At 50.6% G+C, this 144,179-nt stretch overlaps 1 protein-coding gene across 2 annotated transcripts; it reads right to left on the reverse strand.

Moving 5' to 3' along the window:
* Positions 1-50,103: 50,103 nt before the first annotated feature.
* On the reverse strand, positions 50,104-102,758 carry FAM204A (family with sequence similarity 204 member A). 2 transcript variants are annotated; one of them, XM_069754403.1, is made up of 7 exons: positions 102,604-102,758; positions 102,014-102,095; positions 96,243-96,288; positions 96,069-96,168; positions 75,660-75,749; positions 50,812-50,921; positions 50,104-50,661 (listed from the first exon to the last, which is right to left on the reverse strand). In XM_069754403.1, the coding sequence occupies exons 1-7, from the start codon at positions 102,703-102,705 to the stop codon at positions 50,610-50,612; spliced, it is 582 nt and encodes a 193-aa protein (XP_069610504.1). In that variant the 5' UTR covers positions 102,706-102,758; the 3' UTR covers positions 50,104-50,609. The 2 variants fall into 2 exon arrangements, with proteins under 2 accessions (XP_069610504.1, XP_069610503.1); XM_069754402.1 differs by having other exon boundaries at positions 96,243-96,285; positions 101,996-102,095.
* Positions 102,759-144,179: the final 41,421 nt, after the last annotated feature.

Raw genomic sequence — 144,179 nt, forward strand, 5'->3', positions numbered from 1 at the left:
CCGTGTCCTTCTGGTCCGGTGTCTGTGGAGGTGCAGCTGCAGAGTGGTGTCCTGTTATATAGGGTGTGATCCCCGTGTCCTTCTGGTCCCGGTGTCTGTGGAGGTGCAGCTGCAGAGTGGTGTCCTGTTATATAGGGTGTGATCCCCGTGTCCTTCTGGTCCTGGTGTCTGTGGAGGTGCACCTGCAGAGTGGTGTCCTGTTATATAGGGTGTGATCCCTGTGTCCTTCTGGTCTGGTGTCTGTGGAGGTGCAGCTGCAGAGTGGTGTTCTGTTATATAGGTTATGATCCCCGTGTCCTTCTGGTCCTGGTGTCTGTGGAGGTGCAGCTGCAGAGTGGTGTCCTGTTATATAGGTTATGATCCCCGTGTCCTTCTGGTCCTGGTGTCTGTGGAGGTGCAGCTGCAGAGTGGTGTCCTGTTTTATAGGGTGTGATCCCTGTGTCCTTCTGGTCTGGTGTCTGTGGAGGTGCAGCTGCAGAGTGGTGTCCTGTTATATAGGGTGTGATCCCCGTGTCCTTCTGGTCCGGTGTCTGTGGAGGTGCAGCTGCAGAGTGGTGTCTTGTTATATAGGGTGTGATCCCCGTGTCCTTCTGGTCCCGGTGTCTGTGGAGGTGCAGCTGCAGAGTGGTGTCCTGTTATATAGGTTGTGATCCCCGTGTCCTTCTGGTCCTGGTGTCTGTGGAGGTGCAGCTGCAGAGTGGTGTCCTGTTATATAGGGTGTGATCCCTGTGTCCTTCTGGTCTGGTGTCTGTGGAGGTGCAGCTGCAGAGTGGTGTCCTGTTATATAGGGTGTGATCCCCGTGTCCTTCTGGTCCCGGTGTCTGTGGAGGTGCAGCTGCAGAGTGGTGTCCTGTTATATAGGGTGTGATCCCTGTGTCCTTCTGGTCCGGTGTCTGTGGAGGTGCAGCTGCAGAGTGGTGTCCTGTTATATAGGTTGTGATCCCCGTGTCCTTCTGGTCTGGTGTCTGTGGAGGTGCAGCTGCAGAGTGGTGTCCTGTTATATAGGTTGTGATCCCCGTGTCCTTCTGGTCCGGTGTCTGTGGAGGTGCAGCTGCAGAGTGGTGTCCTGTTATATAGGGTGTGATCCCCGTGTCCTTCTGGTCTGGTGTCTGTGGAGGTGCAGCTGCAGAGTGGTGTCCTGTTATATAGGGTGTGATCCCCGTGTCCTTCTGGTCCCGGTGTCTGTGGAGGTGCAGCTGCAGAGTGGTGTCCTGTTATATAGGGTGTGATCCCCGTGTCCTTCTGGTCTGGTGTCTGTGGAGGTGCAGCTGCAGAGTGGTGTCCTGTTATATAGGTTGTGATCCCCGTGTCCTTCTGGTCCTGGTGTCTGTGGAGGTGCAGCTGCAGAGTGGTGTCCTGTTATATAGGGTGTGATCCCCGTGTCCTTCTGGTCCGGTGTCTGTGGAGGTGCAGCTGCACAGTGGTGTCCTGTTATATAGGTTGTGATCCCCGTGTCCTTCTGGTCCGGTGTCTGTGGAGGTGCAGCTGCAGAGTGGTGTCCTGTTATATAGGGTGTGATCCCCGTGTCCTTCTGGTCCGGTGTCTGTGGAGGTGCAGCTGCAGAGTGGTGTCCTGTTATATAGGTTGTGATCCCCGTGTCCTTCTGGTCCAGTGTCTGTGGAGGTGCAGCTGCAGAGTGGTGTCCTGTTATATAGGGTGTGATCCCAGTGTCCTTCGGGTCCTGGTGTCTGTGGAGGTGCAGCTGCAGAGTGGTGTCCTATTATATAGGGTGTGATCCCTGTGTCCTTCTGGTCTGGAGTCTGTGGAGGTGCAGCTGCAGAGTGGTGTCCTGTTATATAGGTTGTGATCCCCGTGTCCTTCTGGTCCTGGTGTCTGTGGAGGTGCAGCTGCAGAGTGGTGTCCTGTTTTATAGGGTGTGATCCCCGTGTCCTTCTGGTCCGGTGTCTGTGGAGGTGCAGCTGCAGAGTGGTGTCCTGTTATATAGGTTGTGATCCCCGTGTCCTTCTGGTCTGGAGTCTGTGGAGGTGCAGCTGCAGAGTGATGTCCTGTTATATAGGTTGTGATCCCTGTGTCCTTCTGGTCCTGGTGTCTGTGGAGGTGCAGCTGCAGAGTGGTGTCCTGTTATATAGGGTGTGATCCCCGTGTCCTTCTGGTCTGGTGTCTGTGGAGGTGCAGCTGCAGAGTGGTGTCCTGTTATATAGGGTGTGATCCCCGTGTCCTTCTGGTCCGGTGTCTGTGGAGGTGCAGCTGCAGAGTGGTGTCCTGTTATATAGGTTGTGATCCCCGTGTCCTTCTGGTCCTGGTGTCTGTGGAGGTGCAGCTGCAGAGTGGTGTCCTGTTATATAGGGTGTGATCCCCGTGTCCTTCTGGTCCTGGTGTCTGTGGAGGTGCAGCTGCAGAGTGGTGTCCTGTTATATAGGGTGTGATCCCCGTGTCCTTCTGGTCCGGTGTCTGTGGAGGTGCAGCTGCAGAGTGGTGTCCTGTTATATAGGTTGTGATCCCCGTGTCCTTCTGGTCCTGGTGTCTGTGGAGGTGCAGCTGCAGAGTGGTGTCCTGTTATATAGGTTGTGATCCCCGTGTCCTTCTGGTCCTGGTGTCTGTGGAGGTGCAGCTGCAGAGTGGTGTCCTGTTATATAGGTTGTGATCCCCGTGTCCTTCTGGTCCCGGTGTCTGTGGAGGTGCAGCTGCAGAGTGGTGTGCTGTTATATAGGGTGTGATCCCTGTGTCCTTCTGGTCCTGGTGTCTGTGGAGGTGCAGCTGCAGAGTGGTGTCCTGTTATATAGAGTGTGATCCCCGTGTCCTTCTGGTCCCGGTGTCTGTGGAGGTGTAGCTGCAGAGTGGTGTCCTGTTATATAGGTTGTGATCCCCGTGTCCTTCTGGTCCCGATGTCTGTGGAGGTGCAGAAAGTTTAACCCCTTAGTGACTGCCAATTTGGTACTTAATGACCAGGCCAATTTTTGCAATTCTGACCACTGTAATTTTACGAGGTTATAACTCTGGAACGCTTTAATGGATCCCGCTGATTCTGAGATTGTTTTTTCGTGACATATTGTACTTCATGTTAGTGGTAACATTTCTTCGATATTACTTGCGATTATTTATGAAAAAAACGGAAATATGACAAATTTTTAAAATTTTGCAATTTTCAAACTTTGTATTTTTATGCCCTTAAATCAGAGATATGTGTCACGATTCATCCTACCGCTGCCACCAATTGTCACGATTCCCCTGACCGCTGTCACCAATTGGTCAGGATTCCCACCGTGACCGTCACCCCTACGTCACGGATTGAAGTGACTTTAGGCCAACAGATGGCTATCACATGTGCTGGGGGGGCTTATCTTAGTTATCCCTCCACTCCACGATGTGATGAAAAAACACACACAAGGCTATTGACTTCTTAGTTTACAGCAGGGGCTTATTCTAGGTATCCCACTGCTTTTCTATATACCACGAACTGCAGGGATTTATGTATATCCCGCTTACAGTTCCACTTAACACTTGCAGCTCTCTGGCGCCCCCTTACTCTCAGGTCAGATTAGGTACTGCACCCTGGGTAATTAGTCGCCAGAAAGGCTGCCTGCTATGTACTGGCTATTGGGCACGCTGCAGCGACGCGATAACTACTCCCACTCAGGCAGGAACAATAATTATTAATGCCGCAGCCGCTACAACATAACCCAAAAGTCTGCACACTTCTCGCTGCCACCAGCTTCGATTAAACAGGTCCGAAGCTAACCCAACACAGTAGCGTAATTCTCTTCAAGAGACAGGGTACGGCTTTTAGAGCATGGAGAACTGAACTAACATATAATAGTATATCCCATTAACAAATTAGGCAGTGCTTTATCAAAAATATTTTATAAAGATGTTACAAATGAGACAATTGCAAATATGTACATGGGTAATTATAACATAAAGGGAATAAATGAGAAAAGATAACACTCACATGTTAAAAGCATGGCGGACACCCCAGGCTAGTGCAGTTTCCATACATCCCAGTCCATGGGATGTACTCAGCTCTTCCAGGACAATAGGACAAGAAGTCCAGAAGAAGAAATCAAGCAGAGAGAGTGAGCTGGGGAGCCTGCCAGACACTTAATACCTTAAGGCTTTGACATCACAGAAGGGCTGGCTTATCCAGACCCTCCTCTCTCTACATTCTGAGTACTTCAATCTTAAATTTATCTACTTGCTATAACTTCGCTACAACACATGACAGAGTCAGACCAAACCTATCATTCATCTCGGATTAACGTGAGCATTCTAATGAGATCAAATATGTCCTATCTGGGATACATATTTACTGAGAAAACCCTACTTCTTTACCAGACGGAGTTAGAAGCCCGAGTTTCAAGGGATGGGTAGATACACCGAGTGAGGATAAGAATATATATTTTCGTATTTCTAGCTTAAATCGTTTGCCTAATATCTAACAAAAACTAAACAAAGAATCTTTCATGAATTTTTGGAGCCACTTTTCCATTTCTAACTGGTGAAGGTGGGAGGGGTGAGGGACTTTCCTCTGAGCCTGGAATTTACGACCCCAGGGCAATAAAAACCCCTTCTAGCATACAGTCTGTAGCCCAGAGAGAAACAAGTAGAGTCAGCTAGTGAAGGGGGGGTTTAGCCCACCTCATGAGCTGAAGAGCAACTAAACTTACATGATATTTCATACCATATCGTGACACCTCCCCCTTTTGGTGTGCGCTAGGGAGGCAGTACCCCACGGTATGCCTCCATGGGCACCTCAGTAGGTTCACCCTGGCGGGAGAGTCCATCTGCATTCACATGCTCTTTGCCCGTTTTATGTTCAATGGTGAAGTCAAACTGCTGAAGGGCAAGGCTCCAGCGTAGCAACCTGCCGTTGGTTCCACACATGGCGTTTAGCCAGCGCAGAGGGTTGTGGTCGGTCACCACAGTGAAAGTGTGACCATACAAGTAGGGCTGCAAGCGCTGCAGGGCCCAGACTATGGCCAGGCACTCCTTCTCGATTGTGGAGCAGGCCACTTCCCTCGGCAAAAGTTTCCGGCTCAGGTATAACACGGGGTGCTCTTGGTCCTCCGAGTCAACCTGGCTGAGCACAGCACCAAGGCCAAACTCGCTGGCGTCGGTCTGCACCAAGAACGGTCGACTGCTGTCGACTGCTTTCAACACAGGGGCGTTGCACAGTGCGGTTTTCAACGCCTGTAAGGCCCCCTCACAGCCATCTGTCCAGTTGACGATGTGGGGTAGCTTCTTCCTAGTGAGGTCCGTCAAAAGTTTTGCCAGGCTACTATAGTGCTGTACGAAGCGCCTATAGTACCCTGCAGTGCCCAAGAAGGACATCACCTGTTTCTTGGTCACGGGAGTGGGCCAGTTCACGATCACTCCCACTTTGTCAGGCTCTGGCTTCAGGGTGTTCCCGCCTACCCGGTGCCCCAGGTAGTGAACCTCCCTCATGCCCATCTGGCACTTTCCCGGCTTGATAGTCAGTCCTGCTTGGTGAATTCGCCTGAGCACCTCCTCGAGATGCTGCAGGTGTTCCTTCCAGGAGGGACTGAAGATGGCAATGTCATCCAAGTACGCCACGGCGTACGTCTCCAGTCCCTGAAGCAGGAGGTTGACCATCCGCTGGAAAGTGGCAGGGGCATTCTTCATGCCGAAGGGCATGACCGTGGACTCGTACAGTCCGAAGGGCGTGATAAAGGCGGACTTCTCTTGCGCCTCGGGGCTCAGGGGAATCTGCCAGTATCCTCTACTCAAATCCATTATTGTCAGGTATTTTGCGCCAGCTAACTTCTCAAGCAGCTCCTCGATGCGCGGCATGGGGTGCGCGTCAGAGGCTGTGATGGCGTTGAGTCCCCTGTAGTCCACGCAGAACCGGGTGGTCCGGTCCTTCTTTGGCACGAGAACTACAGGTGAGGCCCACGCACTCTTTGACCGTCGAATCACCCCCAGCTGTAACATCTCATCAATCTCTTGGCGCATAATCTGCTGCACCTGGTCAGAGATTCGATAGACCAAGAAACAGAAAGATGATCGGCACAGAGCTTCACTATAGCGCAATTGGAGTTTCGCTTAAACGATCTGTTTCAGAAGGACAGATGAGGTCTCCCTTGCTGTGAGCTGCGGGTGGTGCTATGCAATCGTCAGAGTTTTGTACAAGACCATATAATGAGAAGAAAAATGATGCAGCACTCACCCTTGCGCTTCTTCCAAGTGTGCTCTTTATTCAGCAAAACATACTATGCATAGTATGAACCGGCATACGCAGTGATCTGTGAGGGAGCGGGAGTGAGGAGAGACCGGACGACAGCTGTTTCGCGCTACGGCGCTTCTACAGGTCCAACTCACTCCCGCTCCCTCACAGATCACTGCGTATGCCGGTTCATACTATGCATAGTATGTTTTGCTGAATAAAGAGCACACTTGGAAGAAGCGCAAGGGTGAGTGCTGCATCATTTTTCTTCTCATTATATAGAGATTCGATAGGGTGTTCGCCGTAGTGGGGCGTGATTCCCGGTGTCCACCTCGTGGACTGCTAACTCAGTCCTCCCAGGTCGGTTGGAGAACACGACCCGGAAAGGTTCCAGTGTGGTTTGCAACTGCACCCGCTGGGGTTCAGTTAACGAGGCGCTTACCTCCACATCCTCGATGGACCCATTGGCCTTGGCTTGGGCCAGCAAGTCCAGGAGGGTGTCTTCCTCACCGTCTTCGGGCAAGCTGCAGACCGGTAGGACGAAAGGTTCACGTTCGTGATGAGCCTTCATCATGTTGACGTGAAAGGCCTTTCGCCTACCCCGAGCGTGGTCAAGCGTGACCACGTAAGTGACCGGGTTGAGCTGTTGGTGGACGACGTACGGGCCCTCCCAGGCGGCCTGAAGCTTATCCGTTGGTACGGGGACCAGCACCCACACCTTTTGACCCACGTGGTAGGTCCGCTCCCGGGCGTTCTGGTCGTACCAGTGCTTCTGATCAGCCTGAGCCTGCGTCATGTTGTCATGCACCAACTGCGTCAAGGTCTGCATCTTGTCACGGAAGCGCATGACATACTCCACTATGGACACTTCAGAAGGGTTCGGCTCCTCTTCCCAGGATTCTCTTACCAACCCAAGGGGTCCCCGGACTCGCCTGCCGTACAGGAGCTCGAAGGGGGAGAACCCCGTCGAGGCCTGCGGAACCTCTCGGTAAGCGAACAGCAGGTGTGGGAGGTACCGCTCCCAGTCGCGCCCTTGGGTCTCAACCAGCATGCGTAGCATCTGTTTGAGGGTACCATTGAAGCGTTCACACAAGCCATTGGTCTGTGGGTGATACGCACTCGATACCAGGTGCTTCACCTGCATTCTCTTACAGAGAGCCTCCATTAGGCGAGATTGGGTCCCTTGATCAGTAAGCATTTCCCTGGGAAATCCTACACGTGAAAAGATAGCCAACAGGGCATCCGCCACCTTATCTGCCCTAGTTGACGACAGAGCTGCTGCCTCTGGGTACCGGGTAGCATAGTCTACCACAGTAAGGATGTATTGCTTTCCAGAGCTGCTGGGGACGGCCAGTGGGACCACAATGTCCACCGCGATCCTCTGGAAAGGCTCCTCTATCACTGGCAAAGGGATCAGGGGAGCCTTAAGAGCAGGCCCCGCCTTCCCCACTCTTTGACAAGTGATACAGGAGCGGCAGTAGTTTCACACATCTGTCCCCATCTTAGGCCAATAGAAGTGTTGAGACAGCTGGGCCTTAGTTTTGCTGATCCCCAAGTGTCCAGCTAGCGGGATCTCATGGGCAATCCGCAACAACTCACCCCGGAATTGCTGCGGGACGACCAGCTGTCTTTCCCTCAACCACTCCTTTTGTGATTCTCCGGGTACTGTCTCCCGGTACAACCTTCCTTGTTCCCAGAACACCTTCTCCTTATCAGTCTCGGAGAAGCGCGTCCCGGCGAGTTGTCTCAAACTCTCTAGGCTCGCATCTGTGTGCAGAGCGGCCTGAAACTCCTGGCTAGGGGAAGCCAGAAGCGACATCAGGGTCCCTTCCCCACGGGAACCCTCTTGGACCTGCTCTGGGTCCACCTCTGGTTCAGTCACAGTGATGACTGAGGAGGGTCCGGAAGGCAGACAGTTATCTGCGTTCCGGGCACTCTGACTGCGGGTGACAGCAGCTACGTAGGCTGTCTCCCCGGGGGTTTCTACAGTCCCATCAGCCGGCGCTGCTATGGGCTCTACCTCCCCATCCACCCCCAACACTTCAGGGGCAGTGCTACTTATGGGCCAGTTACCTTCCTCGGTGGCACTGGTCACTTTCATGGCATCACCTTCCTCACGGGTCCCATGCATCTCCCCATTTCCTGTAGCACCGACACTTGCCCCTGTTTGGGGCTCCTCAGCCGTCTCACTCCGCAGAGCAACGTGGCTGGGCACGCCTGTACCTATGGACACATTAACCTTCACAGAAAAATCATTATCAGGTTCAGCTGGCACAGGTACAACATTTTCACCATCAATCCTAGGGAAAAAATGGTTATTAGATGCATCATTACAAGATAAAGCATGGTCATGTAACACATGCGATCTCCCATCATCATCATCAGGGTTAACGTTACCCTTATTAGTAGATTGGGGAGGGGTATCAGTGACGTAGTAGGCAAACATCCTCCCCAAATCAGTCCCCAACAAAACATCAGTGGGCAAATTATCCGACAGCCCCACTTCCTTCACCCCGCTCCCAGCACCCCAATCAATAAAAACCCGGGCCATCGGTAAGGGACAGCTGATGCCCCCAATCCCAGTGACAGTTAGGGTTTTCCCCGGAATGATTTCTTCAGGGGCCGCCAGTTCGGGTCGGATGAGGGTTCGTTCAGCCCCGGTGTCCTTGAGGCCTGTAGCAACATGGCCCCCCACAGTGACGTACAGTACGTTGTCACACACCCTCCCAACCACACCACCCACCAAAAGAACTGCGGCATTAGGCCCCGGGGCCTTGGCTGGGGTGTTCTTCTGCTTGGCTGGGCAGTAGGTACTGATATGACCAGTCTGATTGCAGTGGTAACACTTGCGAGGTTCGGTGGTAGGTCTGGTGCTGTTGGCTACGAGGACAGGACCTCTGGTGTGCTGGCTGGCAGGGATACTGGCGTTGGTTGCAGGCTTACCCCCTCTCCAGCTGGTGGTGACTGGCTTCCGCACTTCCGATCTACGGTTGGCCTCATAGGCATCGGCAATCTGCGCTGCTTTCGTCACGTCTTTGGGTTCTCTGTTCATCACGAACTGTCGCACCTCAGCTGGGCAAAGATGAAAGAACTGGTCTTTGATCATCAGGTCTCGCAGCTGTGCAAAGGTGGTCACTGACAGTCCTTGGGTCCACTGGTCAAAGTGGGTCCCCAGTCCATGCACCACATCACTGTAACTGTCGTGTGGGCCCCGTTGGAGGGTCCGGAACTTTCTACGGTACACCTCGGGTGTAAGCTGGTACTTGGCTATCAGAGCCTGCTTGATGGCCTCATAGTCACCATCTTGTTCTTGAGGGAGGGCAGCAAACGCCTCCAGAGCTTTACCTCTCAGCCCTGGTGTCAGGTATCGTGCCCATTCATCTGTAGGCAGCCGGTACTGTCTGCAGGCTTTCTCAAAGGCCCGCAGAAAAGTGTCCAAGTCCCCGTCCTTCTCCATAACAGGAAAGTGATCGGGCCGGGGCTTAGGTATCTGAGCGCTGCTGGGCTCACGGCTGGACTGGGACGACCCCTGCATTTGCAGTTGGGCTAACTGCAGCTGGTACTCCCGCTCCGCTTGCCGCTCGGCTCGCTGGGCCTCTCGCTCGGCTCGCTCGGCCTCTCGCTCGGCTCGCTCGGCCTCTCGCTCGGCTCGCTCATGGTATTGCTGAATCAGCTGCCGACGTCCCTCTAGGTCATCTGCGGCGCATTGTTGCAGAGCCAGCTGCAGGAGGAGGTCTGCGCCCCCCTGGTTGCCAGTAGGGCCCGTATTCAGTGGTTGGACCTCTGCTGCAGCACCATGTTCGCGTGTGCTGGCTTCTGCGGCCTCTGGGCTCTGTGACCTGGCTTGGTCTGCTTCAAATTGCACCAGTTCAGCGACCATTTGAGTCTTGGTCTTACCCTGGGGGTTCAGGCCATGGCACGTGCATATGCCAGCAAGAAAGTCCTTCTTCTGCTGGTTGTACCAGGCTTCCCCTTTCGCAGCCATGGTTGCCAAATAAAAGATAGGATAGAAAAACGAAGAGAAAGGGAAGGGATAATTACCAGTACGCAATTGTCTCACAACTAAAAAGCACTGAGTTCGTTCTCCAAACTTATTTGCGCAGAGTCCTCGCAAGAACTTTCTGCAAGTTTTTAGTGAGAGGAATGATTACTCAAACCAAATCACTAATGCTCTAAGATATCCCACCGCTGCCACCAATTGTCACGATTCATCCCACCGCTGCCACCAATTGTCACGATTCCCCTGACCGCTGTCACCAATTGGTCAGGATTCCCACCGTGACCGTCACCCCTAAAATAGTTAATAAATAACATTTCCCACATGTCTACTTTACATCAGCACAATTTTGGAAACAAAATTTTTTTTTGTTGGGTAGTTATAAGGGTTAAAAGTTGACCGGCAATTTCTCATTTTTACAACACCATTTTTTTTTAGGGACCACATCACATTTGAAGTCATTTTGAGGGGTCTATATGATAGAAAATACCCAAGTGTGACACCATTCTAAAAACTGCACCCCTCAAGGTTCTCAAAACCACATTCAAGAAGTTTATTAACCCTTTACGTGCTTCACAGGAACTGAAACAATGTGGAAGGAAAAAATGAACATTTAACTTTTTTTTGCAAACATCTTAATTCAGAACCATTTTTTTTATTTTCACAAGTGTAAAAACAGAAATGTAACCATAAATTTTGTTATGCAATTTCTCCTGAATACGCCAATACCCCATATGTGGGGGTAAACCACTGTTAGGGTGCACCGCAGAGCTTGGAAGTGAAGGAGCGCCGTTTGACTTTTTCAATGCAGAATTGGCTGGAATTGAGATCGGACGCCATGTCACGTTTAGAGAGCCCCTGATGTGCCTAAACAGTGGAAACCCCCCACAAGTGACACCATTTTGGAAACTAGACCCCTTAAGGAACTTATCTAGATGTGTGGTGAGAACTTTGAACCCCCAAATGCTTCACAGAAGTTTATAACGTAGAGCCGTGAAAATAAAAAATCGCTTTTGTTTACACAAAAATGATCTTTTCGCCCACAAATTCTTATTTTCACAAGGGTAACAGGAGAAATTAGACCACAAAAGTTGTTGTGCAATTTCTCCTGAGTACGTCGATACCCAATATGTGGGGGTAAACCACTGTTAGGGCGCACCGCAGAGCTTGGAAGAGGAGTGCCGTTTTACTTTTTCAATGTAGAATTGGCTGGAATTGAGATTGGACGCCATGTCGCGTTTGGAGAGCCCCTGATGTGCCTAAACAGTGGAAACCCCCACAAGTGACCCCATTTTGGAAACTAGACCCCCCATGGAACTTGTCTAGATGTGTGGTGAGAACTTCGAATGCCCAAGTGCTTCACAGAAGTTTATAATGCAGAGTCGTGAAAATAAAAATAAAAAATTTTTTCCACAAAAATGATTTTTTAGCCCCCAAGTTTTTATTTTCACAAGGGTAACAAGAGAAATTGGACCCCAAAAGTTGTTGTCCAATTTGTCCTGAGTATGCTAGTACCCCATATGTGGGGGTAAACCACTGTTTGGGCGCACGGCAGAGCTCGGAAGGAAGGAGCGCCGTTTTGGAATGCAGACTTTGATAGAATGGTCTGCGGGCATTATGTTGCGTTTGCAGAGCCCCTGATGTACCTAACCAGTAGAAACCCTCCACAAGTGACCCCATTTTGGAAACTAGACCCCCCAAGGAACTTATCTAGATGTGTGGTGAGAACTTTGAATGTCCAAGTGCTTCACAGAAGTTTAGAATGCAGAGTCGTGAAAATAAAAAATATTTTTTTTTCACAAAAAAGATATTGTAGCCCCCAAGTTTTTATTTTCACAAGGGTAACAGGAGAAATTGGACCACTAAAGTTGTTGTCCAATTTATCCTGAGTATGCTGATGCCCCATATGTGGGGGTAAACCACTGTTTGGGCGCACGGCAGAGCTCTGAAGGGAAGGAGCGCCGTTTTGGAATGCAGACTTTGATAGAATGGTCTGTGGGCATTATGTTGCGATTGCAGAGCCCCTGATGTACCTAAACAGTAGTAACCCCCCACAAGTGACCCTGTTTTGGAAACTAGACCCCCCAAGGAACTTATATAGATGTGTGGTGAGAACTTTGAATGCCCAAGTGCTTCACAGAAGTTTATTATTATTATTATTATACATTTTTATAGCGCCATTTATTCCATGGCGCTTTACATGTGAATACGGGGCAAATATAGACAAATACATTAAACATAAGTTTATAATGCAGAGTCATAAAAAATATATATATATATATATATTTTTCCACAAAAAAAGATTTTGTAGCCCCCAAGTTTTTATTTTCACAAGGGTAACAAGAGAAATTGGACCCCAGAAGTTGTTGTCCAATTTATCCCGAGTACGCTGATGCCCCATATGTGGGGGTAACCCACTGTTTGGGCGCACGGCAGAGCTCAGAAGGGAGGGAGCACCATTTGACTTTTTGAGCGCAAAATTGGCTGTCGTGTTTGGAGACCCCCTGATGTACCTAAACAGTGGAAACCCCCCAATTCTAGCTCCAACCCTAACCCCAACACACCCCTAACCCTAATCCCAACCCGATCCATAATCCTAATCACTAACCCTAACCATAATCACAACCCTTACCCCAAAACAACCCTAATGTAAACCCTAACCATAACCCTAATCAAAACCCTAAATCCAACACACCCCTAATCCTAATCTCAACCCTAACCTCAAACCTAACCCTAATCCCAATACACCCCTAATCACAACCCTAACCTTAACCCTAATCCCAAACCTAACCCTAATCCCAAGCGTAACCCTAATGCCAACCCTAACCCTAATACCAACCCTAATCCAAACCCTAACCCTAATCCCAGCTCTAACCCTAACTTTAGCCCCAACCCTAGCCCTAACTTTAGCCCCAACCCTAACCCTAGCCCTAAGGCTACTTTCACACTTGCGTCGTTTGGCATTCCGTCGCAATCCGTCGTTTTGGACAAGAAACGGATCCTGCAAATGTGCCCGCAGGATGCGTGTTTTGCCCATAGACTTGTATTGCCGACGGATCGTGACGGATGGCCACACGTCGCGTCCGTCGTGCACTGGATCAGTTGTGTTTTGGCGGACCGTCGGCACAAAAAACCGTTCAATGAAACGTTTTTTTGTACGTCGCATCCGCCATTTCTGACCGCGCATGCGTGGCCGTAACTCCGCCCCCTCCTCCCCAGGACATAGATTGAGCAGCGGATGCGTTGAAAAACTACAGCCGCTGCCCACGTTGTGCACAATTTTCACAACGTGCGTCGGTATGTCGGGCCGACGCATTTTGACGGCCCCGTACCGACGTAAGTGTGAAAGAAGCCTAACCCTAAATTTAGCCCCAACCCTAACCCTAAATTTAGCCCCAACCCTAACCCTAAATTTAGCCCCAACCCTAGCCCTAAATTTAGCCCCAACCCTAGCCCTAACCCTAGCCCTATCCCTAACCCTAGCCCTAGCCCTAACCCTAGCCCTAACCCTAGCCCTAACCCTAATTTTAGCCCCAACTGCTGTTCTCCTGCCGGCCAGCAGATGGAGACAGATGGCGGGCGCACTGCGCATGCGCCCGCCATTTTCTTTTGCCGGCGGCCAGGAGGAGCAGCAGGAGGATCCAGGGACACAGGTGAGTATGATAGGGTCCCCGAATCCCCCTATTTCTCTGTCCTCTGATATGCGATCACATCAGAGGACAGAGAATTACACTTTACCTTTTTTTTGCGATCGCCGGTAAACAGTTAATTACCGGCGATCGCAAAACAGGGGTCGGTAAAACTGACCCCGATCATGCTCTTTGGGGTCTCGGCTACCCCCGGCAGCCGAGACCCCAAAGATGCTCGCGGGGCCGGCTGGCGGGCGCACTGCGCATGCGCCCGCCATTTTGAAGATGGCGGCGCCCACTGGGAGCCACGAGTAGCATTGGGGGAGATAGGTAAGTATTGGGGGGCTACCTAGGACCCCTTTTCTCTGTCCTCCGATGTGCGATCAAATCGGAGGACAGAGAAATTAAAAAAAGATCGCGTTTTTTTTTTTTGCGATCGCCGGTAAACGGTTAATTACCGGCGATCGCAAATGCGGGGTCGGTAAAACCCCCCCCGAATCATGTTCTCTGGGGTCTCGGCTACCCTGGCAGCCGAGACCCCGGAGAAAATCCGACTCTGGGGGGCGCTATTTACTTTTTCCACAGCGCCGTTAATTAACGGCGCTGTGCTTTAAGTACCCTTAGCGGCCGCCGTTAAAAGGCGTATCGGCGGTCGCTAAGGGGTTAAAGATACTGAGGTTTTTTGTACTTCCTATACTTTCAGGAGACCATTGGTGTACTCTGCTGCCACCAGGAGACTGTTATTAAGTATTACAACTAGAGATTAGCGGGTGCTTGTTGCTTGATCCGAGTGCTTCCTATTGCTCGGACGCTTGTTTCCAGTAATAAGTATACTGGGAGTCAATGGGAAATCTGAGCATTTTTCCGGCAGACCCTACAAAGAGGTCTGGGGGGCTGTGAAAAAGTTCATATGGATATGAAAAGTGTCGAATGGAATGAGAAGAACATGAGGAAGACCCTGGAAGCGTCTCCGACCCACAGATCACTGCTCAGAACAATGGGGGTCACATTTTTACTCCACTTTAAGGACTGACAAACTTGAAAAATAAACGAAAAATTGGAGTTTGCCGGAAAGAAGCATTCTGTCCTATATAAAGACTTGTATATAAGGCAGAACTTAAAATGCTGATGTCGGACCCCCTCCCTGTGATGTGGGCTCCGGACTTGTATATGAGGCACAATCCTGCCGCTGTTAACCTGTTAAATGCCGCTGTCAAACTCTTACACACAGCACGCCGTAAATCGCAGCCATCAGCAACCATGTCACATGACCGCGGGTCGCCGATGGGTTGGCATGACGACCAGAGTTCTCCAGCAAACCTCTATGTCTGTCATTGGCGGATTGCTATGAGGACCGCGGTGGTCAGCGCTCGTAGAAGTCAGCATTTCTGCTACACACAGGCGATCTGATCATCGCTGCTATGGAGCAGAGAAAGACTAGTGAAGCATGTCAAAAGTTACAGAAAAGTTCTGAAAAATATATATATATAAAAAAAAAGAATATAAATGCTGAAATCCCCCCTCTTTTCACCACATTCAAAATAAAACAATAAAAAACAAACATACACATATTTGGTATTGCCTCGTTCAGAATCGCCCGATCTATCAATATAAAAAAAGAATTAACCCGATCGCTAAATGGCAAAATGAGAAAAAAAAAGTCTAAACGCCAGAATTACGTTTTTTTTTTGTCGCCGCAACATTGCATTAAAATGCCATAACCGGCGATCAAAAGATCACGAAAAATGGAGACGCTACAGGTATTGGAAAATGGAGCAATTTTTTTTTTTAAAACCTAGACATGTTTGTTGTCTACGAACTCATAATGACCTGGAGAATCATAATGGGAGGTCAGTTTTAGCATTTAGTGAACATAGTAAACAAGCAAAATAAAAAACAGCTGTGGAATTGCACTTTTTTTGCAATTTCATCGCAATTTGATTTTTTTCCCGCTTTCCCGTACATGAGATGTTAAAACTAATGGTGTTGTTCAGAAGCAGAACTCGTCCCGCAAAAAACAAGCCCTCACATGACCATATTGGCTGAAAACTAAAAAAGTTATGGCTCTGGGAAGAAGGGGAACAAAAAACGAAAAAGCAAAAATGAAAATACGTCCGGTCATGAAGGGGTTAAGTAAACTGAAATTTATTTTTTTGTTAAAATATTGGAAATTTCAGTGACGCGAGAACTGACAAAAATAAGACACTCGGAGAGAACCACATAGATCCTGTATTACGCCCGGGGTCAGACTAGCGTATGGCATCTGATGCGAGATCATCGGATGCAATATGTGTCACGGTTCACGGGGAGGATACTTTTATCATCCCCAGCACTCACATCAATTTGTCATGAACCGAGGTTTGGTTGCCCAGTTCTTCTCTGAAGGGGATTTATTTATATCCCACTTCCCCGTTCCAGTTTGGAATTTGTAGCTCTCTGGCGCCCCCCCTACCCTCACGTCAGACAGGGTACTGCACCTAGGATAATTAGTCGCCAAAAAGACTGCATTACTTTGTACTGGCTAATGGGCACGCTGCAGTGAGGTCGATATAACTACTCCCACTCAGGCAGGAACAATAATTATCAACTCCGCCAGTCACTGCAAAGCCTCCCAAATGCACAGGACAAATCCCGCTGCCACCAGCTCTGATTTCTTAATTATTAACGGGTCCAGAGCCACCCCAGATTAGTAGCGTAATTCACTTCAGAGGATGTGACAGTACGTTATAGAGCAAGGAGAGACAAAGCTAGTAATTTTATATTTGCTCCAAAAAAGATAGGCAATGTTTACAGAAGTATAAAAAGATATTATAAAGAAGAAAAGTATTGTATATACAGTACAATTACATATAAAATGGGTTTAAAGTTGAAAAATCACTTATATTTCATTCAGATCATTTCATCTCCTGGCTGACTATCTGCTCAGGGGGACACATCAAGATGTATATCACACATCTGTATAGCAGCTAGACCTCGGACAAAAGACACAGGAAGACTGATGTCCCACTCAGTTATCTCCCAGCCCAAAACCAAGGTACTCCCCGGGTGGTGACCTCACTCAGAGGCTGAATACTCCCCTTTCTTAGAGTTATGACAAACCATTTTTATACATAGCTCGCTTTGTATACAAACGACACAATGATCAGAATGTGCATCACGTCGGGGTGATTCGTTTAAGTGTAAACACAGCATAGTTACATGACCTGCTTACGGAGAAACCCACTCCTTGCAGTGGTTGGGTTTAAATTCTAGCGATTTCAGTGAGTTATAGATCTCTCGATGGACATCCGGAATATATAATCCTGATATCTCTAGCCCTGATCAGAGCCAGTATACCTAGTTTTACAAGAATAAAAGAATCCCATGCTTGCTGTACCAGTTAAACCAGTATCAGGTGGGAGGGGGGAATGAGGAGTTTAAGGAGTCTGACTTTCACAGCGCCAAGACATAAAAATTCCTTTTTCTAGCACACTGGTCTCCCATTACACTATATAGCAGGGGGAGGGAGGGAGAGTGGCTTAGAATTCCAGCCTTCTGCTGGCAGGCAGAGGAAAATACAGGAGAAAGCTCTGCATGTGTAAATGAAGTAATAAGAACTTCTTCCTATTTCCTGACATCTCTCTTTTGGACTGCACTACGGAGGCAGTACCTCTCAGTACTCCTCCATGCGCACCTCGGCAGTTTGGCCCCGTTGGGACAACCCATCTGCATTGCCATGCTTGCTGCCCTTTTTGTGTTTCACAGTGAAGTCGTACTGCTGGAGGGCAAGGCTCCAGCATAGCAACCTTCCATTGGTTGCACACATGGCTTGTAGCCAGCACAGATAATTGTGGTCAGTCACCACAGTGAAGGTGTGACCATACAGTTAGGGCTGTAAACATTGCAGGGCCCGGACCATGGCCAGGCACTCCTCAATGGTGGAGTAGGCCACTTCTCTCAGCAGAAGCTTCCGGCTAAGGTACAACACAGGGTGCTCTTGGTTCCCCGAGTCGACCTGGCTGAGCACAGCACCGAGGCCAAACTCACTGGCATTGGTCTGCACCTGGAACGGTCAACTGCTATCGACTTCTTTTAACACTAGAGAGTTGCACAGGGCTGTTTTCAAAGCCTGGAAGGCCCCCTCACAGCCGGTCCAGTCGACTATTTGGAGTAGCTTCTTCCTGGTGAGGTCCGTCATGGGTTTTATTTTACCAGGCTACTATAGTTCTGTACAAAGCACCTATAGTACCCTGCAGTGCCCAGAAAGGACTGTAACATAGTGTCCTTTTTCCAATAAATCTTGTTGGATTGTTTATCGGCCTGGTGTCTCTTCCTGCTCTGTTGGATACTCTGTCACAAACTGGTGGCAGCAGTGGGATCGGAGGAAATGGAGGACAGCGGAAAATCAAGGTCTGGAACCGGAACCCTCAGTAACTGGACTGTGGGGAGTTTACAAACAAAGGACCATGAATTAGGAGTCTGCTATAAAAGGACTGACCAAGGACCAACTAATTAAGGCCTTGGAAGGAGCTTACCTCCAAGATGAAACCGAAGGCTGATTCCCACAGCAAAGGGAGGAAAGACAGGAGCTGCAGGTAAATACCCCAAAAAGTCAGAGGGTTGTGTGGTATGAGGAGGAGATGACGTTGCTTGATGATGAGGCCACAATAGAGGATAAGAGGGAGGCCACTTGCCCAGCTAAGGAGGGGCAGTGCATGGTGGAAGCAGCTAGAAGCTCCAGACAGACTATAACCTCAGCACTCACCATGAGGGAATTCCCAAGGGTGTCCCGTAAGGACTTTAAGCCATTTAACATGGCTGCAGGCTACATTGAGGGCTTCTTCCAGGACTTCAAACATCAATGTCGATTAATGGAAGTCCCGGAAAGGGAGAGGGTCAGACATCTGGTGGGGCTCTTAGATGGTGGAGCTGCTGAAGCCTACAGAGCTATGGACCCCAGGTGGAGCAGTGAGTATGAGGAGGTAAAAGAGGCCATTCTTGAACATTATGCTTTAACTCCAGACACTTACAGAGCGCAGTTCCGCTTCTTAGCCTGTGAGGGGGAAGTGTCTTTCAAGATATATGCCCACCGGCTCAAACAAATATCACGATAATGTATGAAATGTAATATGATTTTGTAGCTTTGCCTGTTAGCACCCATGCTGTAGGCTAAAAAAAAACCTTCTCCGTGTGTTTCTGTTTGCTGAGATGTGTATGTGTAGATCCCAAAACCCTCATGCCCCTACCAGAAGAATTCTTATTGCGCTTGGAGCTGTAAGCCGATCTCTCTACATTGTTCACTCTCCCTCCTCCCATCTAGAATAAGCTAGAACTGGTATAGAATTTCTCTAAAGACAGGAAGTCTTTTGTTCCATTATAATAAGATATTGGGCCAATGATTTAGGCTAGCAAAATAGTAAGTCCATTTTGTGAATCTCCATCGGCGGATCTGTCGGCCACAGTAAGCGCGAGCCTCTGAGCCCAACAGGTACAGAGTACGGATTTCTCTGGAACTGGGTGTCCCAACGAGCCCGAATTTGGTACCATTAGAAAGCCAATTTTAAAATAAGATGAATGCTGGGTGTGTTATGATTCTGACACGTTCGGGAGAGAAAATACAAGAATTATAAGAATTGTTGGAGAAAACTGTACAGCTGAGGAGAGGGGAGGGCGATGTTAACTCAACCCTTTTAGTGACGTCACCAGGCTGCAGCTATAAGTTTTCTGCAAGGCACCCAGCAGTTAGTCTGACCTGAGGAGCTCTTACTAGGGTTGAGCGAAACAGATCGGCACTTTTCAAAAGTAACCGACTTTTAGCAAAGTCGTGTTTCGTGAAACCCGACCCGATCCCACTCTGGGATCGGGTCGGCGATCTGTACTCCAAAGTCGGGTTTCGTTTTACATATATATATTACAAGCTCCTGCTTGTAAAATATTTTAACCCCTTCAGATGGATTTACATCGTGGGACGTGACAGATCATCGGAAGGTATGTATATTGTTGGTTTATTATTTTTTTACGATTTAACCCTTAAATTGCCTTTAACCCTTAAATTTAATAGCTACAGGCAATTTAAGGGTTAAATCGCGGAAAAAATTGGTGTTGGCTCCCGTGCAATTTTCTCCGCCAGAGTGGTAAAGCCAGTGACTGAGGGCAGATATTAATAGCCTGGAGAGGGTCCACGGTTTTTGCCCCCCCTGGGCTAAAAACATCTGCCCCCAGCAACACCAGAAAAGGCACATCTGGAAGATGCGCCTATTCTGGCACTTGGCCACTCTCTTCCCACTCCCGTGTAGTGGTGGGATATGGGGTAATGAAGGGTTAATGTCACCTTGCTATTGTAAGGTGACATTAAGCCAGATTAATAATGGAGAGGCGTCAATTCTGACACCTATCCATTATTAATCCAATTGTATGAAAAGGTTAAAAAAAAACACACACACATTATTAAAAAGTATTTTTATGAAATACACAGGTTGTTGTAATATTTTATTGTACTCTCAATCCACCTGAAGACCCTCGCTTTGTTACAAAGGAAAAATAATAAACCAACAATATACATACCTTCCAATGATCTGTCACGTCCCACGATGTAAATCCATCTGAAGGGGTTAAAATATTTTACAGGCAGGAGCTCTGCTATAATGCAGCTGTGCTGTGCCTGTAAAACCCCGGGGAATGAAGGTAATGTAGGTCAATGACCTGTAGTTACCTTCAGTCCCGTTGATGCACCCTCTGCTGGATGTCCTTCGAGCGTGGGAAAAAATCAGACAAGTTCCCAGGCTCGAGTTCATATGAGGACATCCAGCAGAGGGCGCATCACTGCGAATGAAGGTAACTACAGGTCATTGACCTACATTACCTTCATTCCCTGGGGTTTTACAGACACGAGCACAGCTGCATTAGCAGAGCTCCTGCCTGTAAAATATTTTAACCCCTTCAGATGGATTTACAGCGTGGGACGTTACAGATCATAGTAACATAGTAACATAGTTAGTAAGGCCGAAAAAAGACATTTGTCCATCCAGTTCAGCCTATATTCCATCATAATAAATCCCCAGATCTACGTCCTTCTACAGAACCTAATAATTGTATGATACAATATTGTTCTGCTCCAGGAAGACATCCAGGCCTCTCTTGAACCCCTCGACTGAGTTCGCCATCACCACCTCCTCAGGCAAGCAATTCCAGATTCTCACTGCCCTAACAGTAAAGAATCCTCTTCTATGTTGGTGGAAAAACCTTCTATCCTCCAGACGCAAAGAATGCCCCCTTGTGCCCGTCACCTTCCTTGGTATAAACAGATCCTCAGCGAGATATTTCTATTGTCCCCTTATATACTTATACATAGTTATTAGATCGCCCCTCAGTCGTCTTTTTTCTAGACTAAATAATCCTAATTTCGCTAATCTATCTGGGTATTGTAGTTCTCCCATCCCCTTTATTAATTTTGTTGCCCTCCTTTGTACTCTCTCTAGTTCCATTATATCCTTCATGAGCACCGGTGCCCAAAACTGGACACAGTACTCCATGTGCGGTCTAACTAGGGATTTGTACAGAGGCAGTATAATGCTCTCATCATGTGTATCCAGACCTCTTTTAATGCACCCCATGATCCTGTTTGCCTTGGCAGCTGCTGCCTGGCACTGGCTGCTCCAGGTAAGTTTATCATTAACTAGGATCCCCAAGTCCTTCTCCCTGTCAGATTTACCCAGTGGTTTCCCATTCAGTGTGTAATGGTGATATTGATTCCTTCTTCCCATGTGTATAACCTTACATTTATCATTGTTAAACCTCATCTGCCACCTTTCAGCCCAAGTTTCCAACTTATCCAGATCCATCTGTAGCAGAATACTATCTTCTCTTGTATTAACTGCTTTACATAGTTTTGTATCATCTGCAAATATCGATATTTTACTGTGTAAACCTTCTACCAGATCATTAATGAATATGTTGAAGAGAACAGGTCCCAATACTGACCCCTGCGGTCCCCACTGGTCACAGCGACCCAGTTAGAGACTATACCATTTATAACCACCCTCTGCTTTCTATCACTAAGCCAGTTACTAACCCATTTACACACATTTTCCCCCAGACCAAGCATTCTCATTTTGTGTACCAACCTCTTGTGCGGCACGGTATCAAACGCTTTGGAAAAATCGAGATATACCACGTCCAATGACTCACCGTGGTCCAGCCTATAGCTTACCTCTTCATAAAAACTGATTAGATTGGTTTGACAGGAGCGATTTCTCATAAACCCATGCTGATATGGAGTTAAACAGTTATTCTCATTGAGATAATCCAGAATAACATCCCTCAGAAACCCTTCAAATATTTTACCAACAATAGAGGTTAGACTTACTGGCCTATAATTTCCAGGTTCACTTTTAGAGCCCTTTTTGAATATTGGCACCACATTTGCTATGCGCCAGTCCTGCGGAACAGATCCTGTCGCTATAGAGTCCCTAAAAATAAGAAATAATGGTTTATCTATTACATTACTTAGTTCTCTTAGTACTCGTGGGTGTATGCCATCCGGACCCGGAGATTTATCTATTTTAATCTTATTTAGCCGGTTTCGCACCTCTTCTTGGGTTAGATTGGTGACTCTTAATATAGGGTTTTCATTGTTTCTTGGGATTTCACCTAGCATTTCATTTTCCACCGTGAATACCGTGGAGAAGAAGGTGTTTAATATGTTAGCTTTTTCCTCGTTATCTACAACCATTCTTTCCTCACTATTTTTTAAGGGGCCTACATTTTCAGTTTTTATTCTTTTACTATTGATATAGTTGAAGAACAGTTTGGGATTAGTTTTACTCTCCTTAGCAATGTGCTTCTCAGTTTCCTTTTTGGCAGCTTTAATTAGTTTTTTAGATAAAGTATTTTTCTCCCTATAGTTTTTTAGAGCTTCAATGGTGCCATCCTGCTTTAGTAGTGCAAATGCTTTCTTTTTACTGTTAATTGCCTGTCTTACTTCTTTGTTTAGCCACATTGGGTTTTTCCTATTTCTAGTCCTTTTATTCCCACAAGGTATAAACCGCTTACACTGCCTATTTAGGATGTTCTTAAGCATTTCCCATTTATTATCTGTATTCTTATTTCTGAGGATATTGTCCCAGTCTACCAGATTAAGGGCATCTCTAAGCTGGTCAAACTTTGCCTTCCTAAAGTTCAGTGTTTTTGTGACTCCCTGACAAGTCCCCCTAGTGAAAGACAGGTGAAACTGTACAATATTGTGGTCGCTATTTCCTAAATGCCCAACCACCTGCAGATTTGTTATTCTGTCAGGTCTATTAGATAGTATTAGGTCTAAAAGTGCTGCTCCTCTGGTTGGATTCTGCACCAATTGTGAAAGATAATTTTTCTTGGTTATTAGCAGAAACCTGTTGCCTTTATGGGTTTCACAGGTTTCTGTTTCCCAGTTAATATCCGGGTAGTTAAAGTCCCCCATAACCAGGACCTCATTATGGGTTGCAGCTTCATCTATCTGCTTTAGAAGTAGACTTTCCATGCTTTCTGTTATATTTGGGGGTTTGTAACAGACCCCAATGAGAATTTTGTTACCATTTTTCCCTCCATGAATTTCTACCCATATGGACTCGACATCCTCATTTCCTTCGCTAATATCCTCCCTTAAAGTGGACTTTAGACAAGACTTTACATAGAGACAAACCCCTCCTCCTCTCCGATTTTTACGATCCTTTCTAAACAGACTGTAACCCTGTAAGTTAACTGCCCAGTCATAGCTTTCATCTAACCATGTCTCGGTTATTCCCACTATGTCAAAGTTACCTGTAGATATTTCTGCTTCTAGTTCTTCCATCTTGTTTGTCAGGCTTCTGGCGTTTGCGAGCATGCAGTTTAGAGGATTTTGTTTTGTTCCAATCTCCTAGCTGTGGATAGTTTTAGAAATGTTCTTACCTCCCTTCTGAGTATGTTTTCCTGGGTCTTCTTTGGTCGAGTCTAATGTTTTTCTTCCCGTCCCCTCTTCTTCTAGTTTAACGCCCTCCTGATGAGTGTAGCGAGTCTTCTGGCGAATGTGTGTTTCCCAGGTTTGTTGAGGTGTAGTCCATCTCTGGCGAGGAGTCCATCGTACCAGTAATTCACACCGTGGTCCAGGAATCCGAATCCTTGTTGTCTGCACCATCGTCTTAGCCAGTTGTTTGCATCAAGGATCCTGTTCCATCTCCTGGTGCCATGCCCGTCTACTGGAAGGATAGAAGAAAAAACTACCTGTGCATCCAGTTCCTTTACTTTCTTCTCCAACTCTTCTAAGTCCTTGCAGATTGTCGGTAGGTCCTTCCTTGCCGTGTCATTGGTGCCAACATGTATCAGAAGAAATGGGTGGACGTCCTTGGAGCTGAAGAGCTTTGGTATCCTATCGGTCACATCCTTGATCATCGCACCTGGAAGGCAGCATACTTCTCTTGCAGTTATGTCCGGTCTGCAGATGGCTGCTTCGGTGCCTCTCAGTAGTGAGTCTCCCACCACCACCACTCTTCGTTGCTTCTTGGCTGTACTTTTTGCTGTCACTTGTTGCTGTGTGCCCTTTTCTTTTTTGCTTGCTGGTATTGCTTCATCCTTAGGTGTGCCATCTTCATCCTCTACAAAGATTTGATATCGGTTCTTCAGTTGTGTGGTTGGTGATTTCTCCATGGTCTTCTTGCTTCTTTTGGTCACAGGCTTCCACTCATCTGCTTTTGGAGGTTCTCTGACACTTTTTTCACCTTCTGTGACCAGTAGAGATGCTTCTGTTCTGTCTAGAAAGTCTTCATTCTCTTTGATGAGTTTCAAAGTTGCTATTCTTTCTTCCAGACCCCGCACCTTTTCTTCTAAAAGGGCCACTAGTCTACACTTCTGACAGGTGAAATTTGATTCACGGAAGGTATGGGATATTGTTGGATTTATTATTTTTAATTTGTTACAGAACGAGGGTCTTCAGGTGGATTGAGCGAGCAATGAAATATTAAAACAACCTGTGTGTTTATTTCATTAAAATACTTTTTAATAATGTGTGTGTTTTTTTTTACCCTTTTATACAATTGGATTAATAATGGATAGGTGTCAGAATTGACGCCTCTCCATTATTAATCTGGCTTAATGTCACTTTACAATAGAAAGGTGGCATTAACCCTTCATTACCCCATATCCCACCGCTACATGGGAATGGGAAGAGAGTGGCCAAGTGCCAGAATAGGAGCATCTTCCAGATGTGCCTTTTCTGGGGTGGCTGGGGGCAGATGTTTTTAGCCAGGGGGGGACCAATAACCGTGGACCCTCTCCAGGCTATTAATATCTGCCCTCAGTCACTGGCTTTACTACTCTGGCGGAGAAAATTGCGCGGGAGCCAACACCAATTTTTTCTGCGATTTAACCTTTAAATTTAATAGCTAGAGCGCCGAAATTTTGCACATACACACTACTAACATTAGTAGTGTGGAATATGCAAAAAAAATGGGGATATGAGATGGTTTACTGTATGTAATCATGTCTCATATCATGTCGGGTTTAGGCAGGAGAAATGAAAAGCCGGCAATTGAATTACCGGCTTTTCTGATATATCGCGCTGAAGCAAATATAAAAAAAGAAAATTTTCCATTGACTTTGCATTGGGTTTCGTGTTTCGGCCGATCCCCGACCCCGACTTTTCAATAAGATCGGCCGATTTCACTCGACCCGACTTTTGAGAAAGTCGGGTTTCGTGAAACCTGACTCGATCTCAAAAAATGAAAAGTTGCTCAACCCTAGCTCTTACTGCCAGCCCTAATGAACTGGGATATTTGGAGCTCCGCCTACCAGCATGGTTTTTGCCTGAAATAATCTGAGAACATGTGAGTTTTACCGTTTCTCCTTTAATCCCGTTATTTTTATAATTGCTTTGTACATACTTTCAATTGTCTCATATTGTAACATCTTTATATACCTTTTTATAAACACTGCCTTAATCTTTCCGAGTAAAATATTTAAATTACTAGTTTTCGTTCTCCTGCTCTAAAACGTACCCTAAGTCTTCTGAAGGGAATTACGCTACTGTTTTGGGTTAGCTTCAAACCCGTTAATCGAAGCTGGTGGTAGCATACCTTGTTCCGTGCCTTCGAGAGTTGTTGTAGTGACGGCGGCGTTGATAATTATTGTTCCTGCCTGAGTGGGAGTAGTTATATCGCCTCGCTGCAGCGTGCCCAATAGCCAGTACATAGCAGGCAGCCTTTCTGGTGACTAATTACCCTAGGTGCAGTACCTAATCTGACCTGAGGGTAAGGGGGCGCCAGAGAGCTGCAAGTTTTCAAGCAGAACTGTAAAGCGGGATATACATAAATTCCTGCAGTTCGTGTTATATTGCAGAGCAGTGGGATAACTAAAATAAGCCCCTGCTGTAAACTGATAGGCCAATAACCTTTTGTGAGTTTTCATCACATTGTAGCAGTGGAGGGATAACTAAGATAAGCCCCCCTGCACATGTGATAGTCGTCTGTTGGCCTAAAGTCACCCCGATCCGTGACGTAGGGGTGACAGTCACGGTGTGAATCGTGACATATTGGTGGTAGCGCGGTGGGATCTTAGAGCATTAGTGATTTGGGTTGAGCAATCATTCCCCTCACTAAAAACTTGCAAAGTTCTTGCGAGGACTCTGCGCAAATAAGTTTGGAGAACAAACTCAGTGTTTATTAGTCCTGAGACAATTGTGTGTACTGGTAATTATCCCTTCCCTTTCTCTTCGTTTTTCTATCCTATCTTTTATTTGGCAACCATGGCTGCAAAAGGAGAAGCCTGGTACACCCAGCAGAAGGACACTCTTGCTGGGATATGCACGTACCATGGCCTGAACTCCCATGGCAAATACAAAGCCCAACTGGTCGCAGATCTGGTGCAATGGGAAGCCGCTCTAGACCGCTCTCAGAGTCCAGTGGCCGCAGAAGCCAGCACAAGCGAACATGGTGCTGCAGCAGAGGTCCAACCACTGAATATGGGCCCTACTAGCAACCAGGGCAGATTGGACCGCAATCTGCTGGTGGTCTTGGAACTACTCCCCGCCGATGACCGTGATGGACGTCTGCAGTTGATCCAGCAATACCAGGAGAGAGCCGAGCGAGAGGCTGAGAGAGAGGAGCGCCAAGCCCAGCGAATCCATGAACTGGAGATGGTCCGGCAGGGGGGGATACCCTCCACCGCCCAGAGCCATGAGCCCAGCAGCGCTCAGGTACCGAAGCTCCTGCCCGAGCACCTTCCTGTGATGGGAAAGGACGGGGACTTGGACACTTTTCTACGGGCCTTTGAGAAAGTTTTACAGTTAGAAAAACCCCCCATAAAAAATAGATACTTTATTAGATAACAATAATTGAAAAAATAAGGATATAAACCTACAAAACCCTATCTAATACGTTCAGTCCTTAAGGGGAGAGGAATATAATCCCCTACAGTAAACCCTAATACATACTGGTAGAATGCCCCACACGCAAAAATGTAGATATCATAACAGACATGTGATCAAACAATTTGTGATATCAAGTAGCAGATATAAGGGTGTATCGATATAAGTGGAAATATCCCTCCAGGCTACAAAAAATAAACCTACAAGCTGATACTACCTAGATGTGGAGGTTGGCACCCTAGGAGAAGTATCGAGAATGGCGCCCCCGCTCGTACAACGACTATCCCTGGTCTCCTACCTTCTCCCTATAAGAGATAGGTGAAGAAACAGAAGGCCAGATGGCTGAAAATAACGTGTGGAAATATGTGATACCAATTATACAGCAACTCAGGCCCTCCCTTCCAATGTGATGTAAGGCCCAAGGATAGAGAAAACTAACTATGATATCACTATATATATCATTAATAACAAATTGAAACTACAGGACATACAAAATAAATAAACCAGTACTATTGTTGACTCATAAAAGATCCATAGCCAATGCTACTTTGGACTGACTAATAATATACAAAACACATATACCATATAGATAAATAACACAGCGCCACCACAAATACCTAGATAGATAACAAATAAATACATTCAGCAATGTGGATAATGCAGTTAATAGACAATACAGTCAAGATAGTAATGATATACTCATCCACTGCATTCAATCGTCCACAGTTGATGATAAATCCAGATGTAGTGGCTCAAAACACGATGACTGCGCGAACAACACCTCCAAAACACCTCTCGACGCGTTTCCCCCACATAGTTGGGTTCATCAGGAGAGACTAGATAGCGACATGGCAGTAGCAAGTTGCAAAGATAGGGCTGCTAGTGATATCATAGTTAGTTTTCTCTATCCTTGGGCCTTACATCACATTGGAAGGGAGGGCCTGAGTTGCTGTATAATTGGTATCACATATTTCCACACGTTATTTTCAGCCATCTGGCCTTCTGTTTCTTCACCTATCTCTTATAGGGAGAAGGTAGGAGACCAGGGATAGTCGTCGTACGAGCGGGGGCGCCATTCTCGATACTTCTCCTAGGGTGTCAACCTCCGCATCTAGGTAGTATCAGCTTGTAGGTTTATTTTTTGTAGCCTGGAGGGATATTTCCACTTATATCGATACACCCTTATAGCTGCTACTTGATATCACAAATTGTTTGATCACATGTCTGTTATGATATCTACATTTTTGCGTGTGGGGCATTCTACCAGTATGTATTAGGGTTTACTGTAGGGGATTATATTCCTCTCCCCTTAAGGACTGAACGTATTAGATAGGGTTTTGTAGGTTTTTATCCTTATTGTTTCAATTATTGTTATCTAATAAAGTATCTATTTTTTATTGGGGGTTTTTCTAACTGTAAAACATTATTATTTTCCCTTAGTTTATTTATTAGTTTAGTAAGTCGTTGGGCCTTTGAGAAAGCCTGCAGACAGTACCAGCTGCCTACAGATGAATGGGCACGATACCCGACACCAGGGCTGAGAGGTAAAGCTCTGGAGGCGTTTGCTGCCCTCCCACAAGAACAAGATGGTGACTATGAGGCCATCAAGCAGGCTCTGATAGCCAAGTACCAGCTTACACCCGAGGTGTACCGTAGAAAGTTCCGGACCCTCCAACGTGGCCCACACAACAGTTACAGTGATGTGGTGCATGGACTCAGGACCCACCTTTGGGCAGCTGTGAGACCTGATGATCAAAGACCAGTTCTTTCATCTTTGCCCAGCTGAGGTGCGACAGTTCGTGATGGACAGAGAACCCAAAGACGTGACGAAAGCAGCGCAGATTGCCGATGCCTATGAGGCCAACCGTAGATCGAAAGTGCGGAAACCAGTCACCACCAGCTGGAGAGGGGGTAAGCCTGCAACCAACGCCAGTACCCCTGCCAGCCAGCACACCAGAGGTCCTGTCCCCGTAGCCAACAGTGCCAGACCTACCACCGAACCTCGCAAGTGTTTCTTCCGCAAGCGGACTGGCCATATCAGCCCCACTGTCCAGACAAGCAGAAGAACCCCCCCCCGGCCAAGGCCCCAGGGCCTAATGCAGCAGTTCTTTTGGTGGGTGGTGTGGCTGGGAGGGTAGGTGACAACGTACAGCACGTCACTGTGGGAGGCCATGTTGCTACAGGCCTCTAGGACACCAGGGCTGAACGGACCCTCATCCGACCCGAACTGGTGGCCCCTGAAAAGATCATTCCAGGGAAAACCCTGATGAGGATGATGATGATGGGAAATCGCATGTGTTACCTGACCATGCTTTATCTTGTAATGATGCATCTGATAACCATTTTTTCCTTAGGATTGGTGGTGAAAATGTTGTACCTGTGCCAACTGAACCTGATAATGATTTTTCTGTGAAAGGTGATGTGTCCATAGGTACAGGAATACTCATTCCCGTCGCTCTGCGGAGTGGGACGGCTGAGGAACCCCTAGAAGGGGCAAGTGTCGGTGCTACAGGAAATGGGGAGATGCATGGGAACCGTGAGAAAGGTGATGCCATGAAAGTGACCAGTGCCACCGAGGAAGGTAACTGGCCCATAAGTAGCACTGCCCCTGAAGTGTTGGGGGTGGATGGGGAAGTAGTACGCATAGCAGCGTCGGCTGATGGGTCTGTAGAAATTTCCAGGGAGACAGCCTACGTAGATGCTGTCACCCGCAGTCAGAGTGCCCAGAACACAGATAACTGTCTGCTTTCTGGACCCTCCTCAGTCATCATTGTGAGTGAACCAGAGGTGGACCCAGAGCAGGTCCTATAGGGTTCCCGTGAGGAAGGGACCCTGACATCGCTTCTGGCTTCCCCTAGCCAGGAGTTTCAGGCCGCTCTGCACACAGATGCGAGCCTAGAGAGTTTGAGACAACTCGCCGAGACGCACTTCTCCGAGGCTGATAAGGAGAAGGTGTTCTAGGAACAAGGAAGGTTGTACCGGGAGACAGTACCCGGAGAATCACAAAAGGAGTGGTTGAGGGAAAGACAGCTGGTCGTCCCACAGCAATTCCGGGGTGAGTTGTTACGCATTGCCCATGAGATCCCGCTAGCTGGACACTTGGGGATCAGCAAAACAAAGGCCCGGCTGTCTCAACACTTCTATTGGCCTAAGATGGGGACAGATGTGTCAAACTACTGCCGCTCCTGTATCACCTGTCAAAGAGTGGGGAAGGCGGGGCCTGCTCTTAAGGATCCCCTGATCCCTTTACCAGTGATAGAGGAGCCTTTCCAGAGGATCGCGGTGGACATTGTGGGCCCGCTGGCCGTCCCCAGCAGCTTTGGAAAGCAATACATCCTTACTGTGGTAGACTACACTACCCGGTACCCAGAGGCAGTAGCCCTGTCCTCAACTAGGGCAGATAAGGTGGCGGATGCCCTGTTGGCATCTTTTCACGTATAGGATTTCCCAGGGAAATGCTTACTGATCAAGGGACCCAATTCATGTCTCGCCTAATGGAGGCTCTCTGTAAGAGAATGCAGGTGAAGCACCTGGTATCGAGTGCGTATCACCCACAGACCAATGGCTTGTGTGAACGCTTCAATGGTACCCTCAAACAGATGCTACGCATGCTGGTTGAGGCCCAAGGGCGCGACTGCGAGCGGTATAATGTACTGTATAATGGCCCCACAGTGCTCCATACTGTATAATGTCTACACATGATTCTCCATACTGTATAATGGCCACACAGTGCTCAATACTGTATAATGTCCACACATGATGCTCCATATTGTACAATGACCCCACATGATCCTAAATACTGTATAATGGCCACACATGATGCTCCATACTGTATAATGGCCACACATGATGCTCCATATTGTATAATGACCCCACATGATGCTCAATACTGTATAATGGCCCCACATGATGCTCCATACTGTATAATGGCCACACACGATGTTCCATGCTGTATAATGGCCACACACGATACTCCATGCTGTATAATGGCCACACATGATGCTCCATACTGTATAATGGCCACACATGATGCCCCATACTGTATAATGACCGCACATGATGCTCCATACTGTATAATGACCCCACATGATGCTCCATAGTGTATAATGACCCCACATGATGCTCCATACTGTATAATGACCCCACATGATGCTCAATACTGTATAATGGCCACACATGATGCTCCATGCTGTATTATAGCCACACATGCATGCACTCAGACAACACCACTATTTACTGGCTCCACTCCATAACTGCTGTAGTATATAAAGGATATATATACAGTGGGGCAAAAAAGTATTTAGTCAGTCAGCAATAGTGCAAGTTCCACCACTTAAAAAGATGAGAGGCGTCTGTAATTTACATCATAGGTAGACCTCAACTATGGGAGACAAACTGAGAAAAAAAAATCCAGAAAATCACATTGTCTGTTTTTTTAACAATTTATTTGCATATTATGGTGGAAAATAAGTATTTGGTCAGAAACAAAATTTCATCTCAATACTTTGTAATATATCCTTTGTTGGCAATGACAGATGTCAAACGTTTTCTGTAAGTCTTCACAAGGTTGCCACACACTGTTGTTGGTATGTTGGCCCATTCCTCCATGCAGATCTCCTCTAGAGCAGTGATGTTTTTGGCTTTTCGCTTGGCAACACGGACTTTCAACTCCCTCCAAAGGTTTTCTATAGGGTTGAGATCTGGAGACTGGCTAGGCCACTCCAGGACCTTGAAATGCTTCTTACGAAGCCACTCCTTCGTTGCCCTGGCGGTGTGCTTTGGATCATTGTCATGTTGAAAGACCCAGCCACGTTTCATCTTCAATGCCCTTGCTGATGGAAGGAGGTTTGCACTCAAAATCTCACGATACATAGCTCCATTCATTCTTTCATGTACCCGGATCAATCGTCCTGGCCCCTTTGCAGAGAAACAGCCCCAAAGCATGATGTTTCCACCACCATGCTTTACAGTAGGTATGGTGTTTGATGGATGCAACTCAGTATTCTTTTTCCTCCAAACACGACAAGTTGTGTTTCTACCAAACAGTTCCAGTTGGGTTTCATCAGACCATAGGACATTCTCCCAAAACTCCTCTGGATCATCCAAATGCTCTCTAGCAAACTTCAGACGGGCCCAGACATGTACTGGCTTAAGCAGTGGGACACGTCTGGCACTGCAGGATCTGAGTCCATGGTGGCCTAGTGTGTTACTTATGGTAGGCCTTGTTACATTGGTCCCAGCTCTCTGCAGTTCATTCACTAGGTCCCCCCGCGTGGTTCTGGGATTTTTGCTCACCGTTCTTGTGATCATTCTGACCCCACGGGGTGGGATTTTGCGTGGAGCCCCAGATCGAGGGAGATTATCAGTGGTCTTGTATGTCTTCCATTTTCTAATCATTGCTCCCACTGTTGATTTCTTCACTCCAAGCTGGTTGGCTATTGCAGATTCCGTCTTCCCAGCCTGGTGCAGGGCTACAATTTTGTTTCTGGTGTCCTTTGACAGCTCTTTGGTCTTCACCATAGTGGAGTTTGGAGTCAGACTGTTTGAGGGTGTGCACAGGTGTCTTTTTATACTGATAACAAGTTTAAACAGGTGCCATTACTACAGGTAATGAGTGGAGGAAAGATGAGACTCTTAAAGAAGAAGTTACAGGTCTGTGAGAGCCAGAAATCTTGATTGTTTGTTTCTGACCAAATACTTATTTTCCACCATAATATGCAAATAAATTGTTAAAAAAACAGACAATGTGATTTTCTGGATTTTTTTTTCTCAGTTTGTCTCCCATAGTTGAGGTCTACCTATGATGTAAATTACAGACGCCTCTCATCTTTTTAAGTGGTGGAACTTGCACTATTGCTGACTGACTAAATACTTTTTTGCCCCACTGTATATATATATATACATACTGTGCCTATGACTAACATGCTTCACTTATTGCTCTTACTGCTGCCACTACTCCTGGTTATAATGCCTTGCACTGTAAGCACAGCAGGGCCGGCTGCATCACACACACCTCAGAATGTCCTCTCTCCTCTCTGAACCACCACCCCGGAAGATATGAAGGGGGCATGGCCTAATACAAGGGGGCATGTCGGCTGCTTCTCCTTCTGGCTGTGCTGCAGAAGCAGAGCGCCGTGAGGGACTGCAGGGCACAGCCTCAAAATCGGGACAGTCCCGCAGTATGAGGGACGGTTGGGGGCTATGCAATCAGGCCACTTTTAAATATGCCTTGGAGATCGTAGTCCTACAGATCAACAGTTGTGGACAGCTATCTATGCCAAGGTTGAGCAATGGCTGCCTACACTCAGCCGGGAGCCAGGGAAGGTCGTGTGCGATAAAGGTGCACAGCAATTCCTAAGCCACAGACCCAGCATGAATACGCTGCTGTACAAAACACTGTTGTGTGTTCACTTTCACTATTCCACTTCTTAAGTGCGTATAGAGATCTTTTGGACCACCGGTTAACCAATTAATATTCGAAGTGACCACAGTGTGGAATTCAACTCTGCACATGTTGCAGCGACTGTGGTAGTAGCTCCGAGACCTGGTGCAGTATGACATTTTACATAGCCTGGCGCATCGCAGTATGGACGTGGTGCAATTCACACTTGCGTAGCGGCCACAGATGAAGGACCCTTCTGCATGTTAAGATGATTAGCAGTGACGATGCCGTAAACTGCATCACTATGGCTACGTTCACATTAGCGTCTTTGGGTGCACCGTTGTTGACACAACCCAAAACGCATGTCAAACTGCATACACAACGCAGCGTTTTTTGACGCATGCGTTGTCCTATGCTCGTCACTGTCTAAACACTTCATCATTTATTTTTTACTCAAAAGGCGCATGCGTCGAACAACGCGGGTCAACGCAGGCACCTGCGCCCTATGCGTTTTACATAGACACTAATGTATTTTTTGGCGCATTTACGACGCAAGTGCGTTGCATGCGTTGTTTTCCGGAAATTTGTGCCATTTAACGAGAAAAAGTGTATGCATAGAAATTGGGATCACCACAACAATAATCTTAAAATATCAAAATCTTTATTTGGAAACCATACACAAAAGAATATTAAAAACAATTAAAAACCCATAACGTGAATTAGGGTAATGGGTCCACAACAATAACAAGTAAATACCAGCAAAATATGCATATCACACAGCTAATTATTACAATCGAGCATACTATAGCATAGACAAATCACATGTGCCCATCAATGACCCATAACATGCATATAGGCGCACTATATGTGCTGCTACTAAGAGAGAGCAACCAGGTCGGTAAGTGCGTGGAGACCGCTATCATCTGTGGTTTCACCACCAAATAGCCCCCAGAGAGCACAACGCATGCATATATTACTAGTCCTGGTCTTAGCACTCACACAGCTATAATGATCTGATGGGCCTGTCATTTTATGACCACAGAGTATGCTTACTGCGCTAGGTTGGGTAAGAGCCTCCCTGGGATCTAGGGGGTAAAGTGAGTGGGACTAGTAATATATGCATGCCATTGTGCTGTTCCCTCTCTGGGGGCTATTTGGTGGTGAAACCACAGATGATAGCGGTCTCCACGCACTTACCGACCTGGTTGCTCTCTCTTAGTAGCAGCACATATAGTGCGCCTCTATGCATGTTATGGGTCATTGATGGGCACATGTGATTTGTCTATGCTATAGTATGCTCGATTGTAATAATTAGCTGTGTGATATGCATATTTTGCTGGTATTTACTTGTTATTGTTGTGGACCCATTACCCTAATTCACGTTATGGGTTTTTAATTGTTTTTAATATTCTTTTGTGTATGGATTCCAAATAAAGATTTTGATATTTTTTGTTGTGGTGATCCCAATTTCTATGCATACACTTTTTCTCGTTAAATGGTACCTATTTTGGGTATGCAAATGGTGATCCCCTTATGTTAGTATAACCTGGATGGTGCCCACTCAACCAAGTGTTGTTGTTTACCGGAAATTTGGCGCAGGAAAAATGCAACATGTAGCGTCAGCCGCGCCCTGTCTGGTGCGCTCAAATGACGCATGCGTCGTACAACCCTTGACAACACATACCGGCGAATGTCCATGCGCCCCCCCATGTTAAAGATAGGGGCGCATGACGCATGCGTCGGTATCCGTCGACGACGCTGCGCCCCAAGACGCTAATGTGAACGTAGCCTATTACTGTCATCTAAATGCTGGACCACACTTTAAATAGTTTGTGTGAGGAAGTACACAGGCCTACTGACAGCCAAGCTCACAGGCCTACTGACAGCCAAGCTCACAGGCCTACTGACAGCCAAGCTCACAGGCCTACTGAGAACCAAGCTCAAAGGCCTACTGAGAAACAAGCTGACAGGCCTGACAGCCAAGCTCACGGGGCTACTGAGAACCAAGCTCACGGGGGCTACTGAGAACCAAGCTCAAAGGCCTACTGAGAACCAAGCTCACAGGCCTCCTGACAGCCAAGCTCACGGGGCTACTGAGAACCAAGCTCACCGGGCTACTGAGAACCAAGCTCAAAGGCCCACTGAGAACCAAGCTCACAAGACTACTGACAACCAAGCTCACAGGCCTACTGAGAACCAAGCTCATAGGCCTCCTGACAGCCAAGCTCACGGGGCTACTGAGAACCAAGCTCACGGGGCTACTGAGAACCAAGCTCAAAGGCCTACTGAGAACCAAGCTCACAGGCCTCCTGATAGCCAAGCTCCCGGGGCTCCTGAGAACCAAGCTCGCAGGCCTACTGAGAACCAAGCTTGCAGGCCTACTGAGAACCAAGCTCACAGGCCTCCTGACAGCCAAGCTCACAGGCCTACTGAGAACCAAGCTCACGGGGCTACTGAGAACCAAGCTCAAAGGCCTACTGAGAACCAAGCTCACAGGCCTCCTGACAGCCAAGCTCATGGGGCTACTGAGAACCAAGCTCGCAGGCCTACTGAGAACCAAGCTCGCAGGCCTACTGAGAACCAAGCTCACAGGGCTCCTGACAGCCAAGCTCACAAGACTACTGACAACCAAGCTCACAGACCCGAGAACCAAGCTATTTAGTGAGCTTTATAATGTATTACGGTCACCACGCATGAGTTATTAAGTGTTCCTTCTCTTTCATCAGCTCACGTTGGGTTGTATCGGTGCACGCGCACTAGATCCACAGTTCCTTCGGCTTTTTTCAGAACATCTCGGTGCACAGACCATGTGATCTGATGCGGTCACATGACTCCTTAAGAAGTGGAACCGCACAGCACTATAGTCTCCTGGCAGCACACGAGGATTACCCCTCTTCACTCCTGGGTGCACACTGCACTCGCCGACAGCCATTACCACAGGTAACTTGTTTCTACCGTTTATTGTGACTTGTTCTTTCTGGACATGTTTTTCATTATGTCTACATTCTTTTGTAGGAGAAATGCTTGTTTCTCTATCTGCTCATTCATTTTGGTGATTACCTTTCTTCTTTGCTTTGGGGACCTCTACATGTATATGTGTGGGTGTGTATATGGAGCGCCCGCTAAGAACATGGAATACTCGGTACTGGGTCGGCAGTTCTTAAAGGGGAAGTCACGGCAGCAGTGACCCGGTCCGTGGCCCTGGGCATCCTATTAAAGGAGATAAAGTGTAGTGACAAATAAAGTCTAATGTAGTAATGTTTGTGACGCCAACTGTGGTACTCGGCCAGGGATGGCCGACGCTGGGGCCAATGGTAATGCAGATTAGATGGTTTTCCTCCCCACAGGTGGAGCAGAGGCCCCAGGATAGTCTATGACGGGTTGTAGATGTTGGGGTGCAGGAAATAATTGGAGGACACAGGATTCGCAGTATCTTTACCTTTTACTGGTGAAACTGCAGTCCAGGGCACAGGTTGCAGGTGATCTTTGGAATCCGGGCAGCCTGGAAGCGGTTCAGAATCCCCCTAGCCAGGTGGGGTTGGAAGCCTTCCTTTCTGTGCTGAATTCTAGGTTCTTCATGCATTAGCTTTCCTCAAGTCTCTCTCTCAATCTGTCCCTTACGTGGGACTCTACCCACATGGCAGGCAGCTCGAACCTTTTTACAGGTGTCCCCCTCTCGTGGTGACTCCGGGCTCTAATCTGCTGCTGTGCCTTCGGGTGTCAGTGGTGGCCAGGAGACCTGCGATCCCTGCCCTCAGTTTCTGCTGTGGGGCATAGAGCTCCCCCACAACCCCAGACTCCAGTGTCATTTCTTGTGCTCAGACCTGGAGCACAATCGCAGCTCCACTCGTTTCTCCTCTCCTCACATGCTTCCTCCTCCCCCAGACCAGAACTTAAAGGGAAGATACCCTGAAACTGGGTCTAGAGCGCCCCCTTCTGGCCTGGAGTCAGGAAAGTGTTGTATGCTAATGTTACCTGCTAAGGGGACTCCTTTTCGCTCCCAGGCATGGCATCACCATTTCTGAGAGGCAGGCAATGCAACTGTGACAACCGGATTCCTGGGGGGTCACATATATATATATATATATATATATATATATATATATATACACATATAGGTTTCTACGTACATTTCTACATTTTATACCTACTCTACAGATTTCAGGACCATCCTCCTGATAGAATGGGGGTCCTTTACATTAGTACATATGGGATTAGACGTATGATATAATTTGTATCTCGGCCTCTGAGCTGTTGCTAGGGACAATATATATATTTGTGATATTGATTGTATGGTGAGCTCTTTATGTTCTGTTTGAAAAAGGCCACAACGTTGGGAACACTACTTGTGTGTCATCCAATGTTCGGCTCTGAATTCCAATAAATTGTGCAGCTCTTGGCATCGCGTAGACCAAGTTGTTTTGGATAGTTATGAGTGCTTAAGGTCGCCTATATTACATTGATTATTTTTTACCTAAAGCTCCAATCTGGAAATCATTTTTGAGTGCAAATAAAGCTTTGATCTTTACAGTTAGTGAGAAAAGCAGAAGAGAAGATTCTTTATTGATACACAAGCACACCCGACGGGGCAACAAAGTCAACTTAGGGAGTCTGCGGCTAAGTTGTCCACTCATGGGATGTGGATCACTGAAAGAGCTGGGATTCTGAGAAGCTTCAGACATTGCTTGGCGACTCCGAGATCCTCCTTGATGATTGATGGAAGCCATGGTGGTGGTGTTGTCAGTCTGGAAGACCCAACAAAGTCCTGCCAGGGTGACAATGCAAGATAAATTGCCCTGAGCTCCATAATGTTGATGAGAAGGAAGAAGTTGTGGCTCTTCCATTGATCCCACACATTCTGTAAGGCTGCTTCCCAGTGCAGGATGCTGGTGTCCATTGTCACAATCTGCTAGTGAACTGGAAGGAACGATGAAGGTGAATCATAGTCGTGTCCCGCCACCATAACGACTGTCTGACCTGGGGGGAAAGACTAATCTAAAGCTATGTGCCCACGTTGCGGATTCATGTGAGGAATTTTCCACTTAGTTTTTGAAAAATCTGCAGGTAAAACGCACTGCGTTTTACATGCGGATTTCCTGCGTTTTTTTGTGCAGATTTCACCTGCGTTTTTAGACCTGCGGATTCCTATAGAGGAACAGGTGTAAAACGCTGCGGAATCTGCACAAAGAATTGACATGCTGCGGAATAAACAATGCAGCGTTTCCGCGCGGTATTTTCTGCACCATGGGCACAGCGGATTTGGTTTTCCAAAGGTTTACATGGTACTGTACACCGCATGGAAAACTGCTGCAGATCCGCAGGCAAATCCGCACCATGTGCACATAGCCTTACAATCCATTGAGAACAGACCTGTCCCAGTGAGAAAGCAGGGCCAGTTGGAACGGACTGGTGTGGAACTGAGCAAATGGGATCACTTGGATGTCTGCACCATCTTGTCTAGGACACTCATGCAGGAGTTAAGAGGAAAAGTAGATGGGTGGCACAGGGAATGGATGTCAGTCTGTAGGACTGAAATCTTGTCTGAGTAGACTTTCCATTCAATGGTGTTGAACAGCATTAACAAGAACACGATACGCTGAGCCGGGATCAATGAGGACTGATCGTCTGACAATTCATTGAAGTGAGATGGTGCGTCCTGCCCCGGGGCGGACATAGCCCTGATGCAACTGCTCCGGGGCCCGAAGGTAAAGGGGGCCCTGCAGGCAGGAGCGTCGTGCCCATAGCAGCAGAGTATGCAGCCGCAAAGGGAGCACGTAGTCAAGATCACGGGAGGGAGCGAGAGGGCGCGGTGTCATGCCGGATCGGGCCCCTCATTACCTCCCATAAGAGAGCTGCCAGCAGAGTGCAGGAGTTCAAAAAGGGGGTGTGTCATGGAGAAACGCTGGCCAAATAACGCTTTCCCCACCAGGCTGATGAGCGCGCTCACTGGCGGCCCTGCATGGCGCGTCCGAATGGTGAGTACTCAGCTGTAGTCAGGGGCCAACAGTGGAGGAAGAGCAGGGACTTACACTGTGACTTCTGCTCCCTCCACTGCTCTATTCCCAGCAGGCTGCAGCATCAGAGGTCGGGGAGGAGGCTCAGGGCACGGGGCAGCGGATATCAGCCCCCTCTGCTGCATTCCTATCCCCCACAGTGGGGTCTGCAGTCCTCTCCAGCCGATCTCTGAGGCCGACCTCCTACACCACGTCATAGGTTAGTATGTGTGGGTGTGTATGTGCAGTATACAATGTGTATATGAGCGTGTTTGTGCACGCATGTAAGTATGTGTATCTATGTGTGTATGTACAGTATACAATATGTATGAGCGTGTTTGTGCACGCATGTGTGTATGTGCGGTATAAGCATGTACATCTGTGTATGTATGTACAGTATGTGTGCATCTATGTGTTTGTGTGTACATCTGTGTATATACAATGCCTTGCGAAAGTATTCGGCCCCCTGGAACTTTTCAACCTTTTCCCACATATGCTTCAAACATAAAGATACCAAATGTAAATTTTGGGTGAAGAATCAACAAGTTGTTAGGACTGGCGGAACGCACAGAGTAAAAAGTAAGATGTTATTAGGTGCGTTCGCAGTCCAGGGTCCAACGTGCAAATGGCAGCGCTGTATGGCGGTGGAAGCGAACCCTGTTAAGTCACAGGGCCGCGGTACCGCACAAAAGAGCACAAGCAAGGAGTCACCGAACTCAGTCCCAAGACTCGGGATTTGAGTCCGTCTAGACTACTTGCGCTCGGCACCGCTACTGGGTGTAAGAGGTAAAGTGAAATAATTTTGAGCACGAGAGTGCGAGCTGTGCCGTACTGGCGGATGCCACTAACCACCCCGACTTGGGATAAAGAAGCGCTCTAATGGCACCGTACTGGCGGTCACAGCAACAGACGCTGTTTCGTGTGTTACCGCTGTGAGTTCAGCCGGGCACTAGATAGCAGCCATACACCTTACGCAAAGTCATACACAAGGGATGGGTTTTTTAAGTAACAACTTGCACTCAACACACACACACGATTACACTAGCGCATGGCCGTGCGGTCATGCGAACCTTTTATAGCTGCAGCATGTACAGGACCTTCCCAGAAGGACCAATGGGAGGCTGCCACAGAAGTTGAGCACCTTCAGGACCTTCCTGGAGGACCAATGGAATCTGCTGCAGTATCTGAGCATGTGACCCTCAATCTCCAATGGAAGATCTTGCCCTGGGCATGCTCAGAAGAGGAAAAGCAGGACTTAAAACTAAACAACTTAGTCTGCGTGGTTGTTTGTAGGTTTTTGTGTTGACCGCAAAGCTATCTTTCCTATCCTCGGTCTATTCAGTAAGTCGGGCCTCACTTTGCTAAATCTATTTAATCTCTGTGTTTGTATTTCATCTTTACTCACAGTCATTATATGTGGGGGCTGCCTTTTCCTTTGGGGAATTTCTCTGAGGCAAGGTAGGCTTATTTTTCTATCTTCAGGGCTAGTTAGTTTCTCAGGCTGTGCCGAGTTGCATAGGGAGCGTTAGGCGCAATCCACGGCTACCTCTAGTGTGGTGTGATAGGATTAGGGATTGCGGTCAGCAGAGTTTCCACGTCTCAGAGCTTGTCCTATGTTTTTGGTAAATGTCAGGTCACCTTGTGTGCTCTGAACTTCAAGGTCCATTGTGGTTCTGAATTACCTGTTCATAACAATTCCCCCTTTGCAGAGGCCGGAACTCGACCCCTAACACAAGTGGAACAGAATTGTGAAGTTGAACAAAATTTATTGGTTATTTTAAATTTTTGTGGAAATTCGAAAAGTGGGCCGTGCAATATTATTCGGCCCCTTTACTTTCAGTGCAGCAAACTCCCTCCAGAAGTTCATTGTGGATCTCTGAATGATCCAATGTTGTCCTAAATGCCTAATGATGATAAATATAATCCACCTGTGTGTAATCCAGTCTCCGTATAAATGCACCTGCTCTGTGATAGTCTCAGGGTTCTGATTGAAGCACAGAGAGCATCATGAAGACCAAGGAACACAACAGGCAGGTCCGTGATACTGTTGTGGAGAAGGTTAAAGCCGGATTTGGACACAAAATGATTTCCAAACCTTTAAACATCCCAAGGAGCACTGTGCAAGCGATCATATTGAAATGGAAGGAGTATCATACCACTGCAAATCTACCAAGACCCGACCGCCCCTCTAAACTTTCATCTCACACAAGGAGAAGGCTGAGCAGAGATACAGCCAAGAAACCCATGATCACTCTGGATGAACTGCAGAGGTCTACAGCTGAGGTGGGACAGTCTGTCCATAGGACAACAATCAGTTGTACACTGCACAAATCTGGCCTTTATGGAAGAGTGGCAAGAAGAAAGCCATTTCTCAAAGATATCCATAAAAAGTGTCCTTTAAAGTTTGCAACAAGCCACCTGGGAGACACCAAACATGTGGAAGAAGGTGCTCTGCTCAGATGAAACCAAAATCAAACTTTTCAGCAACAATGTCAAAAGATGTTTGGCGTAAAGGCAACACAGCTCATCACCCTGAACACATCATCCTCACTGTCAAACATAATGGTGGCAGCATCATGGTTTGGGCCTGCTTTTCTTCAGCAGGGACATGGAAGTTGGTTAAAATTGATGAGAAGATGGATGGAGCCAAATACAGGACCATTCTTGAAGAAAACCTGTTGGAGTCTGCAAAAGACCTGAGACTGGGACGGAGATTTGTCTTCCACCAAGACAATGATCCCAAACATAAAGCAAAATCTACAATGGAATGGTTCACAAATAAACGTATCCCGGTGTTAGAATGGCCGAGTCACAGTCCAGACCTCAATCCAATGGAGAATCTGTGGAAAGAGCTGAAAACTGCTGTTCACAAACGATCTCCATCAAACCTCACTGAGCTCGAGCTGTTCGCCAAATTGAATTTTTGTAGACCTTGAGTCTCTCGTGGCTTTGCTATTTAGTTTAGTGTAGAACTCGTAAGCGTGTGGACCCTTGGTGTGGGTTACGAGCTTGCGTATTTTGGTCAAAGTATCAACCAATACCTCACTATTTTTGTATATTTTTTGCACTATATTTTTTGGGGTGCAGCCAAGCCTAAACACGTTCGGTCTCGCATGAGGGGTGTTCACACTGGGATGCATTGAGAGTGTACTGGCCAGCCCGCCTAATCGAAAAGTAGGGGCGTGACTAATAGGCTGTGAACCAGACACTATGCAGTACCACTGTGTGAACAACGCCCTATGTGGGCCTTTATTGTGTAATTGTATACTGGGCAGTCACCCCCTCCAGGAGTGGGTATGTGGAGAGTGGCTGTTTATCTGATATTTTGCACCTGTGTTGCTAACATCTTGCTTTATGGGCTGGCTGCACCCCGCAGTGCATCTGTTCCAAGATCTGGGCAGGTAAGTGTTGCTGCCTTTCTTTTCGGTTGGAGTCACACTCAGCATAAGACAATACGGTCCGTATATTACGGCCGTGATACGCTGAAAAGTCCCCAAAATAGTGGTCCGTAGCTCCTCCGTAGGCCGGGTGTTTCAGCGTTTTTTGCGCATGGCATCCTCCGTATGTAATCCGTATGGCAGCCGTACTGCGTGTTTTTCTCGCAGGCTTGCAAAACCAACATACGGCTATACAAGGGATCCATGTGTAAAAAAAAAAAAAAAAACATATACTCTATATATATATATATATAGACAGTATATATGTCAGTAGACACATATATGTATATATATTATTACTTCATACAGCACTAGATAGCTTTAAAGCCGGTAATTCAATTACCGGCTTTTGCTTTCTCCTTCCTAAAGCCGACATGATATGAGACATGATTACATACAGTAAACCATCTCATATCACCATTTTTTTGCATATTCCACACTAATGTCAGTAGTGTGTATATGCAAAATTTGGCCGTTCTATCTACTAAATTAAAGGGTTAAATGGCAGAAAAAATTGGCGTGGGCTCCCGCGCAATTTTCTCCACCAGAGTAGTAAAGCCAGTGACTGAGGGCAGATATTAATAGCCTGGAGAGGGTCCACGGTTATTGCCCCCCCCACCCCTAGCTAAAAACATCTGCCCCCAGCCACCGCAGAAAAGGCTCATCTGCAAGATGCGCCTATTCTGGCACTTGGCCACTCTCTTCCCATTCCCATGTAGCGGTGGGATATGGGGTAATGAAGGGTTAATGTCACCTTGCTATTGGAAGGTGACATTAAGCCAGATTAATAATGGAGAGATGTCAATTCTGGCACCTATCAATTATTAATCCATTTGCATTAAATGGTTAAAAAAACACACATTATTAAAAAGTATTTTAATGAAATTTAATGAAATAAAAACAAAGGTTGTTGTAATAATTTATTCTTCGCTCAATCCTTCTGAAGACCCTCGCTCTGTAACAGAGTAAAAATAATAAACCAACAATATACATACCTTCCGAAGATCTGTAACGTCCCACGATGTAAATCCATCTGAAGGGGTTAAAATATTTTGCAGCCAGGAGCTCTGCTAATGCAGCGCTGCTCCTGGCGGCAAAACCCCGGGGAATGAAGGTAAAGTAGGTCAATGACCTATATTTACCTTCATTTGCGGTGAGGCGCCCTCTGCTGGGTGTTCCTGGAGCGTGGGAACTTTCCTAGAAAGCTCCCAGGCTCGAGTTCATATGAGGACACCCAGCAGAGGGCGTCTCACCGCAAATGAAGGTAAATATAGGTCATTGACCTACTTTACCTTCATTCCGGGGTTTTGCAGCCAGGAGCAGCGCTGCATTAGCAGAGCTCCTGGCGGCAAAATATTTTAACCCCTTCAGATGGATTTACATCGTGGGACCTTATAGATCTTCGGAAGGTATGTATATTGTTGGTTTATTATTTTTTCTTTGTTACAGAGCGAGGGTCTTCAGAAGGATTGAGCGAAGAATAAATTATTACAACAACCTTTGTTTTTATTTCATTAAAATAATTTTTAATAATGTGTTTGTTTTTTTAACCCTTTACTAGTATTGGATTAATAATGGATAGGTGTCATAATTGACGCCTCTCCATTATTAATTTGGCTTAATGTCACCTTACAATAGCAAGGTGGCATTAACCCTTCATTACCCCATATCCCACCGCTACATGGGAATGGGAAGAGAGTGGCCAAGTGCCAGAATAGGCGCATCTTCCAGATGTGCCTTTTCTGGGGTGGCTGAGGGCAGATGTTTTTAGCCGGGGGGGGGGGGGGGCAATAACCGTGGACCCTCTCCAGGCTATTAATATCTGCCCTCAGTCACTGGCTTTACTACTCTGGCGGAGAAAATTGCGCGGGAGCCCACGCCAATTTTTTCCGCCATTTAACCCTTTAATTTAATAGCTAGAACGGCCAAATTTTGCATAGACACACTACTAACATTAGTAGTGTGGAATATGCAACAAAAATGGGGAGAAGAGATGGTTTACTGTATGTAATCATGTCTCATATCATGTCGGCTTTAGGAAGGAGAAAGAAAAAGCCGGTAATTGAATTACCGGCTTTAAAGCTATCTAGCGCTGTATGAAGTAATAATATATATACATATATGTGTCTCACTGACATATACAGTTAGGTCCATATATATTTGGACAGAGACAACATTATTCTAATTTTGGTTATAGACATTACCACAATGAATTTTAAACAAAACAATTCAGATGCAGTTGAAGTTCCGACTTTCAGCTTTCATTTGAGGGTATCCACATTAATATTGGATGAAGGGTTTAGAAGTTTCAGCTCCTTAACATGTGCCACCCTGTTTTTAAAGGGACCAAAAGTAATTGGACAGATTCAATAATTTTAAATAAAATGTTCATTTCTAGTACTTGGTTGAAAACCCTTTGTTGGCAATGGCTGCCTGAAGTCTTGAACTCATGGACATCACCAGACGCTGTGTTTTTCCCCCTTTTTGATGCTCGGCCTTCACTGCGGTGGTTTTCAGTTGCTGTTGGTTTGTGGCCTTTCTGTCTGAAGTTTAGTCTTTAACAAGTGAAATGCTGCTCAATTGGGTTGAGATCAGGTGACTGACTTGGCCATTCCAGAATATTCCACTTCTTTGCTTTAATAAACTCCTGGGTGCTTTGGCTTTATGTTTTGGGTCATTGTCCATCTGTAGTATGAAACGACGACCAATCAGTTTGGCTGCATTTGGCTGGATCTGAGCACACAGTATGGCGGCTCTGAATACCTCAGAATTCATTCGGCTTCTTCTGTCCTGTGTCACATCATCAATAAACACTAGTGACCCAGTGCCACTGGCAGCCATGCATGCCCGCACCATCACACTGCCTCCGCCGGGTTTATGCATGCCCACGCCATCACACTGCCTCCGCCGGGTTTATGCATGCCCGCGCCATCACACTGCCTCCGCCGGGTTTATGCATGCCCGCGCCATCACACTGCCTCCGCCGGGTTTATGCATGCCCGCGCCATCACACTGCCTCCGCCGGGTTTATGCATGCCCGCACCATCACACTGCCTCCGCCGGGTGTTACAGATGATGTGGTATGCTTTGGATCATGAGCTGTACCGCGCCTTCACCATACTGTTCTCTTTCCATCATTCTGGTAGAGGTTGATCTTGGTTTCATCGGTCCATAGAATGTTCTTCCAGAACTGTGCGGCTTTTTTAGATGTTTTTAGCCTTTTTCTTCTTGATGCTTATGAGTGGCTGCACCGTGCAGTGAACCCTCTGTAGTTACTTTCATGCAGTCTTCTCTTTATGGTAGATTTGGATATTGATCCGCCGACCTCCTGGAGAGTGTTGGTCACTTGGTCGGCTGTTGTGAAGGGGTTTCTCCTAACCATGGAGATTATTCTGCGATCATCCACCACTGTTGTCTTCCGTGGGCGCCCAGGTCTTTTTGCATTGATGAGTTCACCAGTGCTTTCTTTCTTTCTCAGGATGTACCAAACTGTAGATTTTGCCGCTCCTAATATTGTAGCAATTTCTCGGATGGTTTTTTTTCTGTTTTCGCAGCTTAAGGATGGCTTGTTTCACCTGCATGGAGAGCTCCTTTACCGCATGTTTACTTCACAGCAAAACCTTCCAAATGCAGCACCACAACTCAAATCAACTCCAGGCCTTTTATCTGCTTAATTGAGAATGACATAACGAAGGGATTGCCCACACCTGTCCATGAAATAGCCTTGGAGTCAATTGTCCAATTACTTTTGGTCCCTTTAAAAACAGGGTGGCACATGTTAAGGAGCTGAAACTCCTAAACCCTTCATCCAATTTTAATGTGGATACCCTCAAATGAAAGCTGAAAGTCTGAACGTCAACGATATCTGAATTGTTTTGTTTAAAATTCATTGTGGTAATGTCTATAACCAAAATTAGAAAAATGTTATCTCTGTCCAAATATATATGGACCTAACTGTATATATATATATATATATATATACCTATTCTATGTGTACACAATTATTATACCTATTGGACTGTAAGCTGTCAGTGTGATTTTACTGTACACCGCACTGAATTCCCGGCTTTTCTCTCTAACACCGCTGCGTATTTCTCACAAGTCACACTGCTTGTCCGTGTGTGATCCGTATTTATGGGGCTTCCATAGACTTTCATTGGCGTTTTTTGGGGGCAATACGGTGACAAACGCAGCATGCTGCAATTTTCTACGGCCGTAGAAAGCCGTATAATACTGATCAGTTTAATACGGCAGATAGGAGCAGGGGCATAGAGAATAATTGTGACGTTTGTTAGGCGAGTTTTACGGATGTATTTTATGCGCTCATACGTCCGTAAAACTCGCTAGTGTGACGCCGGCCTTCTGCTGTTGAAAATTGAATTTTTGTAGACCTTGAGTCTCTAGTGGCTTTGCTATTTAGTTCAAGGACGAATGGGGAAGAATTTCAGTCTCTCCATGTACAAAACTGATAGACACAAACCCCAAGGGACTTGTAATCGCAGCAAAAGATGGTGCAACAAAGTATTCAGTTACAGGGGCAGAATAATATTGCACGCCCCACTCTTCAGTTTATGAATTTCCACAAAAATGTAAAATAACCAATAAATTTCGTTCAACTTCACAATTGTGCTCCACTTGTTGATTCTTCACCAAAAATTTACATTTGGTATCTTTATGTTTGAAGCATGATATGTGGGAAAAGGTTGGAAAGTTCCAGGGGGCCAAATACTTTCCCAAGGCATTGTATATACGTGTCTGAACATCTGTGTGTATATACGGTGTGTGTGTGTACAGTGTATGTGTATACTATGTGTATGTAAGTGTATTTATGGTATATGTATGTATGGTATATGTGTGTACATAGGGTAGATGTATGTGTGATCCCATTGGATTGTAGATAACTTGCTGATCACTGGGGATTCGTCCACTGTCCTAGATTATTATAATACATTTTTATAGCGCCATTTATTCCTTGGCGCTTAACATGTGAAAAGGGGCAAATATAGACAAATACGTTAAACATGAGCAGATAACAGGCACACGGGTACATAAGGAGGGAGGACCCTGCCCGTGAGGACTCACAGTCTACAAGGGATAGGTGACGATACAGGAGGAGAGAGGACCCTGCCCGTGAGGACTCACAATCTACAAGGGATGGGTGAGGATACAGGAGGAGAGAGGACCCTGCCCGCGAGGGCTCACAATCTACAAGGGATGGGTGACGATACAGGAGGAGAGAGGACCCTGCCCGTGAGGACTCACAATCTACAAGGGATGGGTGAGGATACAGGAGGAGAGAGGACCCTGCCCGCGAGGGCTCACAATCTACAAGGGATGGGTGAGGATACAGGAGGAGAGAGGACCCTGCCCGCGAGGGCTCACAATCTACAAGGGATAGGTGACGATACAGGAGGAGAGAGGACCCTGCCCGCGAGGGCTCACAATCTACAAGGGATAGGTGACGATACAGGAGGAGAGAGGACCCTGCCCGCGAGGGCTCACAATCTACAAGGGATGGGTGACGATACAGGAGGAGAGAGGACCCTGCCCGTGAGGACTCACAATCTACAAGGGATGGGTGACGATACAGGAGGAGAGAGGACCCTGCCCGCGAGGGCTCACAATCTACAAGGGATGGGTGAGGATACAGGAGGAGAGAGGACCCTGCCCGCGAGGGCTCACAATCTACAAGGGATAGGTGACGATACAGGAGGAGAGAGGACCCTGCCCGCGAGGGCTCACAATCTACAAGGGATAGGTGACGATACAGGAGGAAAGAGGACCCTGCCCGCGAGGGCTCACAATCTACAAGGGATAGGTGACGATACAGGAGGAGAGAGGACCCTGCCCGCGAGGGCTCACAATCTACAAGGGATGGGTGACGATACAGGAGGAGAGAGGACCCTGCCCGTGAGGACTCACAGTCTACAAGGGATGGGTGAGGATACAGGAGGAGAGAGGACCCTGCCTGCGAGGGCTCACAATCTACAAGGGATAGGTGACGATACAGGAGGAGAGAGGACCCTGCCCGTGAGGACTCACAGTCTACAAGGGATGGGTGAGGATACAGGAGGAGAGGGTAGAGCTGGTCGTGCAGCGGTTTGGTCGATCGGTGGTTACTGCAGGTTGTAGGCTTGTCGGAAGAGGTGGGTCTTCAGATTCTTTTTGAAGGTTTCGATGGTAGGTGAGAGTCTGATGTGTTGTGGTAGAGGGTTCCAGAGTAGGGGGGATACGCGAGAGAAATCTTGGATGCGATTGTGGTAAGAGGAGATAATAGGGGAGTAGAGAAGGAGATCTTGTGAGGATCGGAGGTTGCGTGCAGGAAAGTACCGGGAGACGAGGTCACAGATGTCAGGACACAGGTTGTGGATGGCGTAGATGGAGCAGAGTTGTGTGTGCTCGGCCTCTGCTCTCTTCATTATCTATAGAGCTGCTGTGCTCGGCTAATACCATCAGTTCCGTAGACAATGAATAGCGCAGATACCAGATGATACAGACACCAGACATATAATGTGATATAATACAGTGGAGAAAAAAGTATATAGTCGGCCACCAATTGTGCAAGTTCTCCCACTTGAAAAGATGAGAGAGGCCAGTGATTGACATCATAGGTAAAGTTATGTTTCTTGCTTTTTTAAGTATTGAGCGACAGGTTGTTGTGTATATATTCGTCCACCTCTGTGGCTGTATTATACTTATCTAATCCGTATTAAGGATGGCATTTTCACTTTTATTCATTAATAATTCCATTTTTTTCTATTCTCACCAAGCTACCATTGAATTATGGTGCACTACTACGCCCCTGTTCCCTGGGTGGGGGAAGGGTACAGACTGAAGGCGGATTCAGGAGCTAAGGCAAGGTACGTGGCCCCGGCCTCTTCTCCATGAGAAGTAATACAGGGAATAGGGCGAGCTGGGGTGTCCCTAGCATTAGGGACAGGAAACGATCCCCTGCTCCCGGGACACCTGACAACAGAGCCATGACAGCACATTTTAAAAAAGACACAGAAAAACTGGAGCAAGTTCAGAGAAGAGCGACCAGGATGGTGAGCGGACTGCAAAGTATGTCCTATGAGGAACGGTTAAAGGATCTGGGAATGTTTAGCTTGGAAAAAAGACAACTAAGAGGAGACTTAACAGATGTCTACAAATATCTGAGGGGCCGTCAGTGTAGAGGGATCATCTTTATTCTCATTTGCTCATGGAAACACAAGAAGCAGTGAAATGAAACTGAAAGGGGGAAGATACAGATTAGATATTAGAAACAACTTTCTGACAGTGAGGGAGATCAATGAGTGGAACAGGCGGCCACGAGAAGCGGTGAGTTCTCCATCAATGGAAGTCTTCACACAGAGGCCGGACAGACATCTGTCTGAGATGGTTCAGTGACTCCTGCATTGAGCACGGGGTTGGACATGATGACCCTGGAGGTCCTGATGACCCTGAAGGTCCTGATGACCCTGGAGGTCCTGATGACCCTGAAGGTCCTGATGACCCTGGAGGTCCTGATGACCCTGAAGGTCCTGATGACCCTGGAGGTCCTGATGACCCTGGAGGTCCTGATGACCCTGGAGGTCCCTTCCACCTCTGACATTCTAGGATTCTATGTATGGTGGTCTGCAATGTCACGTGTGTACAGACATCGCAGCCTCCGTTGCTCAGACACTGCTGCCCGTCACATATATCCCATGTTACTCTTTGTCTCCCATCTTTTCTTGGCTTCAAATCTGAAAAAAAAAACAATAAAAGACAAATAATGAGCATTTAATAAGGGACAAGCACAGTTTCTCCCCAGAACGGGGGCAGTCACTACCCAGGTGAGTGCAGCACCCCCGGAGCGCCACTCCCGCTCATCAGCGCCTTGCCCATGTGCTCACCCCCAGGCCGGAGGCTTGGTCTTGGTGGCAGTGTCCTGGGAAGATTGTGGCTCTTCTTTGGCTTTCATGTGTCGGTGATAAGCAGCCGCCTTTGTGATCTTCACTGCAATCTGTAGAGAAAGATGCAGGATGAGAGCGCAGCTCAGTGAATGGGGATTAGCGGATTAGAGCCGTGTCAGGGGGCGCCATTATCATGGCCGCACATCTCTCCACAGAAGTGTCAAGAACCAGAGCAAAAGCATCAGAAAGTGCAGACCCCAACGATACTAGAGGGGTCTGAGGATGGCAGAGAGGAGAAAAGTGAAAAGCACGCCGTGTGTAGTCAGACTACTTTATGTCCGACTACTCTACACCGTGCGAGTTTACTTTACGTCTGACTACGTTACGTCTGACAAGAGTCACACAGTGTAGAGTAGTCAGGATGTAAAGTCACACGGTGCAGAGTAGTCAGATGTAAAGTGAAGTCACACGGTGTACAGAAGTCAGATATAAAGTCACACGGTGTACAGTAGTCAGATATAAAGTCACACGGTGTACAGTAGTCAGATGTAAAGTGAAGTCACACGGTGTACAGAAGTCAGATATAAAGTCACACGGTGTACAGTAGTCAGATATAAAGTCACACGGTGTACAGTAGTCAGATGTAAAGTGAAGTCACACGGTGTCCAGTAGTCAGATGTAAAGTCACACGGTGTCCAGTAGTCAGATGTAAAGTCACACGGTGTCCAGTAGTCAGATGTAAAGTCACACGGTGTCCAGTAGTCAGATGTAAAGTCACACGGTGTACAGTAGTCAGATATAAAGTCACACAGTGTACAGTAGTCAGATGTAAAGTCACACGGTGTAGAGTAGTCAGATGTAAAGTCACACGGTGTCCAGTAGTCAGATGTAAAGTCACACGGTGTACAGTAGTCAGATGTAAAGTCACACGGTGTCCAGTAGTCAGATGTAAAGTCACACGGTGTCCAGTAGTCAGATGTAAAGTCACACGGTGTACAGTAGTCAGATATAAAGTCACACAGTGTACAGTAGTCAGATGTAAAGTCACACGGTGTAGAGTAGTCAGATGTAAAGTCACACGGTGTAGAGTAGTCAGATGTAAAGTCACACGGTGTAGAGTAGTCAGGATGTAAAGTCACACGGTGCAGAGTAGTCAGATGTAAAGTCACACGGTGTACAGTAGTCAGATGTAAAGTCACACGGTGTACAGTAGTCAGATGTAAAGTCACACGGTGTACAGTAGTCAGATGTAAAGTCACACGGTGTACAGTAGTCAGATATAAAGTCACACGGTGTACAGTAGTCAGATGTAAAGTCACACGGTGTACAGTAGTCAGATGTAAAGTCACACGGTGTAGAGTAGTCAGATGTAAAGTCACACGGTGTAGAGTAGTCAGGATGTAAAGTCACACGGTGTAGAGTAGTCAGATGTAAAGTCACACGGTGTCCAGTAGTCAGATGTAAAGTCACACGGTGTCCAGTAGTCAGATGTAAAGTCACACGGTGTCCAGTAGTCAGATGTAAAGTCACACGGTGTCCAGTAGTCAGATGTAAAGTCACACGGTGTAGAGTAGTCAGATGTAAAGTCACACGGTGTCCAGTAGTCAGATGTAAAGTCACACGGTGTCCAGTAGTCAGATGTAAAGTCACACGGTGTCCAGTAGTCAGATGTAAAGTCACACGGTGTCCAGTAGTCAGATGTAAAGTCACACGGTGTCCAGTAGTCAGATGTAAAGTCACACGGTGTCCAGTAGTCAGATGTAAAGTCACACGGTGTCCAGTAGTCAGATGTAAAGTCACACGGTGTCCAGTAGTCAGATGTAAAGTCACACGGTGTCCAGTAGTCAGATGTAAAGTCACACGGTGTCCAGTAGTCAGATGTAAAGTCACACGGTGTCCAGTAGTCAGATGTAAAGTCACACGGTGTCCAGTAGTCAGATGTAAAGTCACACGGTGTAGAGTAGTCAGATGTAAAGTCACACGGTGTCCAGTAGTCAGATGTAAAGTCACACGGTGTCCAGTAGTCAGATGTAAAGTCACACGGTGTAGAGTAGTCAGATGTAAAGTCACACGGTGTCCAGTAGTCAGATGTAAAGTCACACGGTGTAGAGTAGTCAGATGTAAAGTCACACGGTGTACAGTAGTCAGATGTAAAGTCACACGGTGTCCAGTAGTCAGTTGTAAAGTCACACGGTGTCCAGTAGTCAGATGTAAAGTCACACGGTGTCCAGTAGTCAGATGTAAAGTCACACGGTGTCCAGTAGTCAGATGTAAAGTCACACGGGGTCCAGTAGTCAGTTGTAAAGTCACACGGTGTCCAGTAGTCAGATGTAAAGTCACACGGTGTCCAGTAGTCAGTTGTAAAGTCACACGGTGTCCAGTAGTCAGATGTAAAGTCACACGGTGTCCAGTAGTCAGATGTAAAGTCACACGGTGTCCAGTAGTCAGATGTAAAGTCACACGGTGTCCAGTAGTCAGATGTAAAGTCACACGGTGTCCAGTAGTCAGATGTAAAGTCACACGGTGTCCAGTAGTCAGATGTAAAGTCACACGGTGTACAGTAGTCAGATGTAAAGTCACACGGGGTCCAGTAGTCAGTTGTAAAGTCACACGGTGTCCAGTAGTCAGATGTAAAGTCACACGGTGTCCAGTAGTCAGATGTAAAGTCACACGGTGTCCAGTAGTCAGATGTAAAGTCACACGGTGTCCAGTAGTCAGATGTAAAGTCACACGGTGTCCAGTAGTCAGATGTAAAGTCACACGGTGTCCAGTAGTCAGATGTAAAGTCACACGGTGTCCAGTAGTCAGATGTAAAGTCACACGGTGTCCAGTAGTCAGATGTAAAGTCACACGGTGTCCAGTAGTCAGATGTAAAGTCACACGGTGTCCAGTAGTCAGATGTAAAGTCACACGGTGTACAGTAGTCAGATGTAAAGTCACACGGTGTACAGTCAGACACTCCTGATGTTAGACGCATCTCATCCACCAGTTGTGCCCCCACAGTCCTTGGGATAGGACTTCGGGCCCCTGTGAGATGTGAATACAGTCAGTCCTTACTGCCTCCTTTATCTTCTCCTGATGAAGGAGCTGGAGGTCTCAGAAGTGCCAGGTATGATAGGAGTCCCCCAGAGCCGAGCCGCAGCCCCCGAGAGCGAGCAGACGCCCCTGCCCTGCGCTCACATTACCCGTCTATCTGCTCTCACACTACATAATACGAGCCCCGGCTTTTGTAGAGAATCCGCCGCACTTTTCACACGGAACATCCGGCATTTTGCTGCATTTTAATTAAGGCGTCTAAACATTATCGCGGGGACTGGAAATTGGTCGGAGGCTGCGGAGAAGAAAACTAAGCTGTAAAGGCTTTTATCAGTACATTTCAGGAAGCCGGGGTGTAAAATGTTCTAATTTGGGCGATATTAAAAGCCATAAAAGGTCTTTCAGGAAGATTAATGGTACTTTGCTTGGATAGCAGATAAGGCTTGAGCTGGTTTCAGAAGCCGGTCTGGCTGCTCCCTGGAGGCGATCATCTTTACAGCCACTTAGAAGCTTTGTGGAGCCGCGGCGTCACCTCCAGCCAATACTCAGCCGCCGACTACGGATTTCTCCTTCGCTCCTTCTTTAAATTCCTTTCAATTTTACAGGTTTGAAGTGTGTAAATGTGTAAATCATCTCCTGCGATGGACACAATGACGGCGCCTCGTCAAGTATCGCCCCCTCCCCCACCGGAGGGTCCACGGACAGACGTGCACCACTGTTTACAAAGCGACCAAATAGAGAGCGTGCAGCTGGTAGGGCGGCGTTCACACCACGTCCGACACCGTGCACCAGGTAGTGTGCATTTAACAAAGACGGCGTTCACACCACGTCCGACACCGTGCACCAGGTAGTGTGCATTTAACAAAGACGGCGTTCACACCACATCCGACACCGTGCACCAGGTAGTGTGCATTTAACAAAGACGGCGTTCACACCACGTCCGACACCGTGCCCCAGGTAGTGTGCATTTAACAAAGACGGCGTTCACACCACATCCGACACCGTGCACCAGGTAGTGTGCATTTAACAAAGACGGCGTTCACACCACGTCCGACACCGTGCACCAGGTAGTGTGCATTTAACAAAGACGGCGTTCACACCACATCCGACACCGTGCACCAGGTAGTGTGCATTTAACAAAGGCGGCGTTCACACCACATCCGACACCGTGCACCAGGTAGTGTGCATTTAACAAAGGCGGCGTTCACACCACATCCGACACCGTGCACCAGGTAGTGTGCATTTAACAAAGACGGCGTTCACACCACATCCGACACCGTGCACCAGGTAGTGTGCATTTAACAAAGACGGCGTTCACACCACGTCCGACACAGTGCACCAGGTAGTGTGCATTTAACAAAGACGGCGTTCACACCACATCCGACACCGTGCACCAGGTAGTGTGCATTTAACAAAGACGGCGTTCACACCACATCCGACACCGTGCACCAGGTAGTGTGCATTTAACAAAGGCGGCGTTCACACCACGTCCGACACCGTGCACCAGGTAGTGTGCATTTAACAAAGGCGGCGTTCACACCACATCCGACACCGTGCACCAGGTAGTGTGCATTTAACAAAGGCGGCGTTCACACCACATCCGACACCGTGCACCAGGTAGTGTGCATTTAACAAAGACGGCGTTCACACCACATCCGACACCGTGCACCAGGTAGTGTGCATTTAACAAAGGCGGCGTTCACACCACGTCCGACACAGTGCACCAGGTAGTGTGCATTTAACAAAGACGGCGTTCACACCACATCCGACACCGTGCACCAGGTAGTGTGCATTTAACAAAGACGGCGTTCACACCACGTCCGACACAGTGCACCAGGTAGTGTGCATTTAACAAAGACGGCGTTCACACCACATCCGACACCGTGCACCAGGTAGTGTGCATTTAACAAAGACGGCGTTCACACCACGTCCGACACCGTGCACCAGGTAGTGTGCATTTAACAAAGACGGCGTTCACACCACGTCCGACACCGTGCACCAGGTAGTGTGCATTTAACAAAGACGGCGTTCACACCACGTCCGACACCGTGCACCAGGTAGTGTGCATTTAACAAAGACGGCGTTCACACCACGTCCGACACCGTGCACCAGGTAGTGTGCATTTAACAAAGACGGCGTTCACACCACGTCCGACACAGTGCACCAGGTAGTGTGCATTTAACAAAGACGGCGTTCACACCACATCCGACACCGTGCACCAGGTAGTGTGCATTTAACAAAGACGGCGTTCACACCACGTCCGACACAGTGCACCAGGTAGTGTGCATTTAACAAAGACGGCGTTCACACCACATCCGACACCGTGCACCAGGTAGTGTGCATTTAACAAAGACGGCGTTCACACCACATCCAACACCGTGCACCAGGTAGTGTACATTTAACAAAGACGGCGTTCACACCACGTCCGACGCCGTGCCCCAGGTAGTGTGCATTTAACAAAGACGGCGTTCACACCACATCCGACACCGTGCACCAGGTAGTGTGCATTTAACAAAGACGGCGTTCACACCACATCCGACACCGTGCACCAGGTAGTGTGCATTTAACAAAGACGGCGTTCACACCACATCCGACACCGTGCACCAGGTAGTGTGCATTTAACAAAGGCGGCGTTCACACCACATCCGACACCGTGCACCAGGTAGTGTGCATTTAACAAAGACGGCGTTCACACCACATCCGACACCGTGCACCAGGTAGTGTGCATTTAACAAAGACGGCGTTCACACCACATCCGACACCGTGCACCAGGTAGTGTGCATTTAACAAAGGCGGCGTTCACACCACATCCGACACCGTGCACCAGGTAGTGTGCATTTAACAAAGACGGCGTTCACACCACATCCGACACCGTGCACCAGGTAGTGTGCATTTAACAAAGACGGCGTTCACACCACATCCAACACCGTGCACCAGGTAGTGTACATTTAACAAAGACGGCGTTCACACCACGTCCGACGCCGTGCCCCAGGTAGTGTGCATTTAACAAAGACGGCGTTCACACCACATCCGACACCGTGCACCAGGTAGTGTGCATTTAACAAAGACGGCGTTCACACCACATCCGACACCGTGCACCAGGTAGTGTGCATTTAACAAAGACGGCGTTCACACCACATCCGACACCGTGCACCAGGTAGTGTGCATTTAACAAAGGCGGCGTTCACACCACATCCGACACCGTGCACCAGGTAGTGTGCATTTAACAAAGACGGCGTTCACACCACATCCGACACCGTGCACCAGGTAGTGTGCATTTAACAAAGACGGCGTTCACACCACATCCGACACCGTGCACCAGGTAGTGTGCATTTAACAAAGGCGGCGTTCACACCACATCCGACACCGTGCACCAGGTAGTGTGCATTTAACAAAGACGGCGTTCACACCACATCCGACACCATGCACCAGGTAGTGTGCATTTAACAAAGGCGGCGTTCACACCACGTCCGACACCGTGCACCAGGTAGTGTGCATTTAACAAAGACGGCGTTCACACCACATCCGACACCATGCACCAGGTAGTGTGCATTTAACAAAGACGGCGTTCACACCACATCCGACACCATGCACCAGGTAGTGTGCATTTAACAAAGACGGCGTTCACACCACATCCGACACCATGCACCAGGTAGTGTGCATTTAACAAAGACGGCGTTCACACCACATCCGACACCGTGCACCAGGTAGTGTGCATTTAACAAAGACGGCGTTCACACCACATCCGACACCGTGCACCAGGTAGTGTGCATTTAACAAAGACGGCGTTCACACCACATCCGACACCGTGCACCAGGTAGTGTGCATTTAACAAAGACGGCGTTCACACCACATCCGACACCGTGCACCAGGTAGTGTGCATTTAACAAAGACGGCGTTCACACCACATCCGACACCGTGCACCAGGTAGTGTACATTTAACAAAGACGGCGTTCACACCACATCCGACACCATGCACCAGGTAGTGTGCATTTAACAAAGGCGGCGTTCACACCACATCCGACACCGTGCACCAGGTAGTGTGCATTTAACAAAGGCGGCGTTCACACCACATCCGACACCGTGCACCAGGTAGTGTACATTTAACAAAGACGGCGTTCACAACACATCCGACACCATGCACCAGGTAGTGTGCATTTAACAAAGGCGGCGTTCACACCACATCCGACACCGTGCACCAGGTAGTGTACATTTAACAAAGACGGCGTTCACAACACATCCGACACCGTGCACCAGGTAGTGTGCATTTAACAAAGACGGCGTTCACACCACATCCGACACAGTGCACCAGGTAGTGTGCATTTAACAAAGACGGCGTTCACACCACATCCGACACCGTGCACCAGGTAGTGTGCATTTAACAAAGACGGCGTTCACACCACGTCCGACACCATGCACCAGGTAGTGTACATTTAACAAAGACGGCGTTCACACCACATCCGACACCGTGCACCAGGTAGTGTGCATTTAACAAAGGCGGCGTTCACACCACATCCGACACCGTGCACCAGGTAGTGTGCATTTAACAAAGACGGCGTTCACACCACATCCGAAACCGTGCACCAGGTAGTGTGCATTTAACAAAGACGGCGTTCACACCACATCCGACACCATGCACCAGGTAGTGTGCATTTAACAAAGACGGCGTTCACACCACATCCGACACCGTGCACCAGGTAGTGTACATTTAACAAAGACGGCGTTCACACCACATCCGACACCGTGCACCAGGTAGTGTGCATTTAACAAAGGCGGCGTTCACACCACATCCGACACCGTGCACCAGGTAGTGTGCATTTAACAAAGACGGCGTTCACACCACATCCGACACCGTGCACCAGGTAGTGTGCATTTAACAAAGACGGCGTTCACACCACATCCGACACCATGCACCAGGTAGTGTGCATTTAACAAAGACGGCGTTCACACCACATCCGACACCATGCACCAGGTAGTGTGCATTTAACAAAGACGGCGTTCACACCACATCCGACACCATGCACCAGGTAGTGTGCATTTAACAAAGACGGCGTTCACACCACATCCGACACCATGCACCAGGTAGTGTGCATTTAACAAAGACGGCGTTCACACCACATCCGACACCGTGCACCAGGTAGTGTGCATTTAACAAAGACGGCGTTCACACCACATCCGACACCGTGCACCAGGTAGTGTACATTTAACAAAGGCGGCGTTCACACCACATCCGACACCGTGCACCAGGTAGTGTGCATTTAACAAAGACGGCGTTCACACCACGTCCGACACAGTGCACCAGGTAGTGTGCATTTAACAAAGACGGCGTTCACACCACGTCCGACACAGTGCACCAGGTAGTGTGCATTTAACAAAGACGGCGTTCACACCACATCCGACACCGTGCACCAGGTAGTGTACATTTAACAAAGGCGGCGTTCACACCACATCCGACACCGTGCACCAGGTAGTGTGCATTTAACAAAGACGGCGTTCACACCACATCCGACACCGTGCACCAGGTAGTGTACATTTAACAAAGACGGCGTTCACACCACATCCGACACCATGCACCAGGTAGTGTGCATTTAACAAAGACGGCGTTCACACCACGTCCGACACCATGCACCAGGTAGTGTGCATTTAACAAAGACGGCGTTCACACCACGTCCGACACCGTGCACCAGGTAGTGTACATTTAACAAAGGCGGCGTTCACAACACATCCGACACCGTGCACCAGGTAGTGTGCATTTAACAAAGACGGCGTTCACACCACATCCGACACCGTGCACCAGGTAGTGTGCATTTAACAAAGACGGCGTTCACACCACATCCGACACCGTGCACCAGGTAGTGTGCATTTAACAAAGACGGCGTTCACACCACATCCGACACAGTGCACCAGGTAGTGTGCATTTAACAAAGACGGCGTTCACACCACATCCGACACCGTGCACCAGGTAGTGTGCATTTAACAAAGGCGGCGTTCACACCACATCCGACACCGTGCACCAGGTAGTGTGCATTTAACAAAGACGGCGTTCACACCACATCCGACACCGTGCACCAGGTAGTGTGCATTTAACAAAGACGGCGTTCACACCACATCCGACACCATGCACCAGGTAGTGTGCATTTAACAAAGACGGCGTTCACACCACATCCGACACAGTGCACCAGGTAGTGTGCATTTAACAAAGACGGCGTTCACACCACATCCGACACCGTGCACCAGGTAGTGTGCATTTAACAAAGGCGGCGTTCACACCACATCCGACACCGTGCACCAGGTAGTGTGCATTTAACAAAGGCGGCGTTCACACCACATCCGACACCGTGCACCAGGTAGTGTGCATTTAACAAAGACGGCGTTCACACCACATCCGACACCGTGCACCAGGTAGTGTGCATTTAACAAAGGCGGCGTTCACACCACATCCGACACCGTGCACCAGGTAGTGTGCATTTAACAAAGACGGCGTTCACACCACATCCGACACCGTGCACCAGGTAGTGTGCATTTACCAAAGACGGCGTTCACACCACATCCGACACCGTGCACCAGGTAGTGTGCATTTAACAAAGACGGCGTTCACACCACATCCGACACCATGCACCAGGTAGTGTGCATTTAACAAAGACGGCGTTCACACCACATCCGACACCGTGCACCAGGTAGTGTGCATTTAACAAAGGCGGCGTTCACACCACATCCGACACCGTGCACCAGGTAGTGTGCATTTAACAAAGGCGGCGTTCACACCACGTCCGACACCGTGCACCAGGTAGTGTACATTTAACAAAGACGGCGTTCACACCACATCCGACACCGTGCACCAGGTAGTGTGCATTTAACAAAGACGGCGTTCACACCACATCCGACACCGTGCACCAGGTAGTGTGCATTTAACAAAGACGGCGTTCACACCACATCCGACACCATGCACCAGGTAGTGTGCATTTAACAAAGACGGCGTTCACACCACATCCGACACCATGCACCAGGTAGTGTGCATTTAACAAAGACGGCGTTCACACCACATCCGACACAGTGCACCAGGTAGTGTGCATTTAACAAAGACGGCGTTCACACCACATCCGACACCGTGCACCAGGTAGTGTGCATTTAACAAAGACGGCGTTCACACCACATCCGACACCGTGCACCAGGTAGTGTACATTTAACAAAGACGGCGTTCACACCACATCCAACACCGTGCACCAGGTAGTGTGCATTTAACAAAGACGGCGTTCACACCACGTCCGACACCGTGCACCAGGTAGTGTGCATTTAACAAAGACGGCGTTCACACCACATCCGACACCGTGCACCAGGTAGTGTGCATTTAACAAAGACGGCGTTCACACCACATCCGACACCGTGCACCAGGTAGTGTGCATTTAACAAAGACGGCGTTCACACCACATCCGACACCATGCACCAGGTAGTGTGCATTTAACAAAGACGGCGTTCACACCACATCCAACACCGTGCACCAGGTAGTGTGCATTTAACAAAGACGGCGTTCACACCACGTCCAGCACCGTGTACCAGGTAGTGTGCATTTAACAAAGACGGCGTTCACACCACATCCAACACCGTGCACCAGGTAGTGTGCATTTAACAAAGACGGCGTTCACACCACATCCGACACCGTGCACCAGGTAGTGTGCATTTAACAAAGACGGCGTTCACACCACATCCGACACCGTGCACCAGGTAGTGTACATTTAACAAAGACGGCGTTCACACCACATCCAACACCGTGCACCAGGTAGTGTGCATTTAACAAAGACGGCGTTCACACCACGTCCGACACCGTGCACCAGGTAGTGTGCATTTAACAAAGACGGCGTTCACACCACATCCGACACCGTGCACCAGGTAGTGTGCATTTAACAAAGACGGCGTTCACACCACATCCGACACCGTGCACCAGGTAGTGTGCATTTAACAAAGACGGCGTTCACACCACATCCGACACCGTGCACCAGGTAGTGTGCATTTAACAAAGACGGCGTTCACACCACATCCGACACCGTGCACCAGGTAGTGTGCATTTAACAAAGACGGCGTTCACACCACATCCGACACCGTGCACCAGGTAGTGTGCATTTAGCAAAGACGGCGTTCACACCACGTCCGACACCGTGCACCAGGTAGTGTGCATTTAACAAAGACGGCGTTCACAACACATCCGACACCGTGCACCAGGTAGTGTGCATTTAACAAAGACGGCGTTCACACCACATCCGACACCGTGCACCAGGTAGTGTGCATTTAACAAAGGCGGCGTTCACACCACATCCGACACCGTGCACCAGGTAGTGTGCATTTAACAAAGACGGCGTTCACACCACGTCCGACACCGTGCACCAGGTAGTGTGCATTTAACAAAGACGGCGTTCACAACACATCCGACACCGTGCACCAGGTAGTGTGCATTTAACAAAGACGGCGTTCACACCACGTCCGACGCCGTGCCCCAGGTAGTGTGCATTTAACAAAGACGGCGTTCACACCACATCCAACACCGTGCACCAGGTAGTGTGCATTTAACAAAGACGGCGTTCACACCACATCCGACACCGTGCACCAGGTAGTGTGCATTTAACAAAGACGGCGTTCACACCACATCCGACACCGTGCACCAGGTAGTGTGCATTTAACAAAGACGGCGTTCACACCACATCCGACACCGTGCACCAGGTAGTGTGCATTTAACAAAGACGGCGTTCACACCACATCCGACACCGTGCACCAGGTAGTGTGCATTTAACAAAGACGGCGTTCACACCACATCCGACACCGTGCACCAGGTAGTGTACATTTAACAAAGACGGCGTTCACACCACATCCGACACCGTGCACCAGGTAGTGTGCATTTAACAAAGACGGCGTTCACACCACATCCAACACCGTGCACCAGGTAGTGTGCATTTAACAAAGACGGCGTTCACACCACATCCGACACCGTGCACCAGGTAGTGTGCATTTAACAAAGACGGCGTTCACACCACATCCGACACCGTGCACCAGGTAGTGTACATTTAACAAAGACGGCGTTCACACCACATCCGACACCGTGCACCAGGTAGTGTGCATTTAACAAAGGCGGCGTTCACACCACATCCGACACCGTGCACCAGGTAGTGTACATTTAACAAAGACGGCGTTCACACCACATCCAACACCGTGCACCAGGTAGTGTGCATTTAACAAAGACGGCGTTCACACCACATCCGACACCGTGCACCAGGTAGTGTGCATTTACCAAAGACGGCGTTCACACCACATCCGACACCGTGCACCAGGTAGTGTACATTTAACAAAGACGGCGTTCACACCACATCCGACACCGTGCACCAGGTAGTGTACATTTAACAAAGACGGCGTTCACACCACATCCGACACCGTGCACCAGGTAGTGTGCATTTAACAAAGACGGCGTTCACACCACATCCGACACCGTGCACCAGGTAGTGTGCATTTAACAAAGACGGCGTTCACACCACGTCCGACACCGTGCACCAGGTAGTGTGCATTTAACAAAGACGGCGTTCACACCACGTCCGACACCGTGCACCAGGTAGTGTGCATTTAACAAAGACGGCGTTCACACCACGTCCGACACCGTGCACCAGGTAGTGTGCATTTAACAAAGGCGGCGTTCACAGCACGTCCGACACCGTGCACCAGGTAGTGTGCATTTAACAAAGGCGGCGTTCACACCACATCCGACACCGTGCACCAGGTAGTGTGCATTTAACAAAGACGGCGTTCACACCACATCCGACACCGTGCACCAGGTAGTGTGCATTTAACAAAGGCGGCGTTCACACCACATCCGACACCGTGCACCAGGTAGTGTGCATTTAACAAAGACGGCGTTCACACCACGTCCGACACCGTGCACCAGGTAGTGTGCATTTAACAAAGGCGGCGTTCACACCACATCCGACACCGTGCACCAGGTAGTGTGCATTTAACAAAGACGGCGTTCACACCACATCCGACACCGTGCACCAGGTAGTGTGCATTTAGCAAAGACGGCGTTCACACCACATCCGGCACCGTGCACCAGGTAGTGTGCATTTAGCAAAGACGGCGTTCACACCACATCCGACACCGTGCACCAGGTAGTGTGCATTTAGCAAAGACGGCGTTCACACCACATCCGACACCGTGCACCAGGTAGTGTGCATTTACCAAAGGCGGCGTTCACACCACATCCGACACCGTGCACCAGGTAGTGTGCATTTAGCAAAGACGGCGTTCACACCACATCCGACACCGTGCACCAGGTAGTGTGCATTTACCAAAGACGGCGTTCACACTGCGTCCAGCACCGTGTACCAGGTAGTGTGCATTTAGCAAAGACGGCGTTCACACTGCGTCCAGCACCGTGTACCAGGTAGTGTGCATTTAGGAAAGACGGCGTCCACAACACGTCCAGCACCGTGCACCAGGTAGTGTGCATTTAGCAAAGACGGCGTTCACAACACATCCGACACCGTGCACCAGGTAGTGTGCATTTAGCAAAGACGGCGTTCACACCACATCCGACACCGTGCACCAGGTAGTGTGCATTTAGCAAAGACGGCGTTCACACTGCATCCAGCCCCGTGCACCAGGTAGTGTGCATTTACCAAAGACGGCGTTCACACTGCGTCCAGCCCCGTGCACCAGGTAGTGTGCATTTAGCAAAGACGGCATTCACACTGCGTCCAGCACCGTGCACCAGGTAGTGTGCATTTACCAAAGACGGCGTTCACACTGCGTCCAGCACCGTGCACCAGGTAGTGTGCATTTAGCAAAGACGGCGTTCACACCGCGTCCGACACCGTGCACCAGGTAGTGTGCATTTAGCAAAGACGGCGTTCACACCGCGTCCGACACCGTGCACCAGGTAGTGTGCATTTAGCAAAGACGGCGTTCACACTGCATCCAGCCCCGTGCACCAGGTAGTGTGCATTTACCAAAGACGGCGTTCACACTGCGTCCAGCACCGTGCACCAGGTAGTGTGCATTTAGCAAAGACGGCGTTCACACCGCGTCCGACACCGTGCACCAGGTAGTGTGCATTTAGCAAAGACGGCGTTCACACCGCGTCCGACACCGTGCACCAGGTAGTGTGCATTTACCAAAGACGGCGTTCACACCGCGTCCAGCACCGTGTACCAGGTAGTGTGCATTTAGCAAAGACGGCGTCCACACTGCGTCCAGCACCGTGCACCAGGTAGTGTGCATTTACCAAAGACGGCGTTCACACTGCGTCTAGCCCTGTGCACCAGGTAGTGTGCATTTACCAAAGACGGCGTTCACACCGCGTCCAGCACCGTGTACCAGGTAGTGTGCATTTACCAAAGACGGCGTTCACACCGCGTCCAGCACCGTGTACCAGGTAGTGTGCATTTAGCAAAGACGGCGATCACACCGCGTCCAGCACCGTGTACCAGGTAGTGTGCATTTAGCAAAGACGGCGTTCACACCACATCCGACACCGTGCACCAGGTAGTGTGCATTTAGCAAAGACGGCGTTCACACCACATCCGACACCGTGCACCAGGTAGTGTGCATTTACCAAAGACGGCGTTCACACTGCGTCCAGCACCGTGTACCAGGTAGTGTGCATTTAGCAAAGACGGCATTCACACCACATCCGACACCGTGCACCAGGTAGTGTGCATTTAGCAAAGACGGCGTTCACACTGCGTCCAGCACCGTGTACCAGGTAGTGTGCATTTAGGAAAGACGGCGTCCACAACACGTCCAGCACCGTGCACCAGGTAGTGTGCATTTAGCAAAGACGGCGTTCACACCACATCCGACACCGTGCACCAGGTAGTGTGCATTTAGCAAAGACGGCGTTCACACTGCATCCAGCCCCGTGCACCAGGTAGTGTGCATTTAGGAAAGACGGCGTCCACAACACGTCCAGCACCGTGCACCAGGTAGTGTGCATTTAGCAAAGACGGCGTTCACACCACATCCGACACCGTGCACCAGGTAGTGTGCATTTACCAAAGACGGCGTTCACACTGCGTCCAGCCCCGTGCACCAGGTAGTGTGCATTTAGCAAAGACGGCATTCACACTGCGTCCAGCACCGTGCACCAGGTAGTGTGCATTTAGCAAAGACGGCGTTCACACCGCGTCCGACACCGTGCACCAGGTAGTGTGCATTTAGCAAAGACGGCGTTCACACCGCGTCCGACACCGTGCACCAGGTAGTGTGCATTTACCAAAGACGGCGTTCACACCGCGTCCAGCACCGTGTACCAGGTAGTGTGCATTTAGCAAAGACGGCGTCCACAACACGTCCAGCACCGTGTACCAGGTAGTGTGCATTTAGCAAAGACGGCGTTCACACTGCGTCCAGCCCCGTGCACCAGGTAGTGTGCATTTACCAAAGACGGCGTTCACACCGCGTCCAGCACCGTGTACCAGGTAGTGTGCATTTAGCAAAGACGGCGTCCACAACACGTCCAGCACCGTGTACCAGGTAGTGTGCATTTACCAAAGACGGCGTTCACACTGCATCCAGCACCAGGTAGCGTGCAGGTGGCAAGGACGGCGTTCACACCTCACACAGCACCGTGTACCAGGTAGTGTGCATTTAGCAAAGACGGCGTTCACACCGCGTCCGACACCGTGCACCAGGTAGTGTGCATTTAGCAAAGACGGCGTCCACACTGCGTCCAGCACCGTGCACCAGGTAGTGTGCATTTACCAAAGACGGCGTCCACACTGCGTCCAGCACCGTGCACCAGGTAGTGTGCATTTACCAAAGACGGCGTCCACAACACGTCCAGCACCGTGCACCAGGTAGTGTGCATTTAGCAAAGACGGCGTCCACACTGCGTCCAGCACCGTGCACCAGGTAGTGTGCATTTACCAAAGACGGCGATCACACCGCGTCCAGCACCGTGCACCAGGTAGTGTGCATTTACCAAAGACGGCGTTCACACCGCGTCCAGCACCGTGTACCAGGTAGTGTGCATTTAGCAAAGACGGCGTTCACACTGCATCCAGCACCAGGTAGCGTGCAGGTGGCAAGGACGGCGTTCACACCTCACACAGCACCAGGTAGCGCGCAGCCACAGGAGTCGCCCACGCTCACCTGCCGCGGACCTATAAACATATTTAGAATGGCGACAATTTCCGATTGTCTTAACTGGAGCTGAACATTAGTGTCAGGCGCGTTACCGTGGAGACCGCAAAGATCAAAGCGACAAAGAAGTGAAAAAAGCCCCAATTGTCTGATTAATCAAGTCAGCAAACAGCTTATTTCTTTCAGGCGGCATGCACGTATGAAAATGAGATTCCGGGAGCTCGGCTTTGTGAGATTTGCTCATTCTTATCAGAACAAAGCCAGCGGCAGACTATTTCACGGATCATTGGCGCTGTCAGGCCTGATGCACAGAATGGGTGACAGCCCCTTATTCTGAGGCTTCAGGAAAATTAGCAAAAAAGTCGCCACAAATTACCCCCTCATCTTTACAGTAATGTGACATTATTCACTTTTTTATCCAGTTTTCAATTTTGGTCACACTTCCTACTAAATCTCTCCCACACTGGAGCAGCTACAAGCTGCGGAAAACCAGGGCACGGAGCGGGGCGCGCTGCAAGATCCGGGACCACAAGAGGGGCGCGCTGCAAGATCCGGGACCACAAGAGGGGCGCGCTGCAAGATCCGGGACCACAAGAGGGGCGCGCTGCAAGATCCGGGACCACAAGAGGGGCGCGCTGCAAGATCCGGGACCACAAGAGGGGCGCGCTGCAAGATCCGGGACCACAAGAGGGGCGCGCTGCAAGATCCGGGACCACAAGAGGGGCGCGCTGCAAGATCCGGGACCACAAGAGGGGCGCGCTGCTAGATCCGGGACCACAAGAGGGGCGCGCTGCAAGATCCGGGACCACAAGAGGGGCGCGCTGCAAGATCCGGGACCACAAGAGGGGCGCGCTGCAAGATCCGGGACCACAAGAGGGGCGCGCTGCAAGATCCGGGACCACAAGAGGGGCGCGCTGCAAGATCCGGGACCACAAGAGGGGCGCGCTGCAAGATCCGGGACCACAAGAGGGGCGCGCTGCAAGATCCGGGACCACAAGAGGGGCGCGCTGCAAGATCCGGGACCACAAGAGGGGCGCGCTGCAAGATCCGGGACCACAAGAGGGGCGCGCTGCAAGATCCGGGACCACAAGAGGGGCGCGCTGCAAGATCCGGGACCACAAGAGGGGCGCGCTGCTAGATCCGGGACCACAAGAGGGGCGCGCTGCAAGATCCGGGACCACAAGAGGGGCGCGCTGCAAGGTCCGGGACCACAAGAGGGGCGCGCTGCAAGATCCGGGACCACAAGAGGGGCGCGCTGCAAGATCCGGGACCACAAGAGGGGCGCGCTGCAAGATCCGGGACCACAAGAGGGGCGCGCTGCAAGATCCGGGACCACAAGAGGGGCGCGCTGCAAGATCCGGGACCACAAGAGGGGCGCGCTGCAAGATCCGGGACCACAAGAGGGGCGCGCTGCAAGATCCGGGACCACAAGAGGGGCGCGCTGCAAGATCCGGGACCACAAGAGGGGCGCGCTGCAAGATCCGGGACCACAAGAGGGGCGCGCTGCAAGATCCGGGACCACAAGAGGGGCGCGCTGCAAGATCCGGGACCACAAGAGGGGCGCGCTGCAAGATCCGGGACCACAAGAGGGGCGCGCTGCAAGATCCGGGACCACAAGAGGGGCGCGCTGCAAGATCCGGGACCACAAGAGGGGCGCGCTGCAAGATCCGGGACCACAAGAGGGGCGCGCTGCAAGATCCGGGACCACAAGAGGGGCGCGCTGCAAGATCCGGGACCACAAGAGGGGCGCGCTGCAAGATCCGGGACCACAAGAGTGGCGCGCTGCAAGATCTGGGACAAGAGGGGCGCGCTGCAAGATCCGGGACCACAAGAGGGGCGCGCTGCAAGATCCGGGACCACAAGAGGGGCGCTGCAACATCCGGGACAAAAAGAGGAGCGCGGAACATGGCTACAAGTGTGGACCAGAGGAGGAGGGTGAAACACGGCCACAAGAAGGGGGCGGAACACGGCCACAAGTGTGGAGCCAGAAAAATGGGTGGAACACGGCCACAAGTGTGGAGCCAGAAGAGGGGTGGAACACGGCCACAAGTGTGGAGCCAGAAGAGGGGTGAACACGGCCACAAGTGTGGAGCCAGAAGAGGGGTGGAACATGGCCACAAGTGTGGAGCCAGAAGAATGGGTGAACACGGCCACAAGTGTGGAGCCAGAAGAGGGGTGCGGAACACGGCCACAAGTGTGGAGCCAGAAGAGGGGTGGAACACGGCCACAAGTGTGGAGCCAGAAGAATGGGTGGAACACGGCCACAAGTGTGGAGCCAGAAGAGGGGTGGAACACGGCCACAAGTGTGGAGCCAAAAGAGGGGTGGAACACGGCCACAAGTGTGGAGCCAGAAGAGGCGTGGAACATGGCCACAAGTGTGGAGCCAGAAGAGGGGTGGAACACGGCCACAAGTGTGGAGCCAGAAGAGGGGTGGAACACGGCCACAAGTGTGGAGCCAGAAGAGGGGTGGAACACGGCCACAAGTGTGGAGCCAGAAGAGGGGTGGACACCAACTCTTCCCTCTGTCTTCCTTCTTCTCCCTGCAGACCAGTCTTTGTTCCCAACAGCCGTCGTCCCCTCCGGGACCACAAGAGGGGCGCGCTGCAAGATCCGGGACCACAAGAGGGGCGCGCTGCAAGATCCGGGACCACAAGAGGTGCGCGCTGCAAGATCCGGGACAAGAGGGGCGCGCTGCAAGATCCAGGACAAGAGGGGCGCGCTGCAAGATCCGGGACCACAAGAGGGGCGCGCTGCAAGATCCGGGACCACAAGAGGGGCGCGCTGCAAGATCCGGGACCACAAGAGGGGCGCGCTGCAAGATCCGGGACCACAAGAGGGGCGCGCTGCAAGATCCGGGACCACAAGAGGGGCGCGCTGCAAGATCCGGGACCACAAGAGGGGCGCGCTGCAAGATCCGGGACCACAAGAGGGGCGCGCTGCAAGATCCGGGACCACAAGAGGGGCGCGCTGCAAGATCCGGGACCACAAGAGGGGCGCGCTGCAAGATCCGGGACCACAAGAGGGGCGCGCTGCAAGAACTGGGACCACAAGAGGGGCGCGCTGCAAGATCTGGGACCACAAGAGGGGCACGCTGCAAGATCCGGGACCACAAGAGGGGCGCGCTGCAAGATCCAGGACCACAAGAGGGGCGCGCTGCAAGATCCGGGACCACAAGAGGGGCGCGCTGCAAGATCCGGGACCAAAAGAGGAGCGCGGAACATGGCTACAAGTGTGGACCAGAGGAGGAGGGCGAAACACGGCCACAAGAAGGGGGAGGAACACGGCCACAAGTGTGGAGCCAGAAAAATGGGTGGAACACGGCCACAAGTGTGGAGCCAGAAGAGGGGTGAACACGGCCACAAGTGTGGAGCCAGAAGAGGGGTGGAACATGGCCACAAGTGTGGAGCCAGAAGAATGGGTGAACACGGCCACAAGTGTGGAGCCAGAAGAGGGGTGGAACACGGCCACAAGTGTGGAGCCAGAAGAGGGTGGAACACGGCCACAAGTGTGGAGCCAAAAGAGGGGTGGAACACGGCCACAAGTGTGGAGCCAGAAGAGGGGTGGAACGCGGCCACAAGTGTGGAGCCAGAAGAATGGGTGGAACACGGCCACAAGTGTGGAGCCAGAAGAGGCGTGGAACATGGCCACAAGTGTGGAGCCAGAAGAGGCGTGGAACACGGCCACAAGTGTGGAGCCAGAAGAGGGGTGGAACACGGCCACAAGTGTGGAGCCAGAAGAGGGGTGGAACACGGCCACAAGTGTGGAGCCAAAAGAGGGGTGGAACACGGCCACAAGTGTGGAGCCAGAAGAGGGGTGGAACGCGGCCACAAGTGTGGAGCCAGAAGAATGGGTGGAACACGGCCACAAATGTGGAGCCAGAAGAGGGGTGGAACACGGCCACAAGTGTGGAGCCAAAAGAGGGGTGGAACACGGCCACAAGTGTGGAGCCAGAAGAGGCGTGGAACACGGCCACAAGTGTGGAGCCAGAAGAGGGGTGGAACACGGCCACAAGTGTGGAGCCAGAAGAGGGGTGGAACACGGCCACAAGTGTGGAGCCAGAAGAGGGGTGGAACACGGCCACAAGTGTGGAGCCAGAAGAGGGGTGGTACACGGCCACAAGTGTGGAGCCAGAAGAGGGGTGGAACACGGCCACAAGTGTGGAGCCAGAAGAGGGGTGGAACACGGCCACAAGTGTGGAGCCAAAAGAGGGGTGGAACATGGCCACAAGTGTAGAGCCAGAAGAGGGGTGGAACATGGCCACAAGTGTAGAGCCAGAAGAGGGGTGGTACACGGCCACAAGTGTGGAGCCAGAAGAGGGGTGGACACCAACTCTTCCCTCTGTCTTCCTTCTTCTCCCTGCAGACCAGTCTTTGTTCCCAACAGCCGTCGACCCCTCTGCCATCCTTCTCAAAAACCTCTGGTCTTCCTCCTAGAGGAGTCATTCTCCTCCTCACCGTAGACCTCTCTGTTGGCTTCCTTCTATAGGCCAGTCTGTTGTCCTCTTCCCTATAGAATATTCTGGCAGAATCTTATCTCTTAGAGGGCAGGAGACAACCAGACCAGAACAGTGTCACCTCTACCATCATTAAGCTTTAGTCACACTAAACGACTTACCAACGATCACGACTAGCGATACGACCTGGCCGTGATCGTTGGTAAGTCGCTGTGTGGTCGCTGGGGAGCTGTCACACAGACAGCTCTCCAGCGACCAACGATGCCGAAGTCCCCGGGTAACCAGGGTAAACATCGGGTTACTAAGCGCAGGGCCGTGCTTAGAAACCCGATATTTACCCTGGTTACCATTGTAAAAGTAAAAAAAAAAAAAAACCAAACACTACATACTCACATTCTGATGTCTGTCACGTCCCCCACCGGCGTCCACAGGGTTAAAACTGCTTTCGGCAGGAGCGCTGCTAATGCACGCTAATGCAGAGAGCTTCCCTGCACTGACTGTCAGCGCCGGCAGTAACAGCAGTGACGTCACCGCTGTGCTCTGCTTTACGGCCGGCGCTGACAGTCAGTGCAGGGAAGCTGACGGCGGGGGACGTGACAGACATCAGAATGTAAGTATGTACTGTTTTTTTTTTTTTTTACTTTTACAGTGGTAACCAGGGTAAATATCGGGTTACTAAGCGCGGCCCTGCACTTAGTAACCCGATATTTACCCTGGTTACAAGTGAACACATCGCTGGATCGGCGTCACACACGCAGATCCAGCGATGACAGCGGGTGATCAGCGACCAAAAAAAGGTCCTGATCATTCCCCAGCGACCAACGATCTCCCAGCAGGGGCCTGATCATTGGTCGCTGTCACACATAACGAGATCGTTAGCGGGATCGTTGCTATGTCACCAAAAGCGTGACGTTGCAACGATATCGTTAACGATATCGTTATGTGCGACTCCAGCTTTAGTCAGGGAAGAGACTGAAGACCCCCAGACACATTCCACTGTCCAGTCCAGTAGTGATAACAGATTAGATCTCTGGGGTCAGATGATGGGAGTAGTGATGCTCTGTGTGACCCAGGGCGGGCAGCAGTCACAGGTGAGGAGAGGCGCCCGCAGTCCCGGCTGGAGGGGGACACAATGGCTGCTGTTGTCAGTGGCGGCTTTATCTCGTGGTGTAGGAAGCTTATTAACACGCTTTGAACTTAAAATCACATTTACAATAATGTGCCATCAACAGTTTTATAAGCTAATTAGAAAAAAAGATTAATTAATGACGAGCCCGCTAATAAAATGGCAATCAGGAAGAAAGAATCCGAGGGAGCTAAGCCGCCACTACCAGCAATTAGCAGCTAATTACAAACAAATTATAGCTGTGTTTTGCTGTGGGCTTTCATTTACTAAAATGGTTTTAATTAAAAGAGAAAACATGGCGATTAATGTGGCGGCAGCAGACGCCCGCCATTGTCTGGGGTAATGAGCCCGGCCATGGCCGCCCCGTGCCCGCCGCTCGCCTTCCACCACGGTGTGATGACGTCATGGCCGCCGCTCGCCCCTGGACCGGCAGCATGGTGTAATCAGTGTGTAATTATCCGGCTTTACCACGATAAATAAGCAAACATTCGGCGTCAATCACTGATCCGACCGCAGCGGTCAGCGGGGAGCGCGGCTTTGTGTGGCAGATTTACCCCAGGCAAACACGGCTCTGCTGCGCGAGCTCTGATAACATGGCCGCCAAGTCAGCGCACAAGGGGACAGTCATCACGGAGGAGTCCCCAGGCCCGGCCAGGTAGCAGACAATCCCACGATCCCAGGCAGAGCCCGTCACTTCTTCCCCGGCTGCCAGCTGAGCCGGGGTGATTTGTTTCGCTGGCACTGGGCCACCTCCATCAAAGTGGCGGCTTCCAAGATGCTATTTACGGGCTTAGGAATGTTATACATCAGAAATTAGCTTCACCTATTAGGACAGGAACGGGATTACGGCTCTGCAGGACGCGCGCCCCGGAGCACGGGGTTTATCTGCCTCCTCCAGCGCCTGCCTGGGATTACTGGGAGAAATGAGGCGCCGCAGCGACCAGAGACACCTCACCTGCAGAGGGACCTGACCCCAAAAATGGCTGAGACCGGAGGGAGACGTGAAGAGGACACAGCGGGGAGAAGATCCCAGGAGAGAAATCATCAGGACTCCGCACCAAGGACCCCCGCACTGCTCCACTACACCAAACATGTCTGCACTGCTGAGCCCATGAAAGCCTCCCTGCAGACACAACTGCACCCACCATATCATACAGCAGTGACATGACCGCTCCCCAGATCTCAGTTATATCATACAGCAGTGACATGACCGCTCCCCAGATCTCAGTTATATCATACAGCATTGACATGACCGCTCCCCAGATCTCAGTTATATCATACAGCAGTGACATCACCGCTCCCCAGATCTCAGTTATATCATACAGCAGTGACATGACCGCTCCCCAGATCTCAGTTATATTATACAGCAGTGACATCACCGCTCTCCAGATATCAGTTATATTATACAGCAGTGACATCACCGCTCCCCAGATCTGTTATATCATACAGCAGTGACATGACCGCTCCCCAGATCTCAGTTATATCATACAGCAGTGACATGACCGCTCCCCAGATCTCAGTTATATCATACAGCAGTGACATGACCGCTCCCCAGATCTCAGTTATATCATACAGCAGTGACATGACCGCTCCCCAGATCTCAGTTATATCATACAGCAGTGACATGACCGCTCCCCAGATCTCAGTTATATCATACAGCAGTGACATGACCGCTCCCCAGATCTCAGTTATATCATACAGCAGTGACATCACCGCTCTCCAGATATCAGTTATATTATACAACAGTGACATCACCGCTCCCCAGATCTCAGTTATATCATACAGCAGTGACATCACCGCTCCCCAGATCTCAGTTATATTATACAGCAGTGACATGACCGCTCCCCAGATCTCAGTTATATTATACAGCAGTGACATCACCGCTCCCCAGATCTCAGTTATATCATACAGCAGTGACATCACCGCTCTCCAGATATCAGTTATATCATACAGCAGTGACATCACCGCTCCCCAGATATCAGTTATATTATACAGCAGTGACATGACCGCTCCCCAGATCTCAGTTATATTATACAGCAGTGACATCACCGCTCTCCAGATATCAGTTATATTATACAGCAGTGACATCACCGCTCCCCAGATCTGTTATATCATACAGCAGTGACATGACCGCTCCCCAGATCTCAGTTATATCATACAGCAGTGACATGACCACTCCCCAGATCTCAGTTATATCATACAGCAGTGACATGACCGCTCCCCAGATCTGTTATATCATACAGCAGTGACATGACCGCTCCCCAGATCTCAGTTATATCATACAGCAGTGACATCACCGCTCTCCAGATATCCGTTATATTATACAGCAGTGACATCACCGCTCCCCAGATCTCAGTTATATCATACAGCAGTGACATGACCGCTCCCCAGATCTCAGTTATATTATACAGCAGTGACATGACCGCTCCCCAGATCTCAGTTATATCATACAGCAGTGACATGACCGCTCCCCAGATCTCAGTTATATCATACAGCGGTGACATCACCGCTCTCCAGATATCAGTTATATCATACAGCAGTGACATCACCGCTCTCCAGATATCAGTTATATTATACAGCGGTGACATCACCGCTCTCCAGATATCAGTTATATTATACAGCAGTGACATCACCGCTCCCCAGATATCAGTTATATTATACAGCAGTGACATCACCGCTCCCCAGATATCAGTTATATCATACAGCGGTGACATGACCGCTCCCCAGATCTCAGTTATATCATACAGCAGTGACATCACCGCTCCCCAGATATCAGTTATATCATACAGCGGTGACATCACCGCTCTCCAGATATCAGTTATATCATACAGCAGTGACATCACCGCTCCCCAGATATCAGTTATATTATACAGCAGTGACATCACCGCTCCCCAGATATCAGTTATATCATACAGCGGTGACATGACCGCTCCTCAGATCTCAGTTATATCATACAGCAGTGACATCACCGCTCCCCATATCTGAGCTATATTAGACAGGAGAGGATTGCGTCTCTATAACACATGGACATTACATGGGGTACAGGGAGGCTGTAGATATAACCACAGGCCGCGGAGGCTCCTGCTCTCCTGTGGCGCCTCTTGCCCCAGCACTCACCTCGCGGGTGGCCAGGCTGTCACTCAGCTCTTCTGCTTTTTCAATGTCTCCTCTATTCAAGGCTTCATCCAAATTCTGCTCTAGCCGGGACTGTGAAGAGAGGATTAATAATAATAATTTTTATTTATATAGCGCCAACATATTCCGCAGCACTTTACAATTAAGCGGGGACATGTACAGACAATAAATTCACTACAAGTTAAGACAATTTAAACAGTGACATTAGGGGTGAGGTCCCTGCTCGCAAGCTTACAATCTACAAGGAAATGGGGGGACACAATAGGTGAAGAGTGCTTGTTATTTCAGGTCTGGCAATTATAATAGAGATTTTCATATAATGCTGCATGATCCAGTCATCAGCCCGTGTGTTTAAGTGCAATAGTCAAGTATCAAGTGCAGTTATCTGTCACGATTCACACCGTGACCATCACCCCACGTCACGGATCGGGGTAACTTTAGGCCAACAGATGCTATCACATGTGCAGCGGGGCTTATCTTGGTTATCCCTCCGCTGCTACAATGTGATGAGAAAACACACACAAGGCTATTGACCTCTTAGTTTACAGCAGGGGCTTATTCTAGGTATCCCACTGCTCTTCAATATACCACTAACTGCAGGGATTTATGTGTATCCCGCTTTACAGTTCCGCTTAAAAACTTGCAGCTCTCTGGCGTCCCCCTCACCCTCAGGTCAGATTAGGTACTGCACCTAGGGTAATTAGTCGCCAGAGAGGCTGCCTGCTATGTACTGGCTATTGGGCACGCTGCAGCGAGGCGATATAACTACTCCCACTCAGGCAGGAACAAAAATTATCAACACCGCAGTCGCTACAACGACTCCCAAAGGCACAGCACACGGTATGCTGCCACCAGCTTCGATTAAACGGGTCCGAAGCTAACCCAAAACAGTAGCGTAATTCCCTTCAGAAGACTTAGGGTACGTTTTAGAGCAGAAGAACGAATCTAGTATTTTAAATATTATACTCCATAAAAGATTTAAGGCAGTGTTTATAAAAAGTTATATCAAGATGTTACAATATGAGACAATTTAAAATATGCAGAAAGTAATTCTAAAATAAAGGGATTAAATGAGAATTTAACACTTACATGTGTTTCAGGCAACCAGGCTAGTGGGCGGAGCTCCTCAGGACTGGCAGTGAGGGCTCCTCAAGTCAGACTCAGACAGACTCTCACAGACTTTGAAGGCTGGGTAAAGTGGAGTCACTTAAATAACCACAGCCTTGTGACATCACTAACAGGGCTGGTTTCCTCAGACCCTCCTATCTCTTCAGTCTTACCAAATTGCACACAAGTTTGTCTAATGCCTGTATCTCCGCTATAGAACATGTCAGAATCATAACACACCCAGCATTCATCTTGTATTAACATTGGCGTTCTAATGAGACCAAATTTGGGCTTGATGGGATGCATAGTTTCAGAGAAATCCATACTCTGTCCCTGTTGTAACTAGAAGCCCGCGCTTACCGTGGCTGATAGATGCGTCGATGGAGATTCACAAACTGGACAAATTATTTTCCTAGCCTAAACCGTTGCCCAATAACTCACTATAATGGAACAAAGGACTTCTTGCCTTTAAAGAAGGAAATCAGACCAGTTTCAGCTGGTACAACTGTCTATGCATCTATACTGATCGTAAAAATTCCTTTGGGAGGGGCATGAGGGGTTTGTGAGCTGAAAGTCAGGAATTTGCAGCAAGAAGCAATAAAAGCTCTTCTACACCCATTGAAAGGAAAAGCTAAACCCTGAAGTAAAGGGGGTCAACGCCCACAGTATGGTGCTAACAGGCAAGAGAAACTAAACTAATATCATACATTATCCTCACACCTCCCCCTTTTGGTCTGCGCTAGAGAGGCAGAACCCCACGGTATGCCCCCATGCGCACCTCAGTAGGTTCACCCTGGCGGGACAGTCCATCTGCATTTCCATGCTCCCTGCCCGTTTTGTGTTCAATGGTGAAGTCAAACTGCTGAAGGGCAAGGCTCCAGCGTAGCAACCTGCCGTTGTTTAGCCAGCGCAGAGGGTTGTGGTCGGTCACCACGGTGAAGGTGCGACCGTACAAGTAGGGCTGCAAGCGCTGCAGGGCCCAGACTATGGCCAGGCACTCCTTCTCGATGGTGGAGTAGGCCACTTCCCTCGGCAAAATTTTCCAGCTCAGGTACAACAAGGGGGGGGGGTCTTCATCCTCCGAGTCAACCTGGCTGAGCACAGCACCAAGGCCAAACTCACTGGCGTCGGTCTGTACCAAGAATGGTCGACTGCTTTCAACACAGGGGCGTTGCACAGTGCTGCTTTAAACGCCTGGAAGGCCCCCTCACAGCCATCAGTCCAGTTGACGATGTGGGGTAGCTTCTTCCTGGTGAGGTCCGTCAAGAGTTTTGCTAAGCTACTATAGTGCTGTACGAAGCGCCTATAGTACCCTGCAGTGCCCAGGAAGGACATCACCTGTTTCTTGGTCCCGGGAGTGGGCCAGTTCACGATCGCTCCCACTTTCTCAGGCTCTTGCTTTAGGGTGCCTCCGCCTACCCGGTGCCCCAGGTAGTGGACCTCACTCATGCCCATCTGGCACTTTCCCGGCTTGATAGTCAGTCCAGCTTGGTGAATTCGCCTGAGCACCTACTCGAGATGCAGGTGTTCCTTCCAGGAGGAACTGAAGATGGCAATGTCATCCAAGTACGCCACGGCATACTTCTCCAGTCCCTGAAGCAGGAGGTTGACCATCCGCTGGAGAGTGGCAGGGGCATTCTTCATGCCGAAGGGCATGACCGTGGACTCGTACAGTCCAAAGGGTGTGATAAAGGCAGACTTCTGCGCCTCAGGGCTCAGGGGAATCTGCCAGTATCCTCGACTCAGATCCATTATTGTCAGGTAATCTGCGCCAGCTAACCTCTCAAGCAGCTCCTCGATGCGCATCAGAGGCTGTGATGGCGTTGAGCCCTTGTAGTCCACGCAGAACCGGGTAGTCCGATCCTTCTTTGGCACGAGAACAGGTGAGGGCCACGCACTCTTTGACCGTCGAATCACCCCCAGCTGTAACATCTCATCGATCTCCTGGCGCATAACCTGCTGAACCTGGTCGGAGATTCGATAGGGTGCTCGCCGTAGTGGGGCGTGATTTCCGGTGTCCACCTCGTGGACTGCTAACTCAGTCCTTCAAGGTCGGTCGGAGAAAACGGCCCGGGAGGGTTCCAGCTTTGTCCGCAACTGCGACCGCTGGGGTTCGGTTAGTGAGGCGCTTACCTCCACATCCTCGATGAACCCACCGGTCTTGGCTTGGGCCAGCATGTCCAGGAGGGTGTCTTCCTCCCCGTCTTCGGGCAAGCTGCAGACCGGTAGGATGAAAGGTTCACGTTCGTGATGAGCCTTCATCATGTTGACATGAAAGGCCTTTCGCCTACCCCGAGCGTGGTCAAGTGTGACCACATAGGTGACCGAGTTGAGCTGTTGGTGGATGACGTACGGGCCCTCCCAGGCTGCCTGAAGCTTATCCGTTGGCACGGGGACCAGCGCCCACACCTTTTGACCCACGCGGTAGGTCTGCTCCCGGGCGTTCTGGTCGTACCAGTGCTTCTGGTCAGCCTGAGCCTGCGTCATGTTGTCATGCACCAACTGCGTCAAGGTCTGCATCTTGTCACGGAAGCGCATGACATACTCCACTATGGACACTTCAGAAGGGTTCGCTGCTCTTCCCAGGATTCCCTTACCAACCCAAGGGGTTCCCGGACTCGACTGCCGTTCAGGAGCTCAAAGGGGGAGAACCCCGTCGAGGCCTGCGGAACCTCTCGGTAAGCGAATATCAGGTGTGGGAGGTACCGCTTCCAGTCGCGCCCTTGGGTCTCAACCAGCATGCGTAGCATCTGTTTGAGGGTACCATTGAAGCGTTCACACAAGCCATTGGTCTGTGGGTGATACGCACTCAATACCAGGTGCTTCACCTGCATTCTCTTACAGAGAGCCTCCATTAGGCGAGACATGAATTGGGTTCCTTGATCAGTAAGCATCTGCAGCGCCCCAGAGACCTGGTCGTTGCAGTATGGCCCCAAGGCGAGTAGCGGTACGTCCGATGGCACTAAAGAGTTCTCCTGACCAGGTATCACCAGAACACATTACACTTCACACTCCGGCCACTAGGGGGAGAAAAAGGCTTTATTTATTGGGCCACTCCTCACACTGGTAAAACTAGGGGCTGGGGAGGAAGTTAGTCAGAAGCTGACTGGGTTGGAACTAGGCAACATCCCGTGGCAGGGGGTGTTGCAGGGAGAAGGCACAGGGGGGTCCCTGTCAGGCGTGGGAACCTGGCAGGCGCCTAGCGAACAGAACAGAACGTAACGGAACCGCGCCTGCACACCTTGCGGCGGTATCCTAAGAAAGAGACAAGGGAAGAATATTGTGGAACAGTGTAAACGAGATCAGCACATAGGAGAGCCAGTAAGAGTCGTGCCGAGAGAGGAAGGCAACATCTTACTGAGGCGCGTAGTCGGTGGCCGGATCACCATAGGAGTAACTGACTTCAGGCCTTACTTCAAATTCCGCTGGATAGTTGATTATAGGTTGGCTGTCTACCTTTTACACCTACGAAGACATAGGGAGCAACATTGGGAAAGGGGCGTCTCTAGGGTCCCGGAAGACCTCCAAGCCTTCCAGTCAAACGGGTGGCGTCCTAGCCATACTATATCTGGGGGACGTTAGAAACTAGCAACATCTGGAACCAAAGAATGAGAGAGAGAACGAGAAAGCTGTAGAGAACGAACGAAGGAGAACAGCAGTTGTGAGGACTATTCCGAATGCTCAGCACGGTAGGACTACAACACACAGGCGCTAGTGGTAGGCAACGATTTCCATCTGCGAGGGAAACTCTGGATGTGCCCATCGGACTGGCCGGTCTCTGATAGCCCGGTTGAACGTGCTCTGGACTGAGTGTACTGAAGCCTTCAGTAAAAGGTAAAGAGACTACAACCCTGTGTCCTCGTTATTGCCTGCACCTCACACCATCTCCATCCACCTTACTGGGAAGCCCTGGGGATTTACTCACCTGTGAGAAGGTACACCATCCGGCTGTTATTCCATCACCCCAGTGGACCCCACAGCAGCGTCGGTCACCCTGACCGAACACCACAGGTGGCGTCACGAACCATTGACAGACTGTACAAATCCCTTTACTGGTCGCCCCTTAGCAGGGTCACGGACCGAGTCTAGCCACCGTGACAGCCTCAGAACCGAACCAGAGAGGCCCGGTACCGAGAACTCGTGGCCCTGTGTCTGGGGGCGCTCCAACTTGGCGTCACGAACAGGATCCTACTTAAGCCTGAGAAGCAGGTCATGTGTGCCTAGGAACTGTGATTGAAAGGTTGTGGACTGTGATTTATTGCAAAGACTGTGTATTGCTATCTGTCACAAGATTCCCGCCAAAACCGCCGCCATTGCCACGCCACGAGGAGCGCAGGAGAAGAAGGGTGTGGAAGTGGGCGTGAGCAAGCTGAAGAGCGCGAAAGGTAATGGCCGCCCAGTCTAAATATTTCTGCACCTTGAGGACGTGTCCGTCAGCAGCTGAGATCCGCCTCCTGATCCTCAGTGGAGGGCGGAGAAAAAGGAAGCGAAACCGCTCATGAAGGAGAGAGCGGGAAAAGGACAAGGAGGGAGAAGAAGTGAGCCACGTGGGAGACACCATGGCCAGCCGACCGGGATCGGAGCAGAGGACTCCCCCAGCTACCCAGAGAGATACTGCGGCCAGGCGTCACCTGTTGGCCCCGACTTCCTGCAGGCCGGAGTGGACGAGCTCAGCGATCAACTCCGGCGGACGCAGCTGAGCACTGAGGCCGGGTGGAAGGAGATCGTCACCGGGGGCCTCACCAGACGTCTGTCGGCAGCCTCGTGTAGTCCGGAGCGAGAAAGAAGTTCCAGCGCTCCGAAGCCAGAAAGCAAGTCCCTGCCGGAAAGCGAGATGCTGCAAACAGAGATGACGATGCCGCAGCGCAAGGCTACGCAGTCAGCGTTCCAGGTCCCAGCGGAGACGGAGCAGGCCGACCCCAAGGACACCGTGGTGGCAGGTAAGAACGCTGACCCTGCCCCAGTGACAGAAGACCTACTGATAAGCTACGTAGCAGCGCCACCTACTGCCCTGACTAAGAATAATTCTGAACTGACAAATCCTAATACTACTAGCACAGTGGGCATCATTGCCGCTACTGAACCTACTACCAAAACTGACATTCGAACCCAGATTATACCTGAAAAACTGATTAGTGACATTGATACCGCATCGGATGAGAAAAGAGATATGCAAAGCAATAAGACCCCCATCTGGAGTGAGGGAGCCCCTTATGTGGCACCTGGTAGCCGCCAGTATCCAGCTGGGCTACCCCCTGAGTTACAGCACTAAACCTTGAAACCCCGACAAATGTACATAGTTATTTAACTGTTTCCTGATGTTGCTGCTGCTTTAAACCCGTCCAGAGTTAACTCTTAGGGATCCCTTTGTTTACCCGGGATCCCTATTGTCTTCCATTCCTTTTTCTATTTTTTGTACAAGTTCATCATTGTTTAAAGACTGCCGGATTATGGACGGTGAATGATTCAGAACTGTTTTGTACATAGTTTGCACCTTCTTAAAGGTGCTCCCTACTGGTTTTATAAGTCGAGGAAGACTTTGCGAAGACGTGCTGCAGAAGGACTTGCTTGCCGTGAACTTGCTTGCTGGAAAGAGAATCTGCACCAGAGACTTGGGTCCCTCTTAAAGGGAATGTTTGATGATAACTTTGATAAATGTTGAAACGTTAATAATGTTGCGGAATTTAGATAGTTTAATAATGTTAATAAAGATTGAGGACAGGAAAGTTTGAAGTGAACCCGTAGGGGTTAAAGATAGAGTCCTCCTGAGAAGATGTAGAAAGATGGTCTGCACAATGGCAGTAGGCCCAGCCAAGGAGCTAGGCGGTCCTGCATTGGTGAAGTGAGAACGGAAAAGAAAGTTGAGTTGTTGTAGTACTTGATAGTAGGCCTCTAGTGGGTTTAGCTTATACGCCCTTAAAAGGAAGAGTTAGCTGTTTGTTCCAAAAATTTACACTTAGTAGAATACCCGGCTGGTTACTAAGAGTTATTTATAGTCATAATGTTATTTAAAAATATTTAACTGTTATTTTTGTTTGTAACGTTCAAGTGTCCTTACCTCCCATAAAGGGAAGCACCTTTTCTATTTATTTGTTCCTAGCATCCAAAAATTTTGTATGTCTTTCACTGCATTATATTGTTGTTCTTCTTCCCAGTCCAGGAGTACTGGATTTAACCGGGGGGGGGGGGGAGTGCAGCGCCCCAGAGACCTGGTCGTTGCAGTATGGCCCCAAGGCGAGTAGCGGTACGTCCGATGGCACTAAAGAGTTCTCCTGACCAGGTATCACCAGAACACATTACACTTCACACTCCGGCCACTAGGGGGAGAAAAAGGCTTTATTTATTGGGCCACTCCTCACACTGGTAAAACTAGGGGCTGGGGAGGAAGTTAGTCAGAAGCTGACTGGGTTGGAACCAGGCAACATCCCGTGGCAGGGGGTGTTGCAGGGAGAAGACACAGGGGGGTCCCTGTCAGGCGTGGGAACCTGGCAGGCACCTAGCGAACAGAACAGAACATAACGGAACCGCGCCTGCACACCTTGCGGCGGTATCCTAAGAAAGAGACAAGAGGGGAAGAATATTGTGGAACAGTGTAAACGAGATCAGCACAAAGGAGAGCCAGTAAGAGTCGTGCCGAGAGAGGAAGGCAACATCTTACTGAGGCGCGTAGTCGGTGGCCGGATCACCGTAGGAGTAACTGACTTCAGGCCTTACTTCAAATACCGCTGGACAGTTGATTATAGGTTGGCTGTCTACCTTACTACACCTGCGAAGACATAGGGGGCAACATTGGGAGAGGGGGCATCTCTAGGGTCCCGGAAGACCTCCAAGCCTTCCCGTCAAACGGGTGGCGTCCTAGCCATAACATATCTGGGGGACGTTAGAAACTAGCAACATCTGGAACCAAAGAACGAGAAAGAGAGAAAGCTGTAGAGAACGAACGAAGGAGAACAGCAGTTGTGAGGACTATTCCGAATGCTCAGCAGGGTAGCACTACAACACACAGGCGCTATTGGTAGGCAACGATTTCCATCTGCGAAGGAAACTCTGGATGTGCCCATCGGACCGGCCGGTCTCTGATAGCCCGGTTGAACGTGCTCTGGACTGAGTGTACTGAAGCCTTCAGTAAAAGGTAAAGAGACTGCAACCTTATGTCCTCGTTATTGCCTGCACCTCACACCATCACCATCCACGTTACTGGGAAGCCCTAGGGATATACTTCACCTGTGGGAAGTTATACCATCCGGCTGTTTTCCATCACCCCAGTGGACCCCACAGCAGCGTCGGTCACCCTGACCGAACACCACAGGTGGCGTCACGAACCCCTGACAGACTGTACCACCACCTTCATTGGACGCCCCTTAGCAGGGTCACGGACCGGGTCTAGCCACCGTGACAGCCTCAGAACCGAACCAGAGAGGCCCGGTACCGAGAACTCGTGGCCCTGTGTCTGGGGGCACTCCAACTCTCCCTGGGAAATCCTACACGTGAAAAGATAGCCAACAGGTCATCCGCCACCTTATCTGCCCTAGTTGACGATAGAGCTACAGCCTCTTGGTATCGGGTAGTGTAGTCTACCACAGTAAGGATGTATTGCTTTCCAGAGCTGATGGGGATGGCCAGCGGGCCCACAATGTCCACCGCGATCCTCTGGAAAGGCTCCTCTACCACTGGCAAAGGGATCAGGGGAGCCTTAAGAGAAGGCCCTGCCTTCCCCACTCTTTGACAAGTGATACAGGAGCGGCAGTAGTTTGACACATCTGTCCCCATCTTAGGCCAATAGAAGTGTTGAGACAGCCGGGCCTTAGTTTTGCTGATCCCCAAGTGTCCTGCTAGCGGGATCTCATGGGCAATCCGCAAAAACTCACCCCGGAATTGCTGCGGGACGACCAGCTGTCTTTCCCTCAACCACTCCTTTTGTGATTCTCCGGGTACTGTCTCCCGGTACAACCTTCCTTGTTCCCAGAACACCTTCTCCTTATCAGCCTCGAAGAAGGGCGTCCCGGCAAGTTGTCTCAAACTCTCTAGGCTCGCATCTGTGTGCAGAGCGGCCTGAAACTCCTGGCTAGAGGAAGCCAGAAGCGACGTCAGGGTCCCTTCCCCACGGGAACCCTCTTGGACCTGCTCTGGGTCCACCTCTGGTTCAGTCACAGTAATGACTGAGGAGGGTCCGGAAGGCAGACAGTTATCTGCGTTCCGGGCACTCTGACTGCGGGTGACAGCAGCTACGTAGGATGTCTCCCCGGGGGTTTCTACAGACCCATCAGCCGGCGCTGCTATGGGCTCTACCTCCCCATTCACCCCCAACACTCCAGGGGCAGTGCTACTTATGGGCCAGTTACCTTCCTCGATGGCACTGGTCACTTTCATGGAGTCACCTTCCTCACGGTTCCCATGCATCTCCCCATTTCCTGTAGCACCGACACTTGCCCCTGTTAGGGGTTCCTCAGCCGTCTCACTCCGCAGAGCGACGTGGCTGGGCACGCCTGTACCTATGGACACATTAACCTTTGCAGAAAAATGGTTATCAGGTTCAGTTGGCACAGGTACAACATTTTCACCATCAATTCTAGGGAAAAAATGGTTATCAGATGCATCATTAGAAGATAAAGCATGGTCAGGTAACACATGCGATCTCCCATCATCATCATCAGGGTTAATGTTACCCTCATTAGTAGATTGGGGAGGGGTGTCAGGGACGTAGTGGGCAACCAACCTCCCCAAATCAGTCCCCAACAAAACATCAGTGGGCAAATTATCAGACAGCCCCACTTCCTTCACCCCGCTCCCGCCACCCCAATTAATATAAACCCGGGCCATCGGTAAGGGACAGCTGATGCCCCCAATCCCAGTGACAGTTAGGGTTTTCCCCAGAATGATTTCTTCAGGGGCCGCCAGTTCGGGTCGGATGAGGGTTCGTTCAGCCCCAGTGTCCTTGAGGCCTGTAGCGACATGGCCTCCCACAGTGACGTACTGTACGTTGTCACACACCCTCCCAACCACACCACCCACCAAAAGAACTGCTGCGTTAGGCCCTGGGGTCTTGGCTGGGGGGTTCTTCTGCTTGGTTGGGCAGGAGGGACTGATATGACCAGTGTGATGGCAGGTGTAACACGTGCGAGGTTCGGTGGTAGGTCTGGTGCTGTTGGCCACGGGGCGAGGACCTCTGGTGTGTTGGCTGGCAGGGGTACTGGCGTTGGTTGCAGGCTTACCCCCTCTCCAGCTGGTGGTGACTGGTTTCCGCACTTCCGATCTACGGTTGGCCTCATAGGCATCGGCAATCTGCGCTGCTTTCGTCACGTCTTTGGGTTCTCTGTCCATCACGAACTGTCGCACCTCAGCTGGGCAAAGATGTAAGAACTGGTCTTTGATCATCAGGTCTCGCAGCTGCTCAAAGGTGGTCACTGACAGTCCTTGGGTCCACTGGTCAAAGTGGGTCCCCAGTCCATGCACCACATCGCTATAACTGTCGTGTGGGCCACGTTGGAGGGTCCGGAACTTTCTACGGTAAACCTCGGGTGCAAGCTGGTACTTTGTTATCAGGGCCTGCTTGATGGCCTCAGTCACCATCTTGTTCTTGAGGGAGGGCAGCAAACGCCTCCAGAGCTTTGCCTCTCAGCCCTGGTGTCAGGTATTGTGCCCATTCTTCTGCAGGCAGTTAGTACTGTCTGCAGGCTTTCTCAAAGGCCCACAGAAACGTGTCCAAGACCCCGTCCTTTTCCATAACAGGAAAGTAATCGGGCCGAGGCTTCGGTATCTGAGCGCTGCTGGGCTCATGGCTCCAGGCGGTGGAGGGCATCACCCCCTGCCGGAGCATCTCCAGTTCATGTTCTCGCTGGGCTTGGCGCTCAACTCGTTGGGCCTGGGCCTCCCGCTCAGCTCTCTCAGCCTCCCGCTCGGCTCGGGCCTCTTGCTCAGCTTCCTGCCGATATTGCTGAATCAGCTGCCGACGTCCATCATGGTCGTCAGTGGGGAACTCTTCCAAGGCCGCCAGCAGGTGGGGGTCCAATTCGCCCGGATTGCTAGTAGGGCTGGCATTCAGTGGTTGGATCTCTACTGCAGCATCCCGTCTGCTTGGGCTGGGTTCTGCGCCCACTGGGCTCTGGCCGGTTTCCTGTTGCACCAGAACCGTGACCAGTTGGCCTTTGTTTTTGTTCATGGTGTCGATCTGCCACACCCCGCACAGGGCAATAAGAGTGTCTTTCTTAAGCTGCTTATACCACTCTTCTCCCATTGCAGCCATGGTTGCCAAATAATAGATAGGACAGAAAAACGAAGAGAAGGAAAGGGGATAATTACCAGTACACACAATGGTCTCAGGACTAGTAAACACTGAGTTCGTTCTCCAAACTTATTTCCGCAGAGTCCTCGCAAGAACTTTGCAAGTTTTTAGTGAGAGGAATGATCAAACCAAATCACTAATGCTCTAAGATCCCACCGCCTTGCCACCAATGTCACGATTCACACCGTGACGGTCACCCCACGTCACAGATCGGGGTGATTTTAGGGCAACAGACGGCTATCACATGTGCAGGGGGGCTTATCTTGGTTATCCCTCCGCTGCTACAATGTGATGAAAAAACACACACAAGGCTCTTGACCTCTTAGTTTACAGCAGGGGCTTATTCTAGGTATCCCACTGCTCTTCAATATACCACGAACTGCAGGGATTTATGTATATCCCGCTTTACAGTTCCGCTTGAAAACTTGCAGCTCTATGGCGCCCCCTCAGGTCAGATTAGGTACTGCACCTAGGGTAATTAGTCGCCAGAAAGGCTGCCTGCTATGTACTGGCTATTGGGCACACTGCAGCAAAGCGATATAACTACTTCCACTCAGGCAGGAACAATAATTATCAACGCCGCAGTCGCTACAATGACTCCCAAAGGCCCGCACGCGGTATGCTGCCACCAGCTTCGATTAAACGGGTCCGAAGCTAACCCAAAACAGTAGCGTAATTCCCTTCAGAAGACTTAGGGTACATTTTAGAGCAGAAGAACGGATCTAGTATTTTAAATATTATACTCCATAAAAGATTTAAGGCAGTGTTTATAAATAGTTATATAAAGATTGGTATACAGATACCGCTGGCGCTCGCCACTAGTGCCCACTGGGTAAGTGGGAATGAATGGTGAAATCCCCCAGCTGCTGATATCCCCAGAAATTGTGCCACTTCTGTCAAAACCAAATAAAATTGCTAATAACTGATACCGCGCTTGGGTGATTAGAATACCGCTTACTCTGGCCGCAGGAATACGACCTGAAAACCATGCATGTATGCAGCAATTAAAAATACCAAACTGGGAGTAGTGTAACCAATTGCTAGCTTATATATAAGCTGCCAAAATGTTGCTACCTCGCGGTGTACGCCGTGCCTCCAGGTATGGATGTTCACCGGCAAAAATAGACATACACAAGTATAATTCCCACAATTGCTAAATGTGTGCTAGAATATGATTAGCAGTGAGAACTCTTACCGTGTTTAAAGTATAGTCGGCAAGATGTCATGTGCTGCGCTGAGTTCCTACAAGGCGGCTTATGGAAGGTGCCAGGGGTACTACGCAGCGACTCACCGGTATCGGTAGCAGGTATGGAGGCGAAGTGATCCTGCAGGCAGCAGTGGTCGGGTGGGCGCACATGTGTTAGTGCTGGCCGCAACCAGCGTGAGGTATCGCTACTCTGTGTAGAGCCAGGGAACGTCCCGCCCGGAGGCGTCCCTAGTTACACTGAAAAAAATGACCGACGCTGACAAGCAGCGTATAACGTCACAGGCCTACGCAGCCTTGCTAGGGCAAAACGACTAACCGACGCGTTTCGAAGGGATGCGCCCTTCTTCACCAGGGTCCTGCAAAATTTTGTGGCTGTAGCTGCGAGGGTGCAGATGCCAATCCCGGACATACACACACACATACATACACACACACACACACACAATCAGCTTTAGAGATATATATATCTATCGATTGTGGCCAGATTCTAATGCATCGTGTATTCTAGAATACGTATATAGTATACAGCACAGTCCACACAGTACATAACAGCCCACGCAGTATACAATACATCTACCCAGTACATAACACAGCCACGCAGTATATAACACATCTACCCAGTATATAACAAAGGCCAAGCAGTATACAACACAGCCCACGCAGTATACAACACAGCCCACGCAGTATACAACACAGCCCACGCAGTATACAACACAGCCCACGCAGTATACAACACAGCCCACGCAGTATACAACACAGCCCACGCAGTATACAACACAGCCCACGCAGTATACAACACAGCCCACGCAGTATACAACACAGCCCACGCAGTATACAACACAGCCCACGCAGTATACAACACAGCCCACGCAGTATACAACACAGCCCACGCAGTATACAACACAGCCCACGCAGTATACAACACAGCCCACGCAGTATACAACACAGCCCACGCAGTATATAGCAGTGTGGGCACCATATCCCTGTTAAAAAAACAATTAAAATAAAAAATAGTTATATACTCACCCTCCGGCGGCTCCCGGATCCAGACCAGGACTTTAGCGATGCTCCTCATGACGCTCCTTTCCCAATAATGCCTTGCGGCAATAACCCATGATCTCAAGTCATTGCCACAATGCATTCTTGGGACCGAAGCATCGCGAGGAGCGAGAAAGGTTGCTGCGGATGCCGGAAGGTGAGAATATAATGTTGTTTTTTTTTTTATTATTATTATTAGTATTTTTAACATTATCTGTTTTTACTATTGATGCTGCATATGGGGTATAACGCACCCAGATCTATAGGAGGAGGCACCGGACTGTACTATGGGGTATAACGTACCCAGATCTATAGGTGGAGGCACCGGACTGTACTATGGGGTATAACGTACCCAGATCTATAGGAGGAGGCACCAGACTGTACTATGGGGTATAACGTACCCAGATCTATAGGAGGAGGCACCAGACTGTACTATGGGGTATATCGTACCCAGATCTATAGGAGGTGGCACCAGACTGTACTATGGGGTATAACGCTCCCAGATCTATAGGAGGAGGCACCAGACTGTACTATGGGGTATATCGTACCCAGATCTATAGGAGGAGGCACCAGACTGTACTATGGGGTATAACGTACCCAGATCTATAGGAGGAGGCACCGGACTGTACTATGGGGTATAACGTACCCAGATCTATAGGAGGAGGCACCAGACTGTACTATGGGGTATATCGTACCCAGATCTATAGGAGGAGGCACCAGACTGTACTATGGGGTATAAAGCTCCCAGATCTATAGGAGGAGGCATCAGACTGTACTATGGGGTATGTCGTACCCAGATCTATAGGAGGAGGCGCCAGACTGTACTATGGGGTATAACGTACCCAGATCTATAGGTGGAGGCGCCGGACTGTACTATGGGGTATAACGTACCCAAATCTATAGGTGGAGGCGCCGGACTGTACTATGGGGTATAACGTACCCAGATCTATAGGAGGAGGCACCAGACTGTACTATGGGGTATATCGTACCCAGATCTATAGAAGGAGGCACCGGACTGTACTATGGGGCACCCAGATCTATAGGAGGAGGCACCGGACTGTACTATGGGGTATAACGCACCCAGATCTATAGGAGGAGGCACCGGACTGTACTATGGGGTATATCGTACCCAGATCTATAGGAGGAGGCACCAGACTGTACTATGGGGTATATCGTACCCAGATCTATAGGAGGCACCAGACTGTACAATGGGGTATAACGTACCCAGATCAATAGGAGGAGGCACCGGACTGTACTATGGGGTATAACGCACCCAGATCTATAGGAGGAGGCACCGGACTGTACTATGGGGCACCCAGATCTATAGGAGGAGGCACCGGACTGTACTATGGGGTATAACGCACCCAGATCTATAGGAGGAGGCACCGGACTGTACTATGGGGCACCCAGATCTATAGGAGGAGGCACCGGACTGTACTATGGGGTATAACGCACCCAGATCTATAGGAGGAGGCACCGGACTGTACTATGGGGTATATCGTACCCAGATCTATAGGAGGAGGCACCGGACTGTACTATGGGTTATATCGTACCCAGATCTATAGGAGGAGGCACCAGACTGTACTATGGGGTATAACGCACCCAGATCTATAGGAGGAGGCACCGGACTGTACTATGGGGTATAACGTACCCAGATATATAGGAGGAGGCACCAGACTGTACTATGGGGTATAACGCACCCAGATCTATAGGAGGAGGCACCAGACTGTACTATGGGGTATAACGTACCCAGATCTATAGGAGGAGGCACCGGACTGTACTATGGGGTATAACGCACCCAGATCTATAGGAGGAGGCACCGGACTGTACTATGGGGTATAACGTACCCAGATCTATAGGAGGAGGCACCAGACTGTACTATGGGGTATAACGCACCCAGATCTTTAGGAGGAGGCACCAGACTGTACTATGGTGTATAACGCACCCAGATCTATAGGAGGAGGCACCGGACTGTACTATGGGGTATATCGTACCCAGATCTATAGGAGGAGGCACCAGACTGTACTATGGGGTATATCGTACCCAGATCTATAGGAGGAGGCACCAGACTGTACTATGGGGTATATCGTACCCAGATCTATAGGAGGAGGCACCGGACTGTACTATGGGGTATATCGTACCCAGATCTATAGGAGGAGGAACCAGACTGTACTATGGGGTATAACGCACCCAGATCTATAGGAGGAGGCACCAGACTGTACTATGGGGTATAACGCTCCCAGATCTATAGGAGGAGGCACCGGACTGTACTATGGGGCACCCAGATCTATAGGAGGAGGCACCGGACTGTACTATGGGGTATAACGCACCCAGATCTATAGGAGGAGGCACCGGACTGTACTATGGGGTATATCGTACCCAGATCTATAGGAGGAGGCACCAGACTGTACTATGGGGTATATCGTACCCAGATCTATAGGAGGCACCAGACTGTACAATGGGGTATAACGTACCCAGATCTATAGGAGGAGGCACCGGACTGTACTATGGGGTATAACGCACCCAGATCTATAGGAGGAGGCACCAGACTGTACTATGGGGCACCCAGATCTATAGGAGGAGGCACCGGACTGTACTATGGGGTATAACGCACCCAGATCTATAGGAGGAGGCACCGGACTGTACTATGGGGCACCCAGATCTATAGGAGGAGGCACCGGACTGTACTATGGGGTATAACGCACCCAGATCTATAGGAGGAGGCACCGGACTGTACTATGGGGTATATCGTACCCAGATCTATAGGAGGAGGCACCAGACTGTACTATGGGGTATATCGTACCCAGATCTATAGGAGGCACCAGACTGTACAATGGGGTATAACGTACCCAGATCTATAGGAGGAGGCACCGGACTGTACTATGGGGTATAACGCACCCAGATCTATAGGAGGAGGCACCGGACTGTACTATGGGGTATAACGCACCCAGATCTATAGGAGGAGGCACCAGACTGTACTATGGGGTATAACGCACCCAGATCTATAGGAGGAGGCACCGGACTGTACTATGGGGTATAACGTACCCAGATATATAGGAGGAGGCACCAGACTGTACTATGGGGTATAACGCACCCAGATATATAGGAGGAGGCACCAGACTGTACTATGGGGTATAACGTACCCAGATCTATAGGAGGAGGCACCGGACTGTACTATGGGGTATAACGTACCCAGATCTATAGGAGGAGGCACCAGACTGTACTATGGGGTATAACGCTCCCAGATCTATAGGAGGAGGCACCGGACTGTACTATGGGGTATATCGTACCCAGATCTATAGGAGGAGGCACCAGACTGTACTATGGGGTATATCGTACCCAGATCTATAGGAGGCACCAGACTGTACTATGGGGCATAACGTACCCAGATCTATAGGAGGAGGCACCGGACTGTACTATGGGGTATATCGTACCCAGATCTATAGGAGGAGGCACCAGACTGTACTATGGGGTATAACGTACCCAGATCTATAGGAGGAGGCACCGGACTGTACTATGGGGCATAACGCTCCCAGATCTATAGGAGGAGGCACCGGACTGTACTATGGGGCACCCAGATCTATAGGAGGAGGCACCAGACTGTACTATGGGGTATAACGTACCCAGATCTATAGGAGGAGGCACCGGACTGTACTATGGGGTATAACGCACCCAGATCTATAGGAGGAGGCACCGGACTGTACTATGGGGTATATCGTACCCAGATCTATAGGAGGAGGCACCAGACTGTACTATGGGGTATAACGCTCCCAGATCTATAGGAGGAGGCACCAGACTGTACCATGGGGTATAACGCTCCCAGATCTATAGGAGGAGGAACCAGACTGTACTATGGGGTATATCGTACCCAGATCTATAGGAGGAGGCACCAGACTGTACTATGGGGTATAACGTACCCAGATCTATAGGAGGAGGCACCAGACTGTACTATGGGGTATAACGCACCCAGATCTATAGGAGGAGGCACCGGACTGTACTATGGGGTATAACGTACCCAGATCTATAGGAGGAGGCACCGGACTGTACTATGGGGTATAACGCACCCAGATCTATAGGAGGAGGCACCGGACTGTACTATGGGGTATAACGCACCCAGATCTATAGGAGGAGGCACCGGACTGTACTATGGGGCACCCAGATCTATAGGAGGAGGCACCGGACTGTACTATGGGGTATAACGCACCAAGATCTATAGGAGGAGGCACCGGACTGTACTATGGGGCACCCAGATCTATAGGAGGAGGCACCGGACTGTACTATGGGGTATAACGCACCCAGATCTATAGGAGGAGGCACTGGACTGTACTATGGGGTATATCGTACCCAGATCTATAGGAGGAGGCACCAGACTGTACTATGGGGTATATCGTACCCAGATCTATAGGAGGCACCAGACTGTACAATGGGGTATAACGTACCCAGATCTATAGGAGGAGGCACCGGACTGTACTATGGGGTATAACGTACCCAGATCTATAGGAGGAGGCACCAGACTGTACTATGGGGTATATCGTACCCAGATATATAGGAGGCACCAGACTGTACTATGGGGTATAACGCACCCAGATATATAGGAGGAGGCACCAGACTGTACTATGGGGTATAACGTACCCAGATCTATAGGAGGAGGCACCAGACTGTACTATGGGGTATAACGCTCCCAGATCTATAGGAGGAGGCACCGGACTGTACTATGGGGTATAACGCACCCAGATCTATAGGAGGAGGCACCGGACTGTACTATGGGGCACCCAGATCTATAGGAGGAGGCACCGGACTGTACTATGGGGTATAACGCACCCAGATCTATAGGAGGAGGCACCGGACTGTACTATGGGGCACCCAGATCTATAGGAGGAGGCACCGGACTGTACTATGGGGTATAACGCACCCAGATCTATAAGAGGAGGCACTGGACTGTACTATGGGGTATATCGTACCCAGATCTATAGGAGGAGGCACCAGACTGTACTATGGGGTATATCGTACCCAGATCTATAGGAGGCACCAGACTGTACAATGGGGTATAACGTACCCAGATCTATAGGAGGAGGCACCAGACTGTACTATGGGGTATAACGCACCCAGATCTATAGGAGGAGGCACCGGACTGTACTATGGGGTATATCGTACCCAGATCTATAGGAGGAGGCACCAGACTGTACTATGGGGTATAACGCACCCAGATCTATAGGAGGAGGCACCGGACTGTACTATGGGGTATAACGTACCCAGATATATAGGAGGCACCAGACTGTACTATGGGGTATAACGCACCCAGATATATAGGAGGAGGCACCAGACTGTACTATGGGGTATAACGTACCCAGATCTATAGGAGGAGGCACCGGACTGTACTATGGGGTATAACGCTCCCAGATCTATAGGAGGAGGCACCGGACTGTACTATGGGGTATAACGCACCCAGATCTATAGGAGGAGGCACCAGACTGTACTATGGGGTATAACGTACCCAGATCTATAGGACCAGACTGTACTATGGGGTATATCGTACCCAGATCTATAGGAGGCACCAGACTGTACTATGGGGTATAACGTACTCAGATCTATAGGAGGAGGCACCGGACTGTACTATGGGGTATATCGTACCCAGATCTATAGGAGGAGGCACCAGACTGTACTATGGGGCATAACGCTCCCAGATCTATAGGAGGAGGCACCAGATTGTACTATGGGGTATATCGTACCCAGATCTATAGGAGGCACCAGACTGTACAATGGGGTATAACGTACCCAGATCTATAGGAGGAGGCACCGAACTGTACTATGGGGTATAACGCACCCAGATCTATAGGAGGAGGCACCGGACTGTACTATGGGGTATATCGTACCCAGATCTATAGGAGGAGGCACCAGACTGTACTATGGGGTATAACGCACCCAGATCTATAGGAGGAGGCACCGGACTGTACTATGGGGTTTTAACGTACCCAAATATATAGGAGGAGGCACCAGACTGTACTATGGGGTATAACATACCCAGATCTATAGGAGGAGGCACCGGACTGTACTATGGGGTTTTAACGTACCCAAATATATAGGAGGAGGCACCAGACTGTACTATGGGGTATAACGTACCCAGATCTATAGGAGGAGGCACCGGACTGTACTATGGGGTATAACGCACCCAGATCTATAGGAGGAGGCACCAGACTGTACTATGGGGTATAACGTACCCAGATCTATAGGAGGAGGCACCGGACTGTACTATGGGGTATAACGCACCCAGATCTATAGGAGGAGGCACCGGACTGTACTATGGGGTTTTAACGTACCCAAATATATAGGAGGAGGCACCAGACTGTACTATGGGGTATAACGTACCCAGATCTATAGGAGGAGGCACCGGACTGTACTATGGGGTATAACGCACCCAGATCTATAGGAGGAGGCACCAGACTGTACTATGGGGTATAACGTACCCAGATCTATAGGAGGAGGCACCGGACTGTACTATGGGGTATAACGCACCCAGATCTATAGGAGGAGGCACCAGACTGTACTATGGGGTATAACGCACCCAGATCTATAGGAGGAGGCACCAGACTGTACTATGGGGTATAACGCACCCAGATCTATAGGAGGAGGCACCAGACTGTACTATGGGGTATAACGCACCCAGATCTATAGGAGGAGGCACCGGACTGTACTATGGGGCACCCAGATCTATAGGTACTCGGCTGTCGGACGCCGGTATCTTTCGTCGGTCGCTCACCTTCCTCATCACCTTGTTGGACACAGGAGGATTCAGACGATCATCGACCCCGAAGTATCCCTGCAGCCGGTCCAGGGCGGCCATCTTGTCGGTTTTCGTGCTGTGACAGAACATAGAGACTTGATTTCTTGTACGCTGCTGCCCCCCCTCCCTCACACTTCGCTCCCGTCGCACCTCTCACCGTTCTGCTCCTCCGGAGGGCGCTGTTTTCGTTTTCCTGATTACAAATAAAGTTATATTAAGGTAAAGAGACAGATCAGCGAGCAGCAGACGCGAGAACGGCGCCGGCAAAAGGAGAACCGCCATGGCACCCCGACAACCGCCATGGCACCCCGACAACCGCCATTGCACCCCGACAACCGCCATTGCACCCCGACAACCGGCAGCAGCCACGTGTCCGTCCGATACACGACCTGGAATAACCCTGGAGTGCGGGGGAGGAGCCGGCAGAATGATGTCACTATGACATCACAAAGCGAATACACATAAGCTCCTCCCCTCGGCCAGGGTGACAGCTCCCCGCGGCCGTCCTGTGGGTACACAGCGATATTCTGCCCTCGCTGCAGACCTCACGGCCATTGTTTTCTGGCTGTTAGGCCACGAGGGGAGGACGGATGTGCAGAGCGAAGGTGAAAGGAGGAGTTGTGAGCTTGTTATGCCATATGTGCGGGGAGGGAGAGGAGGTGAGCTATGACATCATCTACAGGAGTGTTGTGAGCATGCTGCTGTCTGTGCAGGGGTCACTGCGCGGGGAGGGAGAGGAGGTGAGCTGTGATATCACCTGCGTTGCGGATTCTGCAGCCTCCATTTGTGGTGGTGTAACCATGACACTTTCATTTGTGCCACTTTTGTGCTGACGGCCCCCTGTCCCCTGTGCTGACGGCCCCCTGTGCTGACGGCCCCCCTGTGCTGACGGCCCCCCTGTGCTGACGGCCCCCCTGTGCTGACGGCCCCCCTGTACTGACGGCCCCCTGTGCTGACGGCCCCCTGTGCTGACGGCCCCCCTGTGCTGACGGCCCCCCTGTGCTGACGGCCCCCCTGTGCTGACGGCCCCCCTGTGCTGACGGCCCCCTGTACTGACGGCCCCCTGTACTGACGGCCCCCTGTACTGACGGCCCCCCTGTGCTGACGGCCCCCTGTACTGACGGCCCCCTGTGGTGACGGCCCCCCTGTGCTGACGGCCCCCCTGTGCTGACGGCCCCCCTGTGGTGACGGCCCCCCTGTGGTGACGGCCCCCCTGTGCTGACGGCCCCCCTGTGCTGACGGCCCCCTGTACTGACGGCCCCCTGTGGTGACGGCCCCCCTGTGCTGACGGCCCCCTGTGCTGACGGCCCCCCTGTGCTGACGGCCCCCTGTGGTGACGGCCCCCCTGTGCTGACGGCCCCCCTGTGCTGACGGCCCCCCTGTGCTGACGGCCCCCCTGTACTGACGGCCCCCTGTACTGACGGCCCCCTGTGGTGACGACCCCCCTGTGCTGACGGCCCCCTGTGGTGACGGCCCCCTGTGCTGACGGCCCCCCTGTGCTGACGGCCCCCCTGTGCTGACGGCCCCCCTGTACTGACGGCCCCCCTGTACTGACGGCCCCCTGTGGTGACGACCCCCCTGTGCTGACGGCCCCCTGTGGTGACGGCCCCCCTGTGCTGACGGCCCCCCTGTGCTGACGGCCCCCCTGTACTGACGGCCCCCTGTACTGACGGCCCCCTGTGCTGACGGCCCCCCTGTGCTGACGGCCCCCCTGTGGTGACGGCCCCCCTGTGCTGACGGCCCCCCTGTGCTGACGGCCCCCTGTACTGACGGCCCCCCTGTGCTGACGGCCCCCTGTACTGACGGCCCCCTGTACTGACGGCCCCCTGTGGTGACGGCCCCCTGTGGTGACGGCCCCCTGTACTGACGGCCCCCTGTGCTGACGGCCCCCTGTGCTGACGGCCCCCTGTGTTGACGGCCCCCCTGTGCTGACGGCCCCCTGTGCTGACGGCCCCCCTGTGCTGACGGCCCCCCTGTGCTGACGGCCCCCTGTGCTGACGGCCCCCTGTGTTGACGGCCCCCCTGTGCTGACGGCCCCCTGTGCTGACGGCCCCCCTGTGCTGACGGCCCCCCTGTGCTGACAGCCCCCTGTGCTGACAGCCCCCCTGTACTGACGGCCCCCCTGTGCTGACGGCCCCCCTGTGCTGACGGCCCCCCTGTGGTGACGGCCCCCCCTGTGCTGATGGCCCCCCTGTGGTGACGGCCCCCCTGTGGTGACGGCCCCCTGTGCTGACGGCCCCCCTGTGCTGACGGCCCCCCTGTGCTGACAGCCCCCTGTGCTGACAGCCCCCCTGTACTGACGGCCCCCCTGTGCTGACGGCCCCCCTGTGCTGACGGCCCCCCTGTGGTGACGGCCCCCCTGTGCTGATGGCCCCCCTGTGGTGACGGCCCCCCTGTGGTGACGGCCCCCTGTGCTGACGGCCCCCCTGTGCTGACGGCCCCCCTGTGCTGACTGCCCCCTGTGCTGACAGCCCCCTGCGGTGACGACCCCCTGTGCTGACGGCCCCCTGTAGTGACGGCCCCCTGGGTCTACTAGCCTCATCCACACACTGGGCCTAGTGCTAGAAGAACAATGGAATGATGGAGCTCCTTCATTACTACTTTTGGGTTTGGCCTTAGGTTTACATAAGGTCCGGCCTCCTCGTCTGCCTCTGCTTACTGTCCCTGAATGGAAACATTGATTCCTGAGGATGAACTGACGAAAATCACCAATAAAACACAGCAAGAAAATAATAAAACACAACAATATTGACACAACCAATGCTGGAAAAAGTCTGTATCTGGTAGAGCCTTGGACTCAGCTCTACTTCGTCCATTTGTCCTGTGGTCTTTAGTAAGCGGCCATCTCCTCACACTGCTCCCCCACGTTTTCACGTAAGAGGTTTCACCTTCATGTATCATCCAGTTTCCTCAAGACACTAGTCACACGGACAGACCACGAGTCACACGGTCCAGAGTCAATGCCACACAGCTCACCTAATAACAGGGAGCACAGGCTCAGAACAAGCTTACACCGGCAGAGGTCTGGGCCGCACAGCTCACCCAATAACAGGGAGCACAGGCTCAGAACAAGCTTACACCGGCAGAGGTCTGGGCCACACAGCTCACCCAATAACAGGGAGCACAGGCTCAGAACAAGCTTACACCGGCAGTGGTCTGGGCCACACAGCTCACCCAATAACAGGGAGCACAGGCTCAGAACAAGCTTACACCGGCAGAGGTCTGGGCCACACAGCTCACCCAATAACAGGGAGCACAGGCTCAGAACAAGCTTACACCGGCAGTGGTCTGGGCCGCACAGCTCACCCAATAACAGGGAGCACAGGCTCAGAACAAGCTTACACCGGCAGAGGTCTGGGCCACACAGCTCACCCAATAACAGGGAGCACAGGCTCAGAACAAGCTTACACCGGCAGTGGTCTGGGCCACACAGCTCACCCAATAACAGGGAGCACAGGCTCAGAACAAGCTGTCCATCACCGAGTCCCGGACATTCTGATTGGGGGAATCGTGAGTCGTCCTTGGGAATAAACTGCACAGTCCTCATTCCACCCTGGTGCACATAGTAGACGTCTCCAGCTGCTCTCGTATGATCCTTCAGATCCTGTCAACTCCCCGATGGCAGAAGCTCCGAGACAAGGACTCTGTATTTAGTTAGCTGGGACAGGGGTCTGTTTATCCCATGGGGTCCTCCATATCCTCCCCCTGATCCGCGGATGGACCTGGGAAACTCCACACAGACCCGATGAGAACTGAACTTGTATCCATTGCGTCCAATCCCAGAGTGCTGGGGAGATGGTGTTCGGGGGGGGGGACAGTATTTGGGCTGACCAGGGTGATGGTACACTCCGTGTCCCGCAGTCCCTGGGACCCTTCCCCGATATCCTTTACCTCCCCCAGGTCACATTCCCTCATGGTAACAGTCATTACATTGTGCATTACTCACCACTGGCCGGGGAGTGGTCGGCATGTTGAGATTGCTCTGTTCCGAGCCTTGGCTTCGGGTTACGACATTGGCCCAGTGGCCACTAACCCTGCTGCTAGGTTGTTTCCCAGCAACACATCTACTGGCAGGTGCCGCACCACTCCTACATCCACCATTCCACGACTGTGACCCTAGTCTAAATGTAGTCGGGCCCCCCGAATGTCCAGATTCTCCTCCGGCTACTCCGACTAACATCCGGCTGCCGGGAACGATACACTGGTCCGGTACTAGATGCTCCTTGGTCAATGTAACAGAGGCTTCGGAGTCACAGAGTCCCGCAGCCTCCACACCCTCTACCCTGACCGGCTGCAGATGCTGCTTCATGGTCGCTGGCGTGTCCCATCTAGTCCCCAACACTTGTCTTTGTACCACATATGCCTCTTCCGGTCGGAGTAGTGGTATTCTCTCTCCTTCAGCATTCCAGCCCCGTTGTAGCACAGTGTTTGCCGGTTGGGGACGTGGATGATGTGGGCTAGAACGTTCCCGGCATTGTAAACCGAGAATGAGCACAAGACAGGGCGGCGCGAGGACGAGGCGGCGCGAGGACGAGGAGGCACAAGGACAAGGCGGCGCGAGGACGAGGAGGCGCAAGGACGAGGAGGCGCGAGGACGAGGCGGCGCGAGGACGAGGAGGCACAAGGACAAGGCGGCGCGAGGACGATGCGGCACAAGGACGAGGCGGTGCAAGGCAAGGACGAGGCAGCGCGACGACGAGGAGGCACAAGGACGAGGCGGCGCGAGGACAAGGCGGCGCGAGGACGAGGAGGCGCGAGGACGAGGAGGCGCAAGGACGAGGAGGCGCAAGGACGAGGCGGCGCGAGGACGAGGAGGCGCAAGGACGAGGAGGCGCGAGGACGAGGAGGCGCAAGGACGAGGAGGCGCAAGGACGAGGAGGCGCAAGGACGAGGCGGCGCAAGGACGAGGAGGCGCAAGGACGAGGAGGCGCGAGGACGAGGCGGCACGAGGACGAGGCGGCACGAGGACGAGGCGGCACAAGGACAAGGAGGAACAAGGACGAGGAGGCACAAGGACGAAGCGGCGCGAGGACGAAGAGGAACGAGGACGAAGAGGAACGAGGACGAGGCGGCACGAGGACGAGGCAGCGCGAGGACGAGGAGGCACAAGGACAAGGAGGCACAAGGACAAGGAGGCACAAGGACGAGGCGGCGCGAGGACGAGGCTGCGCGAGGACGAGGCGGCGCGAGGACGAGGCGGCGCGAGGACGAGGCGGCGCGAGGAAGAGGCGGCACGAGGACGAGGCGGCACGAGGACGTGGCGGCGTGAGGACAAAGAGGAACGAGGACGAGGCGGCGCGAAGACGAGGCGGCGTGAGGACGAAGAGGAACGAGGACGAGGCGGCGCGAGGACGAGGCGGCGCGAGGACGAGGCGGCGCGAGGACGAGGCGGCGCGAGGACGAGGCGGCGCGAGGACGAGGCGGCGCGAGGACGAAGAGGAACGAGGACGAGGCGGCACGAGGACGAGGTGGCGCGAGGACGAAGAGGAACGAGGACGAGGCGGCACGAGGACGAGGCGGCGCGAGGACGAGGTGGCGCGAGGACGAGGCGGCGCGAGGACGAGGCGGCGCGAGGACGAAGAGGAACGAGGACGAGGCGGCACGAGGACGAGGACGAGGCGGCACGAGGACGAGGTGGCGCGAGGACGAAGAGGAACGAGGACGAGGTGGCACGAGGACGAGGCGGCGCGAGGACGAAGAGGAACGAGGACGAGGCGGCACGAGGACGAGGCGGCGCGAGGACGCTGCATTTCCCAGTGCTGCGCCTGGGTCATGTGACGGCAGTCCAGAGGAAGGGGGGCAGGGAGACAGACAACGATGGGACCCCCGGGATACTGCTCCGCGGGACCTTTGCAACCACAGGATTCAGTGCTGCGCTCTGTCCGGATGTCCCTTCCCGTTACCTGTCCGCTGTCTCGGCCTCCGCTGTCTCGGCCTCCGCTGTCTCGGCCTCCGCTCGCTCACCTCCTGCTCGCTGCGTCTCCTCTGAAGATCCACAAATTTCTACAGAGTAAAAATGGAAATCAGAAAGAGACGGAGATAAATGCCAATTCCCAGGACAAGGGGGACGAGCCACGATGACCCAGGACAAAGGGGAGGGGCCACAATCCAGGACAAGGGGGAGGGGCCACTGCATATGCAAAGGGGGAGGGGCCACTGCCTATCACAAGGGGGGGCACTGCCTATGACAAGGGGGGCCACAGCTCAGGACAAGGGGGAGGGGCCACAATCTAAGACAAGAGGAAGGAGCACTGTGCATGCAAAGGGGGAGGGGCCACAGCCCAGGGCAAGGGGGAGGGGCCACTGCCTATAACAAGGGGGACGAGCCACGACCCAGGACAAGGGGGGGGGGGCCACTGCCTATAACAAGGGGGACGAGCCACGACCCAGGACAAGGGGGGGGGGGCCACTGCCTATAACTGGCTATGACAAGGGGGAGGGGCCACTGCCTATAACAAGGGGGAGGGGCCGCGGCTCGGTGCGGGGGTGACCACTTCCGGGTGTTACGCACGGTCACACAGCTCTCGGGCACAGCCGTGTCGGTGCTCGGCCCCTCGCCGTCAGATGACAGGTCGCTCTCGGTCGCTCCCGGGGGTAGCAGGCCGCTCCACATCTTCCGCGCGCCTCCACTGTGTGACTCCGCCCACTGAGCGGGTGTTTATGTGGTCAACCAATTAGATCACAAACTGCAGGATCAAAACGAGGCGCGAATCGCAAACTGGAAGCCGGTGGCTGTTGCTATGGAAACCGAAAACGCCGGAAGTTGTGTGTGCAGCGCTGCTTCCTGCCCGCCCTCAGTGTGCCCTGAGGTAGTGGAGGCCTGAGAATGGTAGAAGCTCTTCTTGTATCTGGAGGTGACGTGTGTTCCCCTCATTGTATAGTGTATATATATGTATATACTCCTGTGCGCCTGCGTCTCCAAGGCTCAGCCCTGCACATTAGCCCTCGTCATTACCTTCCCCCCTTATACTCCGGCGTATCGTCCCCCCCTCCCGTGTATCGTCCCCCCCTCCCGTGTATCGTCCCCCCCCTCCCGTGTATCGTCCCCCCCTCCCGTGTATCGTCCCCCCCCTCCCGTGTATCGTCCCCCCCTCCCGTGTATCGTCCCCCCCCTCCCGTGTATCGTCCCCCCCCTCCCGTGTATCGTCCCCCCTCCCGTGTATCGTCCCCCCCTCCCGTGTATCGTCCCCCCCTCCCGTGTATCGTCCCCCCCTCCCGTGTATCGTCCCCCCCTCCCGTGTATCGTCCCCCCCTCCCGTGTATCGTCCCCCCCCTCCCGTGTATCGTCCCCCCTCCCGTGTATCGTCCCCCCTCCCGTGTATCGTCCCCCCTCCCGTGTATCGTCCCCCCTCCCATGTATCGTCCCCCCCCTCCCATGTATCGTCCCCCCCCCTCCCGTGTATCGTCCCCCCTCCCGTGTATCGTCCCCCCTCCCGTGTATCGTCCCCCCTCCCGTGTATCGTCCCCCCTCCCGTGTATCGTCCCCCCCTCCCGTGTATCGTCCCCCCCTCCCGTGTATCGTCCCCCCTCCCATGTATCGTCCCCCCTCCCATGTATCGTCCCCCCCTCCCATGTATCGTCCCCCCCTCCCATGTATCGTCCCCCCTCCCATGTATCGTCCCCCCCTCCCGTGTATCGTCCCCCCTCCCATGTATCGTCCGCCCTCCCATGTATCGTCCGCCCTCCCATGTATCGTCCCCCCCTCACATATATCGTCCCCCCTCCGGTGTATCGTTCTCCCTGACCATGTATCGTCCCCCCTTGTCAGGAATCCCACCACGCTGCCACCAATATGTCACGGTTCACGGGGAGGATACCTTTATCATCCCCACCACTCACACCAATAAGTCATGAACCGGGGTTGTTTTGTTGCCCCCGGTTCTTTTCTGAAGGGGATTTATCTATATCCCACTTCCCAGTTCCGGTTTGGAACTTGCAGCTCTCTGGCGCCCCCTTACCCTCAGGTCAGACAGGGTACTGCACCTAGGATAATTAGTCACCAGAAAGGCTGCATTACTTTGTACTGGCTAATGGGCACACTACAGCGAGGTGATATAACTACTCTCACTCAGGCAGGAACAATAATTATCAACGCCGCCTGTCGCTACAACGACTCCCAATTGCAGAGGACAATTTATGATGCCACCAGCTCCAATTTTTTAATTATTAACAGGTCCGAAGCCAACCCAGATTAGTAGCGTAATTCACTTCAGAGGATGCGACGGTTTGTTATAGAGCAGGGAGAGACAAGATAGTAATTTTTATATTTTACTCCAAAAAAGGTAGGCAGTTTTTACAGAGATATAAAAAGATATTATAAAGAAGGCAAATATCATATGTACAATACAATTACAAATAAAATGGGATTAACGTTGAAAAATCACTTACATTTTATGTCATCATCTGATGGCTGACCGTGTGCTGTGGATGCTAGGCACACATCTAGATGCATAGCACATCTGTATAGCAGCTAGACCTCAGATAAAGACATGTGAAGACTGCTGCTTCACTCAGTTATTTCCTAGCCTAAAACCAAGGCACTCCCCCTGTGGTGACCTCTCTTGGAGGCTGAAACCTCCCTTTTACTTAGTGTTATAATAACCATTTTTATGCCTAGCTCGCTGTAGGAATCTCGTATACGAAAGGCACAATGATCAGAAGGTGCACCAGGTCATGGTGATTCTTTTAAGGGTAAATACGGCGTAGGTACATGACCCGCTTATGGAGAAAACTGCACTTTTCATTCATTGGATTTACCTTCTAGCTATTTCAGGGAGTTAGAGATCCCTCGATGGACATCCATAATCTATAATTCTTATATCTTTAGCCCTGATTGGTGCCAATATATATATCCTTGAAAGAACAATAGAAGCTCACGCTTCCTATACCAGTTTTAAGCCATACAAATTCTTGAGGGAGGAGGGAGATAAGGGGTTTTGGGTTACACACACACACACACACACACACACACACACACACACACACACACACACACACACACACACACACACACACACACACACACTAGAGAGGGGCGGGTCAAGTCTGTAGCCGGTGTCTGATCTCGGCTCTTGGATGTAGCAGAGCTCAGTGTGCGCGATAATACACAATCAAATACCTCATGTTCCTGACTCCCCTCCCATGTATCGTTCCCCCTCCCATGTATCGTTCCCCCTCCCATGTATCATCCCCCTCCGGAGTATTGTCCTCCCTCCCATGTATCGTCACCCCTCCGGAGTATCGTCCCCTCTCCCATGTATCGTCCCTCCTCCCATGTAGACTCGTACAGTCCGAAGGGTGTGATAAAGGCGGACGTCTCCTGCGCCTCGGGGCTCAGGGGAATCTGCCAGTATCCTCGACTCAGATCCATTATGGTTAGATATTTTGCGCCAGCTAACGTCTCAAGCAGCTCCTCGATTCGCGGCATTGGGTGCGCGTCAGAGGCTGTGATGGCGTTGATCCCCCTGTAGTCCATGCAGACCCGGGAGGTCCGATCCTTCTTTGGCACGAAAACTACAGGTGAGGCCCACGCGCTCTTTGACCGTTGAATCACCCCAGCTGTAACATCTCATCGATCTCTTGGCACATAATCTGCTGCACCTCATCGGAGATCAGATAGGGTGTTCACCGTAGTGGGCACGATTCCCAGTGTCCACCTCGTGGACTGCTAACATAGTCCTTCCAGGTCGGTTGGAGAACACGGCCTGGAAGGATTCCAGCGTGGTCCGCAACTGTGACCGCTGGGGGGATTCGATTAACAAGGCGCTTACCTCCACGTCCTCAATGGACCCACTGGCATTGGCTTGGGCCAGCATGTCCAGGAGGGTGTTTTCCTCCCCGTCTTCGGGCAGGCTGCAGACCGGTAGGACGTAAGGTTCACGTGAGCCTTCATCATGTTGAAGTGAAAGGCCTTTCGCCTACCCCAAGTGTGGTCAAGTGTGACCACGTAGGTTACTGGGTTGAGCTGTTGGTAGATGACGTACGGGCCCTCCCAGGCTGCCTGAAGCTTATCCGTTGGTACGGGGACCAGCACCCACACCTTTTGACCCACGTGGTAGGTCCGCTTCCGGGCGTTCTGGTCATACCAGTGCTTCTGGTCAGCCTGAGCCTGCGTCATGTTGTCATGCACCAACTACGACAAGGTCTGCATCTTGTCACGGAAGCGCATGACATACTCCACTATGGACACTTCAGAAGGGTTCGGCTCCTCTTCCCAGGATTCCCATTGGTCTGTGGGTGATACGCACTCGATACCAGGTGCTTCACCTGCATTCTCTTACAGAGAGCCCCCATTAGGCGAGACATAAATTGGGTCCCTTGATCAGTAAGCATCTCCCTGGGAAATCCTACACGTGAAAAGATAGCCAACAGGGCATCCGCCACCTTATCTGCCCTAGTTGAGGACAGAGCCACTGCCTCTGGGTACCGGGTAGCGTAGTCTACCACAGTAAGGATGTATTGCTTTCCAGAGCTGCTGGGGAGGGCCAATGTCCACCGCAATCCTCTGGAAAAGCTACTCTATCACTGGCAAAGGGATCAGGGGAGCCTTAAGAGCAGGCCCCGCCTTCCCCACTCTTTGACAGGTGACACAGGAGCGGCAGTAGTTTGACACATCTTTCCCCATTTTGGGCCAATAGAAGTGTGGAGACAGCCGGGCCTTAGTTTTGCTGACCCCCAAGTGTCCAGTGAGCGGGATCTTATGGGCAATCCTCAACAACTCACCCCGGAATTGGTGCGGGACGACCAGCTGTCTTTCCCTCAACCACTCCTTTTGCGATTTTCCAGGTACTGTCTCCCGGTATAACCTTCCTCGTTCCCAGAACACCCTCTCCTTACCAGTCACGGAGGTGGGCGTCTCGGCGAGTTGTCTCAAATTGTCCAGGCTCACATCTGAGTGCAGTGCGGCCTGGAACTCCTGGCCAGGGGCATCCAGAAGCGACGTGTCACGGGGCTACCGCGACAGAGAGGTTCCAGAGAACCGCAGCGCTCTGGGCCTCGTGCACACACAGTGAACAGAAGCTCTTCTCCTGTATTTTGACCTGGCTGCTTTGTGCCAGCAGTGCAGGAGTTAACCTTATTTGCTAAGTTGCTGAGAGCTGGGTCTCTCAGCTGTAGTGGATTTTTGTAATCTCCTCCTCTATATAGACCCAGCCTTTACTACAGCTAGTGTCAGTGATCAGTTCTGCTGCCTGGTTTGGAGGTTGAAGGAGAGTGATATTTGGAGCTTGGAGGTTTATGACAGACATTGGTGTCTGCAGTTTTGGTTGCATGTTTAACCTGTTTTCCTTCCTAGTTTTCTCTTTCTCTTCCCTTCTATGTGTACCCTCTGGGGTTGTGTGAGTATTTGGTGAGTTTGAGACTTTTAAGGTACCGTCACACTAGATGATATCGCTAGCGATCCGTGACGTTGCAGCGTCCTCGCTAGCGATATCGTCCAGTGTGACAGGCAGCAGCGATCAGGCCCCTGCTGTGCTGTCGCTGGTCGGGGAAGAAAGTCCAGAACTTTATTTGGTCGCTGGACTCCCCGTAGACATCGCTGAATCGGCGTGTGTGACACCGATTCAGCGATGTCTTCGCTGGTAACCAGGGTAAACATCGGGTAACTAAGCGCAGGGCCGCGCTTAGTAACCCGATGTTTACCCTGGTTACCATCGTTAAAGTAAAAAAAACAACCGCTACATACTTACCTACCGCTGTCTGTCCCCGGCGCTCTGCTCTCCTCCTGCTCTGGCTGTGAGCGTCGGTCAGCCGGAATGCAGAGCGGTGACGTCACCTCTGTGCTTTCTGGCTGCCCGGCGCTCACAGCCAGAGCAGAGAAGCAGAGCGCCGAGGACAGACAGCGGTAGGTAAGTATGTAGCGGTTGTTTTTTTTACTTTAACGATGGTAACCAGGGTAAACATCGGGTTACTAAGCGCGGCCCTGCGCTTAGTAACCCGATGTTTACCCTGGTTACCGGGGACCTCGGGATCGTTGGTCGCTGGAGAGCTGTCTGTGTGACAGCTCTCCAGCGACCAAACAGCGATGCTGCAGCGATCCGGATCGTTGTCGGTATCGCTGCAGCGTCGCTTAGTGTGACGGTACCTTTAGTTACCTTGTCTGTATACCCTGTTTATTGTTGTGTTTATACACTGGTGCAGTCCTCCTCCCTGGGGGGGAGAGGGGGCCACTTATAGGGCCTGCACAGGAGACAGGGTTACGCTGGCGGCTCGGGCCTCCTAACCATCATAGGTACCCCCGAGATAAGGGAAAGCCAGGGCCCCATTAAAGTGTTAGGGACAGGTGCAGGTTCCAGTATGCCGTTATGCCCCTTTAACGCCGCTTACAGCGTGACAGAGGAGTTCCAGGCGGCGCTGCACTCCGATGCGAGCCTGGATAATTTGAGACACCTCACCGAGATGCCCACCTCCGTGACTGATAAGGAGAGGGTGTTCTGGGAACAAGGGAGGTTGTATCGGGAGACAGTACCTGGAAAATCCCAAAAGGAGTGGTTGAGGGAAAGACAGCTGGTCGTCCTGTACCAATTCCGGGGTGAGTTGTTGCGGATTGCCCATGAGATCCCACTCGCTGGACACTTGATCAGCAAAACTAAGGCCCGGCTGTCTCAACACTTCTATTGGCCCAAGATGGGGACAGATGTGACAAACTACTGCCGCTCCTGTATCACTTGTCAAAGAGTGGGGAAGGCGGGGCCTGCTATTAAGTCTCCTCTGATCCCTTTGCCTCAAGGACACCGGGGCTGAACGAACCCTCATCTGACCCTGGCGGCCCCTGAAGAAATCATTCTGGGGTAACTGTCACTGGGATTGGGGGCATCAGCTGTCCCTTACCGATGGCCCGGGTTTTTATTGTTTGGGGTGCTGGGAGCGGGGTGAAGGAAGTGGGGCTGTCTGATAATTTGCCCACTGATGTTTTGTTGGGGACTGATTTGGGGAGGATGTTTGCATACTACGTTCCTGACAGCCCTCCCCAATCTACTAATGAGGGTAACGTTAACCCTGATGATGATGGGAGATCGCATGTGTTACCTGACCATGCTTTATCTTGTAATGATACATCTAATAACCATTTTTTTCCTAGGATTGATGGTGAAAATGTTGTACCTGTGCCAGCTGAACCTGATGATGATTTTTCTGTGAAGGTTAATGTGTCCATAGGTACAGGCGTGCCCAGCCACGTCGCTCTGCGGAGTGAGACGGCTGAGGAACCCCTAACAGGGGCAAGTGTCGGTGCTACAGGAAATGGGGAGAAGCATGGGAACCGTGAGGAAGGTGATGCCATGAAAGTGACCAGTGCCACCGAGGAAGGTAACTGGCCCATAAGTAGCACAGCCCCTGGAGTGTTGGGGGTGGATGGGGAGGTAGAGCCCATAGCAGCGCCGGCTGATGGGCCTGTAGAAACCCCCGGGGAGACAGCCTACGTAGCTGCTGTCACCCGCAGTCAGAGTGCCCGGAACGCAGATAACTGTCAGCCTTCCGGACCCTCCTCAGTCATCACTGTGACTGAACCAGAGGTGGACCCAGAGCAGGTCCAAGAGGGTTCCCGTGGGGAAGGGACCCTGACGTCGCTTCTGGCTTCCCCTAGCCAGGAGTTTCAGGCCGCTCTGCACACAGATGCGAGCCTAGAGAGTTTGAGACAACTCGCCGGGACGCCCTTCTCCGAGACTGATAAGGAGAAGGTGTTCTGGGAACAAGGAAGGTTGTACCGGGAGACAGTACCCGGAGAATCACAAAAAGAGTGGTTGAGGGAAAGACAGCTGGTCGTCCCACAGCAATTCCGGGGTGAGTTGTTGCGGATTGCCCATGAGATCCCGCTAGCTGGACACTTGGGGATCAGCAAAACTAAGGCCCGGCTGTCTCACCACTTCTATTGGCCTAAGATGGGGACAGATGTGTCAAACTACTGCCGCTCCTGTATCACTTGTCAAAGAGTGGGGAAGGCAGGGCCTGCTCTTAAGGCTCCCCTGATCCCTTTGCCAGTGGTAGAGGAGCCTTTCCAGAGGATCGCGGTGGACATTGTGGGCCCGCTGGCCGTCCCCAGCAGCTCTGGAAAGCAATACATCCTTACTGTGGTAGACTACGCTACCCGGTACCCAGAGGCAGTAGCTCTGTCCTCAACTAGGGCAGATAAGGTGGCGGATGCCCTGTTGGCCATCTTTTCACGTGTAGGATTTCCCAGGGAAATGCTTACTGATCAAGGGACCCAATTTATGTCTCGCCTAATGGAGGCTTCTCTGTAAGAAAATGCAGGTGAAGCACCGGGTATCGAGTGCGTATCACCCACAGACCAATGGCTTGTGTGAACGCTTCAATGGTACCCTCAAACAGATGCTACGCATGCTGGTTGAGACTCAAGGACGCGACTGGAAGCGGTACCTCCCACACCTGCTATTGACTTACTGTTAAATATGCTTATTTCGCACATTTATTTAATCAAGACTTTACCAGGTGCGTTACTCTTAACGAAAAAATGTCATGATATTCTCATAAAAAATGTAGTGGTTTATTGAATAGTCCACAGAAAAACCACATTGCAGCAAAACATAAAAATAGATGAAATAGTTACGAACATAGTAACATAGTAACATAGTTAGTAAGGCCGAAAAAAGACATTTGTCCATCCAGTTCAGCCTATATTCCATCATAATAAATCCCCAGATCTACGTCCTTCTACAGAACCTAATTGTATGATACAATATTGTTCTGCTCCAGGAAGACATCCAGGCCTCTCTTGAACCCCTCGACTGAGTTCGCCATCACCACCTCCTCAGGCAAGCAATTCCAGATTCTCACTGCCCTAACAGTAAAGAATCCTCTTCTATGTTGGTGGAAAAACCTTCTCTCCTCCAGACGCAAAGAATGCCCCCTTGTGCCCGTCACCTTCCTTGGTATAAACAGATCCTCAGCGAGATATTTGTATTGTCCCCTTATATACTTATACATGGTTATTAGATCGCCCCTCAGTCGTCTTTTTTCTAGACTAAATAATCCTAATTTCGCTAATCTATCTGGGTATTGTAGTTCTCCCATCCCCTTTATTAATTTTGTTGCCCTCCTTTGTACTCTGTACTCCTTTGAACAGATTGTCCATTTATAAATATCAGCGCTTGTTACTCATCTTTCCCAAAGTTCTGAATGGTAAAAGCCGTTTGTCTGTGTGAAGTCTGAAGTCATCATGGCTACCAGCTGTTCCTTTCTTGTGTGACTTGTCTGACGTCCATAGAGAATGATGGTAAAGGCAGGAGGTGACAGCCCCCTCGTGACAAGCCCCCAGACCCTCCTAAGAGACGTTTATTTATATGTCCCACTGACCACGTGTTCCCTCTATATGGTGTTGACTTATACTCTGAGCTACATATACAGAAATAGCTTCTGTAACGTCAGCGAGAGACAATGTGTTCAGTACAGAATTTAGTATAAGAATAATTCAATTAATAATTAATATTTAACTCTTACCGAGAGATTCCGCAAGCCTCGACGAGGTTCTCCCCCTTCGAGCTCCTGTACGTCAGGTGGGTGCGGGGAACCCTTGGGTCGGTAAGGGAATCCTGGGAAGAGGAGCCGAACCCTTCTGAAGTGTCCATAGTGGCTAGGCCGGCTCCAGGTTTTCATGGGCCGTGGGCAAAAGAGTCCCAGTGGGCCCCTTTAACACATACCACAATTCATAATGCACGGATACGGCAGAGAAATATAGGTATAGTACAATGCCAAAGATTTCACATACTTCTTACATTACATGAGTGATATCTATTGTGCATTTTACATTAGCTCAGAAACCGGACAGTATAGTCCTCTATACAGAATAATGAACCCCATATATTGCTCCATACAGTATAATGGCCACATATAGTGCTCCATACAGTATAATTGGCACCACATAGTCCTCTATACAGAATAATGAGCCCCATATATTGCTCCAAATAGAATAATGAGCCCAATATTATGCTCCATACAGAATAATGAGCCTCATATAATGCTCCATACAGTATAATGGGCACCACAGAGTGCTCCATACAGAATGAGCAGCATATTGCTCCATATGGAACTGACCCCATATAATGCTCCATACAGTTTAGTAAGCCACATTTAATTCTCCATACAGTATATGATGGGCCCCATCTATTGCTCCATATATAATGGGCCTCATATAATGCTCCATACAGTAAATGATCGGCCCCATACAGTATACTGAGTCCCATATATTGGTCCATACAGAATGGGCCCCATATAATACTCCTTACAGAATGGGTCCCATATAATGCTCCAAAAATAATTGGCCCCATTAGATGCTCCATGTATAATGGGCCCCATATAATGCTCCATATATAATTGGCCATATAAAATGCTCTATATATAATTAGTCCCATAAGATGCTTCATATATTATTGGCCCCATATACTGCTCCATATTGAATTGGCCCCGTATACTGCTCCATATTGAATTGGCCCCATAAGATGCTCCATATTAAATTGGCCCCATAAGATGCTCCCTATATTATTGGCCCCATAAGATGCTCCATATAGAATTAGCCCCATATAATGCTCCATATATGGGCCCTTTCTGATGGTCCCCATATATTGCTCCAAATATAAAAAATAAATAAATGAAATACTCACCTCTCGTTGCATGACTCTGCTCTGGACTCCTCACCGTCGGCGTCTTCCTGCTCTCTGCGCTGCGACTGCTCAGGCAGAGGGCGCGCATTGGTGACGTCATCACGCCCTCTGACCTGAACGTCACAGTCAGAGGATGGAAGACCCTGCAGCTAGCCAGACTAGCGGTGGATGCCGCGTCGCAGATGCACAGCTGGCACCTCTCCTTTTGATACTTTACCTTGGACATTCCAATCCGGACAATATAACTTTGAGCAGTCTTCTCTGCATTAGTGCCGCTGACCTTACACCAAGTTCAATAGACGCTTTTGTGTCTCCTCTATGGAACTGTTACTGAAGAAGGCCAGGCATTGAGGCCAAAACGTTTATTTTGATGGCTACAATAAAATCACAAAAAACTTCATTTAAGTTGAGTGCCTAAGTTTTATCTCTCAAAATGCAGACCTTGACTGTTGTGAATTCTGTGGCAGAGCTCCCTCCTGTGGTCACAGGTGGTACTTCGGCTGATTCTCTCTGAGCTTCCGTTGGTGGAGGAGAGTGGTACTGCGGCTTCTGAGTTTCCTTCCTCAGGTGATGTGGGGAAGTCGTTAGGTGCTGCTCTATTTAACTCCACCTGGTGCTCTGATCCTGGCCTCCAGTCAATGTTCTAGTATAGGACTTGCTTCCTCCTGGATCGTTCCTGTGGCCTGCTGCTCTGCATAGCTAAGTTCCGCTTTTGTTATTTTGTTTGCTGTTTTTTCTGTCCAGCTTGCTTGTTTGTTTTTTTTCTTGCTTGCTGGAAGCTCTGGGACGCAGAGGGTGTACCTCCGTGCCGTTAGTTCGGTACGGAGGGTCTTTTTGCCCCCTTTGCGTGGTTGTTTGTAGGGTCTTGTGTTGACCGCAAAGTTACCTTTCCTATCCTCGCTCTGTTCAGAAAGTCGGGCCTCACTTTGCTAAATCTATTTCATCTCTACGTTTGTCTTTTCATCTTAACTCACAGTCATTATATGTGGGGGCTGCCTTTTCCTTTGGGGTATTTCTCTGAGGCAAGGTAGGCTTATTTTCTATCTTCAGGCTAGCTAGTTTCTCAGGCTGTGCCGAGTTGCATAGTGAGCGTTAGGCACAATCCACGGCTGCCTCTAGTGTGGTTGGAGAGGATTAGGGATTGCGGTCAGCAGAGTTCCCACGTCTCAGAGCTCGTTCTATGTTTTTGGGTTATTGTCAGGTCACTGTATGTGCTCTGGCTTCTATGTCCATTGTGGTACTGAATTACCTTATCATAACACTTGACGCAGTTTGTGCATGACAACATGATGCAGGCTCTGGCTGATCAGAAGCACTGGTACGACCAGAACGCCCGGAAGCGGACCTACCAGGTGGGTCAAAAGGTGTGGGTGCTGATCCCTGTACCAAAGCACAAGCTTCAGGCAGCCTGGGAAGGCCCATACATCATCCACCAACAGCTCAACCTTGTCACCTACGTGGTCACGCTTGACCACGCTCGGGGTCGGCGAAAGGCCTCTCACGTCAATATGATGAAGGCTCATCATGAACGTGAAGCTTGCGTCCTACCGGTCTGCAACCTGCCTGAAGACGGGGAGGGATACCTCCTCCTGGACATGCTGGCCCAAGCCAAGTTCGGTGGGTCCTTCGAAGACGTGGAGGTAAGCACCTTTTTAACCGAACCCCAGTGGTCGCAGTTGTGAACCACGCTGGAACCCTTCCGGGCTGTGTTCTACAACCGACCTGGAAAGACCGAGTTAGCGGTCCACAAGGTGGACATCAGGAATTATGCACCACTACTGCGAACTCCCTATCGGATCTCCGACGAGGTGCAGCAAGTTGTGCGCCAGGAGATCTATGAGATGTTACAGCTGGGGGTGATTCAACGGTCAAAGAGCGCGTGGACGTCACCTATATTTCTCGTGCCAAAGGAGGATTGGACCACCTGGTTCTGCGTGGACTACAGGGGGCTCAACGCCATCACAGCCTCTGACGCGCACCCAACGCCGCGCATTGAGGAGCTGCTTGAGCGGTTAGCTGGCGCAAAATATCTGTCCATAATGTATCTGAGTCGGGGATACTGGCAGATTCACCTGAGTCCCGATGCGCAGGAGAAGTCCGCCTTTATCACACCCTTCGGACTGTACAAGTCCACGGTCATGCCCTTTGGCATGAAGAATGCCCCTGCCACTTTCCAGCGGATGATCAACCACCTGCTTCAGGGACTGGAGAAGTATGCGGTGGCATACTTGGATGACATTGCCATCTTCAGTTCCTCCTTGGATGAACACCTGCAGCATCTTCAGGAGGTGCTCAGGCAATTTCACCAAGCGGGTCTGACCATCAAACTGGGAAAGTACCAGATGGCCATGAGAAAGGTCCACTACCTGGGACACTAGGTAGGCAGGAACTCCATAAGGCCAGAACCTGGGAATGTGGACTCCCAGGACCAAGAAGCAGGTGATGTCCTTCCTGGGCACTGCAGGGCACTATTGGCGCTCACAGAACTATAATAGCCTGGCAAAACCCTTGACGGACGTCACCAGGAAGATGCTTCCCCAAATAGTCTACTGGGCCGACGGCTATGAGGGGGGCCTTCCAGGCTTTGAAAACTGCCCTGTGCAACTCTCCTATGTTAAAAGCAGTCGACAGCTGTCGACCGTTCTGGGTGCAGACCGACGCCAGCGAGTTTGGCCTCGGTGCTGTGCTCAGCTAGGTCGACTCAGGGAACCAAGAGCACCCTGTCTTGTACCTGAGCCGAAAGCTCCTGCTGAGGGAAGAGGCCTATTCCACGATCAAGAAGGAGTGCCTGGCCATGGTGTGGGCCCTGCAACATTTGTAGCCCTACCTGTACGGTCGCACCTTTACTGTCTTGACTGACCACAACCCTCTGCCCTGGCTACAAAGTAAGGCAGCGATTCTGGCGACTAATTATCCTAGGTGCAGTACCCTATCTGACCTGAGGGTAAGGGGGTGCCAGAGAGCTGCAGGCTCCAAACCGGAACTGGGAAATGGGATATAGATAAATCCCCTTTAGAAAGAAACCACGGGCAACCAAACAACCCCGGTTCATGACAAATTGGTGTAAGCGGTGGGGATGATAAAGGTATCCTCCCCGTGAACCATGACACCTACCAGTGTCTCAGCAGTGCCCGCCTGCCTGCCAGTGTCTCAGCTGTGCCCGCCTGCCTGCCAGTATCTCAGCCGTGTCCACCAGCCTGCCAGTGTCCCAGCCGTGCCCACCTGCCTGTGCTCCATCCCCCAGTGGGGTCAGCAGCCACAGCCAGACACCACCCTAGAGTGATACCTGGTAGCTACCTGCCGTACAAGCCTAACCTCACCATCAGGGACTCCAGTGAACACCAGGTAGCTGCTTTGTCACGTCCCTTCCAGGGTAGTCTGGTTTGTGGCACAGTGGGGCCACAACCCCACGCTCACGCCATCTCATGGCGCGAGTGTTACAGTCAGTTTTTTCCTCTCACATTTTCCAATATGTTTGGCAGCAGATCCTGCCAAGATCCTCCATAACCTCTGTACAAGTGACGAGAAGAAGTAATGGGAGGCAACGGGCCATCAGAAGATACTTATGATTGAGGCTATGGGCATTCACCAAATACTGATGATGGAAGCGATGGGCCATCACCACATACTGATGATGGAGGCGAAGGGCTGTCACCAAATATTGATAATGGAGGTGACGGGCGATCACCAGATATTGATGATGGAGGCAACAGGCCGTCACCAGATTCTGCTGATGGAAGTGATGGGCCGTCACCAGATACTGACCATGGAGGTGCCTGGCTGTTTCTAAATACTGATGATGGAGGTGACGGGTGATCATCAGATACTGATGATGGAAGTGATGGGCCATCACCAGATACTGATGATGGAGCTAACAGGTGGTCACCAGATACTGATGATGAAGGCGACAGGCGGTCACTAGATACTAACGATGGAAGCAATGGGCCATTATCAGGTATTGGAGATGGAGGTAACGGGTGGTCACCAGATACTGATGATGGAGGCGATGAGCAGTCACCGGATACTGATGATGGAGGCGACAGGCTTTCTCCAGATACTGATGATGGAGGCGATGGACAGTCACCAGATAATGATCATGAAGGTGCCTGGCTGTCTCCAGATACTGATGGTGGAAGCGATGGGCCATCACCAGATACTGATGATGGAGTCACCAGATACTGATGATGGAGACGATGGGCATTCACCATATACTAATGATGGAGGCGACGGTCGGTCACCAGATGCTGATGATGGAGGAGATGGACAGTCACCAGATACTGATCATGGAGGTGCCTGGCTGTCTCCAGATACTGATGATGGACGCTATGGGCAATCACCAGATACTGATGATGGAAGCTATGGGCCGTCACCAGGTACTGATGTTGGAGTTAACAGGAAGTCACCAGATGCTAATGATGGAGGCGATGGGTGGTCATCTGCCACGGTTCCTGGAGAGGATATCTTTATCATCCCCCACTGCTCACACCAATTTGTCATGAACCGGGGTTGTTTGGTTGCCCAGTTCTTTTCTGAACGGGATTTATTTATATCCCACTTCCCAGTTCTGGTTTGGAACTTGAAGCTCTCTGGCGCCCCCTTACCCTCCGGTCAGACAGGGTACTGCACCTAGGATAATTAGTCACCAGAAAGGCTGCCTTACTTTGTACTGGCTAATGGGCACACTGCAGCGAGGGCGATATAACTACTCCCACTCAAGCGGGAACAATAATTATCAACGCCGTCCGTCGCTACAAAGCCTCCCAAACGCACAGGACAAATCCGCTGCCACCAGCTCCGATTTCTTAATAACGGGTCCAGAGCCTGTATCCAGAATTGTAGCGTAATTCACCTCAGAGGACGTGACAGTATGTTATAGAGCAAGGAGAAACAAAACTAGTAATTTTATATATTTTACTCCAAAAAAGTAGGCAGTGTTTATAGCAGTATAAAAACCTATTATAAGAGTAGACAAGTATAGTATGTACTGTACAATTACAAATAAAATGGGATTAAAGTTGAAAAACACTTAGTTTGTTCTTATCATTTCATCTAATGGCTGACCATGTGCTGTGGGGGATGGGCACACATCTAGATGCATCACAGATCTGTCTCGCAGCTCGACCCGGGACAAAAGACTAGTGAAGACTGATGTCTCCCTCATTTATCTCCGTGCCCAAAACCAAGGCACTCCCCCTGTGGTAACCTCACTCAGAGACTGAATACACCCCTTTCTTAGGGTTATGACAAACTATTTCTATACATAACTCGCTGTATGAACCTCGCAGAAGAAAGACACAAGGATCATGATGCTCTCCACGTCAGTGGGGTTCGTTTAAGTATAAACATGGCATAGGTATTGTTACGTGTTACGGAACCACTCAGCACCCAGAATATGTTGTGCAGTGATATGTATGTATAATAGTTTCCATGTGAGATGCATGTCCCTAATGCATCAGCCCACTGGCTGCGCCCCTGGGCAGAGTGGACACGATATTCCCCTTTTGTCCGCCCCCCACCTTTGTAATTCCCACAGTAAATATCGACAGGCTCCGGCCACCTGCGGCTATTGTAATGTATGTCTGGCCTGCCGCTTTTCTATTGGCCTGCCCTCTGTATCTGTGTGATATATTATGTGTCCTGTGAGTAAAGTATTGTCTGACTGGAAATACGTGGAGAGGCAGTGATCTTTTATATGCACCCATGTAACCAAGAAATTCCAGCCAGCGTCCTTCTTTCAGACTCCAGCCAAAGCAGAGTGGACCTCCTGAAACACGGGGTGGTACTGAAAGAGGTACCCCAGCTTGGTAGACCCTGTTACAGGTATATGTCCCACTTACAGAGAAACCCGTTCCTTGCATTTCATTGGGTTTAGCTCCTAGCGATTTCAGTGAGTTATAGATCTCTCAGTGAACATCCGGAATATGTAACTTTTATCTCGCTATCCCTGATCAGTGCCAGTATACTGTACATAACTTTTCAAGAACAAAAGATTCCCATGCAGTTGGAAGTTGCTTGTACCAGTTATAGCTAGTATCAGGCGGGAGGAGAGATGAGGGGTTTAGGGAGAGGACTGGCTTTTGCAGCACAAAGCCATAAAAATTCCTCAGTGGAGCTGGCATGCTGATCTCACATTACAGCCATATAGCAGGGCGGAGGGTGGGAGAGTGGCTTAGAATTCCAGTCTTGTGCTGGCCGGCAGAGGAAACTGCAGCTGAGAGTCCTGTATGTGTAATTGAAGTAATGAGAACTACTTCCTATTTTCTGACATCAACAGATACTGATGATGGAGACAACGGGCGTTCATATATTAATGAGGGAAGCGATGGGCCGTCACCAGACCGTCATACTGATGTTGGAGTTAACGGGCAGTCACCAGATGCTGATGATGGAGCCGACGGGCGATCACCAGATACTGATGATGGAGGAGACGGACGGTCACCAGATACTGATGATGGAGGTGACGGGCGATCACCAGATACTGATGATGGAGGTGACGGGCGGTCACTATATACTGATGATGGAGGCGACGGGCAGTCACCAGATACTGATGATGGAGGTGACGGGCGATCACCAGATACTGATGATGGAGGGGACGGGCCGTCACCAGACCGTCATACTGATGTTGGAGTTAACGGGCAGTCACCAGATGCTGATGATGGAGCCGACGGGCGATCACCAGATACTGATGATGGAGGAGACGGACGGTCACCAGATACTGATGATGGAGGAGACGGACGGTCACCAGATACTGATGATGGAGGTGACGGGCGATCACCAGATACTGATGATGGAGGAGACGGACGGTCACCAGATACTGATGATGGAGGAGACGGGCGGTCACCAGATACTGATGATGGAGGTGACGGGCGATCACCAGATACTGATGATGGAGGTGACGGGCGGTCACCAGATACTGATGATGGAGGTGACGGGCGGTCACAAGATACTGCCCGGATTTACATTTATCATTTTTTTTAGTCACTTTATATCTTGTGCATTGATGAAAATAATTTATTGAGACTTCTACTACTGGAAACTTCCTAGCAGCATTTCTCCACACCAGACATTTTCACAGTACGGTATGTTTACATAGAAATGTGAATGTGTACAAATAAGTATTCATATAGATGTGTATTAGTATATATGTATTAGTATATGGTATGGCTCCATCAGCAGATAGTATAGTCATGCCCAGCACCTCTGCCAAATTCCTCCATAATTACATTGTGACATTTGCAGTCTATAACAATTGTTGACAAGAGGTAAAATCACAACCAATTCCTGACGTGACCAGGAAAGTTGCACAAGGTTCAACCCTCAATGGATCCTACATCCTGACTTTTCCCACTCCATTTCCTGTATCCTCCATGTAGGGACTTCTATATTCCTGTAAGGAAAATCTCAGTCTACACTGAGTGCAACCAGCAACAACATGGATAAGATACATGGCAGAAAAAACATACGATATCCCGACTAAAAGTGTAAAAACATCAGGACATCTTATCCTAATTTCCTGGATCCTTCCTTGGGGCGTCTCCTCCTCCTGTTTTCTCCTATAAGAACATATCCTCCCACAAGACCGTCTCCTCCTCCTGGGCCCTGCCACAGGATCGTCTCCTCCTCCTGAATCTTCCGACAGGATAGTCTCCTCCTGGATTCTCCCCAGTAGACAATCTCCTCCTGTACACTCTAGTGGGACTGACTCCCCTTCTGTCATCGTGACCTTCTTCTCCTACCGTTGGAGTGTCTTCTACTTTTGTATCCTCCCACAAGATTGTCTCATACTGCTGTAACCTCCCATGAGACAGTCTCCTCTGTATTCCCCCGCTCTTACGTCTCCTACTTCTGTATTCTACCCCGTGACCATCTTCTTGTTTCTCGAATGAGACCATCTCCTAGTGTATTATTTTGTGGGACCATCACCTCCTTGATTTTCCAGCAGAACCATCTCCTCCTCCATGATTTTCCAGAGGAATCGGCTCCTCTTCCTGGATCCTCCAGCAAGACCATCTTCTCCTCTATCCTTCAGCACGACAGTCTTCACCAGCGGGACCATCTATTCCTCCTGAATCCTCCCACAGGACTGTCCCCTCCTCGATCCTCCAGTGGGACTATCTTATCCTTCTCAATCCTCCAGCAGAACCATCTCCTCCTCCTTGATTTTCCAGAGGGACCAACTCCTCTTCCTGGATCCTCCAGCGAGACCGTCTTCTCCTGTATGCTTCAGCAGGACAGTCTCCACCAGCGGGACCATCTATTCCTCCTGAATCCTCCCACAGGACCGTTTCCTCCTCCTGGATCCTCCCGTTAGACCATCATCTCCTAGATCTTCATCTTTGACTGTCTCCTCCACCTCTTGGATCCTCCTGCAAGATGTCACCTCGCATTCTGCACTAGTCACATGATGGTTGTGTAGTGGCTGATAACAGAGAGCAGGATGCTGCCCTTTGTTCCATGTATGTCTGTGGTGCTACTTTATAGGATCAGGACTTCTTTCACACTTTCTGCTGTTTTGCTGATCACAAAGGATCCACCTAGGAAGGGGCTCACTGACTACGTCCTAGAGAATATCCAGTCTTGGGCCCCTTTCTCCCGTAGGCGGCCCACTCCTCTCCAGTAAAGACCAGTAATTACACTGGACGCTAAACTGCTGTTTGAAGCATTTGTTTAGGAAAATTAATCTTCAGAGCGGGAAACATGAGAGCAGCTCCATTACACAGCACCTGAAGACTGCCACATGAAACGCAGGATTAGAGCGTCTCCTGCGGTTCTGTGTGATAAAACTCTCATGCTCCTCATCTCACAATGTACACAGCATAACACTCCACCAGTACAAAGGCCTTTCTCTGTATAAGGCCAGCCACAGCCTCCAGAAGACAAAATCTACCGTGCGCCCAACAAGGATAATACTAACTGGATGTCAGTCTCAGACAGCCAGTCCTGTGTGAGAGGTTGTCAGCCCCGCCCTTGATGGTGGTGTAAGGAGGAAAACCGGGCCGACTGTACCTGGACCGAGCCAGGTCCGAAACTGTTGAGGCTGCCTCCCTTGTTGCCTGGGGTAAGGAATGAGGAGCCGGACCGACCTCCTTACCCAGGTAGGAGGGGCAGCTTAAAAAGTAAAGCGTGCACAGCCGCAGGCAGTTTTGTGCGAATCAGCAGCAGCGCACAGCAGGGTGAGCAGCATGGTCTGTCCTCTGAGCGCTGGCACCGCGACTGGCTGCGTTGTGTGGTCCCCATCGCCTCCAGCGCGACCGCTGCCTAGAGAAGTGCTGTGCGCTCTGTAGCTGCCAAAGACAGAAGTACCATGCGCTCAGTGACTGTAAGTGCTGCGCACATGCAGAGGAGAGAAAGCCGAGTATCTGACAGACTTTTGCGGACTAACCTGCCACTTGCTTCTCTCCCGTTTACGTTTGACTCTGAGAGTGCCACGGCCTTGTTTCTTTTGGCCGCACATGGCAATTGACTAGTGATCAGCGGAAGGTACCGGAGACCGACCGCTGCTGCCAGAAAATGGACCATTGCTTAAAGGACCCCATCTGACGACCTCGCACGGCCGCTGCCAGTTCTACAACCCCCTTCGGGATCATCTGCTGCTGAGGACCATACAGGGCACGATAAGTTCTTTCATTGGACTGCTATTGTTTTACAGTTGGTACCCCTATTATCCCTCCTCTAACCATTAACCTCCCTGCCAGTGAATACCTTGTTTTATTAAATTGTTAATCTTTGCTCTGCCTCCTGTTTGTCACTGCATCCCGCAACCTGCTTACACTTGGCGTAGTCGGCAGGATGCAGTCCACAAGCACAGAAGTGGCAGACCAAGTGCTTGTGGGAGTTCCAAGGGCCAGCTTGCCGCTGGGGGTCATGCTCAGCAATCTTCCAAAGTTTACAGGTTGTAATTTGCTGTCATGGGACTGGTTCGAGTGGGATAAAGGCATGCTAAGGTTGTACTCCATGACCCCCATTATGCAGGTGAGGTGAAGATTGCTGTGATGGCCCTAGACGGGAAAGCCAGATGCTCTGTTCTGTTCCGGCCCCCGCTCAAGCGGAACATGTTCACCAAAGTTACAGATCTTGGAAGAGATGCATGTGGACCCCACGGATATTGGTGAATTGCGGATGCGTTTGTTTAGCCGCATCCAAAGGGAGAGGGAGTCTGCAACCCAATATATCAACGTGCTTCAGGAGATCCACGCCGCAATCGCTAAGCAGGATGATGTGGGTGTGAGCCCCTGATTTAATTTCGAGGGACCAAGTCATAGCAGGCTTGAGGGATGCGCTGCTGAAACACGCCCTGCGGGAGCGCTTGCGAGCCAATCCGCATATGTCTTTTCTGGATGTTGGGGCGGATGTTGTGAATTCTGTTGTCGGGCTCCCTCCTGTGGTCATGAATGGTACTTCGGCTGGTTCTGTCCATGGACTTCCTCTGGTGGGTGTTTCTGAGTTTCCTTCCACAGGTGACGAGGTTAATTCGTTAGCTGGCTGCTCTATTTAACTCTGCTTAGATCTTTGCTCCATGCCACCTGTCAATGTTCCAGTATTGGTCTAGTTCACTCCTGGATCGTTCTTGTGACCTGTCTTCCCAGCAGAAGCTAAGTTCCTGCTTGTATTTTCTTTGGTTTGCTATTTTTCTGTCTAGCTTGCTATTTTTATTGTTGTCTTGCTTGCTGGAAGCTCTGGGACGCAGAGGGAGCGCCTCCGCACCGTGAGTCGGTGCGGAGGGTCTTTTTGCGCCCTCTGCGTGGTCTTTTTGTAGGTTTTTGTGCTGACCGCAAAGCAACCTTTCCTATCCTCAGTCTGTTCAGTAAGTCGGGCCTCACTTTGCTAAATCTATTTCATCTCTGTGTTTGTATTTTCATCTTTACTCACAGTCATTATATGTGGGGGGCTGCCTTTTCCTTTGGGGAATTTCTCTGAGGCAAGGTAGGCTTTATTTTTCTTTCTTCAGGGCTAGCTAGTTCCTTAGGCTGTGCCGAGTTGCATATGGAGCGTTAGGCGCAATCCACGGCTATTTCTAGTGTGTTTGATAGGATTAGGGATTGCGGTCAGCAGAGATCCCACGTCCCAGAGCTCGTCCTTTATTATCTCTAACTATCAGGTCATTCCGTGTGCTCTTAACCACCAGGTCCATTGTTGTCCTCACCACCAGGTCATAACAGGCGGAAGCCCGTGCGTGGGCGTGAGCAAGAGCAGTGGATGGCGGCCTCGACAGTGAACGTCCGGAGCGAGGAGGTATCCGCTGCGCCCGCAGCTGAACCAGGTTGGGTGAGAGAAATTTGGAAGGAAATCCAGGACATGCGTGAAGAGTGGACTGACTTAAAAAAAGACCTCTGGTGATTCCGAACTCCATCAAAGGCCGAACTGACTCCGAGCTCCACCAGGGAATGGGACAATCCCGAGCAGAGAGACGGCCGATTTGCTTTGCGTGAGGACACAGGACGTTATGCCTGAGAATGCGCCCGATGGGGTACGCCACTTACTCGCCGGCCATTAAACTACTGGGCTCTATGGCTGGGGGATGCCGCTCGGAGCCTGAGCAGCCAAGAAGGAGAGATGGAAGTCCCTCAAGTTTGAGTCCTCTTGTATGGGCCAAAATAGATGGTCGGGTCGTCCGCTGTCTAGTTTACACCGGCTCCCAAGTGAATACCATGCCAGAAACTTACTTCAGATGTAATTTTTCAGAAACGACACGGCTTAAATGGGGCCCAGAGATTAAGTAGACAGCGGCCAACCAGTTGCCCATCCCGGTCGCATGGTTGGTCTGGATACAGGTTACCGTGTGTGGCAAAGATGTGGGCCAAAAAGGAATTATATTAACCGACGGATACTCTGGCAATGGTCCCACCGTGACTTTGGGGATGAATGTACTAAAAGAACTTGGAAATCTTCTGATCAACGAGTCGTCGGAAGCTTTTCTCAACCGATGGAGCCCCAAACCTCCCCAGAGGCAAATGTTTCAACAACTGATATGAGTTGCCCAGGCTCAAGAGACGTCCAGTGCAGGGAAGGTGGTAGTCCCCGCCACTAATAAACTCATCCTACCGCCCGGTTAGACCGTGCTAACGCTGCCTGTACGGGCCTGCACACCGCTTGAGGGAGTGGAAGTCCAGATTGAGCCCACCATAGTGGATCAAATACCCCCGGGACGCCTCATTGCTCGAACCTTAGCCATAGTCTGTGACGGTAATGTAGTGGTGCGGTGTGTCAACTTAGCGGGAGACAGCCTCACCCTGTCGCCAAAGAGTGAAGTGGCACAGGTGCTGGGCATGCACGAAGAACTAAAGCAATCAGAGGCCGTCCAGTTAGCAGTGAGACAAGGAGATCCATGGACTGTAGCTGTGACTCTGGCCCCAGAGTACTCGCCTGGAAGCACGAAAGAGGGGCGTCTAATCCTGGAACAAATGTGAGCTGAACTGTTGGAGCTCTCCCCACAACAGGTACAACAAGTGGAAGCTGTGCTAGAGCGTTACCAGTATGTCTTTGACCATCATGAAAATGACTTCGGATGCACTACAGCCATAATTCATGAGATACCCACAGGAAGTGCCACACCGATCCAGGAAAGATACCGCCAGATTCCGCCTCAGATGTATCAGGACGTGAAAGAAATGTTGTCACATATGCTGCAGAGTGGAGTCTTTCGGGAGAGTCAAAGTCCGTGGGCAGCTCCCATCGTGCTGGTGCAGAAGAAGAACGGGACCCTAAGTTTCTGTGTCCATTATAGGCGACTGAATGCCTGCATGGTGCTAGATTCATATCCCTTGCCCCAAATTGAAGAGTCATTGTCTGTCTTGGGGAAAGTGAAGTATTTCTCATCCCTAGATCTAGCCAACGGATATTGGCAGGAGGCCATGGCGGAACATGATCGATCAAAGACGGCATTCATCCTACCCATGGGATTATTTGAATTTAATCGGATGCCCTTCAGTCTTACCAATGCCCCTGGGACCTTTCAACAACTAATGGAAAGATGTTTGGGAGACCTGAACTTCAAAGCCATTGTCTATGCAGCTACCTTTGAGGAGCATCTCCGGCAGCTGGAGCAATTGCTGAGTCGACTGCAGAAACACGGCCTGAAAGTGAAGCCCCAAAAGCGTCACCTCTTCTACAAGCAAATTAAATATCTGGGCAATGTTGCATCTGCTAAGGGGGTCTGGCCTGCATGAGAGAAGATAGCAGCAGTGCAGGACTGGTCCACCCCGAAGACTGTGAAGGATGTCCAGGCCTTTCTGGGACTTACCGGATACTATCGACGGTTCATGACAAATTTCACTCATAGCTAATCTGCTGTTGGAGTTGTGGAAAGGAGTGCCATCCGGTGCAAAGCATCAGATCATCCAGTGGTGAGCCAGCCAGGAAGAAGCCTTCCGAGCCCTGAAGTGGCCCTGATGGAAGCACCCGTTCTGGCCTATGCTGACTTCTCGTAACCCTTCATCCTTCACACTGATGGAAGCCTACATGAGCTAGGAGCCGTATTGTCACAGATTCAGGACAGAAGAGAGCGAGTGCTTGCTTATGCGAGCCAATCTCTCCACGACTCCATACGAAATCCAGATAACTACAGTTCTTTCAAGCTGGAACTACTGGTGCTAGTGTGTGCAATGACCGAGAAATTCACCAAGTACCTGTCAGGGTCTGAAGTATTTGTACGCACCGATAACAATCCTCTGGCCCAACTGGAAAATGCAAAACTGGGGGCCTTGGAGCAAAGATGGGTGGCCCGTATGGCAAAATACCGATACAAGATCACATATCGAAGAGGAGCTGAAAATACACATGCCGATGATCTGGCGAGAGTGACTCATGAGCGGCCTGGACCTAACCGAGATGAAGAGATGGAGGCAGAATCCCTGGGTTCTGGAATTATGCCAGGACGTTGGCGCGACACAGGAACAGATCGGAGAGGCGTCAGGGGAACACATGCTGGGATGACCTCATGATGATTAGGTGCAGCTCCAGCAGGAAGATAGGGAACTTTCTCAGTTGAGACGGTTGGTGGCTTTGAAGCAGCTCCCTAGCTGAAGTGAGAGAGATGCCCTGTCCCCGGGAACATTGCAGAACATCCGGCAGTGGGAGAGGCTCCAATTGGAAGATGGCTTGTTTTATCGGAAGGTGAAGTTAGTACGGGAGTTGGGAGTCACTTGGCAAGTGGTACTCCCAGAAAAGTTGATCAGCGAAGTGGCCACGAAAGCTCATGAGAGAGGGGCCCACATTGGCCCGGATGAGACGTTCCAGTGGCTGCAGAAGTTGGTCTATCATCCCCGTTTGAAGACTGCAGTGGAGGAAGCCTGTTGACAATGCCGAAGTTGAATTAGCCAAACCTCCTGAACAGAGTGCTCCTATGCAGACCATTGTGACCTCCATGCCTCTAGAACTGTTAATGATCGACTATTTGACCATAGGTCCCGCTCATCTCGGATATGAACATTGCCTTGTGATGACCAACCAATTCACGAAGTTTGCTGTGGAGACTCCAATGAGGGATTGGACGGCTAAGTCAGCTGCGCAGGCCATCTGCCGCGATTTCATCCGGGTGTGCGGTTGCCAGAAAATACATTCTGATCAAGGCTCCTGCTTTTAAGGCCGAGTGATGGAGGAGCTTCACTGCCTGTATCCAATTGAAAAGTCCAGGACGACGCCTTACCATCCACAGGGGAATGGAGCTTGTGAACGTTTCAACCGCATGCTGATTCAGATGTTGAGAACATTGGAGGAAGACAGAAAAGTCTTTTGGCCCAAGTATGTACTGTAGCTGAGTTGGTCTGGGTGTACAACAACCGAGTACGCAGTACAACCAGATACACGCCATATACCCTGCTGTTCGGCCAAAAAGGACGAGAGATTACTGAGTTGGAGTTGGACCCAGAGGAGGACTACCCACAGACAGGGGTGTCCACCTGGGTTCGTGAACATCGACATTGCTTGCAGACTCTGTATTGACTAGTACAGACCAGGTTTCGGGAACTTGAGCAACATGAGACAACGCCTCTGCGAGGGACAGCATAGAACTAGTAGAGAAAAGACATGTTGTATGGGAGATCAACAGGACTAAGTAGTAGCAAAATATCAAGAATATTTTATTATATTAAACAGTCTAATAAGCAAACATCACAATTAAAAACAATTAAAAGCACAAAAAAATGCCCATAATGACTAGGAATACAAAGCATAGCCCACAGACAAAGATGTAATTATAAATGTTGGCACCTGAGAAAGCTGAGATAAATGACAGGGCGCACCCAAGAGGAGGAGCGATCATGACAATACATCAATCGTATCCAAAATAATTATATATATATATATATATGTATATATATATATATATATATATATATTACGGTAAAATAACACTAGAGAACACCTGTCCCAGCTAAAAAAGCAGACTAGGACCACATATAGAGACATGCACACCCAGACAAAAGGCTACTGACCTATGAGTGGTGAGGACATAACTGCCCAAATACCATATCCTAAAGAGAGGACCACTACAGGTTAAATAGAATGACCCAACCAATATAGGGATAGTCTCGTGACAAGAATATCATGTGTATGCATACCAAAGGATGCGAGATACTAAAGGACCATTCAGGTTAGTAGCTGGTAGGTCATAAGTCCAGGTCGCAGGTCCAGTCCGTACTGTCAGTCAGGATACCAGTCAGGATATCAAAGAAAGTCTGTGGGGCTATGTTGCCCTACGCGTGTCGCTGCATAGAGGCAGCTTCATCAGGGGCGAGTATGTCCGCTTACACCAAACTAAACTTTCTATATAACTCACATAATGCCAGGATTGATCTCAGCTGAGAATGGAGCATCGGGTCTGGGACCGGTATACTGCGCAGGCGCCAGAAGAGCAACTAACGTCACTGCTGTAGGCGGATCATGCAACCAGAGGTTCCCGTAATGAAAAGGGACCATGTTAACCCGATACATCGGGTCTAAACACGGAAATGATGACGGCGTTATTGCCAATAAACTGCGCAGGCGCCAGGAAACGGCTGACGTCACTATTATAGGCAGGCCGTACGGCCGGAGGTTCCCATAGTAGGAGGAAACCATGGTAACACGGTGCCGATGTACCAAAGAAAGTAAAGACATGGCACCCGCCATTGTCTTCAGTATACCCTAAGAAAGAACCTAACAATATTATTATTCACTGCCATATTTACAAAAAAATACCTGATTACCGCATGAACATGTAGCGATGTCACACAATGGAGGCACATACGCAAGTAAGCAAAGTAGCCTTGACACAGAAAAAAGATCATCACAAACCAAGCAGTGATGTATATACTCAAGGGGAAATGTTTAATGCCACAAAAATCTGGAGCATCGGGTCTGGGACCAGAGATGGAAACAGCGTAATTATCAATGTACTGCGCAACCGCCAGGAAAACAACTGACGTCACTGTTGTAGGCGGGCCATGGGACCAAAGATTCCCGTAATGAGAAGGAGCCATGGTAGCCCGACGCATCGGGTCTAAGGACAGAGAAGGTAACGGCGTTGTTGACATTATACTGCGCAGGTGCCAAAAAAAAGCTGGCGTCACTGTTATAGGCGGATCGTGCGGCCGGAGGTTCCCATAGTAAAGAGAAACTATGGTAACACGGTGCAAATACACCAAGGAAGGTAAAGATATGCAACAAGAATGTGGCAGCCGCCAATGGTCTACAATATTCTCTAAGTTAGAATCTAATATTGTTATTAACCACCGTATTTACAAAAGAAAAACTGGGAAATGATTGCCGCATAGACATATAGCGATGTCACACAATGCAGGCGCATGCGCAGAAAAAGCAAAATAGCCTTAGCCCAAAATAATCACCACAAGCCAAGCAGTGATGTTTATACTAAAGGGGGAATATTTTATGCCACAAACAAGATAAAAACAATAATACCATTGTATATGAGCACAAGGTGGTGACCAATTATTGGTTGTTTTACAAGCTTATACAAAAAAACGTCTAGATTGATAAAGTTTCTTATTTTGATTATTATTGTTATTATTGGATGACCACATTGTATACGAAAATTCCTTACCGGAAATACCCATAGTGAAAAGAGACCTTGGTAGCCAAGACATAGCGGCCGCCATTGTCTTCAATATTTCCTAGGTACGAACCTAGTATTGTTTTTGACTGCCGGACTTACAGAAATTATGGATGACTAGAAGGGGAAATAGTCACCGCGTAAATATGGCAAAATAGCACAATAAATGCGCATACCCGAGAGACCAAATAACAGTAGCCATAAGGATCAGAAGCCAAGCAATGATATTCATGCTCAGGGTGGAATATTTAATGCTAGAAAAAAAAAAAAAAAGGAAGCATAGTGCTGTTGCATAAAGGCAACGGATGGTATGAGATCTAAGTGTGATGACACTACAAACAAATATGACACTGAAAGAACATGGTAGATCGTAGTATAGGAGAAGTCCAAATGGTAATATGGAAAACCCCAAACGTTTTTAGCCAACTGAGTACAACCAACCAGAGAGCAGATATAAGTCACATCAAGCAACAAATAGTGATGGAATATATATATAAATATATATAATCATATATAAATACATCCTATACTACTCAGGTGCCAAAAAGCAGTCCAGTTATAAAAACAAACCAAACCCAGGAAAAAAGGAGTGTCATGCAGAATCCAGGAAAGTCACAGCTGTTTATAATATCCTGTAAATAACAGGTCCTCGTTTAAGCCCTTCGGAGTACAACTCTGAAGTTTGTAGATCCATTTGGACTCACAACGAAGGAGGGCATTCGTGATGTTTCCGCCCCTGATGTTAGTGGATACAGTCTCCAGGCCCATGACCCTAAAGCCAACAGGAAGCCCCTGATGTTGCTCCAAAAAATGAGCCGCCACAGAAGACAAAGTTTTGTTCCTTTTTTGATCTCTTGAGGCAGTAGCAATATTGGACAGATATTGCTGCATCCTTCTTCTAAGTTCCTGCGATGTCTGGCCTACGTATATCTTAGGGCATCCACAAAAGATGGCATATACCAGATTTCGTGAGCGACAATTAAAGTACTCCCTAGGGCGTATCTGAAAAGGCAAACGAGACAGAATAACCATCACTAGCTATTGTAAATTGACATATGTTACAATTGCCACAAGGGTAGGAGCCAAAGACCCTAATGCCACGATTCAACCTACCAGAGGGCCTATGGTAGTGGCTATGACATAAGTCGTCTTTTAGATTTTTTGCCCTCCTGGCCACCAGGTTAGGGGTCTCAGAGATGAAGGGGATAATCTTCTTGTCGCTCATGAGGATGTCCCAATTCCTTGATAAGATTTCTCTGATATCAGACCACTGATTATTAAATGTGGTAATCAAGGGTACAGTACGGAGAGGTTCACGTAACTTTTTCTCCAGAAGGCTTGATCTATCCTGGCCACGGGCATATTGGAAAGCTTTAGAGATCACTCCCTGTGGGTAGCCTCTCTGTTTAAACCGCTTTGTCAAATCCTTTGCTTGTCCAAGAAAATCAGAATTGGTGCTGCAATTCCTCCTAAAACGAAGGAATTGTCCCTTAGGGATGCCTTTTTTTAGATGTTGCGGATGAAAACTCCCATAGTGTAATAAGCTGTTTGTTGCGGTTGCTTTCCGAAAGAGATTGCAGATAATCCTGGAATTCTCAATGGATAATTTGATGAGGGACAGCTCTCAAGGCTGGGGACCGAGTATTTGTCTGAGACAAGCGACCTTGAGACAAGTTAGAGCATCAATGGGAACAAACTCCGTACCGGGTGAAACGCCAAATTGGAACTGATGGACCCGTCTATGAAGTCCAGCCTGAGGGAAAAGAAGGGTCGGCCTAACCGAGTAGTCCACCGAAGCATGCTACGTCCGTGCCTGTCACGAGATCCCGAAAGAGAAGGAAGAGCACCAAGTGTTCCCAAAGTGTCCATTCCAGCGACCTTCCATTGTGATGAAGAAGAACTTTCCCTTCCCTCTGACCTGGACGGTCCGTTACTCACTGACACAGGGGAAGTACGAGAACCTCAAACTCCCGATATGGCTGCTCCACCGAACCTTGACCCCTCCCCGTTTTCAACTGCCCAACCTGACTCGACTACCCAACCTGACTTACACCGCACAGAACGAACAGCTGGAATACCTCCCTACCGTTATGAACAAGACCAGTTTATTTGGCAGCGGATCATTTGAGAAATGGAGGAGTGTCAACACTTGCTGCAAGAACTCTCACCCATGGAATGGCGAGCTAACCTGCCACTTGCTTCCTTCCATTTACGTTTGACTCTGAGAGTGCCGCGGTCCTGTTTGTTTCAGCCGCACGTGTTTATGGACTAGGGCAGGGGTGGTTAACCTCAGGCCCCAGGGCCATATACGGCCCTCGATGACCTTTTATCAGACCCCTGGGCAGATTCTCAGGGACCGCATTCTTGGGCAGGGAGCTGTATTTTGATTGCCACAAGCTCATTAACTTCTTCTTGCTCTTTTAGCACACACATGCAGTGTTCACTACTAAACATTAAAGGGCATGCAATGCAAGATTATGTCCTGAAACCATTGCCAGAGTCAGGATGTACTTTGTGGGCGGAGTTTGTACGGCCCCCGAAAGATGGTATAAATATCCAAATGGCCCTTGGCAGAAAAAAGATTCCCCCCCTGGACTAGGGGCTCAGCGGAAGTTACCGGAGACCGACCGCTGTTTCCAGAAGATGGACCATCGCTTAAAAGACCCAATCTGAGGACATTGCCAGGCTGCTGCCGGTTCTACAACCCTCTGCAGGATCATCTGCTGCAGCAGACCATACAGGACTCGATAAGCTCTTTCATTGCACTGCTATTGTTTTACAATTGCTACCCCTATTATCCTGCCTTTAACCATTAACCTCCTTGCGAGAAGTGAATACCTTGTTTTATTAAATTGTTACATCTTGTTAACCCTTGCTCTCTCTCCCGTTTTTCACTGCATCCTGCAACCTGCTACAGTGACATCACTAATATAATGACCTGAGACCACACCCCTTATACTACCTCCTTACCTATTACTGCTGACAACTTGCCTGTATACATGTGAGGTTATTAGCCCCGCCCCCAGTGATGACATCACTGATATAATTATGAGACCACGCCCCTTATACTCCAGCCCCGCCCCTCATCTATCACTGCTGACAACCTGCCTGTATGCATGTGAGAGGTTATCAGCCCTGCCCCCGGTGATTACATCACTGATATGATGACACCACGCCCCTTATATTCCAGCCCGCCCCTCATCTATCACTGCTGACAACCTGCCTGTATCCATGGGAGGATATCAGCCCCGCCCCCGATGATGACATCACTGATATAATGATGAGACCACGCCCCTTATACTCCAGCCCCGCCCCTCATCTATCACTGCTGACAACCTGCCTGTATACGTGTGAGAGGTTATCAGCCCCGCCCCCGGTGATGACATCACTGATATAAGGACCTGAGACCACGCCCCTTATACTCCAGCCCCACCCCCTCATCTATCACTGCTGACAACCTGCCTGTATACATGTGAGAGGTTGTCAGCCCCGCCCCCGGTGATTACATCACTGATATAATGAGACCACGCCCCTTATACTCCAGCCTGCCCCCAGTGATGACATCACTGATATAATGATTAGACCACACCCCTTATACTCCAGCCCCGCCCCCTCATATATCACTGCTGACAACCTGCCGCTATACATGAGAGGTTATCAGCCCCGCCCCCGGTGATGACATCACTGATATAAGGACCTGAGACCACGCCCCTTATACTCCAGCCCTGCCCCCGGTGATGACAGCACTGATATAAGGACCTGAGACCACGCCCCTTATACTCCAGCCCCGCCCCCGGTGATGACATCACTGATATATCACTGTTCTGTTGGTGATAAGCTGAGGATAATGGTGTATGACGGATGATACTTCTGGGGGTCGCCGGATCGGCCCGGTTGTCAGGTCATCACCATCAGTCCCAGCAGTTTGTGCTTTTCTTGCTCCCGCCCGGAGGTGTGGTGGATAAGCCTATGGCCACATTACTGATACGTGGCTGATAACTGCGGGGTATCGCCGGGTGTCAGGCAGTTTTTTGCCGTTCTGTGAATTGAACTTTAAATGAAAAAGCCTATCTCCATAAGTGCTAATAATTGGAGTCATCGGCGGCAGCGGCGGTGGAATTCATTAGCGCAGATTAACATATAAAGTGGCTGCGATATCTGGTAGCAAACGCCGAGGCTTCGCAGGCCCTAATTCAGCACGGAATGAGCAGCGCCTCCGATATTAGGAACTATGACATTTTTAATTTGCACAAAGCTTCCCAAATAGGAGCGGCTCCCCCCAGATAATGGCGCCGGCCCCACTTGTATCACTGTTACTCCTGCCCGCTCGCTCCTCAGCTCCTTTTTTTTTCTTAAGCTCAGCAAAGAAAGCTAATTATCCCGAGCACAAGGAGACGGCTAAAAATAATACGATTATAGAGAATCATTTGCCAATATAATTACAAGCAAATTGGGTACACACAATCGTCAGATACATGGATTGCTTGACCTGGGTGAGCACGTGAAATAAAGCCGCGTCTGGAGCCGCCGTAAATGCGTTTTTATCATCTCTAAGTGGTGTTTGCGCAGCCAGCTCAATTTGCATGTGTAATGTGGCTATACAAATTGACAACAAGTAAATTATGCAGGGAGATGGGCCGGGGCGCGGGCACGACCAGCACACACCGCTCTCCTCATATCGAAAAGCCAGTGGGACGTGAAGCTCATACAGCAGCCTCTCGCTCACAGTCCTCAGACTTATTGTCTCCGAAAATGTCATTATGGCCATTATTTGTGCAGCTAATTCAGGTATTAATAGACAATTCACCTGCCTGTATAGGCTGTAGCTGAGGGTGCACACTCAGGAGGTGTAATGAGGGTGGAGTCATGTGCTGCACTCTCAGGTGGTGTAATGAGGGTGGAGTCATGTGCTGCACTCTCAGGAGGTGTAATGAGGGTGGAGTCATGTGCTGCACTCTCAGGAGGTGTAATGAGGGTGGAGTCATGTGCTGCACTCTCAGGAGGTGTAATGAGGGTGGAGTCATGAGCTGCACGCTCAGGAGGTGTAATGAGGGTGTAGTCGTGTGCTGCACGCTCAGGAGGTGTAATGAGGGTGGAGTCGTGTGCTGCACTCTCAGGAGGTGTAATGAGGGTGGAGTCGTGTGCTGCACTCTCAGGAGGTGTAATGAGGGTGGAGTCATGTGCTGCACTCTCAGGAGGTGTAATGAGGGTGGAGTCATGTGCTGCACTCTCAGGAGGTGTAATGAGGGTGGAGTCATGTGCTGCACTCTCAGGAGGTGTAATGAGGGTGGAGTCATGTGCTGCACTCTCAGGAGGTGTAATGAGGGTGGAGCCATGTGCTGCACTCTCAGGAGGTGTAATGAGGGTGGAGTCATGAGCTGCACGCTCAGGAGGTGTAATGAGGGTGGAGTCGTGTGCTGCACGCTCAGGAGGTGTAATGAGGGTGGAGTCGTGTGCTGCACGCTCAGGAGGTGTAATGAGGGTGGAGTCGTGTGCTGCACTCTCAGGAGGTGTAATGAGGGTGGAGTCGTGTGCTGCACTCTCAGGAGGTGTAATGAGGGTGGAGTCATGTGCTGCACTCTCAGGAGGTGTAATGAGGGTGGAGTCATGTGCTGCACTCTCAGGAGGTGTAATGAGGGTGGAGTCATGTGCTGCACTCTCAGGAGGTGTAATGAGGGTGGAGCCATGTGCTGCACTCTCAGGAGGTGTAATGAGGGTGGAGCCATGAGCTGCACTCTCAGGAGGTGTAATGAGGGTGGAGTCATGTGCTGCACTCTCAGGAGGTGTAATGAGGGTGGAGTCATGTGCTGCACTCTCAGGAGGTGTAATGAGGGTGGAGTCATGTGCTGCACTCTCAGGAGGTGTAATGAGGGTGGAGTCATGTGCTGCACTCTCAGGAGGTGTAATGAGGGTGGAGTCATGTGCTGCACTCTCAGGAGGTGTAATGAGGGTGGAGCCATGTGCTGCACTCTCAGGAGGTGTAATGAGGGTGGAGTCATGAGCTGCACTCTCAGGAGGTGTAATGAGGGTGGAGTCATGAGCTGCACTCTCAGGAGGTGTAATGAGGGTGGAGTCATGTGCTGCACTCTCAGGAGGTGTAATGAGGGTGGAGTCATGTGCTGCACTCTCAGGAGGTGTAATGAGGGTGGAGTCATGTGCTGCACTCTCAGGAGGTGTAATGAGGGTGGAGTCATGTGCTGCACTCTCAGGAGGTGTAATGAGGGTGGAGTCATGTGCTGCACTCTCAGGAGGTGTAATGAGGGTGGAGTCATGTGCTGCACTCTCAGGAGGTGTAATGAGGGTGGAGTCATGTGCTGCACTCTCAGGAGGTGTAATGAGGGTGGAGTCATGTGCTGCACGCTCAGGAGGTGTAATGAGGGTGGAGTCGTGCTGCACGCTCAGGAGGTGTAATGAGGGTGGAGTCATGTGCTGCACTCTCAGGAGGTGTAATGAGGGTGGAGTCATGTGCTGCACTCTCAGGAGGTGTAATGAGGGTGGAGTCATGTGCTGCACTCTCAGGAGGTGTAATGAGGGTGGAGTCATGTGCTGCACTCTCAGGAGGTGTAATGAGGGTGGAGTCATGTGCTGCACTCTCAGGAGGTGTAATGAGGGTGGAGTCATGTGCTGCACTCTCAGGAGGTGTAATGAGGGTGGAGTCATGTGCTGCACTCTCAGGAGGTGTAATGAGGGTGGTCATGTGCTGCACTCTCAGGAGGTGTAATGAGGGTGGAGTCATGTGCTGCACGCTCAGGAGGTGTAATGAGGGTGGAGTCATGTGCTGCACGCTCAGGAGGTGTAATGAGGGTGGAGTCATGTGCTGCACTCTCAGGAGGTGTAATGAGGGTGGAGTCATGTGCTGCACTCTCAGGAGGTGTAATGAGGGTGGAGTCATGAGCTGCACTCTCAGGAGGTGTAATGAGGGTGGAGTCATGTGCTGCACTCTCAGGAGGTGTAATGAGGGTGTAGTCATGTGCTGCACTCTCAGGAGGTGTAATGAGGGTGGAGTCATGTGCTGCACTCTCATGAGGTGTAATGAGGGTGGAGTCGTGCTGCACTCTCAGGAGGTGTAATGAGGGTGGAGTCATGAGCTGCACGCTCAGGAGGTGTAATGAGGGTGGAGTCATGTGCTGCACTCTCAGGAGGTGTAATGAGGGTGGAGTCATGTGCTGCACTCTCAGGAGGTGTAATGAGGGTGGAGTCATGTGCTGCACTCTCAGGAGGTGTAATGAGGGTGGAGTCATGTGCTGCACTCTCAGGAGGTGTAATGAGGGTGGAGTCATGTGCTGCACTCTCAGGAGGTGTAATGAGGGTGGAGTCATGTGCTGCACTCTCAGGAGGTGTAATGAGGGTGGAGTCATGTGCTGCACGCTCAGGAGGTGTAATGAGGGTGGAGTCATGTGCTGCACTCTCAGGAGGTGTAATGAGGGTGGAGTCATGTGCTGCACTCTCAGGAGGTGTAATGAGGGTGGAGTCGTGCTGCACGCTCAGGAGGTGTAATGAGGGTGGAGTCATGTGCTGCACTCTCAGGAGGTGTAATGAGGGTGGAGTCATGTGCTGCACTCTCAGGAGGTGTAATGAGGGTGGAGTCATGTGCTGCACTCTCAGGAGGTGTAATGAGGGTGGAGTCATGTGCTGCACTCTCAGGAGGTGTAATGAGGGTGGAGTCATGTGCTGCACTCTCAGGAGGTGTAATGAGGGTGGAGTCATGTGCTGCACTCTCAGGAGGTGTAATGAGGGTGGAGTCATGTGCTGCACTCTCAGGAGGTGTAATGAGGGTGGAGTCATGTGCTGCACTCTCAGGAGGTGTAATGAGGGTGGAGTCATGTGCTGCACTCTCAGGAGGTGTAATGAGGGTGGAGTCATGTGCTGCACTCTCAGGAGGTGTAATGAGGGTGGAGTCATGTGCTGCACTCTCAGGAGGTGTAATGAGGGTGGAGCCATGTGCTGCACTCTCAGGAGGTGTAATGAGGGTGGAGCCATGTGCTGCACTCTCAGGAGGTGTAATGAGGGTGGAGCCATGAGCTGCACTCTCAGGAGGTGTAATGAGGGTGGAGTCATGAGCTGCACTCTCAGGAGGTGTAATGAGGGTGGAGTCATGAGCTGCACTCTCAGGAGGTGTAATGAGGGTGGAGTCATGAGCTGCACTCTCAGGAGGTGTAATGAGGGTGGAGTCATGTGCTGCACTCTCAGGAGGTGTAATGAGGGTGGAGTCATGTGCTGCACTCTCAGGAGGTGTAATGAGGGTGGAGTCATGTGCTGCACTCTCAGGAGGTGTAATGAGGGTGGAGTCGTGCTGCACTCTCAGGAGGTGTAATGAGGGTGGAGTCATGTGCTGCACTCTCAGGAGGTGTAATGAGGGTGGAGTCATGTGCTGCACTTTCAGGAGGTGTAATGAGGGTGGAGTCATGTGCTGCACACTCAGGAGGTGTAATGAGGGTGGAGTCATGTGCTGCACTCTCAGGAGGTGTAATGAGGGTGGAGTCATGTGCTGCACTCTCAGGAGGTGTAATGAGGGTGGAGTCATGTGCTGCACTCTCAGGAGGTCTCATGAGGCTGGAGTCATGAGCTGCGCGCTCAGAAGGTGTAATGAGGGTGGAGTCATGTGCTGCACTCTCAGGAGGTGTAATGAGGGTGGAGTCATGTGCTGCACTCTCAGGAGGTGTAATGAGGGTGGAGTCATGTGCTGCACTCTCAGGAGGTGTAATGAGGGTGGAGTCATGTGCTGCACTCTCAGGAGGTGTAATGAGGGTGGAGTCATGTGCTGCACTCTCAGGAGGTCTCATGAGGGTGGAGTCATGAGCTGCACGCTCAGGAGGTGTAATGAGGGTGGAGTCATGTGCTGCACTCTCAGGAGGTGTAATGAGGGTGGAGTCATGTGCTGCACTCTCAGGAGGTGTAATGAGGGTGGAGTCATGTGCTGCACTCTCAGGAGGTCTCATGAGGGTGGAGTCATGTGCTGCACTCTCAGGAGGTGTAATGAGGGTGGAGTCATGTGCTGCACTCTCAGGAGGTGTAATGAGGGTGGAGTCATGTGCTGCACTCTCAGGAGGTGTAATGAGGGTGGAGTCATGTGCTGCACTCTCAGGAGGTGTAATGAGGGTGGAGTCATGTGCTGCACGCTCAGGAGGTGTAATGAGGGTGGAGTCATGTGCTGCACTCTCAGGAGGTGTAATGAGGGTGGAGTCATGTGCTGCACTCTCAGGAGGTCTCATGAGGGTGGAGTCATGAGCTGCACGCTCAGGAGGTGTAATGAGGGTGGAGTCAGGTGCTTAACACACTCAGGAGGTGTAATGAGGGTGGAGTCATGTGCTGCACTCTCAGGAGGTGTAATGAGGGTGGAGTCATGTGCTGCACTCTCAGGAGGTGTAATGAGGGTGGAGTCATGTGCTGCACTCTCAGGAGGTGTAATGAGGGTGGAGTCATGTGCTGCACTCTCAGGAGGTCTCATGAGGGTTGAGTCATGAGCTGCACGCTCAGGAGGTGTAATGAGGGTGGAGTCATGTGCTGCACTCTCAGGAGGTCTCATGAGGGTGGAGTCATGTGCTGCACTCTCAGGAGGTGTAATGAGGGTTGAGTCATGTGCTGCACTCTCAGGAGGTGTAATGAGGGTGGAGTCATGTGCTGCACTCAGGAGGTGTAATGAGGGTGGAGTCATGTCCTGCACTCTCAGGAGGTGTAATGAGGGTGGAGTCATGTGCTGCACTCTCAGGAGGTGTAATGAGGGTGGAGCCATGTGCTGCACTCTCAGGAGGTGCAATGAGGGTGGAGTCATGTGCTGCACTCTCAGGAGGTCTCATGAGGGTGGAGTCATGTGCTGCACGCTCAGGAGGTGTAATGAGGGTGGAGTCATGTGCTGCACTCTCAGGAGGTGTAATGAGGGTGGAGTCATGTGCTGCACTCTCAGGAGGTGTAATGAGGGTGGAGTCATGTGCTGCACTCTCAGGAGGTGTAATGAGGGTGGAGTCAGGTGCTTAACACACTCAGGAGGTGTAATGAGGGTGGAGTCATGTGCTGCACTCTCAGGAGGTGTAATGAGGGTGGAGTCAGGTGCTGCACACTCAGGAGGTGTAATGAGGGTGGAGTCATGTGCTGCACTCTCAGGAGGTGTAATGAGGGTGGAGTCATGTGCTGCACTCTCAGGAGGTGTAATGAGGGTGGAGTCATGTGCTGCACTCTCAGGAGGTGTAATGAGGGTGGAGTCATGTGCTGCACTCTCAGGAGGTGTAATGAGGGTGGAGCCATGTGCTGCACTCTCAGGAGGTGTAATGAGGGTGGAGTCATGAGCTGCACTCTCAGGAGGTGTAATGAGGGTGGAGTCATGAGCTGCACTCTCAGGAGGTGTAATGAGGGTGGAGTCATGTGCTGCACTCTCAGGAGGTGTAATGAGGGTGGAGTCATGTGCTGCACTCTCAGGAGGTGTAATGAGGGTGGAGTCATGTGCTGCACTCTCAGGAGGTGTAATGAGGGTGGAGTCATGTGCTGCACTCTCAGGAGGTGTAATGAGGGTGGAGTCATGTGCTGCACTCTCAGGAGGTGTAATGAGGGTGGAGTCATGTGCTGCACTCTCAGGAGGTGTAATGAGGGTGGAGTCATGTGCTGCACTCTCAGGAGGTGTAATGAGGGTGGAGTCATGTGCTGCACGCTCAGGAGGTGTAATGAGGGTGGAGTCGTGCTGCACGCTCAGGAGGTGTAATGAGGGTGGAGTCATGTGCTGCACTCTCAGGAGGTGTAATGAGGGTGGAGTCATGTGCTGCACTCTCAGGAGGTGTAATGAGGGTGGAGTCATGTGCTGCACTCTCAGGAGGTGTAATGAGGGTGGAGTCATGTGCTGCACTCTCAGGAGGTGTAATGAGGGTGGTCATGTGCTGCACTCTCAGGAGGTGTAATGAGGGTGGAGTCATGTGCTGCACGCTCAGGAGGTGTAATGAGGGTGGAGTCATGTGCTGCACGCTCAGGAGGTGTAATGAGGGTGGAGTCATGTGCTGCACTCTCAGGAGGTGTAATGAGGGTGGAGTCATGTGCTGCACTCTCAGGAGGTGTAATGAGGGTGGAGTCATGAGCTGCACTCTCAGGAGGTGTAATGAGGGTGGAGTCATGTGCTGCACTCTCAGGAGGTGTAATGAGGGTGGAGTCATGTGCTGCACTCTCAGGAGGTGTAATGAGGGTGGAGTCATGTGCTGCACTCTCATGAGGTGTAATGAGGGTGGAGTCGTGCTGCACTCTCAGGAGGTGTAATGAGGGTGGAGTCATGTGCTGCACTCTCAGGAGGTGTAATGAGGGTGGAGTCATGTGCTGCACTCTCAGGAGGTGTAATGAGGGTGGAGTCATGTGCTGCACTCTCAGGAGGTGTAATGAGGGTGGAGTCATGTGCTGCACTCTCAGGAGGTGTAATGAGGGTGGAGTCATGTGCTGCACTCTCAGGAGGTGTAATGAGGGTGGAGTCATGAGCTGCACGCTCAGGAGGTGTAATGAGGGTGGAGTCATGTGCTGCACTCTCAGGAGGTGTAATGAGGGTGGAGTCATGTGCTGCACTCTCAGGAGGTGTAATGAGGGTGGAGTCATGTGCTGCACTCTCAGGAGGTGTAATGAGGGTGGAGTCATGTGCTGCACTCTCAGGAGGTGTAATGAGGGTGGAGTCATGTGCTGCACTCTCAGGAGGTGTAATGAGGGTGGAGTCATGTGCTGCACGCTCAGGAGGTGTAATGAGGGTGGAGTCATGTGCTGCACTCTCAGGAGGTGTAATGAGGGTGGAGTCATGTGCTGCACTCTCAGGAGGTGTAATGAGGGTGGAGTCGTGCTGCACGCTCAGGAGGTGTAATGAGGGTGGAGTCATGTGCTGCACTCTCAGGAGGTGTAATGAGGGTGGAGTCATGTGCTGCACTCTCAGGAGGTGTAATGAGGGTGGAGTCATGTGCTGCACTCTCAGGAGGTGTAATGAGGGTGGAGTCATGTGCTGCACTCTCAGGAGGTGTAATGAGGGTGGAGTCATGTGCTGCACTCTCAGGAGGTGTAATGAGGGTGGAGTCATGTGCTGCACTCTCAGGAGGTGTAATGAGGGTGGAGTCATGTGCTGCACTCTCAGGAGGTGTAATGAGGGTGGAGTCATGTGCTGCACTCTCAGGAGGTGTAATGAGGGTGGAGTCATGTGCTGCACTCTCAGGAGGTGTAATGAGGGTGGAGTCATGTGCTGCACTCTCAGGAGGTGTAATGAGGGTGGAGTCATGTGCTGCACTCTCAGGAGGTGTAATGAGGGTGGAGCCATGTGCTGCACTCTCAGGAGGTGTAATGAGGGTGGAGCCATGTGCTGCACTCTCAGGAGGTGTAATGAGGGTGGAGCCATGAGCTGCACTCTCAGGAGGTGTAATGAGGGTGGAGTCATGAGCTGCACTCTCAGGAGGTGTAATGAGGGTGGAGTCATGAGCTGCACTCTCAGGAGGTGTAATGAGGGTGGAGTCATGAGCTGCACTCTCAGGAGGTGTAATGAGGGTGGAGTCATGTGCTGCACTCTCAGGAGGTGTAATGAGGGTGGAGTCATGTGCTGCACTCTCAGGAGGTGTAATGAGGGTGGAGTCATGTGCTGCACTCTCAGGAGGTGTAATGAGGGTGGAGTCATGTGCTGCACTCTCAGGAGGTGTAATGAGGGTGGAGTCGTGCTGCACGCTCAGGAGGTGTAATGAGGGTGGAGTCATGTGCTGCACTCTCAGGAGGTGTAATGAGGGTGGAGTCGTGCTGCACTCTCAGGAGGTGTAATGAGGGTGGAGTCATGTGCTGCACTCTCAGGAGGTGTAATGAGGGTGGAGTCATGTGCTGCACTTTCAGGAGGTGTAATGAGGGTGGAGTCATGTGCTGCACTCTCAGGAGGTGTAATGAGGGTGGAGTCATGAGCTGCACGCTCAGGAGGTGTAATGAGGGTGGAGTCATGTGCTGCACTCTCAGGAGGTGTAATGAGGGTGGAGTCATGTGCTGCACTCTCAGGAGGTGTAATGAGGGTGGAGTCATGTGCTGCACTCTCAGGAGGTCTCATGAGGCTGGAGTCATGAGCTGCGCGCTCAGAAGGTGTAATGAGGGTGGAGTCATGTGCTGCACTCTCAGGAGGTGTAATGAGGGTGGAGTCATGTGCTGCACTCTCAGGAGGTGTAATGAGGGTGGAGTCATGTGCTGCACTCTCAGGAGGTGTAATGAGGGTGGAGTCATGTGCTGCACTCTCAGGAGGTGTAATGAGGGTGGAGTCATGTGCTGCACTCTCAGGAGGTCTCATGAGGGTGGAGTCATGAGCTGCACGCTCAGGAGGTGTAATGAGGGTGGAGTCATGTGCTGCACTCTCAGGAGGTGTAATGAGGGTGGAGTCATGTGCTGCACTCTCAGGAGGTGTAATGAGGGTGGAGTCATGTGCTGCACTCTCAGGAGGTCTCATGAGGGTGGAGTCATGTGCTGCACTCTCAGGAGGTGTAATGAGGGTGGAGTCATGTGCTGCACTCTCAGGAGGTGTAATGAGGGTGGAGTCATGTGCTGCACTCTCAGGAGGTGTAATGAGGGTGGAGTCATGTGCTGCACTCTCAGGAGGTGTAATGAGGGTGGAGTCATGTGCTGCACGCTCAGGAGGTGTAATGAGGGTGGAGTCATGTGCTGCACTCTCAGGAGGTGTAATGAGGGTGGAGTCATGTGCTGCACTCTCAGGAGGTCTCATGAGGGTGGAGTCATGAGCTGCACGCTCAGGAGGTGTAATGAGGGTGGAGTCAGGTGCTTAACACACTCAGGAGGTGTAATGAGGGTGGAGTCATGTGCTGCACTCTCAGGAGGTGTAATGAGGGTGGAGTCATGTGCTGCACTCTCAGGAGGTGTAATGAGGGTGGAGTCATGTGCTGCACTCTCAGGAGGTGTAATGAGGGTGGAGTCATGTGCTGCACTCTCAGGAGGTCTCATGAGGGTGGAGTCATGAGCTGCACGCTCAGGAGGTGTAATGAGGGTGGAGTCATGTGCTGCACTCTCAGGAGGTCTCATGAGGGTGGAGTCATGTGCTGCACTCTCAGGAGGTGTAATGAGGGTGGAGTCATGTGCTGCACTCTCAGGAGGTGTAATGAGGGTGGAGTCATGTGCTGCACTCAGGAGGTGTAATGAGGGTGGAGTCATGTGCTGCACTCTCAGGAGGTGTAATGAGGGTGGAGTCATGTGCTGCACTCTCAGGAGGTGTAATGAGGGTGGAGCCATGTGCTGCACTCTCAGGAGGTGCAATGAGGGTGGAGTCATGTGCTGCACTCTCAGGAGGTCTCATGAGGGTGGAGTCATGTGCTGCACGCTCAGGAGGTGTAATGAGGGTGGAGTCATGTGCTGCACTCTCAGGAGGTGTAATGAGGGTGGAGTCATGTGCTGCACTCTCAGGAGGTGTAATGAGGGTGGAGTCATGTGCTGCACTCTCAGGAGGTGTAA

The sequence above is a fragment of the Ranitomeya imitator genome, chromosome 2 (assembly GCF_032444005.1).
Source record: "Ranitomeya imitator isolate aRanImi1 chromosome 2, aRanImi1.pri, whole genome shotgun sequence".
In the NCBI taxonomy this organism is placed as follows: domain Eukaryota; kingdom Metazoa; phylum Chordata; class Amphibia; order Anura; family Dendrobatidae; genus Ranitomeya; species Ranitomeya imitator.

Excerpts from the sequence above, each read along its gene's own strand:
- FAM204A (XM_069754402.1), bottom strand. The coding sequence starts at position 102,705 with ATGTGGAGCGGCCTGCTACCCCCGGGAGCGACCGAGAGCGACCTGTCA. Across the intron at positions 102,096-102,603 it reads TGCCCGAGAGCTGTGTGACC|AAATTTGTGGATCTTCAGAG; the intron begins GTGCGTAACACC and ends TTTACTCTGTAG. Across the intron at positions 96,169-96,242 it reads GAGGAGCAGAACGGTGAGAG|CACGAAAACCGACAAGATGG; the intron begins GTGCGACGGGAG and ends GTTCTGTCACAG.